The sequence below is a fragment of the Orcinus orca genome, chromosome 14 (genome assembly GCF_937001465.1).
Source record: "Orcinus orca chromosome 14, mOrcOrc1.1, whole genome shotgun sequence".
Classification (NCBI taxonomy): Eukaryota; Metazoa; Chordata; class Mammalia; order Artiodactyla; family Delphinidae; genus Orcinus; species Orcinus orca.
The window spans coordinates 55555766-55699944 of record NC_064572.1 but is presented as its reverse complement, the minus strand read 5'-3'; the positions used below and the strand labels follow the sequence as shown (position 1 = coordinate 55699944).

General features: G+C 38.9%; 1 protein-coding gene across 3 annotated transcripts; it reads right to left on the bottom strand.

Moving 5' to 3' along the window:
• Positions 1–67476: 67476 nt before the first annotated feature.
• PCGF5 (polycomb group ring finger 5) lies at positions 67477–133237 on the bottom strand. Of its 3 annotated transcripts, none has more exons than XM_049696606.1 (10): positions 133045–133237; positions 130663–130957; positions 113635–113731; positions 107517–107572; positions 107344–107400; positions 104731–104879; positions 89826–89924; positions 87089–87178; positions 79673–79732; positions 67477–73252 (listed from the first exon to the last, which is right to left on the bottom strand). In XM_049696606.1, exons 2-10 carry the CDS (start codon positions 130772–130774, stop codon positions 73205–73207), a joined length of 768 nt encoding a protein of 255 aa, XP_049552563.1. In that variant the 5' UTR covers positions 130775–130957; positions 133045–133237; the 3' UTR covers positions 67477–73204. The 3 variants fall into 3 exon arrangements, with proteins under 3 accessions (XP_049552563.1, XP_033260760.1, XP_033260763.1); XM_033404869.2 differs by having other exon boundaries at positions 107344–107403; positions 133045–133236; XM_033404872.2 differs by lacking the exon at positions 79673–79732 and having other exon boundaries at positions 107344–107403; positions 133045–133236.
• Positions 133238–144179: the final 10942 nt, after the last annotated feature.

Genomic DNA, 144179 nt, shown 5'->3' with positions numbered 1-144179 from the left:
TCCCAAGAGATTCCCCTTCCCTTTGCTAGCTGCTTTTTCTACCACCATGCTGGCCATGTGTGGACACACACCCTTCACTTAAAATAGGGAAAGAAAACAATCAGGGACAAAATGAAGCTAGGAATGAAGTTATTACAAGAATGCATATGAAGGAGTCCCCAGCACTTGCTATTGGAGGGACCTCAGTTTGTCTCTAAACTTTCCAACAGCAAGTTCAAAGAGAGAAACATAATTGGCTACATATTTCACAGTGACTAGGAGACAAAAGTAAATAAATTGCTTAAATGAAGCTTGGACTGCCAATAAATAAGGAGAGCTGATATGAGAGGGGATTTGAAAGGACTACTTTGACATCTGTCTTAGTCTTCTCAAACTGTTATAACAAAATACCATAGACTGGGTGGCTTAAATAACAGATTATTTCCCATAGTTCCAGAGGCTGGAAAGTCCAAGATCAAGGTGCTAACAGATTTATTTCTTGGTGTGGGTCCTCTTCCTGGCTTGTAGATGGCTGCCTCCTTCTTATATCCTCACACAGTGGAGAGAGGAAACTTAAGTGTCTCTTTCTCTTCTTATAAGGGCGGTAATCCCACCATGAGGGCTTCACCTTCATGATCTCATCTAAACCTAATTATCTCCCGAAGGCTCCACCTCCTAATACTATCACATGGGAAGTTAGGACTTGAACATATGAATTTGGGGACACACAAACATTCAGTCCATAACAGTATGCCACTTAGAGTGGGGAATTTGAGACCCCAAAGTTCATGCTTGAGGAAGAGTAAATACATACTAAACTGCTTTTTAAGGAGGGCAGGTCTTAACAGGTATTTTGTTTTGTTGAGTAGTTTGTAGGTTTGGGCCCAGAGCATAAGAGAGTCTAAGAGCTACCCCAGTGATCTTTCCCTGCTTTTCTCCCATATTCCACTCAGCCTTCTCTCTAAATGAAAGTCGAGTTTGAAGTGGCACCAAGATTTTTTCAGCCTGTCAGGAGAATACACGTTTCCATCCAGGCCTGTTCTGACAGTAAATTTCTCCTGACACAGGCCCTTCCCTGTGTTCCCAGCTAATCCTTTTATTATGTCTATATTTGCTTTTCTCTTCTAGTTGTATCATTCTTTGATCTCTATTTCTGGGTCTCTCAACACTTTCAGATTCATTACTCCTTCTTGTCACCCGGCACATGGGGCTAAATAAAAAGCAACTCTTTTCATGAGTGGGACAGCTCCCTAAGAGTCTCATAAATCAAGCAGCAGGACTACCAAGGGGTGGGTGATGTGCTCCTGGGAATTCTGTCTCAAGACAGACTTTATCTGGTCATAGTCTGGGAACTTCCCACTTCACGTTCTTCAGGAGAGGCCTCTCCTAGTTGATTTTTAACTGAGGCTGGTGTAAAGAACTCTTAGAAATCATTATATTATTTGGGTTATAAGGAGCTATGTTACATTGAGTAAGAAATTTACTTTCCCTCTCCAGTTTTCATTTTTACATCTGAAAAAAAAATATTGGAAATAGAATAGATTTAAACTTTCTAAAATGTTGTCTTCTGAAGAAAATTGAAAAGGCAACCTAACAGATACAAAGAGAGTTGCTGTATACAAGGGGAGGTTGTGATGTGGTAATGGTGGGTTCTCCCTTTTCCTTCACTCCCCATGAAAACCCCAGAGTCCTCTATAGAATCCAACTTTAAAGTTGGGAAAATCACTGGACTAGATCCAAGGTCAACTAATTTTTTTTTGTAAAGGGTCAGATTGTAAATATTTTTGGCTTTGAGTACCATATCATCTTTGTCACAAGTCTGCCATTGTAGGATTAAAACAACCATAGACAATACTTAACAAATGGGTGTGACTGGATTTGGCTCACAGGTCACAATTTGCCAACCCCCGGTTTGCAAAATTCTTAGATGATTTTTAAGGTTGTTGCAAATACATGTATACACATCACAGAACTCAACCCGGATATATGCATTTTGGCTTATCAAAGGAGAAAACAGCATGTATTCAACTAGTCAGTTTTCAGAGGCCCTGGGAAAGTCTTATCCCCATCCTACTTGTGTCTCCATTGAGGTTGCCAGTGTAATGAGTCTGGGTACCATCTCTAGTAGGATTTCTTCCTGAGGCTTCCAGCAGAGGGCAAAAGCAAATTTCTTTATCTACCTGTTTCCTCTCAGCAAATTCAGGTTAACTTTGATTTAGGGCTAAACTTTTGGGTACTGTAGGCACTCAGAAATGATATAGAAATGGCATACATGACAGAATTAGTAGACAAGGATATGGAAACACTTATTATAACTGTATTCCATATGTTCAAGAAATTAGAGGAAATACTGAAAGTAAGTACAGAAATTGAGATATAAAAATGCTCAAATCAAAACTATAGACATGAAAATTAGAATGGGTGAAAAATGCACTGGGTGGTAATAATGGCAGATTAAACATAGATTAGGGACTTGAGGACATAGCAATAGAAATACCCGACATGAAACAGAGAGAGAGAGTGATAATAATGAGCAGAAAAATGAGTGATTTATGGGACAAATGAAGCAGCCAAATGTTTGTGTGATTGCAGTCTCTGAAGAAGGAAGGACAGAAAAAGTATTTAAAGAAATAATGGCTGAAAAATTTACAAATTTGGTGAAACAATAAACCCTCAGATCCAAGAAACTCAAGAAACCCCAAGCACAAAAAAATGAAGAAACTTGCACCAAAAACACATTAAAATTAAATTGCTTAAAACCAGTGATAAAGAAAAAAATTCTTAAAAGCAGTTTGAAGGGGAAAAAAGAGACATCATATACAGAGAAACAAATATAAGGATGACAACAGATATTTTGTTGGAAAAATGCATGCAATAGAACAGTGGAGCAATATCTTCAAATACTGAAAGAAAAAAAGTTTTAAAAGTAGAATTCTTTACTCAGTGAGAACATTTTCCAAAAGTGAAGGCAAAATAACTTTTTAGACATACAAAAGCTGAAAAAGTCATCACTAGCAGACCTGCATTATAAGAAATGTTAAAGGTAGTCTTCTAGGTAGGAGGAAAATGATATCAGATACCTGGATCTGAAGAAAGGAGTGAGAAGCACTGGAAATAACTATATTGGTAAATGTAAAGATTTTTGTTATTTAAAATCTTAAAAAATCTATTTAAAGCAAAAATAATAACAATGTATTGTGAGATTTGTAACACACGTAGATAGCACAAAGACTGAGAGGGAGAAAGTATAATGTAAAATTCTTAGCCTCATCCACCAGAACACATGCACTAGTCCCCTCCACCAGGAAGCCTACACAACCCATTGAACCAACCTTAGCCACTGGGGACAGACACCAAAAACAATGGGAACTACAAACCTGCAGCCTGAGAAAAGGAGACCCCAAACACAGTAAGTTAGCAAAATGAGAAGACAGAGAAACACACAACAGATGAAGGAGCAAGGCAAAAACCCACCAGACCTAAAAAATGAAGAGGAAATAGGCAGTCTACCTGAAAAAGAATTCAGAGCAATGATAGTAAAGATGATCCAAAATCTTGGAAATAGAATGGAGAAAATACAAGAAACGTTTTACAAGGACCTAGAAGAACTAAAGAGCAAACAAACAGTGATGAACAAGACAATAAATGAAATTACAAATTCTCTAGAAGGGATCAATAGCAGAATAACTGAAGCAGAAGAATGGATAAGTGACCTGGAAGATAAAATAGTGGAAATAACTACTGTAGAGCAAAATAAAGAATGAAAAGAAATGAGGATAGTCTCAGAGACCTCTGGGACAACATGAAATGCACGAACATTTGAATTATAGGGGTCCCAGAAGAAGAGAAAAAGAAAGGGACTGAGAAAATATTTGAAGAGATTATAGTTGAAAATTTCCCTAATATGGGAAAGGAAAGTTAATCAAGTTCAGGAAGCACAGAGAATCCCATACAGGATAAATCCAAGGAGAAACATGCCAAGACACATATTAATCAAACTATCAAAAATTAAATATAAAAAACAAATATTAAAAGCAGCAAGGGAGGGTTTCCCTGGTGGCGCAGTGGTTGAGAGTCTGGATGCCGATGCAGGGGACATGGGTTTGTGTCCCTGTCTGGGAAGATCACACATGCTGTGGAGTGGCTGGACCCGTGGGCCATGGCCTCTGAGCCTGCGCATCCGGAGCCTGTTCTCCGCAACGGGAGAGGCCACAGCAGTGAGAGGCCCGTGTACTGAAAAAAAAAAAAAAAAAAAAAAAACGGCAAGGGGAAAACAACAAATAACACATAAGGGAATCCCCATAAGGTTAACAACTGATCTTTCAGCAGAAACTCTGCAAGCCAGAAGGGAATGGCAGGACACATTTAAAGTGATGAAGGAGAAAAACCTACAAACAAGATTACTCTACCCAGCAAGGATCTCATTCAGATTTGACAGAACAATTAAAAGCTTTACAGACAAGCAAAAGCTAAGTGAATTCAGCACCATCAAACCAGCTTTACAACAAATGCTAAAGGAACTTCTCTAGGCAGGAAACACAAGAGAAGGAAAAGACCTACAATAATAAACCCAAAACAATTAAGAAAATGGTAATAGGAACATACACATCAATAACTACCTTAAATGTAAATGGATTAAATGCTCCAACCAAAAGACATAGACTGGCTGAATGGATACAAACACAAGACCCGTATATATGCTGTCTACAAGAGACCCACCTCAGACCTAGGGATACATACTGACTGAAAGTGAGGGGATGGAAAAAGATATTCCATGCAAATGGAAATCAAAAGTAAGCTGGAGTAGCAATTCTCCTATCAGACAAAATAGACATTAAAACAAAGACTATTGGGGCTTCCCTGGTGGCGCAGTGGTTGAGAGTCCACCTGCCGATGCTGGGGACACAGGTTTGTGCCCCGGTCCGGGAAGATCCCATGTGCCGTGGAGTGGCTGGGCCCATGAGCCGTGGCCGCTGAGCCTGCGCGTCCGGAGCCTGTGCTCTGCAACGGGAGAGGCCACAACAATGAGAGGCCCGCATACCACAAAAAAAACCCCAAAACGTATTAAAAAAAAAAAAAACAGAGACTATTACAAGAGACAAAGAAGGACACTACATAATGATCAAGTGATCAATCCAAGAAGAAGATACAACAATTGTAAATATTTATGCATCCAACATAGGAGCACCTCAGTACATAAGGCAAACACTAACAGCCATAAAAGGGGAAATTGACAGTAGCACAATCATAGTCGGGGACATTAACCCCCCACCTTCACCAATGGACAGATCATCCAAAATGAAAATAAATAAGGAAACACAAGCTTTAAATGATACATTAAACAAGATGGACTTAATTGAAATTTATAGGATATTGCATCCAAAAACAACAGAATACACATTCTTCTCAAGTGCTCATGGAATATTCTCCAGGCTAGATCATATCTTGGGTCACAAATCAAACCTTGGTAAATTTAAGAAAATTGAAATTGTATCAAGTATCTTTTCCGACCACAATGCTATGAGACTAGATATCAATTACAGGAAAAGATCTGTAAAAAATACAAACACATGGAGGCTAAACAACACACTACTTAATAACCAAGAGATCACTGAAGAAATCAAAGAGGAAATCAAAAAATACCTAGAAATAAATGACAATGAAAACACAATGACCCGAAACTTATGGGATGCAGGAAAAGCAGTTCTGAGAGGGAAGTTTATAGCAATACAATCCTACCTTAAGAAACAAGAAACATGTAAAATAAACAATCTGACCTTACACCTAAAGCAATTAGAGAAAGAAGAACAAGAAACCCCCAAAGTTAGCAGAAGGAAACAAATCATAAAGGTCAGATCAGAAATAAATGAAAAGGAAATGAAGGACACAATACCAAAGATCAGTAAAACTAAAAGCTGGTTCTTTGAGAATATAAGCAAAATTGATAAACCATTAGCCAGACTTATCAAGAAAAAAAGGGAGAAGACTCAAATCAATAGAATTAGAAATGAAAAAGGAGAATCAACAACTGACACTGCAGAAATACAGAGGGTCATGAGACATTACTACAAGCAACTATATGCCAATAAAATGGACAATCTGGAAGAAATGAACAAATTCTTAGAAATGCACAACCTTCCGAGACTGAACCAGGAAGAAATAGAAAATATGAACAGACCAATCGCAAGCACTGAAATTGAAACTGTGATTAAAAATCTGAAAACAAACAAAAGCTTAGGACCCCATGGCTTCACAGGCGAATTCTATCAAACATTTAGAGAAGAGGTAACACCTATCTTTCTCAAACTCTTCCAAAATATAGCAGAAGGAGGAACACTCCCAAACTCATTCTACGAGGCCACCATCACTCTGACAGCAAAACCAAAGATGTCACAAAGAAAGAAAACTACAGGCCAATATCACTAATGAACATAGATGCAAAAATTCTCAGCAAAATACTAGCAAACAGAATCCAACAGCACATTAAAAGGATCATACACTATGATCAAGTGGGATTTATCCCAGGAATGCAAGGATTCTTCAGTATATGCAAATTAATTAACGTGATACACCATATTAACAAATTGAAGGAGAAAAACCATATGATCATCTGAATAGATGCAGAGAAAGCTTTTGAAAAAATTCAACACCCAATTATGATAAAAATCCTCCAGAAAGTTGGCATAGAGGGAACTTTCCTCAACATAATAAAGGCCTTATATGACAAACCCACAGCCAACATCATCCTCAGTGGTGAAAAACTGAAATCATTTCCACTAAGATCACGAGCAAGACAAGGTTGCCCACTCTCACCACTATTATTCAAGATAGTTTTGGAAGTTTTAGCCACAGCTCTCAGAGGAGAAAAAGAAATAAAAGGAATACAAATTGGAAAAGAAGTAAAACTGTCATTGTTTGCAGATGACATGATACTATACATAAAGAATCCTAAAGATGCAACCAGAAAACTACTAGAGCTAATCAATGAATTTGGTAAAGTAGCAGGATACGAAATCAATGCAGGGAAATGTCTTGCATTCCTATACATTAATGATGAAAAATCTGAAAGAGAAATTAAGGAAACACTCCCTTTTACCACTGCAATGACAAAAATAAAATATCTAGGAATAAACCTACCTAAGGAGAAAAAAGACCTGTATGCAGAAAATTATAAGACACTGATGAAAGAAATTAAAGATGATACAAGAGATGGAGAGATATACCATGTTCTTGGTTTGGAAGAATCAACATTGTGAAAATGACTATACTACCCAAAGCAATCTATACTTTCAATGCAATCCCTATCAAACTACCACTGGCAATTTTCAGAGAGCTAGAACAAAAAAATTCACAATTTGTATGGAAAAATAAAAAACCCCGAATAGTCAAAGCAATCTTGAGAAAGAAAAATGGAGCTGGAGGAATCAGGCTCCCTGACTTCAGACTATACTACAAAGCTACAGTCATCAAGGCAGTATGGTACTGGCACAAAAACAGAAATATAGATCAATGGAACGGGATAGAAAGCCCAGAGATAAACCCACACACATCTGGTCACCTTACCTTTGATAAAGGAGGCAACAATATACAGTGGAGAAAAGACAGCCTCTTCAATAAGTGATGCTGGGAAAACTGGACAGCTACATTTAAAAGGATGAAATTAGAACACTCTCTAACACCATACACAAAAATAAGCTCAAAATGGATTAAAGACCTAAATGTAAGGCCAGACACTATAAAACTCTTAGAGGAAAACATAGGCAGAACACTCTATGACATAAATCACAGCAAGATCCTTTTTGACCCATATCCTAGGGAAATGGAAGTAAAAACAAAAATAAACAAATGGGACCTAATGAAACTTAAAAGCTTTTGCACAGCAAAGGAAACCATAAACAAGACGAAAAGACAACTCTCAGAATGGGAGAAAATATTTGCAAATGAAGCAACTGACAAAGGATTAATCTCCAAAACATACAAGCAACTCATGCAGCTCAATATCAAAACAACAAACAACCCAATCCAAAAATGGGTAGAAGACCTAAATAGACATTTCTCCAAAGAAGATATACAGATTGCCTACAAACACATGAAAGAATACTCAACATCATTATTCATTAGAGAAATGCAAATCAAAACTGCAATGTGATTCACACTGGTCAGAATGGCCATCATCAAAAAATCTACAAACAATAAATGCTGGAGAGGGTGTGGAGAAAAGGGAACCCTTTTGCACTGTTGGTGGGAATGTAAATTGATTCAGCCACTATGGAGAACAGTATAGAGGTTCCTTAAAAAACTAAAAATAGAATTACCATATGACCCAGCAATCCCACTACTGGGCATATACCCTGAGAAAACCATAATTCAAAAAGAGTCATGTACCACAATGTTCACTGCAGCTCTATTTACAATAGCCAGGACATGGAAGCAACCTAAGTGTCCATCAACAGATGAATGGATAAAGAAGATGTGGCACGTATACACAATGGAATATTATTCAGCCATAAAAAGGATTGAAACTTAATTACTTGTGGTGAGGTGCATGGACCTAGAGAGTGTCATACAGAGTGAAAGAAGTCAGAAATAGAAAAACAAATACTGTATGCTAACACATATATATGGAATCTAAAAAAAAAGAGAAAAGAAAATGGTCAGAAGAACCTAGGGGCAAGATGGGAATAAAGATGCATACCTACTAGAGAATGGACTTGAGGATATGGGGAGATGGAAGGTTAAGCTGGTACAAAGTTAGAGAGTGGTATGGACATATATACACTACCAAATGTAAAATAGATAGCTAGTGGGAAGCAGCCACATAGCACAGGGAGATCAGCTTGGTGCTTTGTGACCATCTAGAGGGGTGGGATAGGGAGGGTGGGAGGGAGGGCGATGTAAGAAGGAAGAGATACGGAGACATATTATATGTATAACTGATTCACTTTGTTATAAAGCAGAAAGTAACACCATTGTAAAGCAATTATACTCTAATAAAGATGTTAAAAATTATTTTTTTAAACGTAAAATTCTTATACATGAAGTGGTATAATATAATTTGAAGTTAGACTTAACAAGTTAAATAGTATACTACAAACCCTAAAGTAACCACTAAAAACATGACAAAGAGTTGTAGATAATAACCCAAGAAAACAGTTCTCAAATAATAGTTCTCAAATACTCAACTAATCCAAAAGGAAGATGGGAAAAAAGGAAAAAGTTACAAAAAACACATAGGATAAATGGAAAACAGAAAATAAGATGGTAGATTTAAACCCATCCATATCAATAATAACAGTAAATGTAAATGGTCTTAATACCTTAATTAAAAGGCAGAGATTATCAGATTGCATAAAAAAGCAAGACCTAACAATATGTTGCCTACAAGAAACCTGCTTTACATATAAACACCTGAATAAATTAAGCATAAAACGATTTTTAAAAAACATACAGTGTTAACATTAATCAAAAGTAAGCTGGAATGATTATTCTTATATCAGACAGAGCAGAGTTTTAGATCAAAAAATATTACCACAGAACAGGAGAGTTATTTCATAATGATAGAGGGTCATATTATCAAGAGTACATAACCCTAAATGTTTATGAATCTGGTAACAGAACTTCAAAATTCATGAAGCAAAAATTAATAGGTTCTAGCCAATATAGCAAGGTAATAAGAGTAAATAAAAGGCATCCAGATTGGAAAGGAAAAAATAAAACTTTCTTCACAGAGGACATTATCGCCTCTGTTATCCAATGGCCCACATGAAAATGCTACTAGAATTAATGAGTTCACAAGATCAAAGTACAAAAATCAATTGTGTTTCTATATAATAACATCAAACAATTGGAAATTGAAATAAAAAACAATTCCATTTACAGTCGCATCCAAATATAAAAATAAGTCTGACAAAAGATGCGCAAAACCTATACAATAAAAAGCACAAAAAATCTTGAGATAAATTAAGGAAGATCTAAATTAATTCAGAAAAATACCATGTTCAGGGGTTAGAAGCCTCAATATTAATATTTCAATTCTCCTCAAATCAATCCATAGATTCAATGCGATTTAAATAAAATTATCAGCAGTTTTTTTGGGGGTACAAATTGACAAGCTTCCGATGGATGGGGGCCTGCCTATGGATGGTGGGAGAGTGAGAAGGGATGACAAGAGAGCATGAGAAAACATTTGGAAGTGAGAGAGTGGCATTGACATATATGCACTACCAACTGTAAAGTAGATAGTGGGAAGCAGCCACATAGCACAGGGAGATCAGCTCCACGCTTTTTGACCACCTAGAGGGGTGGGATAGGGAGAGTGGGAGGGAAATGCAAGAGGGAAGAGATATGGGGATCTATGTATACATATAGCTGATTCACTTTGTTATACAGAAGAAACTAACACACTATTGTAAAGCAATTATACTCCAATAAAGATGTTAAAAAAAACATTTGGAGGGTGATGGATATATTTGTTACCTTGATAGTGTGATGATTTCACAGCATACATGTTTAAAAATCTATCAAATTGTACATTTTAAATGTGTAATTTGTCATATGTCAATTACACCTCAATAAATCTGCTAAAAATGTCATAATTTTTGGAGAAATACTAGACCTTTATAAGTATCACAAGGAGAGTCATTGGAATACATTCTTTTTGAAGAATTTAATTATTTAATTGGTAAGCCCTCATTTACAGGATTCAATTTAGCCTGCAGTAATTTTTAGTTTTTAAAATTTAAAAAAATTTTTTACTGGAGTATAGTTGATTTACAATGTCGTGTTTCTGCTGTACAGCAAAGTGAATCAGTTATACCTATACATATATCTACTCTTTTTTAAGATTCTATCTACTTATAGGTCATTACAGAGTATTGAATAGAGTTCCCTGTACTAAACAGTACATTCTTATTAGTCATATACTTTATATATAATAGTGTGTATATGTCAATCCCAATCTCCCAATTTATCCTTCACCTCCTTTCCACCTTTGTAACCATAAGTTTGTTTTCTACATCTCTGACTCTGTTGTGTAAATAGGTTCATTTGTATCATTTATTTAGATTCCACATATAAGCCATATCATATGATAATTGTCTTTATCTGTCTGACTTATTTCATTCAGTATGACAATCTCTAGGTCCATCAGGCTGCGGTAATTTTTAGCAGGGCATAGACCCCTGGCATAGAATGATGTAGTGAACTTCATTTGTCTTTATCTGCCTATGGTCCCTTCTTCCCTTTTTCTCTTAACAGTATCCCCTCTTCCTTGGGGGAATCTTTCTCTTTGCAGTTACCCATCCAAGTGTTTGTGGTAATACTGCCAGTCACATTGCCTTAGCCATAGAGGTCATGCAAACAAAAACTGGCCAGGCGTAGTACCCTATCACCTCCCATGGTCACTGGTCAAAGAGGGTGGTATGAGACTCAGGCAATAGAAACCCTTTCCTAGAAGACTTAGATATAGCTATGGATATGAATAGACAGAGGTATACAGATATGCTGAAGACAGATGAAAGAAGGCTTCTTGCCTCTGGGGTCAATAGCTTGATTGTATAATTCAAGATTTAACTGTGAGTAACTGTATGAAGGATGCCTGAGAACATTACAGAAGAACTTATATGTTCTTTTATTTTGTGTATATTTTATTGCAGCCTTACTGTGTGTCAGTTACTAGTTAAGGTGTTGGGAATACAGTGTGAACAAGCACAGAGAAGTATGCTTGATGATGAATAAGGAAAGTAGCTGACACTGACTGAGATCTTAGATCTTAGATCCAGTCTTCCTTTAGATCACACCCATTCTGCCTTTCCCAGTTATATAAGGTCATTAAATTTTCCTTTTTGCTAAAGATAGTTTAAATTTTGTTTCTGTCCCTTGCATGTGAAAGAATCTGACCGATATAAAGGATGAAAAGTACCTTTGCAAGAGTGTAAGAAGGGCACATATAATTTGAAATGGTATCTTTAATGTATGTCCTTTTTTTTTGGAAGATAAGGATTTTTTTATTATGGTAAGATATACATAACACAAAATGTACCATTTTTAAGTGGACGGTCAGTAGCATTAAGTATATATTCACCACATTATTGTCTAACCACTCCCATCATCCACCTCCAGGATTCTTTTCATCTTGCAAAACTGAAATGCTGTACCTATTAAGCAATAACTCCCCCCTCTTCCCTCCCCCCCAGCCCCTGGTAACCTCGATTCTCCTTTCTGTCTGTATGAATTTGCCTATTCTAAGATCCTCATGTAAATGGAATCATAACAATATTTGTCATTTTGTGTCTGGCTTATTTCACTTAGCATAATGTCTTCAAGGTTTATTCATGTTGTAGCATGATCAGAACTTCATTCCTTTTTAAGATATACTACCATGCCATTGCACCTATTTACCACACTTTTTTATCCATTCATCTGTCATCTGTCAATGGACATTTGGGTTACTTCCACATTTTTGGCTATTGTGAATGATGGTGCTATGGACGTGGGTGTACAAATATCTGAGTGCCTGTTTTCAATTCCTTTGGGTGTATACCTAGATGGAATTGCTGGATCATGTGGTAATACTATATTGAATTTTTTTAGGAACTGCCATACTGTTTTCCACAAGAGAGGCACCATTTTGCATTCCTACCAGCAAAGCACAAGGCTTCCAATTTCTTTTTTTCTTCCACGCACACACACTGTATTTTATTTTTACAAGAGATAAATAAACTGACACCAAGCATTGTAAATGGCTGACCACAACAAAAGCAACAATGATTGCAATTACCAAACACGAAACACACTCATACTATGTCATAATATTGACATTCAGTCCAGTAATCCTCCACTGTAACAGCTCCTTTACTTTGCAGTGAAAATTGATTTGTATATTTTTTTGCCTGAGTCCTTGTGGGATTTTTTTTTATTATTAAACAGAAAGTCACAAAAATTATAATCATTCTCAGCAGTTCACTGTCCCATGTAATTAATTTTTTTCATCTTGATCATTATTAGCACTTTTATGAATTCATCAGTTTTCCATTAGAGTTCTGAAAATGCTTATTCATTCAGTTCAGCAGTATAGTTGGTGACCACAAACCTGTACTTGTGAGAGTATTTTCCATGAATTCCTTGAAGATGAAACCCTTTTATAGGAACATTTTTGCAAAAGCATCAGAGTACACCCACTACTGTCTGTAAATGACAAAAGACTTAAAAATGACCACGGTTAAAGATTTGATGAAAGTTCATAATAATGCAATTGACAAGGAAATTTAGTTATTTCTGAGATATACATTTTAAAGTAATAACTAGAATTATGACTTATAATATTATACCAGAATATATAAGATTTTTAGAAATTTCATGTAATGTCTGAAACATGTATATTAACATATTTCCATACAAATAACCCAAAGAAAGTTTAGTATTAGTTGTTTTTTGTTTGTTTGTTTGTTTTCTTATACTGCAGGTTCTTATGAGTCATCAATTTTATACACATCAGTATACATGTCAATCCCAATCGCCCAATTCAGCACACCACCATCCCCACCCCACCGCAGTTTTCCCACTTTGGTGTCCATATGTTTGTTCTCTACATCTGTGTCTCAACTTCTGCCCTGCAAACTGGTTCATCTGTACCATTTTTCTAGGTTCCACATACAGCATTAATATACAATATTTTTTTTTCTCTTTCTGACTTACTTCACTCTGTATGACAGTCTCTAGATCCATCCACGTCTCAACAAATGACTCAGTTTCATTCCTTTTTATGGCGGAGTAATATTCCATTGTATATATGTACCAAAATTTCTTTATCTATTTGTCTGTTGATGGGCATTTAGGTTGCTTCCATGACCTGGCTATTGTAAATAGTGCTGCAGTGAATATTTGGGTGCATGTGTCTTTTTGAATTATGGTTTTCTCTGGGTATATGCCCAGTAGTAGGATTGCTGGGTCATATGGTAGTTCTATTTTTAGTTTCTTAAGGAACCTCCATACTGTTCTCCATAGTGGCTGTATCAATTTACATTCCCACCAACAGTGCAAAAGTGTTCCCTTTTCTCCACACCCTCTCCAGTATTTGTTGTTTGTAGATTTTCTGATAATGCCCATTCTAACTGGTGTGAGGTGATACCTAATTGTACTTTTGATTTGCATTTCTCTAATAATTAGTGATGTTGAGCAGCTTTTCATGTTCTTCTTGGCCATCTATATGTCTTCTTTGGAGAAATATCTATTTAGATCTTCTGCCCATTCTTGGATTGGGTTGTTTGTTTTTTTAGTATTGAGCTGCATGAGCTGTTTATATATTTTGGAGATTAATCCTTTGTCCATTGATTCATTTGTAAATATTTTCTCCCATTCTGAGGGTTGTCTTTTCGTCTTGTTTATGGTTTCCTTTGCTGTGCAAAAGCTTTGAAGTTTCATTAGGTCCCATTTGTTTATTTTTGTTTTTATTTCCATTACTCTAGGAGGTGGATCAAAAAAGATCTTGCTGTGATTTATGTCAAAGAGTGTTCTTCCTATGTTTTCCTCTAAGAGTTTTATAGTGTCTGGTCTTACATTTAGGTCTCGAATCCATTTTGAGTTTATTTTTGTGTATGGTGTTAGGGAGTGTTCTAATTTCATTCTTTTACATGTAGCTGTCCAATATTCCCAGCACCATTTATTGAAGAGACTGTCTTTTCTCCATTGTATATTTCTGTCTCCTTTGTCATAGATTAGTTGACCATATGTGAGTGGGTTTATCTCTGGGCTTTCTATCTTGTTCCATTGATCTATGTTTCTGTTTTTGAGCCATACCACATTGTCTTGATTACTGTAGCTTTGTAGAATAGTCTGAAGTCAGGGAGTCTGATTCCTCCAGCTCCATTATTTTCCCTCAAGACTGCTTTGGCTATTCGGGGTCATTTATGTCTCCATACAGATTTTAAGGTGATTTGTTCTAGTTCCGTAAAAATTTGCCATTGGTAATTTGATAGGGATTGCGTTGAATCTGTAGATTGCTTTGGGTAGTATAGTCATTTTCACAGTATTGATTCTTCCAATCGAAGAACATGGTATATCTCTCCATCTGTTGGTATTATCTTTAATTTCTTTCATCAGTGTCTTATAGTTTTCTGCATACAGGTCCTTTCTCTCCCTAGGTAGATTTATTCTTAGGTATTTTATTCTTTTTGTTGCAATGGTAAATGGGAGTGTTTCCTTCATTTCTCTTTCAGATTTTTCATCATTAGCATGTAGGAATGCAAGAGATTTCTCTGCATTAATTTTGTATCCTGCAACATACCAAATTCATTGATTAGCTCTAGTAGTTTTCTGGTGGCATCTTTAGGATTCTCTATGTATAGTGTCATGTCATCTGCAAACAGTGACAGTGTTACTTCTTCTTTTCCACATTGTATTCTTTTTATTTCTTTTTCTTCTCTGATTGCCGTGGATAGCAATTCCAAAACTATGTTGAATAATAGTGGTGAGAGTGGACATCCTTATCTCATTCCTGATCTTACAGGAAATGCTTTCAGTTTTTCACCATTGAGAATGATGTTTGCTGTGGGTTTGTCATATATGGCCACTATGTTGAGGTAGGTTCCCTCTATGCCCACTCTCCGGAGAGTTTTTATCACAAATGGGTGTTGAATTTTGTCAAAAGCTTTTTCTGCATCTATTGAGATGGTCATATGATTTTCTTCAATTTGTTAATATGGTGTATCACACTGATTGATTTGCATATATTGAAGAATCCTTGCACCCCTGGGATAAATCCCACTTGATCGTGGTGTATGATCCTTTTAATGTGTTGTTGGATTCTGTTTGCTAGTATTTTGTTGAGGATTTTTGCATCTATATTCATTAGTGATATTGGTCTGTAATTTTTTTTTTTTTTTGTAGTATCTTTGTCTGGTTTTGGTATCAGGGTGATGGTGGCCTCACAGAATGAGTTTGTGAGCGTTCCTTCATCTGCAGTTTTTTGGAAGAGTTTGAGAAGGATGGGTGTTAGCTCTTCTCTAACTGTTTGATAGAATTCACCTGTAAAGCCATCTGGTCCTGGACTTTGGTTTGTTGGAAGATTTTTAATCACAGTTTCAATTTCATTACTTGTGATCGGTCTGTTCATATTTTCTGTTTCTTCATCGTTCAGTCTTGGAAGATTATACCTTTCTAAGAATTTGTCAATTTCTTCCATGTTGTCCTTTTTATTGGCATAGAGTTGCTTGTAGTAGTCTCTTAGGATGCTTTGTATTTCTGCGATTTCTGTTGTAACTTCTCCTTTTTCATTTCTAATTTTATTGATTTGAGTCCTCTCCCTCTTTTTCTTGATGAGTCTGGCTAGTGGTTTATCAATTTTGTTTGTCTTCTCAAAGAACCAGCTTTTAGTTTGATTGATCTTTGCTATTGTTTTCTTTGTTTCTATTTCATTTATTTGTGCTCTGATCTTTATGATTTCTTTCCTTCTGCTAACTTTGGGTTTTGTTTGTTCTTCTTTCTCTAGTTCCTTTAGGTGTAAGGTTAGATTGTTTACTTGAGATTTTTCTTGTTTCTTGAGGTAGGTTTGTATAGCTATAAACTTCCCTCTTAGAACTGCTTTTGCTGCATCCCATAGGTTTTGGATCATTGTGTTTTCATTGTCATTTGTCTTTAGGTATATTTTGATTTCCTCTTTGATTTCTTCCGTGATCTCTTGGTTACTTAGTAACGTATTGTTTAGCCTCCATGTGTTTGTGCTTTTTACGTTTTTTTCCCTGTAATTCATTTCTAAACTCATAGCGTTGTGGTCAGAAAAGATGCTTGAGATGATTTCAATTTTCTTAAATTTACTGAGGCTTGTTTTGTGACCCAAGATGTGATCTATCCTGGAGAATGTTCCATGTGCACTTGAGAAGAAAGTGTAATCTGCTGTTTTTGGATGGAATGTCCTATAAATATCAATTAACTCTATCAGGTCTATTTTGTCATTTAAAGCTTCTGTTTCCTTATTTATTTTCATTTTGGATGATCTGTCCATTGGTGTAAATGAGGTGTTACTGTTCCCCACTATTATTGTGTTACTGTCAATTTCCTCTTTTTTAGCTCTTAGCAGTTGCCTTATGTATTGAGGTGTTCCTATGTTGGGTGCATATATATTTATAATTGCTATATCTTCTTGGATTGATCCTTTGATCATTATGTAGTGTCCTTCCTTGTCTCTTGTAATGTTCTTTATTTTAAAATCTACTTTTTCTGATATGAGAATTGCTACTCCAGCTTTCTTTTGATTTCCATTTGCATGGAATATCTTTTTCCATCCCCTCAATTTCAGTCTGTATGTGTCCCTGGGTCTGAAGTGGGTCTCTCGTAGACAGCATATATATGGGTCTTGTTTTTGTATCCATTCAGCAAGCCTGTGTCTTTTGGTTGGTGCATTTAATCCATTCAAGTTTAAGGTAATTATTGATATGTATGTTCCTATTCCCATTTTCTTAATTGTTTTGGGTTTGTTTTCATAGATAGTTTTCTTCTCTTTTGTTTCCCAGTTAGAAAAGTTGCTTTAGCATTTGTTTTAAAGCTGGTTTCGTGGTGCTGAATTCTGTTAGCTTTTGCTTGTCTGTAAAACTTTTGATTTCTCCATCGAATCTGAATGAGATCCTTGCCAGATAGAGTAATCTTAGTTGTAGTTTCTTCCATTTCGTCACTTTAAGTATATCATGCTACTCCCTTCTGGCTTGTAGAGTTTCTGCTGAGAAGTCAGCTGTTAACCTTATGGGAGTTCCCTTGTATATTATTTTTTGTTTTTCCCTTGCTGCTTTCAATAATTTTTCTTTGTCTTTAATATTTTTCCAATTTGATTACTATGTGTCTTGGCATTTTTCTCCTTGGGTTTATCCTGCCTGGGACTCTGTTCTTCCTGGACTTGGGTCATTATTTCTTTTCCCATGTTTGGGATGTTTCCAATTATAATCTCTTCAAATATTTTCTCTGGTCTTTTCTCTCTCTCTTCTCCTTCTGGGACCCCTGTAATGTGAATCTTGTTGCGTTTAATGTTGTCCCAGAGGTCTCTTATGCTGTCTTCATTTCTTTTCATTCTTTTTGTTTTAGTCTGTTCTGCAGCAGTGAATTCCACCATTCTGTCTTCCAGGTCACTTATCCGTTTTTCTGCCTCAGTTATTTTGCTATTGATTCCTTCTAGTGTAGTTTTCATTTCAGTTATTGTATTGTTCATCTCTGTTTGTTTGTTCTTTAATTCTTCTAGGTCTTTGTTAAACATTTCTTGCATCTTCTCGATCTTTGCCTCCGTTGTTTTTCCGAGGTCCTGGATCATGTTCACTATCATTATTCTGAATTCTTTTTCCAGAAGGTTGCCTATCTCCACTTCATTTAATTGTTTTACTGGGGTTTTATCTTGTTCCTTCATCTGGTATATAGCCCTCTGCCTTTTCATCCTGTCTGTCTTTCTGTGAATGTGTTTCTTGTTCCACAGGCTGCAGGATTGTCATTCTTCTTGCTTCTGCTGACTGCCCTGTGGTGCATGAGACTATCTAAGACGCTTGATGGGAAGGACTGGTGGTGGGTAGAGGTGACTGTTGCTCTGGTGGGCAGAGCACAGTAAAACTTTAATCCACTTGACTGTTGATGGGTGGTGCTGGGTTCCCTTCCTGTTGGTTGTTTGGCCTGAGGCAACTCAACACTGGAGCCTACCTGAGCTCTTTGGTGGGGCTAATGACAGACTCTGTAAGGGCTCATGCCAAGGGTTACTTCCCAGAACTTCTGCCGCCAGTGTCCTTTTCCCCACGGTGAGCCACAGCTCCTCCCCCAACCTCTGCAGGAGACCCTCCAACACTAGCAGGTAGGTCTCTTTCAGTCTCCCCTGCGTCCCGATATGCACACTACTTTGTGTGTGCCCTCCAGGAGTAGAGTCTCTGTTTCCCCCAGTCCTTTCGAAGTCCTGCAGTCAATTACCACTAGCCTTCAAAGTCTGATTCTCTAGGAATTCCTCCTCCTGTTGCTGGACCCCCAGGTTGGGAAGCCTGACGTGGGACTCAGAACCTTCACTCCAGTGGGTGGACTTCTGTGGTATAAGTGTTCTCCAGTCTCTGAGTCACACACCCACCAGTTATGGGATTTGATTTTACTGTGATTGCACCCCTCCTACCATCTTATTGTGGCTTCTCCTTTGTCATTTGATGTGGGGTGTCTTTTTTGGTGAGTTCCAGTGTCTTCCTGTCAATGATTGTCCAGCATCTAGTTGTGATTCTGGTGTTCTCGCAAGAGGGAGTGAGAGCACGTCCTTCTACTCTGCCATCTTGGTTCCTCCTCAATGTATGTACTTTTAAAAATATAATACAAAACACAGAAAGTAGAGCTTTAAAAATCTTGGCTAGTGGGGATGCACTAGAGAGTGAGATGGTAGTGAAACACTTATTTTTATAGTTTATATTGATATGCCAAATACTTTTCAAACATTTAATCTCAGTCCTCAAAATCACACTTCAAGGAAGGTAATAGTAACTGGTTAGGATCTTGAGAGGATCAAATAGCACCCCTCTTCTTCACCTAAGTTCTAAATAACCTGAGAAATATGAGAAAAAAGAAGAGAGAGGCAAATATCACTTTTCTTACTAAAAGCAAGTAAGTCAGATGATTTAGATTAGCAGAAAACCCATGTGCTTCCTTCACTGAACCCATCTAATCACTTGAGTGGTGGACCTAAACAGACCTCTCAACTTGTGAGCTGTCCAAGGACGGCTTACAACACAGAAGAGGAGTTCACTCCCAAGAAGGAATATGAAGAACCTGTGCCGAACACTCAATTTATCCTTACCAAATTTACTTATCAGTAAGTCACTTTATCTCCCTTAAGATGGAGTGATTAAAGGGGTGCAGAAAGGGCAGGAACACCTCCCTATTTGAGTCCCTCCAACTATAAAGGAAACTTCAAGAGTGGGGAAGTGTTTCCCAAGCATATTTCAATTTCACAGATGAGGAAAATGAGGCTCAGAAATTGTTGAATAATTTGGCCAAGATAACACATTTAATAAGTGGCAGAACCAGGAATCAAGGTCCAGTTAACCACCAAGTCCATCTCTTTCCATTACACTCTGCCTCTGTTGCACTTTAAAACGTTTGTGTGCAATTCCACTACTAGGAATTTAACAATATACCCCCAAAGGTGCACAAAGTTACATCTACAAGGATACTTGCTACAGCATATTTTTAGTGGAAAAAATTAAAAGCAGCCCAAATGTTCTTCAATAGGGAAGTAATTAAATACGCTGTGGCACATCCACAGGGTAGAATGATTTGCAACAATTTTATAAAAACAAGGATGATTATCTTCGTATTTAAAGGGAAAAATCTATGACATATTGAAAGTAAAAAAGCATGTAACAGAACAGCATGTGTAGTGTGTTCCTTTACGGATAAATTTTAAAAGTGTATATTTATATATACATAGAACATTTCTATAGAAATATCAAAGAAATATAATAACAGTTAACACTAGGTGGTGGAATAAGATGTGGCCAGGATGCATTGACTTCCCACTTTAAACACTTCAATTTATTTTCTTTCTTTTAAAAAAAAATTTTTATTGGAGTATAGTTGATTTACAATGTTGTGTTTGTTTTTGCTGTACAGCAAGGTGAATCAGTCATACAATACATATATACATTCTTTTTTGGATTCCTTTCCCATATAGGTCACTACAGAGTATTGAGTACAGTTCCATGTGCTACACAGTAGGTCCTTATTAGTTATCTATTTTATATATAGTAGTGTGTATACGTCAATCCCAATCTCCGAATTTCTCTTCCCATCTTCTTTCCCCCCAAGTCACCATAATTTTTTTTCTATACCTGTGACTCTATTTCTGTTTTGTAAATAAGTTCATTTGTACCTTTTTTTGGATTCCACATATAAACAATATCATATATTTATCTTTCTCTGTCTGACTTACTTCACTTAGTATGATAATCTCTAGGTCCATCCATGTTGCTGCAAATGGCATTATTTATTTCATTTTTATGGCTGAGTAATATTCCATTGTATATATGTACCACATATTCTTTATTGATTCCTCTGTTGATGGACATTTAAGCTGGTTCCATGTCTTGGCTGTTGTAAAGAGTGCTGCAATGAACATTGGGGTGCATGTATCCTTTCAGATTATGGTTTTCTCCAGATATATGCCCAGAAGTGGGATTGCTGGATCATATGGTAGCTCTATTTTTAATTTTTTAAGGAACCTCCATACTGTTCTCCATGGTGGTTGTACCAATTTACATTCCCACCAACAGTGTAGGAGGGTTCCCTTTTCTCCACACCCTCTCCAGCATTTATTGTTTGTAGACTTTCTGATGAAGGCCATTCTGACTGGTGTGAGGTGATACCTCATTGTAGTTTTGACTTGCATTTCTCTGATAATTAGTGATGTTGAGCATCTTTTCATGTGCTTTTTGGCCATCTGTATTTCTTCTTTAGAGAAACGTCTATTTAGATCTTCTGCCCATTTTTTGATTGGGTTGTTTGGTTTCTTTTTTGACATAGAGCTGCATAAGCTGTTTGTATTCTTTTTTCTTTTTTTTTGAGATATCTTTCACATACCATAAAATTCATGCATTTACAGTGTGTAATTTAATCAGTTTTTGTATATTCACAGGGTTGTGAAACCATTACCACTTATTTACTGTTAATTCCAGAACATTTTCATCATCCTAAAAAGAAACCTTAAATTCATTAGCACTCACTTTCTATTCTCTCATATGCCCAGTCTTGGCAACCACTGATCCACTTTTTGTCTCTAAGGATTTTTGTGTTCTAGACATTTTATATAAATGGAAGTATATAATATGTGACCTTTTGTGTCTGGCTTCTTTCACTTAGTATAATGTTTTCAAGCTTCTTCCATGTTGTAGCATTATCAGTATTTCATTCCTCTTTATAGCTGAATAATATTGCATTGTATGTGTATATACCACATTATATTTATGCATTCATCAGTAGATGGGTGTTTGGGTTGTTTGCATTCTTTTTCTATTTTAAATAATACTGCAATTATGTACAGTAATTTGCTATTGTACAAATTTTTGTGTGGACATATGTTTTCAGTTCTTTTAGGTATGTATCTAGAAATGGAATTGCTAGGTCATACAATAACCCCTGTTGAACTTTTTGAGGAACTGCCGAACTATTTTCCAAAGCAGCTTTACCATTTTATACTCACTCATTTTTAAAGGATTTTTTTTGTTGGGTATAGAATTCTTGGTTGACAGGTTTTTTTCAGCACTCTGAAAATGTCGTGCCACTAACTTCTGACTTCCATGATTTCTGATGAGAAACCAGCTATTAATCTTATCAAGGATCGCTTATATGTGTTGAGTCACTTCCCTCTTGTTGTTTTCAAGATTCTCTTTGTTTTTGTCTTTAACAGTTTATGAAGTGCTTAGGGATAGATCTCTTTGAGTTTATCCTACTTATAGATTTTTTAGCTTCTTGGATATATAGATTAATATTTTTCACTGAATTTAGGAAGTTTGGGCCATTTTTCTTTCAAGTGTTCTTTTTGCCCCTTTCTGTTTCTCCTCTTCTTCTGGACTTTCATTATACATATGTTATTATGCTTCCTGATGTCACACAGGTCTCTGAGGCTCTGGGGTTTTGTTTTTTATTCTTTTCTTTCTGTTCCTCATATTGGATCATCCCAATAGTCCTATTTTTGAGTTCACTAATTCTTTTTTCTGACAGCTCAGAGTTGTTTTTCATTTCAGCTACTTTACTTTTCAACACCAGAATATCTATATTTCTTTTTAATAATCTCAGTATCTTTATTGATATTCTCTAGCTTTATTGATATTTAATGAGGCATTCTTCTCATGCTTTAGTTCTTTAAACATAATTTCCTTTAAGTTTTTGAACATATTTGTAAAAGCTGATTTTAATTTTTGTCTACTGTTTCCCACATTTGGCCTGTTTAGCAGTTTACATTGAATGTTTTTTCCCTGTGTATGGACCAAATTTTCTTATTTCTTTGCATATCTGGTGATTTTTCTGTCTATATTTGGGCATTTTATGTAATGGGGCAACACTTAAAATCATATTTCCATCTTCCCCAGGGTTTGTTGTTGTGGCTGTTTGCTGTTGTTTTTGTTTGTTTGCTTAGTAACTTTCCTAAACTAATTCTGTAGAGTCTGTATTCTTTGTCAACTTTAGCCAAGGGAGTTTTGCATTAGTTAGCTAATAATTAAACAGAAATTTCCTTAAATGGCTGGAGCTGAGAAGTCTCCTAGCTCTTGCCAGTGAAGTCTGTGTGTATATTTAAGAACACTTTTAATGCTCAAGCAGGAAGTTTACAACTCTGCCTTAGTCTTCACTTTCTGCTTATTCAGAGCCTCAAGATCAGCTAGTGGTGAGAACTTAAGATGGAGCCTTCTCAGGTCTTTCCCGGGCATGTACACAGCCCTGGCATGTGTGCAACTTTACATACGTGCATGGCTTTCTTGATCCTAAAGAATGTGTTGAAGCTTTTCAAGGTGCCCTATGGACAACTCATTCCCCACCTTTTCTTTTTAATTTTTTTGATCAGCTTTTTGTTAGCCCAAACTGCAATTACTGTCTCAGGCAAATGTGATGGTTAAACAATTATGACTGATTGTTTTCAACAAATACTCCTAGGAAAGAGGCTGTTTGAAATGAGAAGTCTGAGTCATGTCAAATAAAGACAAGCCTTGCAATTTGGCATTTCTAAAGAACTTCCACAAAGGTCAGATAATGACAATTCTCTAAGAAAGGTGTTTTGGGGGGAGCTCCAAGCCCATTCTGTCCCCCCAGGAGTTGCCAACATGCTGTTTTTCACTCTGCTCAGGGGACTCTTTCTCTTTAAGACTTCAGTGGAGCTTGGCAGAGGAAGATGGAAATAGGACAAATTAAAACACCACAAATCTTACTGTTCTTACTGAGATTCAGCCATTTATCTCGAATGAACATTCCTTATATTGTTGCCAGTCTTTGGCTGATTTCCAGAGTTTTGAAAATATTTATTTTGACCACTTTTGCCAATGTTTTTGTTGCTTTTATGGAGGAGCAAATTTTGGTGGTTTTTCCCTACTGTTCCTACTGATGTTGCCCTCTGTAGTATCTAAATTTTAAAAAAATCCATAAGCATGTATAAATTTTAAAATAAAGACAATACATGAAGTAAAGTGAATAAAAATATAAAATAAATGTTGGCCAAGTTCTAGAATCTTATAAACACTGTTTCTCTTCCTATGTCACTAGGGGTAGGGAGAAAATTCGAATCCCTGGAAAGGCAGCTGTACATTTATGTGTCCCAAACCCAGGGTTTCCAAGTGAAATACAGGATGCCCAGTTACAACTGAATTTCAGATAAACGTAATAATATTTTAGTAAAGTATGTCTCAAATATTGAATGGGTTATAATTATAATAAACTTTTATTGCTTATTTATCTGTAATTCAAATATAACTGAATTCTGGGGGGTTGTTTTTATTTTTGCTTTGCTAAATCTTGCAAACCTACCCAACAAACAATACAAGTTCTAGGACTGCAAGAAACAGGAAAGTCTTCCCAACTGATATTGTGGGCCTCTAGGAAGGTTCTCAGAGCATGTCTCAGTTATTAGCTGAAGCCGTGGTGGAGGTAAAAGAGTCACTGATTGCAAATTGACCTGAGGGTAGGTGAGTTTACAACTGTGGGGAAAGGGAGGAAAAATGTGAGCCAGAGAGAGAGAAAACTATCTGGGAAGTTTCATTTCTATTTTAAAATTTTCTGTCCTACTCAACTATCTTACAAGTATGTATTCCTTTGAAAAAAATTTTAAAGTTAAATTAAAAAAATTAAAGTTTGTATTAAAGTATAACATGTAGAAAAGTGCACAAATCATAAGTATACAGCTCAATAAATTCTCACAAAAGAATTTTTGAGTTTATGTGAATTGAAACTATGTTAATGTTTTAACCACATTCAAGATGGAGCATCTAGACTTTGAAAGCCTTTTTTCCCCCCTCCCACCTTTCCCAGAATCCTTACTTCCTCTTAGAGTCCTAGTTGTCTTCCCAGTCCCCAGGATTTTGCTCATCTAAACCACTGAAGTAATTTTTTTGGACCATTTTATATCAATTGTCAAATGCTGGTTTGAATCATGATCTATCTTGACATGGATGTGCTCTGTCTCCTCAATTTTACTGCAAGCTCCTTATTGTAGGAACCATTTGTGTTCATCTTTACACCCCACATCCTAGCATTGTGCTCCATAGTTCAATGAGTTTTAAATGATAATGGTAATGACTGGCATTGATGGATAATATATAGAATTTGCTCCTTAAGTAGCCCTTGGATTGTCCAAGTTTGATTCTAGTTGAGTTGAGCAGAGAGACTTTTTCCTTAGATTCTTTTAGCCCTAGGATTGTTTTCTATTCTAATGGGACATGAGGCAGAGCCATGGGTTTGAGCTGCCCATATAATACTTCCTGCATTGTTTCCAATGCCAATCTCCCATATTCCCCCAACCTCACATGGGCAAATTGTTTCTGATGAAATAATAGGCAATTTCAAAACACTTGAGGATTATTTAGAAAGCCTTAAATCCAGAGAACCAAAAACTGTCAACCAGTTGAACCCTTGGATAATGATGGTTACAAATCTTGTTGTTTCATTTTCAAAAATGTATTGTTGCCTTTAAGACTTAACCAGAAAATCAATACAATGCAATTTGAAATGATTCCAGTAGACTTTCTCACCACAGCGTCCCAGTTCCTTTGGAAGATAAATAGCCTTAAGAAAAATACATTAAGAAATTTGTCTTGAATTTTTCAAGAGGATTCTTCCATTCTGTTTTCATACAAATTCACCCCAATTTTTATTCTATTTTTTTATTCTCAGGTCCTACATTCACATTGGTATAAAGACTATCAGGAACTGAGTTATCTCCACACCCCTCAGTTATTTGGGATTTTTAATTAAGACCAGGGCTTTACCCTAACCCTGATTATATAAAATATCTTCCCAGCATAGAGTTGGGAAGCTCAGGAATGGGCCATTTTCAGCACAGCAATGAAGAGACTGTTTGTTGTTGTTCATAATCCATTATGTGATTCCTGGACAGGAGTAATTCTCTTTCACAGAGCTCCTTGCCTGGACATAACTCTCTAATCATGTTTATTTTATAAATCTAGGAGACCTTTACTTCTAGTAATAAGAAAGAACATTTTCCATAGAGTTCTACTGTTGGTTAAATCCCTCAACTCCAGTTGAAACCAAATGGGTTTTCTATAGAAAAATTGACAGAAGTTATATTTGTTTGAATCTTTTCAAGAGCAAAAATTCTTTCTACATATTCTCAAAACCTCAGGAGTCAGGCTGCTTGGATCCAAGTACATCTCTGAAACTTACCAGCTCTATGTCCTTTTGGTGAGCTACTTAATTTCTTTTGTTTCCTCCTCTATAAAAAGGGGATTATAACAGAACCAACTTCATAGAGGTGTGATGAGGATCAAAGGAAATAATGAAAGTAAAGTACTTAACACACTGCATGGCACTTAACTCAGTGAAAGCTCAACAAATGGAAGCTGTTGCTTTCACTGTGTTTGGCTTCTCATTCAAATCCATGGAGTTTTTAAAAGTTCAGAGAAATTCCACAGTTACAGAGAACTGTCGTCAAATCTTTTAAACCTCTGCCCTTAGAAATACTCATATTTCTGTTAAGGCCTTACTGTTTCACCAAATAATTTGCAGTTGTTTCTTCTCACTGATATCCCACAAATCAGACCATCCCCTTCTCCATTTCTTATAACCAATTATGGCTAAATTCCTCCAACAGAAAGCTGGAAAGAGGGGGTAAAAGAGAATGATACCAAAATAAACAACATTTGTCCCCTTTCCAAATATTTCTGGCAACTCAAGACTAGTGTTCATACCAGTTGAACTGAGTATATTCAGAGAGATATGGGGAAATGCTTATTTTCACAATGAGTTGAAATCTTCATCTCAGTAGGATATATACACAATAAACACTATGACATTAGGGTGAGCTCTTGGTACTCTCCCAAGATTAGCCTTCATGTTGAGAAGTTATTGTAAAAGCCTTTTTATCTACAACGATTCCAGGCAAGATACAACCTGGGGAGGATAGAAATACTCTGAGTCAGGGAGCAGAGAGCAACTCTTTGTATGACCACAGAAGTTAAATGCACCAACTGATTTCACTAAAAATAACTAATAAGCATTCATGGAAAATTATCCCAAACAAATACATGACAGGGCTTATGTTATATGGCCCAGCAGGCATGTGAAGTCTGTCAAGTCCTAGGGCAATCATCCCAGATGAAGAAACCAACGGTAAACTGCAGCTCTTATATAGTCATGTTTCTCAGGCAATGAGCGGTGTTGTCCATTTTGATCATAATGGGATTAATCCACTCTTCATTTCATTAAAAAAACCCAAAACTGCTAGTCAAGGGATGGCCAAGATTAAATCTGGTAAATTTTCTCTTTGGATATTTTCCAATGGATACTTTGCTCTTCACTTGCTGTCATACAAAATTTTGAGAATTCAATGGATTTGTTGGCTGTGACCTATGGAAACTTTGGGATTTATTCTTAGAAGCCAAATCAAAATATACCATAAATGCTATCCACAAGTGTGCAGTGAACAACATGTACAACGGTACCTGATGGCCCTGGGTGATTTATCTATTAGTGAGTTTGAGAGAACTGAGTATGTGTAACACAACCCCTTCCTCCTACTTATGTATTTCAGATCTGCCTTTCTGCAGAGAAATCCTTTATGTTATAAATTATACAAGAGAGCCTTTCATCTCCTGGAGGCCTGCAGACTTTTAGCTCTACCTGTGATTGAGTGGGTAAGTTTAGTTCTGGGATACGGTGTTAGAAAGTCTTCTGTAGCCACAGAGCTGAACCTCATTCTCTAAACAGCTTACTCCTTTTGGCCTCTATCTATCTTGAGTCTTTTTCTCAATTGATTCTGAACTTAGGCAGAGAGAAAGAGAGTACTATTTACTAACCCTTTAAAGCTCCAACCTTCATATTTATTGAGCAACTACAATATGCCACGTTCTCTGATCACATCATCTTATTCGATTCTCTGTATGCCGGCAAGTTTTGCATTGTTATCCCCATTTTACAGAAGAATTGAGGTCAGAGACATTTAGTGAGTGCCAGTAAGGGGCAACAAAGCTGGAATTTAAGCCCACAGTCTTCTGATTCTGAAGCTCATTCTCTTTCTTTCTACTCTGCGGTGGTTTCCAAACAATTTTTAGGGGCAGGGCTTATTTATTATTTTTTTTCTTTCTAAAAATGAAATGTTTCAAGCCAAACATGTGAAACAGAGAAAAGATGAGACATTCTGGTTGTCATGTGGGTGGGGTCTCAGAGCTCCATTCACCTCATTCCCCCACCCTCCATTCTCTGTGATAACCTCTAGGGGTGTCCAATGTGAGTTTTCAGAGCACAGTCTGCAAGCCATGGCCTCTCTGGATTGCTCAGAGATCTTTGTGACAAGGTTGCTCAAGCCAGGGTGCTGCCAGGAAGTGGGTTATCATCCTCAGTTGTCAGTCCCAGGAACAGACACAGGGAGCTGCCCCCCGAGCAGGAGTTATTCCGGGGAACCAAATCCCTGCCCCATGTGCTCTTTGCCTTGGGCTGCTCTGGTCCTGACCAGCTAGGCTGGGAGACAGATCTGTGATGACAGTTTAGCTCTATTTGAACTGCCCCTCAGGTCAGGCTGGGCCAGTCCTTCCCAAACACAGGGAGTGCTGAAGATTTGAACAGAAAACTACAGACAAGGAAGGGCACAGCCCTAGGAAACCCCCTCCTCAGCAGCACATGGATGGGACACGTTTCTGATGGGAAGGGGAACAAAGCAAGGAAAAACAAATGGCTACGTGGGTACTTCTTTCCTTTTGTGCAACTGAAAGGTCTAATTTACGAATCCTGCAAACCCTACGGACTGGAGAAAATTTGGCCATATGCAAAGGTTTCCTACTGTTGCCTTGGCTGGAGAGAATGTACGTTTGGACTAATTGTCAGAGCTCAGTCATGGAGATGGTGAACGGGGTGAAGTCAGCATCGTGGCCCTACACGGGGGCAGAGCTGGCTTCAATCGCAAGATTTTCTGTGAATGTTTTTTCCCTTCATTTCCTTTTAGAGGAGAATAATTTCTTAGCCTTTCGAGTAACCAAAGTCTTTGTTCAGTAACTAAGAAACATAACTCTCTAAAAGCCTCTAAGCATTATCTTTATGACTCTCACTTTAGATAGATTTTGCATTTCTTACCTCAGTTAAGCAGAGACTGCTTCCATTCCAGAAGTCGTTTGTGATTTTTAATTAACATTTTGATGGATTCTACATGCGTAAGCTCTGGATGTTTTTATTTATGCCCTGAGACACTCACTGATAAATGATGCACTTGTGTGTCCTTGTATATGCTTGGTCTGAAAATTGGCAGAGGGCTCAACTGCCCCCTTCAGGAACACGGGAGAAAAATTCAAGGATTTTCTATAGTATTAATCCCCAGAGGCAATTGATCTAGATGTTATTAATGTATAATACATTGCCCCCAAATTCAGCAGTTGAAAACAGCCATGAGTTTGTGAGTCATTTAGAAACAGTTCAGTGATCCTCACTGGTCTCTCGTGTGCTTGTTGTCAGCTATCCCCTGAGGCTGAAGTCCGAAGTTCAGCTGGGCTGGGTGTCCGGGGTAGCTCACACACATGGCTGGTAGCTGATGCTGGCTGTTGACTGGAACCTCAGCGGGGACTGACCAGAAGCCTCTTTGTGGCTTCTCCAGCATAGTGGTCCCAGGTAGTCAGACTTCTTACATGGAGGCAGGGACAGGCTTCCCCAGAGCGAGCCTCCTAAGAGAACCAGGTGGAAGGAGCATGGCTTTTTCTGACTTAGCCTCTGAGGTTATGCCACGTCACTTCCACTGCATTCTATTGGTTACAATTGAGACACTAAGCTAGACCCAGGTTTGAGGGGAAGGGACGTAGACCCCATGTCTTTTTTTTGTTTTTGCGGTACGCGGGCCTCTCACTGTTGTGGCCTCTCCCGTTGCGGAGCACAGGCTCCGGACGCGCAGGCTCAGCGGCCATGGCTCACGGGCCCAGCCGCTCCGCGGCAGGGGGAATCTTCCCGGACCGGGGCACGAACCCTGTCCCCTGCATCGGCAGGCGGACTCTCAACCACTGCGCCACCACGGAAGCCCAGACCCCATGTCTTAATGAGAAGAGTGTCAAGGAATTTTCATTTGCTCTACACGTTCTCCAGAATAACCGAGCCCAAGGAGAATTAGACTACCGCTCCTCTTCACTGATCTTCCAGATAATTAAGTACTGAATTTTCTCTTTTCCCTTCTCTGTCTTATGCTAAGGAAAGACATTTCATCCAGTTTTCCTTTTTTACCTTTAAATTCTCAGTTCACAGAGAAGAAAAAAAATCTCTGCTGTTTATTCTTTCATGTGATAAATATTTCTTATGTGCTTGGTACTATACTGGAAGCTAGGACTGCAGAGGGGTGCCCCGTCCTCAAGGAACTTATGATGTGGCAAAGCAAAAAAGATTTTTGGTGATCCTGCAGCCATGTGTATGCAACTTGCAATAATAACAGCTATACCAGTTGTAAGAACAGTGTTATGGGGATTGGAAGGCAGCAGTTATCTCTTAGACTGGAGGAAGAGGGAAGGAGAGGCAGAGTTTAAGAAGCCCCATTGGGGCCAATCATTACCACAGTTTCAGGGCTAGACCATACAGGCACTTGGCTCAGAATCAGGTATTTGGGGTGGAGGAAGAAAAATGTAGATAGAGATTCGTTCTGGAATTTTTAACGTTCAGCCCTTTGTCTGGAGCTCCATCTGGGAGGGACTAGATACTGAGAGACACTATTTGACGAGAGAAGTAAGACTCAAAGTCTAATGAAATGACAAATGATTTCAAATATACAAAAATCTGGCTTCTCCATGTCTGCTTCCACTCTGCTTGGTTAGTAAACTGAAAACAACTCAATGTGACCAGTGAAATGTTCAAAGTCAATGCTGTCCAAGCTACTGAGTGAGCATGTCTCCTTTCATTCATTCATTTATGCCATGTTTATTGAGCACCTACCATGTGCCAGAAACATGTTAACCACAGGGATGAACTGGTGAGCACAATACACCGTATCAACCTTGTTTTTGGAACCGTGGTTCTGTTTTGATCAAATGTGCTGAATTTGTGTCAAGGGAGTTGATTAACATTCAACTCAAAACCAAACAGGAGTATTTACTTCTGGAAGTGAATTCGATTTGGTTTAAATAACATCAAAACATGTCACACCCAGACAGGGTGAGAATTTGATCACCAGAACCACATGGTGAGTCCTGGGATGCTGGTGTTAATGCTGGGACCACCAAGACTTCCCAGGTCCATGGGATTCAGTGTGAATTGCCTGTTTGTGCAGAAGTTTGTCAGGTTAGAATGTTGGCTTTGAATAAGAGTGCAAAGACCAGAGAGCTCAATGGTGCACCAGCACTAATCTTTCTCCCAGGGGTCATGGAGGAAACTCAGCTGGCATTAGTGGAACACTGATGAAGACAAGATCCTTCTTAAAACAAAAGTTAACTGGGACTGTCCATGATGGATAGAACTTCATGTCATGTTCTCTAAATGTGAAAAATCTCAGTGAACAAAGAAATTCTCAATGTTAACCTCCCCTTTGTTCTTATCAAAATAATGATTCCCTCTTCCTTTTGTAAGCAGTGTATCTTAATGTATTTTCAGATGTATATTTTACATTGTTTGCTACAATGGTTTCCAAAATGTGTATTCAAATCCTTCTTCAAAGGTGTGTTTACCTGTGAGCAGAAAAGCCTCCCTTTGCTCTAGATGCTAAAACAATCTTTGGAAAAGTGGAGTCGGTAGGGAAAACCGGAGTTTACTCACATATAAAAAGAAAATATAAAACTGATGTATTAAGAACTGAGGTGTGGGACTTCCCGGGTGGTGCAGTGGTTAAGAATACTCTTGCCAGTGCAGGGGACATGGGTTCGAGCCCTGGTCCAGGAAAATCCCACATGCTGTGGAGCAACTAAGCCTGTGAGCCACAACTACTGAAGCCTATGTGCCCTAGTGCCCGTACTCCTCAACAAGAGAAGCCACCGCAATGAGAAGCCCGCTCGCCGCAACTAGAGAAACCCCCTGCACAGCAATGAAAACCAACACAGCCAAAATAAATAAATAAAATAAATTTATAAAAAAAAAAAAAAGAGGGCTTCCCTGGTGGTGCAGTGGTTGAGAGTCCGCCTGCCGAAGCAGAGGACACGGGTTCGTGCCCCGGTCCGGGAAGATCCCACATGCCGCGGAGCGGCTGGGCCTGTGAGCCATGGCCACTGAGCTTGCGTGTCCAGAGCCTGTGCTCCGCAACGGGAGAGGCCACAACAGTGAGAGGCACTGCAAGAAAAAAAAAATGAGGTGTGGTAGTTCCTGTCTTCTGCTGGTGGTCAACTCCTTCATTTCTTCCTATATGCAGCTCTTCTGTGTTTTGTAATGGCAAAAGCCATATTTCAAAATTTGAGTCTGCAGGCTTCAGTCAAATTGTCACCCGTTGGACCTCAGGTCCCTGACCATGTGCCTGCAGAGACTATAGAATTAGAGATCCTGGAAGGAAAATTATAGGAAAAATGATAGGAAAATTGGGGATATTGGCACCTGCTGGTTATTTCTTACAGCCTTCCAGGAGGGGATCATCTGAGGGGCAAGTTTGGATGAGAAGTACCATACCTGAAAGTGGAAAGGGGAGAAATTAGGGTTTTGCTAATACAGACACTTTCTGCCTCTAACCTGCAATCTAAGTTGACTTAAAGTCCCATCATTTGGAGATTTTTCAAGGTTAGAGATTCTAATTTTGTTCAACCCCCCCCCCCCAAAGAAAAAGGTAAAGAAGGAAGAAATTTAGCAGAAGCTAAGACTGATAGGGTTGGAATAAAAGCAAATCTGATTCCCCACACTTCCCCTTAATATCTCTCTTCAAATGCTCTCTACAAGCCAAGAGGCACAGTCTAGCTTAGACGCTCTTGGGAAGGCTGGGATTCCAGGTGGCACCCATTCCTTTCTCTGCTCGGCTCCCCCTTTCACAGTGTGGCTGTGTATCAAGTGCCTCAAGTTGAAGGTCATTAAACTTTAGGCTGGAGGGTGGGCAGAGCACAGAGAAGCCTGATGGGGAGACAGGGACTATGGGACTCAAAGACCTCATTCAGACAAGATTCTTGGCCATTATCGGTTCCTGGAATTGACAGAAGTGAATTCCTAACTTGACTCATGAAAGTCTAGAACCTTCAAGCCCTAAGGTGGTCCTGTGGCCATGGATTTATACCTGCAGGAAGTAAGCTGCTAAACCCGGCAGCCTCCAGGAGGGCATCTTCTTCAATGCTCACCTCAGAGGTGACCATGGGGCCCAGGAGGCAAGGGAGGTCCTCCAGGAGAGCAAACCCAGGGATGCCTAGATTGGCTGGGTCATGGGAATGGTACTTGCAATTCCTGTCCTACAGGAAATAATATGAACTATGGATCAGTGATGACAGTCACTTTTATGAATGGGAGTTTTATTGGATTTATCTTTTTTCTTCTTGATGAGACTTTAGGTTATTTTCACTCATGGAGGGACTATGTGTATTTCATGGACGTATGAGCATGTTTTGAGGTGGAACACAGGGTGTGCGTGGATGTGGGAAAGCCACAGAGGTGGTTGTGGAAGATGACAGTTGGAGAGCTGTGAGCCCGATGAGCCTTCTCCTTCTCTTCCTTGCCAGCAGAACCATTGTTTTGTTTGAAGGTGACTCAGGCAAGGGGCTTCTATCCCTAATGTTAGGGATAAAGACTGCTGTTATGTGTTAAGTATGGTAATCCCATTCCTTCCACTGTTACTTGGCTTTACCAATGGGTCTGAATTTAATTCTGGCTGATGAGGAGTGGTGGGGTTCTGCGGAAAGGAAAGAAATTGAGAGAGAGAGAGTGTGCACAAGAGAGCTTCTTTTGCAGCTGGAAGCTGTTATTTCTTGATTTGACTCCTGGAATGACTTCTGTCTCCTTGGATGTATGGGGTGCCCTCCTGTGGACAGTCTGATACAGAAAGAACCTAGGTCCTTGTTGGTGTCCTTGACCCAATTCAACAGAGCTCTAGTGATGGAAAATAAGAAATTCTTCTTATTTGTTAAACCAGTTGAACTGGCGTTTGTAATGAGCTGTATTGTAATTCCCATGGAGCATAAAGAAGGAAACCTACAGGTGTTGATGGAAATTATATTCAGAATCTGGATTTCAGGGCTGGTGAGGAAAGGTCTGACAGAAGAGCCCTGTGGATAAATTACTGTTAGCTTGCTTGGTAAAAATTAGAAGAATGGTGTTGTCTTCCAGAAATTATACAAATTGCAGTAAAGTGTTATTTTTCTTTTGAGTCATTGTATGCTATTTGCTGAAATAAACAATATATGGTCTGATTAGGTTTTTGGAAGGGTAACTTTTGAGGAGAGCTGTGCCATGTTTTTCTTTTTTTATATGGTATTTATTTATTTTAACATCTGTATTGGAGTATAATTGCTTTACAATGGTGTCTTAGTTTCTGCTATAAAACAAAGTGAATCAGCTATACATATACATATATCCCCATATCTCCTCCATCTTACGTCTCCCTCCCACCCTTCTAGGTGGACACAAAGCACTGAGCTGATCTCCCTGTGCTATGTGGCTGCTTCCCATTAGCTATCTATCCATTTTACATTTGATAGTGTATATATGTCCATGCCACTCTCTCACTTTGTCCCAGCTTACCCTTCTCCCTTCCCATGTCCTCAAGTCCATTCTCTATGTCTGAGTCTTTATTCCTGTCCTGCCCCTAGGTTCTTCAGAACCCCCCTCCCATTTTTTTTAAGATTCCATATATATATGTTAGCAAACGGAACTTGTTTTTCTCTTTCTGACTTATTTCACTCTGTATGACAGTGTCTGGGTCCATCCACCTCACTACAAATAATTCAGTTTCATTTCTTTTTATGGCTGAGTAATATTCCATTGTATACATGTGCCACATCTTCTTTATCCATTCATCTTTTTTTTTTTTTTTTTTTTTTTGCGGTACGTGGGCCTCTCACTGCTGTGGCCTCTCCCGTCGCGGAGCACAGGCTCCGGACGCGCAGGCCCAGCGGCCACGGCTCACGGGCCCAGCCGCTCCGCAGCACGCGGGATCCTCCCGGACCGGGTCACGAACCCGCGTCCCCTGCATCGGCAGGCGGACTCCCAACCACTGCGCCACCAGGGAAGCCCTATCCATTCATCTTAATGGACACTTAGGTTGCTTCCATGTCCTAGCTATTGTAAATAGAGCTGCAGTAAACATTGTGGTACATGACTCTTTTTGAATTATGGTTTTCCCAGGGTGTATGCCCAGTAGTGGGATTGCTGGGTCATATGGTAGTTCTACTTTTAGTTGTATAAGGAACCTCCATACTGTTCTCCATAGTGGCTGTATCAATTTACATTCCCACCAGCAGTGCAAGAGTGTTCCCTTTTCTCCACACCCTCTCCAGCATTTATTGTTTGTAGATATTTTGATGATGGCCATTCTGACCGGTGTGAGGTGATACCTCATTGTAGTTTTGATGTGCATTTCTCTAATGATTAGTGATGTTGAGCATCCTTTCATGTGTTTGTTGGCAATCTGTATATCTTCTTTGGAGAAATGTCTGTTTAGGTCTTCTGCCCATTTTTGGATTGGGTTGGGTTTTTTTTGATATTTAGCTGCATGAGCTGCTTGTATATTTTGGAGATGAATCCTTTGTCAGTTGCTTCGTTTGCAAATATTTTCTCCCATTCTGAGGGTTGTCTTTTCATCTTGTTTATGGTTTCCTTTGCTGTGCAAAAGCTTTTCAGTTTCATCAGGTCCCATTTGTTTATTTTTGTTTTTATTTCCATTTCTCTAGGAGGTGGATCAAAAATGATCTTGCTGTGATTTATGTCATAGAGTGTTCTGTCTGTTTTCCTCTAAGAGTTTTATAGTGTCTGGCCCTACATTTAGGTCTTTAATCCATTTTCAGTTTATTTTTGTGTATGGTGTTAGAGAGTGTTCTAATTTCATTCTTTTACATGTAGCTGTCCAGTTTCCCAGCACTTATCAAAGATGCTGTCTTTTCTCCATTGTTTATTCTTGCCTCCTTTATCAAAGATAAGGTGACCATATGTGTGCGGGTTTATCTCTGGGCTTTCTATCCTGTTCCATTGATCTATATTTCTGTTTTTGTGCCAGTACCATACTGTCTTGATTACTGTAGCTTTGTAGTATAGTCTGAAGTCAGGCAGCCTGATTCCTCCAGCTCCGTTTTTCTTTCTCAAGATTGCTTTGGCTATTCAGTTTCTTTTGTGTTTCCATACAAATTGTGAAATTTTTTGTTCTAGCTCTGTGAAAATGCCATTGGTAGTTTGATAAGGATTGCATTGAATCTGTAGATTGCTTTGGGGAGTATAGTCATTTTCACAATGTTGATTCTTCCAATCCAGGAACATGGTATATCCCTCAATCTGTTTGTATCATCTTTAATTTCTTTCATCAGTGTCGTATAGTTTTCTGCATACAGGTCTTTTTTGTCCTTAGGTAGGTTTATTCCTGGGTGTTTTATTCTTTTTGTTGCAATTATAAATGGGAGTGTTTCCTTCATTTCTCTTTCACATTTTTCATCATTAGTGTATAGGAATGCAAGAGATTTCTGTGCACTAATTTTGTATCCTGCTACTTTACCAAATTCATTGATTAGCTCTAGTAGTTTCTGGCAGAATCTTTAGGATTCTGTATGTATAGTATCATGTCATCTGCAAACAATGACAGTTTTACTTCATCTTTCTGATTTGGATTCCTTTTATTTCCTCTCAGATTGCTGTGGCTAAAACTTCCAAAACTTTGTTGAAAACTAGTGGTGAGAGTGGGCAACCTTGTCTTGTTCCTGATATTAGTGGAAATGGTTTCACTTTTTCACCATTGAGAATGATGTTGGCTGTGGGTTTGTCATATATGGCCTTTAGTATGTTGAAGTAAGTTCCCTCTATGCCTACTTTCTGTAGGGTTTTTATCATAAAGGGGTGTTGAGTTTTGTCGAAAGCTTTTTCTGAAACTATTGAGATGACCATATGGTTTTTGTCCTTCAATTTGTTAATATGGTTTATCACATTGATTAATTTGCACATAATGAAGAATCCCTGCATTCCTGGGATAAACCCCACTTGATCATAGTATATGATCCTTTTAATGTGCTGTTGGATTCTGTTTGCTAGTATTTTGTTGAGGATTTTTGCATCTATGTGCATCAGTGATATTGGCCTGTAGTTTTCTCTTTTTGTGACATCTTTGTCTGGTTTTGGTATCAGGGTGATGGTGGCCTCGTAGAATGAGTCTGGGAGTGTTCCTCCCTCTGCTATATTTTGGAAGAGTTTGAGAAGGGTAGGTGTTAGTTCTTCTCTAAATGTTTGATAGAATTTATCTGTGAATCCATCTGGTCCTGGGCTTTCGTTCATTGGAAGATTTTTAATCACAGTTTCAATTTCAGTGCTTGTGACTGGTCTGTTTATATTTTCTATTTCTTCCCGGTTCAGTCTCGGAAGGTTGTGCTTTTCTAAGAATTGGTCCATTTCTTCCAGGTTGTCTATTTTATTGGCATATTGTTTCTTGTAGTAATCTCTCATGATCATTTGTATTTCTGCAGTGTCAGTTGTTACTTCTCCTTTTCCATTTGTAATTCTATTGATTTGAGTCTTCTCCTTTTTTTTTTGATGAGTCTGGCTAATGGTTTATCAATTTTGTTTCTCTTCTCAAAGAACCAGCTTTAATTTTATTGATCTTTGCTATAATTTCCTTCATTTCTTTTTCATTTATTTCTGATCTAACCTTTATGATTTCTTTCCATATGCTAATTTTGTGGGGGGGTTTTTTGTTCTTCTTTCTCTAATTGCTTTAGGTTTAAGGTTAGGTTGTTTATTTGAGATGTTTCTTGTCTTGAGATAGGATTGTATTGCTATATACTTCCCTCTTAGAACTCTTTTGCTGCATCCCACTGGTCGTGTTTTCATTTTCATTTGTTTCTAGGTATTTTTTGATTTCCTCTTTGATATCTCCAGTGATCTCTTGGTTATTTAGTAGTGTATTGTTTAGCCTCCATGTGTCTGTATTTTTTACAGTTTTTTTTCCTGTAATTTATATCTAGTCTCATAGCATTGTGGTTAGAAAAGATACTTGATATGATTTCAGTTTTCTTAAATTTACCAAGGCTTGATTTGTGACCCAAGATATGATCTATCCTGGAGAATGTTCCATAAGCACTTGAGAAGAAAGTGTATTCTGTTACTTTTGGATGGAATGTCCTATAAATATCAGTTAAGTCCATCTTATTTAATGTATCATTTAAAGCTTGTGTTTCCTTATTTATTTTCATTTTGGACGATCTGTCCATTGGTGACAGTGGGGTTTAAAATTCCGTACTATTATTGTGTTACTGTCGATTTCCCCTTTTATGGCTGTTAACATTTGCCTTATGTATTGAGGTGCTCCTGTGTTGGGTGCATAAATATTTACAATTGTTATATCTTCTTCTTGGATCGATCCCTTGATCATTATGTAGTGTCCTTCTTTGTCTCTTATAATACTCTTTGTTTTTAAGTCTATTTTGTCTGACATGAGAATTGCTACTCCAGCTTCCTTTTGGTTTCCAATTTGCATGGAATATCTTTTTCCATCCCCTCACTTTCAGTCTGTATGTGTCCCTAGGTCTGAAGTAGGTCTCTTGTATACAGCATATATACACTTTTGAGTCATTTAATGCTATTTGCTGAAATAAACAATATATGGTCTGATTAGGTTGTTGGAAGGGTGACTTTTGAGGAGAGCTATGCCATGTTTTTCTTTTAAAAGTCCTGTTCTGAGCAAGGATAGGAGGCAGGTCATTTGTTGTTTTTCTTTCTTCATAAGAAAGAAGAAGCCTGTGTGTCCTCACTTGAGCTGAAGTGTATAATAATCTCAGTGAAACTTCCAACATCAGAAGAGCAATTTCTCTCTTCTGCAAACTTCCAGGCAGCTTGCCTAAATTAGGTCTTTGGCCTTCAGTATCAATAGATCATCAGGAGAACAAACAGCTACTTCTGTTAGGTCCTCAGTACTGAGTTCCAGCCTTACTTTACTTAAGTAAAAATAAGATTTAAAATACAAAGCTGGGTTACTCCTCAGCAATGAGAATGAACTGCAACCACATGCAATAACGTGGATGCTTCTCACAAGTGAGAATAAAAGCCAGACACAAAAGAGAACATGCTGTATGATTCCTTCAAGTACAAAACCAAGCAAAACTAATCTCTGATGTCAGAAATCAGGAGACTGGCTGCCCTCAGGTGGGGCAATATGCCTCTGGCAGGGGGTGCCTGAATTGGCCCCTGGGCTGTGGGAAATGTTCTCATACTTTTTTTTTTTTTTAATGAAGTATAGTTGATTTACAGTGTTTTGTTAATTTCTGCTATACAACAAAGTGACTCAGTTATACACATATATTCTTTTTCAGTCTTTTCCGTTATGGTTTATCACAGGATGTTGAAGGAAATGCTCTCATTCTTGATCTGGGTGTTGGTTACACCATTGTATGTATTTTCTGAAAAATCATGATTTATCAGTGTTTGGATTTGTGTGTGTGTGTTATAATTCAATACAAGTTTTGCTTAAAAAAATTACAAAACTGACCCTTAGAGGGGATATCTACTGAAATTCACACGTTTAAGAAAGACATGAAGCAGCAGAGAATGAGAAGTTAGAACAATTCCTTCATTTCTCTTGTGTATTCATTTTAATCACCTGAAAGCTCTTCACATGCCTGTTCTGGTCAGGGCTGTGGTTACAAGTGACAGACCAGAATCCCAAATAGCTTCATGTCAAAGGGGAATGAGTTGAGTAACAAAATCAAGGGGAATATTTTTGAAAGAGCAAGACTGGGAAAGAGCAGGGGGGCAGATGGGTCTCAGGAATAACTAAAGCCAGGTTCTCAAAGAGCATGAGGATCCTCTCCCTCTCCTCTGCTGCTCTGTGTGTTGTCAGCTATCTTCTCTTTCCTTACAGACTGGATCACTCTACATGGCCAGAAACGTGCTCGAACTTGTGCTGTGCATGTTCCAGCTTTAGTCACCAGAGGGAGACTCTCAGTGTGAAATTTAAAAAATCCCAAGCAAAGAAGTCCATAAGCCACCTTTGGAAAAACGAACTGTGGTTAGGCTGGTGGGTCGTGTAAAAAGAACAAACATATATGTATATATCCACTCACCTGAGAAACATGGGTGGGATGGGTGGCAGTTTCTAGAAAAACAAGTATAGTAAGCGTTGGGCAGACAATCCTGTAAATCTCCACTATAACCACTAGTCTATTGTTTTCATAGTAAAATGGAATTTCTATAAAGAAAAACTAAGAATATAGAATTAGTTATTAAATATTCAAATAGCATTGTATGTTCGCAAATATTTTCCATTCTTTCCAGCAACTTTGTTGGGGAGGTTAGCACAGGCTGGATGTGGCTGTGATTTTCTTGTTGACGTTTCTGCCAGAGGGACCCTTATTCTTCAGGATTCCTAAGCATTAGAGCCTCTCCTGTGTGTCAAAGGTGGAGGCAGATTCTAGATTGTTCCTCTGGTTTCCTCTTAACTAGAAGCTGTTTGAAATCTGCCGTCATCTCAACCTATTTACACAAACCCTAACATTTAAGAACAGTTTCTTTTCTCAGAATTAGCTAGGAAATGTTTCCAAAAATCTCTAGTACACCCTTTCTGTGTTAAAAATAGCACATGCAGGTATGTGATTATAAAGATTGGGGTCAGACAAATGTGGCTTTAAGTCCTGGTTCCCCACTTGCTGTGTCACTAGCAATGTATTCATTCTTGCCAAACCTGTTTCCGCGTGCTCAAAATGGGGATAATACTAGAACCTACACCATAAATTGTTTTGAGGATTAAGTGTGAGGTTCAAGTAAGGTTGTTCAGAGGATTTACACATAGACTCCCTGCACTTGGCCAGGCACACAGAAAGTGCTCAATCAGTGTCAGCTATCATGTGATCTTAGTGTCGCTATAACCCTACGTCTCTCTGAAGGCCCTGGTATCCTGCATCTTGTTTGTGTATGTGCCGTGCCTATTAGGTCACACGCTCCTTAGGGCAGGGCTGAGACTTGCCTATTTTTCTAATGCAGTAGCCTGATGCCTCCGTAAACGTTTGTGCAATACATGTTTGCTGAATTGAATGTGTGTGTGTGAAACATTTAGTGGTCTTTGGTTCATTGGTTCACTCGAGAACCCAGCAGCTCTGCAGAAGGACTTGGCAGGCCAACGAGGTCAGAGTCACCCGAGCTGTTCCACCTCAGGCCACACAGGCATCTGCACCTTGGAAGACAGGAACCTGGTACTTTCTTTTCACAGGCTTATCTGGTTGTGGGAGGTGATGGTAATGGTGGAAATGGGACTTGAGGTGTGGCAATCATAGAGCACTGGGCTAGTAAAGCAATTATACTCCAATAAAGATGTTAAAAAAAAAAAAAAGCACTGGGCCTCATTAAAGAACTTGAGCCTTGAGTGTGCATTAGAATCCCCTAGAGGGTTTGGTAAAACACAGACTCCTGGGCCCCACGTCAGTAGGTCTGGGGTGGGCCTGAGAATGTGCATTTCTAACAAGTTTCCAGGTGATTCTGACGTTGCTGGCCCGGGACCACACTTTGAGAGCCACAGGGCTATGAAAGCGACGCTTCTCGAGCCTGGCTCCACATTGGAGCCCCCTTGGAAGCCCCAGCAGAGGCGAATAAATCAGAATCTCTGGGCCGTGTGTCCCAGGCTGTATTTCAGCTCTCTGGATGATTCCAATACGCACCCAGAGTTCAGAACCACTGCGTCACATTAACCAAGGCAAGTGAAAAACGTGAGGGGTAGAGAGAGGGGCTTGGAGGGAAACTTAGACCTATGGTGTATAAACCAAAGTTGCTATATGTCAATGAGCCAGTCGTCATCAGTACTAACTGCCCAATAGCAAAAGAAGCCCCCATAGCTTTATGGGGGCTCAGGTGTTGAAAGCCAGGAAATTGTCCTATTAAGCAGCTTCCAAAATGTGCTGGGCCCATACAGCTGTGGAGGGAGTTACCGGTGAAGATACTTGAGCGTAATTTGGGAGCTCCTATGTCGGCTGCAGTTACCACTGACCGTCAGTGGAGACGGAGCCCTGGCCAGGCCTAGTGCACTCCTTCCAGACTCTGCTAAAGCAGGGGCAGCTCGAGCACAGAGACGTGAAGTATTGGCCTGATGTCCCGTGAAATTCCCTGCACAAGCCTGGTTTTCTAGACGCTGTCTGAAAACGTAGCAATTCTGTTGCTTGGTAAGTTTTTCTCCCCCGCTTTTCTGTTGGGAAGTTTCCAAGTATATTTTTTGATGAAAATTTCTCTCTCATTAATTCATAACAGCCTGCATTTAGGGAGCGCTTACATTTGTCGAGGTACTTTTCATGCATTAATTAAACTTCTAAAAGCCTGTGAATTAGGTACTTTTATTTATTATTCCGGTTTTATAGGAAATAAAAGCACCAAGTGTTTAAGTCACGTGCCCAAGATCACCTACTTAGCGAGTAGCAAAACCAAGATTCAGATGCAGGTTCTGGCTCCAGAGGCTTTTAGCATTCCAGCAGTGCTCACAGTGGTGTGGCCTGGGGACCTCTGGGGTCTTAGAGACCCCTGCAGGGGGTCTATGAAATCGAAACTATTTCATAATAAGACTAAGATGTTATTACATTTCACTCTCATTCTCACAGAGGAATTTTCTGGAGAATATATGATGGGTGATGAGATCATCACTCTGTATGGGTACTTGTGTATTCTTGTGTTTTAAATTTTTCTCCATGTAAATTTCTAATATGATAAATATTGATAGATATAATCCACATAAACAAAAGCTCCTTGGAGTTCTCAATACTTTTAAGAGTTGTAGTGGGGTCCTAAGGGCAAGAAGTTTGAGAACTGGTACTACCTCTGTGGTGAATGATATTGAACTCATGAAGCGCCAACCTGGAGGGGCTTTGGGTATCACCCAGCCCAGCTCGATCACTTTACAGATGAGGAGACCAAAGTCCAGGTTTCTTGTGGTTTGCCAAGAGGTCACACAAGAGGCAACACCAGAACTAGCGCTGCACCAGCTTCTATACTTTTTGATTCTGTTAAAAGAGAAACTGAGGCATATTAAAAATTAAGAGTTTATTTGAGCAAACATCAGTTCGAATCAGGCAGCGTCCAATCTAGCAGATAGAAAGGAGCTCCAAGGAGCTGGAAAAAAATGAATTTTATATGCATAAGGGAGCAGGACCAAGGAATAGGCAAAAAAGCAGGTTGGTATCACAAGATTACTTTCTTTTAGGGCGGATGCAGGGGTCTATCAGGCAGACTACCTAACTAGTGCTGATCTGGTGAGTCCTGTTTGACTGGTTTAAGATTCCATGTCTGGGAGAGCCAAAACTATAAGTTAAGTCTCAGTTTGATGATGTGGACCTTAGCGTAAGTGACTCCATTTGGGGGCCTGTGGTCTTGTTTTGAACCGTTCCCACCGAGGGGCTTGACACAAGGAGACTACAGCCATCCTTTCTCACAGGTGTTCCCAGATTCCCAGAGGATGCTGGGCACCCTGCTTCTGCACATTCTCACATTGAAGCTGACCCCCCCGGTGGTTTTGGAATCTCCCCCTAATGTTCACTGTGCTCACACAAAGCTCTCCTTCAAAGCAACCGTTTTTTTTTTTCTCAGAACATTTCAAATGGAATAAATATACAGCAATCAGCATGGAGTGGCAATCAGCAATCAGCTCCCTATTCATTCCAGCTGGTGACCCAGAGGTGCCCTGTGCCATGTGGAAGCAGCCAGGGGACAGGGACACCAAGTGGGAGGCCTGGCCTCATCATTACCTGCTGTAAACAGCCTGTCAGAGTTCTCTCTTTTGAGGGTACAGATCCCTGAGAGATTGCTGGGATGAGGTTTCTCATTCTTTCCAAAGTAAAGGAGGCTGGCAGAGTTAAACCAGGAAGGAGAGAGCCTCAGTCTTAAGAGATGGAGGTGCTTATCTCAGCTGGGGTTAATGAGAAGGATTTTCGAGCACTCTTCTGAGTTGTCAAACCTCATTCTTGCAGGCCCCACCACTAAAGGTGGCGGGTTGCATCCTCTTGTCTTCACTCTCAGTGTCTGTCTACTTCCTCCTGACTTGCCCCCCACAAAGGCGACAGGACTATTGCAGGCTGATGGCACCCCCTGGAGGCCAGTGTGCGCAACTGTGGTCTTGACCACCATCTTCAGGGACTAGTGCCCAGGTCAGATCCCTTGCCTGGTCTGTCTCTTCCTGAGTATATTACACACACACACACACACACACACACACACACACACACACACACACTTTCATATATGGATGCGCATCAATAACAAAGCACCCAGAGGCATGCATACCCCTTCTTCATCCCTTGAATCATCTCAACTTTTAACCAGTTATCTCAGGGGAAAATACAATTCCATTTCCCTCTATTCATTCCATTTGTATTGCTCCAATTTAACTCTAATCACATCTGACAAGACTCGCAGTGTGTTAGCGAAATTACTAAGGGAAAGAAATGCCACTGGCTTTGAAGTAAAATTGAGTGCAGACATGCAGGGCTTGAATAACCACCTCAGTACATAGGACTGAGGGATTTCCTTGGCCATGGGACTTGAAGGGCTAGAATTGAGACAGTATGGGGAAAACCAGGACAATTGATCACTGTACTCCCAGCACCTGGGGGTGGCCCAGGGCTGTTGCTCTCCTGGGGACTTTCTCCTCCATGCAATCAGGAGGATTGCAAGAGCACTGAGAGGAGAGAAAAGAGAAAATTAACAGCTCTTACAAGTTACCGACATTTGGGGGACACTCATGCTCTCACAGACATTTAGGAAGGTGTATACAGTGTACTGAGTTAGATTTCATGCTGGCCTAGCATTGGTTCCACTTTTCACTCATAGTAAAATTCCTTAAATAACAACAACAATCCAGAATTTTTGCCAAAGAAACGTTAATTTTCACTTATGTACATTTTCTGTAATTTCTTATTACTCAAAACAGCTTATGCATCTCCTAAAAGCTAAAAAGTAATGGCTACCTTTTTATAAAAAATGATACAACTGACGTAGAATATGATAATAGCTTCAGGTGCACAACATAATGACTGCATATCTATATATATTGTGAAATGATCACTACAATAAGTCTGATTAACACCCATCACCACACATAGTTACAAATGTTTTCTTGTGTTGAGAACTTTTAAGATCTACTCGCTTAGTAATTTTCAAATATACAATACAGTATTATTTACAATAGTCACCGTGCTGAACATTACCTCCCCAGGAGTCTTAAATTTTATAACTGGAAGTTTGTACATTCTCACCACCTTCACACATTTTGCCTGTTCCCAACGCCCCACGTCTGGCAGCCACCAATCTCTTCTCTGTATCTATGAGTTCCAGCTTTTATTGGTTTTGTTTGTTTCTATAGTTTCCACATATAAGTGAGAACATATGGTATTTGTCTTTCCCTGTCTGGCATATTTTACTAGCATAATGTCCTCAAGGTCAGTACATGCTGTTGCGAATAACAAGCTTTCCTTCTTTTTATGGATGAATAATATTTCATTGTATATATACCACATTTTCTTTTTTTAATTGAAATAAAATTAATTTTCAATATTCAGGGGTATAACGCAGTGATTCAATATTTTATAGATTATACATCATTTAAAGTTATTATAAAATAATGGCTGTATTTCCCTCTGCTGTACAATGTATCCTTGCTGCTTATTTATTTTATACATAGTAGTTTGTGTCTCTTAATCCCACACACCTATCGTCCCACTCCCTTTTCCCTCTCCCCACTGGTAACCACTAGTTTGTTCTCTATATCTGAGTCTGTTTCTGTTTTTTTTCTATATACATTTGTTTTATTTTTTAGATTCTACATATAACTGATAACAGAGTATTTGTCTTTCTTTGTCTGACTTACTTCACTAGCATAATATCCTCTAGGTATTTCCACATTGTTGCAAATGGCAGAATTTCATTCTTTTTATGGCTAATATTCATTGTCTATATACACCACATCTTCTTTATCCATTCATCTGTTGATGGGCACGTAGGTTGCTTCCATATCTTGGCTATTGTAAATAATGTTGCTGTGAACACTGGGGTGCATGTATCTTTTTGAATTAGTGTTTTCATTTTCTTCAGATGTATACTCAGCAGTGAAATTGCTAGCTCATAGGCTAGTTCAATTTTTAGTTTTTTGAGAACCTCCGTACTGTTTTCCATAGCAGTTGCACTAATTTACAATCCCTCCAATGGTGTACTAAGGACCCTTTTTTTTCACTTGCTCACCAACATTTGATATTTACTGATCTTTTGATGATAGCCATTTGACAGGTGGGAAGTGATATCTCATTGTGGTTTTGATTTGCATTTCTCTGACTAGCAATGTTGCGAATTTTTCATGTGCCTATGGGCCATCTGTATATCTTCTTTGGAAAAATGTCTGTTCAGGTCTTCTGCCCGTTTTTTTAAATTGGGTTGTTTGTTTTTTGATGTTGAGTTGTACAAACTGTTAACATATTGTGGTTATTAACCCCTTATCTGTCATATCATTTGCAAATATTTTCCCCCATTCAGTATGTTGTCTTTTCATTTTACTTATGGTTTCCTTTGCTGTACAAAAGCTTTTAAGGTTAATAGGTCCCATTTGTTTATTTTTGCTTTTATTTTTTTTGCCTTAGGAAATAATTCCAAAAAAACGTTGCTACGCATATATATGGAATCTTAAAAAAAAATGGTTCTGATGAACGTAGGGATAGGAGAGGAATAAAGACACAGACATAGAGAATGGACTTGAGGACACAGGGAGGGGGAAGGGTAAGCTGAGATGCAGTGAGAGAGTAGCATTGACATATATATGCTACCAAATGTAAAATAGATAGCTAGAGAGAAGCAGCTGCATCACACGGGGAGATCAGCTCCATGCTTTGTGACCACCTAGGGAGGTGGGATTGGGAGGGTGGGAGGGGGAGGCTCAAGAGGGAGGGGATATGGGGATATATGTATACATATAGCTGATTCACTTTGTTATACAGCAGAAACTAACACAGCATTGTAAAGCAATTATACTTCAATAAAGATGTAAAAAAAATGTTGATACGATTTATGTCAGAGTTTTCTGCCTATATTCTCTTCTGGGAGTTTTATGGTTTCAGTTCTCACATTAGGTCTTTAATCTATTTTGAGTTTACTTTTGTATACGGTGTGAGGAAATGTTCTAATCTCATTAGTTTACATGTAGCTGTTCAGTTTTCCCATCATCACTTACTGAAGAGACTGACTTTTCTGCATTGTGCATTGTTGCCTCCTTTGTTGGAGATTAATTAACCATAAATGTGTGGGTTTATTTTGGGGCTGTGTGTTCTGTTCCACTGATCTATGTGTCTGTTTTTCATGTCAGTACCATGCTCTTTTCATTACTGTAAATTTGTAGTACAGTCTGAAGTCAGGGAGGGTGATACTTCCAGCTTTGTTCTTTGTGCTCAAGATTGCTTTGGCAATTCTAGGTTTTTTGTGGTTCTATATAAATTTTAGGATTATTTGTTCTACTTTTGTGAAAAAATGGGTATTTTTTTTTTTTTTGGAATCAACGCATTTGTTTATTTTTATTTCCATTATTCTAGGAGGTGGATCAGAAAAGATCTTGCTGTGATTTATATAAAAGAGTGTTCTTCCTATGTTTTTCTCTAAGAGTTTTATAGTGTCTCGTCTTACATTTAGGTCTCGAATCCATTTTGAGTTTATTTTTGTGTATGGTGTTAGGGAGTGTTCTAATTTCATTCTTTTACCTGTAGCTGTCCAGTTTTCCCAGCACCACTTATTGAAGAGACTGTTTTTTCTCCATTGTATATCCTTGCCTCCTTTGTCATAGATTTGTTGGCCATAGGTGTATTGGTTTATCTCTGGGCTTTCTATCTTGTTCCATTGATCTATGTTTCTGTTTTTGTGACATTACCATATTGTCTTGATTACTGTATCTTTGTAGTATAGTCCTAAGTCAGGGAGTCTGATTCCTCCAGCTCCACTTTTTCCCCTCAAGACTGCTTTGGCTATTTGGGGTCTTTTGTGTCTCCATACAAATTTTAAGATTTTTTGTTTTAGTTCTGTAAAAAATGCCACTGGTAATTTGATAGGGATTGCATTGAATCTGTAGATTGCTTTGGGTAGTATAGTCATTTTCACAGTATTGATTCTTCCAATCGAAGAACATGGTATATCTCTCCATCTGTTGGTATCATCTTTAATTTCTTTCATCAGTGTCTTATAGTTTTCTGCATACAGGTCTTTTGTCTCCCTAGGTAGCTTTATTCCTAGGTATTTTATTCCTTTTGTTGCAATGGTAAATGGGAGTGATTCCTTCATTTCTCTTTCAGATTTTTCATCATTAGTGTATAGGAATGCAAGAGATTTCTGTGCATTAATTTTATATCCTGCAACTTTACCAAATTCATTGGTTAGCTCTAGTAGTTTTCTGGTGGCGTCTTTAGGATTCTTTATGTATAGTATCATGTCTTCTGCAAACAGTGACAGTTTTACTTCTTTTTTTCCCATTTGTACTCCTTTTATTTCTTTTTCTTCTCTGATAGCCGTGGCTAGGACTTCCAAAACTATGTTGAATAATAGTGGTGAGAGTAGACATCCTTGTCTCATTCCTGATCTTAGTGGAAATGCTTTCAGTTTTTCACCATTGAGAATGATGTTTGCTGTGGGTTTGTCTTACATGGCCTTTATTATGTTGAGGTAGGTTCCCTCTATGCCCACTTTCTGGAGAGTTTTTTTTTTTATCATAAATAGGTGTTGAATTTTGTCACAAGATTTTTCTGCATCTATTGAGATGATCATATGGTTTTTATTCTTCAGTTTGTTAATATGGTGTATCACATTGATTGATTTGCGTATATTGAAGAATCCTTGCATCCCTGGGATAAATCCCACTTGATCATGGTGTATGATCCTTTTAATGTGTTGTTGGATTCTGTTTGCTAGTATTATGTTGAGGATTTTTGCATATGTATTCATCAGTGATAGGTCTGTAATTTTCTTTTCTTGTAGTATCTTTGTCTGGTTTTGGTATCAGGGTGATGGTGGCCTCATAGAATGAGTTTGGGAGTGTTCCGTCCTCCACAATTTTTCGGAAGAGTTTGAGAAGGATGGGTGTTAGCTCTTCTCTAACTGTTTGATAGAATTCACCTGTGAAGCCATCTGGTCCTGGACTTTTGGTTGTTGGAAGATTTTTAAACACAGTTTCAATTTCATAACTTGTGATTGGTCTGTTCATATTTTCTATTTCTTCCTGGTTCAGTCTTGGAAGGTTATACCTTTCTAAGAATTTGTCCATTTCTTCCAGGTTGTCCATTTTATTGCCATAGAGTTGCTTGTAGTAGTCTCTTAGGATGCTTTGTATTTCTGCGGTGTCTTTTGTAACTTCTCCTTTTTCATTTCTAATTTTATTGATTTGAGTCCTCTCCCTCTTTTTCTTGATAAGTCTGACTAATGGTTTATCAATTTTGTTTATCTCTTCAAAGAATCAGCTTTTAGTTTTATTGATCTTTGCTATTGTTTTCTTTGTTTCTATTGCATTTATTTGTGCTCTGATCTTTATGATTTCTTTCCTTCTGCTAACTTTAGGTTTTGTTTGTTCTTCTTCTCTAGTTCCTTTAGGTGTAAGGTTAGATTCTTTATTTGAGATTTTTCTCGTTTCTTGAGGTAGGTTTGTATAGCTATAAACTTCCCTCTTAGAACTGCTTTTGCTGCATCCCATAGGTTTTGGATCATCATTTTTTCATTGTCATTTGTCTCTTGGTATTTTTTGATTTCCTCTTTGATTTATTCAGTGATCTCTTGGTTATTTAGTAACGTACTGTTTAGCCTCCATTTGTTTGCGTTTTTTACGTTTTTTTCCCCTGTAATTCATTTCTAACCTCATAGTGTTGTGGTCAGAAAAGATGCTTGATATAATTTCAATTTTCTAAAATTTACTGAGGCTTGATTTGTGACCCAAGATTTCATCTATCCTGGAGAATGTTCCATGCACACTTGAGAAGAAAGTGTAATCTGCTGTTTTGGGATGGAATGTCCTATAAATATCAATTAAATCTATCTAGTCTATTGTGTCATTTAAAGCTTGTTTCCTTATTTATTTTCAATTTGAATGATCTGTCCATTGGTATAAGTGAGGTGTTAAAGTCCTCCACTATTATTGTGTTACTGTCGATTTCCTCTTTTAGAGCTGTTAGCAGTTGCCTTATGTATTGAGGTGCTCCTATGTTGGGTGCATATATGTTTATAATTGTTATATCTTCTTCTTGGATTGATCTCTTGATCATTATGTAGTGTCCTTCCTTGTCTCTTGTAACATTCTTTATTTTAAAGTCTATTTTATCTGATATGAGTATTGCTACTCCTGCTTTCTTTTGATTTCCATTTGCATGGAATATCTTTTTCCATCCCCTCACTTTCAGTCTGTATGTGTCCCTAGGTCTGAAGTGGGTCTCTTGTAGATAGCATATATATGGGTCTTGTTTTTGTATCCATTCAGCAAGCTTGTGTCTTTTGGTTGGAGCTTTTAATCCATTCACGAGTAAGGTAATTATCAATATGTATATTCTATGACCATTTTCTTTATTGTTTTGGGTTTGTTTCTGTAGGTCGTTTTCTTCTCTTGTGTTTCCCACTTAGAGAAATTCCTTTAACATTTGTTGTAGAGTTGGTTTGGTGGTGCTGAATTCTCTTAGCTTTTGCTTGTCTGTAAAGCTTTTGACTTCTCCATCAAATCTGAATGAGATCCTTGCCAGATAGAGTAATCTTGGTTGTAAGTTCTTCCCTTTCATCACTTTAAGTATACCATGTCACTGCCTTCTGGCTTGTAGAGTTTCTGTTGAGAAGTCAGCTGTTAACCTTACAGGAATTCCCTTGTATGTTATTTGTCGTTTTTCTCTGGCTGCTTTCAATAATTTTTCTTTGTCTTTAATTTTTGCCAATTTGATTACTGTGTGTCTTGGCATGTTTCTCCTTGGCTTTATCCTGTATGGGACTCGCTGTGCTTCCTGGACTTGGGTGGCTATTTCCTTTCCCATGTTAGGGAAGTTTTTGACTATAATCTCCTCAAATATTTTCTCGGGCCTTTTCTCTCTCTCTTCTCCTTCTGGGACCCCTATAATGTGAATGTTGTTGTGTTTATGTTGTCCCAGAGGTCTCCTAGGCTGTCTTCATTTCCTTTCATTGTTTTTCCTTTTTTCTGTTCTGCAGCAGTGAATTAAACCATTCTGTCCTCCAGGTCACTTATCCGTTCTTCTGCCTCAGTTATTCTGTTATTGATTCCTTCTAGTGTAGTTTTCATTTCAGTTATTTTGTTGTTCATCTCTGTTTGTTTGTTCTTTAATTCTTCTAGGTCTTTGTTAAACATTTCTTGCATCTTCTCGATCTTTGCCTCCATTCTTTTTCCGAGGTTCTGGATCATCTTCACTATCATTATTCTGAATTCTTTTTCTGGAAGGTTGCCTATCTCCACTTTGTTTAGTCGTTTTTCTGGGGTTTTATCTTGTTCCTTCATCTAGTACATAGCCCTCTGCCTTTTCATCTTGTCTATCTTTCTGTGAATGTGGTTTTTGTTCCACAAGCTGCAGCACTGTAGTTCCACTTGCTTCTGCTGTCTGCCCTCTGGTGGATGAGGCCATCTAAGAGGCTTGTACAAGTTTCCTCTCTGGGGTATTTTTATGGGGATTGCATTAAATCTGTTGATTGCTTTGGGCACTGTGGACATTTTAACAATAGTGATTCTTCCAATCCAAGAACATAGAATATCTTCCTATTTCTTTGTATCACTTTCAAATTCCTTCATCAGTGTTTTATAGATTTCAGAGGCTAGGTCTTTCACCTCCTTGATTAAGTTTATTCCTAGGTATTCTTTTTGATACGATTGTAAATGGGATTGTTTCCTTAGTTTCTCTTTCTGATAGTTAATTGTTAGTGTATAGAAAAGCAACAGATTTCTGTATATTAATCTTGTATCCTGCAAATTTACTGAATTCATTTATTCTAATACTTTTTTTTTTTTTTTTGGTGGGGACTTTAAGATTTTCTATATGTAGTATCATGTCATTTGCAAACAGTGACAGTTTTACTTCTTCCCCTCCAATTTGAATGTCTTTTATTTCTTTTCTGATTGCTTGTGGCTAGGACTTCCAATACTATTTTAAAAAGAATTGGCAAGAGTGGGCATCCTTGTTGTGTTCCTGATCTTAGAGGAAAAGCCTTCAGGTTTTCACTTTTGACTATGATGATAGCTGTGGGCTTGTCATAAATGTCTTTTGTTATGTTGAGATATGTTCCCTCTATACCCACTTTGATGAGGGTTTTTATCATGAATGAATGTTGAATTTTGCCAAATGCTTTTTCTGCATCTATTGAGATGATGGTGTAATTTTATCCTTCCTCTTGTTAATGTGGTGTATCATGTTGATTTGCAAAAATTGAAACATCCTTGCATGCCTGGAATAAATCCCACTTGATCATAGTGTATGATCCTTTTTATATATTATTGATTTGCTTTGCTATTATTTTGTTAAGAATTTTTGCATCTATGTTCATCAGAGATATTGGCTTATTTTCTTTTCTTGTACTGTCTTTGTCTGGTTTTGGTATCAGAGTTATGGTGGCCTTGTAGAATGAATTTGGGAGTGTTCCAACCCCTTCAGTTTTTTGGAATAGTTTGAGAAGGATAGGTATTAGCTCTTATTTATATGTTTGGTAGAATTACTCTGTGAAGCTGTCTGGTCTTGGACTTTTGTTTGCTGGACCTTTTTTTAAATTACAAATTCAATTTCACTACTAATGCTCAGTCATTTCAGATTGTCTGCTCCTGATTCAGTTTTGGAAGATTGTATTCTTCTGAGTCATGTGGTAGCTCTATTTTTTAATTTTTTGAGGGACCTCCATATTGTTTTCCATAGTGACTACACCAATTTGCATTCCCACCAACAGTTTACATGGGTCCCTTTTTTTTCACTTCTCAGCCAACACTTGTTATTTCTTGTCTTTCTGAGAAAAGCCATTCTGATAATTCTGATAGGTGTGAGGTGATATCTCATTGTGGTTTTGATTTGCATTTCCCTGATGATCAGTGATGTTGAGCACACTTTCATGTACCTGTTTGCCATCTGTATGTCTTCTTCAGAAAACAGCTATTCAGACCCTCTACCTTTTTATTTGGATTATTATTATTACTAATTTTTTTTTGCTCTTGAATCATAAGTGTTCTTTGTATATTTTAGATATTAACCCCTTATCAGGTATTGATTTGCAAGTGTTTTCTCCCATTTGGAAGGCTGCCTTTTCATTTTATTGATGGTTTCCTTTGCTGTGCAGAAGTTTTTAGCTTGCTGTAGTCCCACTTGTTTATTTTTCCTTTTGTTGCCTTTGTTCTTGATGTCAAATCCAAACAATCATCACCAAGACTGATGTCAAATTGCTTACTGCCTGTGTTTTCTTCTAGGAGTTTTATGGTTTCAGGTCTTACATTCAAGTCTTTTATCCATTTCAAGAGTTCCGTCCATTTTGAGCTAATTTTTGTGTATGGTGTAAGATAGTGGTCCACTTTCATTCTTTTTCATGTGGCTGTCTAATTTTCTTACCATCATTTATCGAAGAGACTGTCCTTTCCCCATCCCTGGCTTATAATTGTGTATTCTTGAATACACAATCCACATTGTATGTTCATTGTATGTTCTTTGTTGTAAGTTAATTGACATATAAGTGTGGGTTTATTTCTGAGCTTTCTATTCTGTTTCATTAATCTATGTATCTGTTTTGATTACTGTATCTTTGTAATATAGTTTGAAGTCAGAAAGTATCATGCCTCCAACTTTGTTTTTCTTTCTCAAGGTTGTTTGGAATATTTGAGATCTTTTGTCATTCCATACAAATTTTAGGATTGTTTGTTCTATTTCTGTAAAAAATGTCATTGGAATTTTGATAGGAATTGCACTGTGTCTGTAGATTTGGTTAATGACTAACTTTTACTGAGCACTTTTATGTACTCCTCTGAGCAACACTGTCTTTTCATTATACCCAACTGATTAAAAAAGAAAAAGAAAAAAGTAAAGTGAGCCTTAGAGAGGCAGATAAGTTGCCCAAATGGCAACTGGCAGAGAAAGATTAGTACCACATCTCTGTGACCACAAAACCTGTGCTCTTAACCACAAATATTGGGTTTGTTTTGCATATGATCTCTTACCTTATCAAAACACATTGCTTAAAATTTTATAAGCATCTCCCCCCATTTCCATTTCAATAATATTTTCACAGTTTACAATTCCTCCCCCTCCAGTTTCTTTCCTGTGACTTCAAATTTCGTTCTCTGATAAAGTTCAAATGTTCCCTGTAAATTTCCCAGTCTGCCGGGAGAGATCAGATTTGATCTACCATCATACCTTGGGCTGATTTTTATTGAGGACCATTGGAGAGAAGTCCCAAGTGCTGGCTGACCCTCATGGGGAGAGAAATGATTTCCTGAGAAAGATTCCAAGGGACCTATGGGGCAATGTTAACTACAGCACTTGGAGAAAACTATAGATTGTTTCCTTTCTGAATTTACTTTTTATCCCTTTATGTTTATGTATTTACTGATCCTTGAAATAAATTCAAACAATATAGAACAGAATGAAGCTAAAAGTGAAAATTTCTCTCTTGCTTCCTCCCCACTTCAAACCACATGCCTTATTTTATTATTCTGTAAATATTCCCCTTAAAATAAAATTTAATCACATCCTTCTGTATTCAATACTTCTAAGATGTATTTTTAAATTTATTTTATTTTATTTTATTTATTTTTGGCTGTGTTAGGTCTTCGTTGCTGCAGGCAGGCTTTCTCTAGTTGCGATGAGTGGGGGTTACTCTTCATTGCAGTATGCGGGCTTCTCATTACAGTGGCTTATTTTGTTGTAGAGCGTGGGCTCTAGGTGCGCGGGCTTCAGTAGTTGTGGCGTGCAGGCTCAGTAGTTGTGGTTTGCGGGCTCTAGAGTGCAGGCTCAGTAATTGTGGTGCACGGGCTTAGTTGCTCTGCAGCATATGGGATCTTCCTGGACCAGGGCTCGAACCTGTGTCCCCTGCATTGGCAGGTGGATTCTTAACCACTGTGCCACCAGGGAAGTCCCCTAAGATGTATTCTTGTAAACTTATTTTTTAAGGAATATTTAACTTTCACCCACACTGGATGTGATCACATTAAGTTGCTGTCACAGGAAAAGATGCTGGAAAGACAGTAGATTTCTCTTTTATGAATAAAGATCACAGGTATAAAATAATCAGATACTGAGCTGGAAGTTCTTTAGGCTGTTAGCATTTTATTTGCATTGGCTTCTAGCAGTTAAGTTAACAAATTACATTTTCCCCCACCTCTCAATAGGGATCAAGTGTGTCTGCATTCTTCCATTAAGAATTCATTGAGTATCTTTCTGGTTGGCAATGACCAGACTATGCACTGACATCTCAAATAGCCTGTTGATGTAGGAAGGAAAAAACCAAACCACAGAAGTTATAGATTATATAACTGTGACGTGCAAGAAGTGAGGATTCCCAAACCCAGAACCATTCAGTTTAGGTGATATGGACACATACTCCCTCCTTCCCTTCCCCCGTTGCCCAAAGGTGGAAACCCCTAAGTTTTAGGATGCTTTGGCTTTGGCTTGACCAATTTCCCTTTCTGCACTGTGGCTTCTCAACTTTAGGAGCACTGCAATGAAGAAAAGGAGAGACAGCCCATGTGTCCTTGAGATCATGTATCTCCTTTACACTGCTATGTGTTCTGCAGTAAAGCAAAAGAGAAGTTAAAAAGAAACAGTACCACAAAATACAGTTCAGTACGTATTTTTGCAGATCTTTTCCTAGGCTATAATCTATTATACTTTTGTGGTTTTGTTCAGTTCTTCTAACCTGCTTAAACTATTTGGTGGTTAAACAGTCGTGACCTTTCCATTACTGAACATGTGATGTGACAGCACATTCTTCCTTGTTTATTCATTGCGTTCTGCTTTAGCTCCTGTTTTTTGAATGGATGAACTTTATTTCATTTTCAAGGTTTCTCTTAAAACCACCAGTTCTTTGTCATTTGAAGCTTTATCACTTGAAAACATTGAACCTGCTGGGCTTTTCTACACTCATTAGTGGAGGACCTTGTGGGTTTTCAACTCATTTGCTGTGAGAATCAATGATGTGGATAAGAGGCCAACCTTGATTCAGGGCCTGTGATGTGGATACAGAAAATTTCAGATTCCTCAGCACCCAACCAATTTCCCAGATAAGGACACACAGCAGGAGGGGATGTGGAAGACATCTTTTGTTAATTTTGTTAAAATGCCATTTTCTTTTAAAAATAGATCCATCGTGAGAATTCCCTGGCGGTCCATCGGTTAGGACTACATGCTTTCACTGCCGGGGATTCGATCCCTGGTCAGGGAACTGCAAGCTGCGTGGCATGGCCTAAAATAAAAAAGATCCATCATTTATTAAAAATATACACTGAGCACTTACTGTGTGTCAGGCACTGTTCTGACAAGGGAGTCTGGCAACAAGAAAAGATGGACAAAGTCCCTGACCACATGTAATTTACATCCTAGTGAGGGGGACAGATAGTAAACGAACAAGTAAATGAATTACCTATATTGTTGGAGTTTTAAAGTTAGAAATATCACGTGCCTTTGTCACAAGTTCAGATAATGCAGAGGAGTCTAAGGCAAGAAAAGAGTTTACCTTCCCAAGGTCCCTCCAACTCTTTCCTCACAGGTTACCACCGTTACAATTTAATGTGTATCCTTCCAGATTTTCCACCATGCTTTTACAAACATATACTCATATATCAGTTGTGGAAGAGGGATCATAATAATGTACATACTGTGCTTCAACTTTTTCCCTTTTAAATTAAGATGTGCAACTCTCCTCATCAGAGCATGCAGATCTACTGCATTCTTTACAGTGCCATAGTATGGGTTTATTAATCCAGTTCTCTATTTGTGGACATTTATATTGTTTCTCTTTTCTCATCATTATAAAAATGCTGCAGCGAATATTCTTTTGTATGATATCATTTGCAATGATAACATTTCTATAAGCTAGAATCCTTCAGCTGGGATGTCTAGAGCAAAGGGCATGCATATCATTAGATTGATTTTTCTGATAGTGAAGTCATTTGAAAGTCACATAGGAGTGAAAAAGGGAAGGAGGGGTGAAGAGTCGTAAAAACGAAGTACCAGGAAAAGTAGCTCTTAGTGAAGAGTGCAAACAGAACAAGATGGGAGTATAATTGACCACAGAATGTAACTGGCCAATCTCTTTGTCAGCCCTCTCGTGAATTCCCCATAAATTCCACAGTTGGCCGAGTTATCTGATCTGAGCACCATGAAATGAGTACCATGAAATGAGTGTCAGATGGTTCTCATTCGGTGCTATTTGTCCTCAGTCAGACTCTGTTTTATGGAAGCCCTGTAGGCATTGTCAAGTTCAAACCACCAAACATGTATTGAATTCTTCCATACATTACATTGAATTTATTTAATTCAATCATTCAGTAAATGTTCCCGGAGTGCCTGCAATGTGTCAGGCACTGTGCTGGGCCTCTTAAGGGAGGGCTAACCAGGTCATGGAAGTCGGGAAAGATTTCTCTGAAGGGTCTCCCGAGTTTAGCTGGGCAGGTAAATTGGGTAAATTAGGTAATGATGGCTAAGTTGAGTGAAAGGTTGTCTGAAGTTACTTAAGTAAAGGAAAGACATAAGCAAAGGCTCAGTAATGGGGAGAAACTAGCAAGGACAAGGGGTAGAAGAAAGCCAGGTGGGTCTGGGTGGAACTTCTATATCATGACTGATATTGTGATTTATAATAAGAAATATGTATTTGGTTTTCACCCCCAAGAGCCCCTAAAACCCTTGGAATTTCCTAAGTGATAAATGTGATAAGGGTGTCTTAATGTTTATAACAAACCCCTTTTAACCACACCTGAGTTTATATTAATGAAATGACTTTTGGAAAGCATCTAAGGATGGGAGCTGGTTGCCAGGGAAACACACTGTGTGATTAGAGGGTTGGAAATTTCAGTCCTCTCTGACCTCCAGGGAGAAGAGAAGGGCTAGAGGTTGAATTGATCACCAATGGCCAATGATTTAATCAATAATGCCTATGTGATGAAACCTCTATAAAAACTCAGAAGTATGAGGTTCAGAGAGCTTCCATGTTGGTGAAGACCTGAAGGCTTAGGGAAAGTGGCCTGCTCAGAGAAGGCATGGAAACTCCATGCCCTTTTCCTCTACCTTGCCCTATGCATCTCTTCCATATGGTTGTCCCTTAGTTATATCCTTTCATAATAATCTAGTAATCTAGTAAGTAAGACGTTTCTCTGAGTCCTGTGAGTCACTCTAGCAAATTAATCAAACCCTAAAAGGGGGACTTTGGAACCTCCAATCTGTAGCCAGTCAGTCAGAAGCACAGGTGACCACTATCTCCAGATAGATAGTGTCAGAGTTTAGTTAAATGGTAGGACGCCCAGCTGGTGCCACAGAGAATGTGTCGTTGTGGGAACCCACCCACATTGGAACTGGGTGCCGAATTATTAATGACCAAGCATGAGGCAAGATGAGGCTGGAGAGACGGGCAGAGCCCAGAACGTGAAGATCCTCATAGATCATGTTAAGGATTTTGATCTATCCAGGGAACAATGGGAAGCCTTTAAAAGGCTCTGAGCAAGGGAGGGGAGCTGTGGGAGGCTAGAGGATGTGGTGACATATTCAGATTGGCGATTTGAAAATATTTTTCTGGAAACAGCATAGAGAATGGGCATGAGGGTGTGTGTGTGGTGAAAGCCCATGTTGGGAACCAGATAAAAGGCTTTTACAGACATCCAGTTAAGAGAATATGGTAGATTAGACTAGGGTGGTGGTAGACAAGATGTAAGCTTCATGAAGAAATATTAAGGCGATAAAGAGACAGTGCTTGGTGGATTGGATGAGGATTAAGAAGAGGATTGTATCAAGAATGACCCCAGGGTTTTAGATATGGGCAACTGCATGGATGGTGAACCATTCACTGAGGCTGGGGGCACTGGGAAGGACTATTTGGGGCGTGGGTATCTTAAATTCTGCTTTGAGAATGTTTAGTTTGAGATGTCTTTGAAACAGCCAAGAAGGGTTTCCCAGTGGGCTGTGGGCTGTTTGGCTCGGGAGTTCAGAGGAGTGATGGTGTTTGGAGAGATCAATCTGTAGGTCCTCTGAATAGACGTGGTCATTGAAGCTTTGTGCCTGGGTGAGATCTCCCAGGGAAGAAAGCACAGGGCCAAGTCTGGGGGAATGTCTACAATTAAAGATGCAGCAGAAGAGGGAAGCATTTGCATGATCTTGAGAGTAAATGCCTCCTTAAATTTTGTACCCTAGACGTTTCACTTGCCTCCACTTAGTCCCTTCCCTGCTGGCCAGAGAAGAATAACTTGAATCAGGAGAGAGTTGTGTCATGAAAGCCAGAAGAATTTTTTTGAGAAAGAAGCAATGGTTACCATTGTTGAATTCTGCTAAGGGGGGAGATAAGTTGGGCATGGAAAATACTGTTTGGATTTATCTGTGTCCTGTGGGAGATGGAGAGATGGCTCTGCTGAAGATCACCTCATCTTGGCTTTGCATTGTTTTATAGATTCCACTCCCCTCTCCCTGTGCCCCGCCCTCTCTTCACTATTCCACACTGAGCAGACCTGATGGCCTACATCCCTTCTCCTAGAGCAACCTTCAACCAGTCCTGCACCTTGATATTTTATATTTCCTTTTCTGAGAGGGGCTCTTCACTTAATTTATCACAAATATACCCCTACTGCTATTGAAATTGTTTGATATTTCTCAGTAGCTGAGAAGTCTGTGGTACGTGTTGGGCTCTCCTTTTCAGAATAATGAATGCCAGGAAGATGCTTTGGCATGCGTGACCCAGAACAGTGCCGGGCACATAGAAGATGAACAGTTGTTGCTTATTAGAAGTGATGGTGGTTAAAGGCATAAGTTCTGGAATCTGACAGACTTGGGTTCAAATCCCATCCCTGACAGTCACTAGCTATGTGACTTCAGGCAAGTTACTTAACCTCTCTGAGCTAGTTTCCTCATCTACAAAATGGGAACCATAACCAGACCTGATAAGTTTATTATGAGGATTAATGAGATAATCCTCAGGTTATCTGGACCCACTGGAAGCCACCTGAGCCTAGGATGGAGACTGACTGGTCAGGCTCCTTAGGGAGCCAGGGCCTCCCCAAACTACCCCACCCAACAGAAGCAAGGGAAGGGGTACAGCGGTCTGTCTGTCTGGACACTCACTTGGGGTGATCTGGGGTATGTGACTACAACCAAGCAGCACCCCCTTCTCTAGTTTCCCAGGGAAGAGACCAAGATCCTCCACAGCCCCTCCCTCCAGCATCCTGTGGCCTGAGAGCCCCAGTTAGATGGCATGTTCCTCTTCCCTAATTCTTTTTCACTCGATTGGTTATTGAATTTTTCAAAAAGTTTCTTAAAAGACCAAAAAGGAAAAAAAAAGTCTTGTATTTCGGAGCTGGTGCATGCAGGGTCTTTTAAAAGTCAGGCCCAGGGCAGGGGCCCCTCTTGCCCGAGTCTAGGGATGACGGTGGTACTGCAGACGTTCTTCCACTAAGGACAGTATCTGTGAGTTCATAGTATAGAAGGGTTGCTGCCCATATTGTTCATTGAGGTTTCTCTTTTCTCCTCGAGCACTGCCACGGGCCAGGCCCATGTAGAGCTGAATCACACAGACTGGCTTGTGTGCTCAGGGAGCTTGCAGCGTGGCTGGGAAGACAGATGCTACACACACAACTGCAGTTGAGATGAGTGTCACAAGAATGGGGACGTACAGGGTGAAGTATCCAAGGCAGGACCAGAGAGGGGAAGTGACTTGCCCAAGGTCACACAGCTGGGGAATGGCTGAACTGGGAGTGAAGCCCTCTTTGGCTCCACTCCTGGATTTCTGCTTATTTTTCCGTCACCACTCCATATAACCTGGAGCTCTGGGTCTGCCTCGGTTGGAAACCCCCAGTGGCAGCTCCAAGATGCTCTTCAGTGAGCACATTTCTAACAGCCAGAGAGAGACACTGTCCTTGGGCTGATTCCATCTCCCTTCTTGGTCTGCCCAAATGGGAGAACTTCCCAGAACACTCCCTCCACCCCTCTAGCTGCTGATCACCCAACTGCTTCCCAGTGGGGAGCTTGAGAAATCAAGGCAGCTGGACGCTGGTAGGTTGTACTGACCAGCCCAGAACAGCTGGTACCAACTTCACGGGCAGGCGGCTGAGCCTCCGGCATTGTAGGATCTACAGCGCCCAATGCTGGTTTCGCTTCCTCCTTCTCAGGCCCTGGCTGGGTCACTCTGTCCTCGCTCAGAGAGTCAGCGGCTGAATTGGACTCCGGTGGTTCAGACAGGACTTCACTCTCCCTCCCTTCAGCCCAGCCCTCATCTCTCAGGGGGCAGCTGTTTTGGAAAAGTCTGGCCAGGGCTGGTGCCGGGGCCTCAGTCTCTCAGTCTGGGTTGGATGCTGCAAGGCGGAGTGCAGGCGGATCTCTTTTCAATCTGCTGGCATCATCAGGAGCTGTGTTGTGGCCGACAGGCTGAGTGCCATCTTGCCTCTGGACAAGGTGACCAGGGAGAGAGCCATGGTGGAGGGAAGGCAGAGAGAGGAGTCCGCTCAGACCCAGTGATCAGAAACCACCCAGGCTTCTGGTCACCTGGTGCACTCTCCTTCACAGTTTCCAAGAGATACTGCAGGAGATAAGGAGGGAGCGTTTATGCAGAGTGAGCTGGGCTGCGCACACCCTTCCTCAAGGCGGAGAGGTGGAGGGTGCTGACCCCTCCACCCACTTCTGGGGGGGCGGGGCTTCAACAGCACCCCAGGAAGGCTTGGTATCCGATACTGCAGCTGTGGGGACACTGGCCTGGAGTCAATACACCCGCAAGAATTTAGAGGCCAGAGGCTATGCCTCTCAGCCTGGAGCCATTGGGGAGGGCAGAGGGCGAGAGGGCCTGCGGGGCTGTTAAAAACACAGACTCGTCCTTGACTGTGGGTCAGTGCTACGTGGCCTATAGGGTTCCTGTAAGGGACCTGCAGCAAGAGTATCAGCAGGGAGCCACTTAAATGGACCCTGTACAAGACGACAGCCTGTGGAAGAGGAAGCCCCTTGCAGTAAGAGGCTGTGGGCTGTAGCGCTGGCATGGAAGGTCAGGGGCACCAGGAACAGCCCACGGACACAGGCACGGCTCCTGGCAAGGAGAGTGATGGTTGAAGGTTCTGGAGGGGACCCTCCAAAGAACCCAGAAAGAGTACTGCGAGAGAGGGGGCTCTGAGCATCAGTCAGGTCCAGACTGCTTGGAGCTAGCTTACAAGCTGCTCTGCTGTTCTCAGATTCCCCTCCTTCCCCACCAAGTATGTACCCAAATCAGGGAAGGAGGGACCACCACCCTCTAGTTGTGGAAAGCAGGTAACCCTTTACTGGGCCCTAGTTAGGAACAGGGAAGAAGTGTAACCTTACAATAAAATAGTGAGTAATTGATCGATATACTGAACTGGACTTTCTGATTTCTCAGTTGAGACCATATTTTGTGATTTAAAGTGTGCTGAGAAAGTTCCGGGGCTACTGATGTTTTCATCCAGTGGAAGGGGGCTGTGAGAGGCACAGGTTCAAGAAGTAGGTGTGTTAGTTACATCTCGTGAGTTTTGCTGGTTTAGTGTCACATTTACATGAGGGTCTCAGTCACCATTGAGGAGATAATATGTAATTCACCCCTCCATGAATCAGGGGGAGACCCCTTGCTAGAGCCCTTACTGGAGTCTGGGGCCGCATTGCTCCCATGCCCGTGACAGGACAGGGCTGTGTAAAGGGTTATGGGGAAGGAGCGGGCAAGGACCACCTCTGGGTGGGAGGAGAGCAGCAGCTCCTGAGGACGGCATCCTGCATCCTGCATCCTGCATCCTGAGCCAGGGGGTGGGGCCGGGCCTCTAGTGGGGAGGAGGTGCCTGGCGGGGAAAAGGTGGGTGCCTGGCAGAGCAGCGGGGTCCGTGGGAGCCCTGGTTACCAGGCTTTTCAGGATCCTTTTCTCCCATCCAAACATCCTCCCGCTGCTCCGGCCACCCTCCCCACTCCGGGATTCCTAAGGAAGCGCTGGGAGTTTGGGTGCAGCTGTTCCTCTCAGTTTCGTGGCTTCTTCCCACCTTCTTGGTCTGAATTCCCCACCCCCATCCAGAGCTTCACCTGTGACCTAAAAACTTAGGTTTCATTAAATTTAGGCCCATTGCAGCCGGGGTGGGGGTGATATGTGCAAAGAAACCCTCTTCTCTTCATCGCCAGTTAGGTTCATCTTGAGGTCCATGGCTCTGGTCTGGGACCCTGGTGCTTTTTCTTACCTGGGCTACTGTTGTAGGCTTTTAGCCTGTTCCCATGTCTATTCTAGCTTCTATGCTTTACCATCTATTCTCCACAAGGCTCCCCGTGTGATCATTTAAACACGTAAACAGGATGTTGTCAAGCTCCTGTGTAAAACCCTCCCATTGTGCTCAGAATAAAACAGAAGGTTTTCAAGGGGACCTAAGAGTGTCTAAATGACCCAGCCTCTTGCCTGCTTCTCCAGAATACTCTCCCATTCTTCTCCTCCTTGTCACCCCTCCCCTCTCCACCTCCCGCAGGTGGCCGGGCAGCATGGAGTTCTCCCTGCTCTTACTCGTTCTTAGGAATACTCTCTCCTGGCCAGCTGCAGCTTCTCTCTCATCTCCACTTAATGCCATTTTCTCAGAAAGGTCTGGACTTCCCATTCTTTCCCATAGAATTTATTTTCTTCAGACAACTTACCCCTCTTTTTATTATGTATTTCTGGTCTTTGTTTCACGTGTATCTCTTTCCCATACTGGAAGCTCAGTTAGCGTAAGGGTGAAATCTGTTCGGCTCACCACTTGGATCCCCAGCGTCTCACACAGCTCCTGGTATACAGTGGGTGCTCAAAAAACATCTTGACCACAGTCATCTTAGGTACGTACTGGCTGCCAAATGTTTATCCTCTCTGCGATCCATCCTGGAGCAGCCAGAAGGCCTGAGCATAAGCTTCTCTAGAGCTCTCAGCTCTCAGATGCAAAGAGCCAGGGCCCCTGACAACAGACTCGCCCTAGGGAATAGACAGGCCCACGGAGAAGATCCAAATACATGTCTGGTAATTGCAAGTTATTTAGATCACTTTCTCATCATTAAAATTGGGCTAAGAGTGCCTACCTCACAGGTCTGTTTTTTTTTTTTTAATTTTATTGATGTATACTTGATTTACAATGTGTTAATTTCTGCTGTAAAGTGACTCATTTATACATATATATTCTTTTTCATATTCTTTTCCATTATGGTTTATCACAGGATATTGAATATAGTTCCCTGTGCTGTACAATAGGGCCTTGTTGTTTATTCGGTCTATATATAACAGTTTGCATCTGCTCATCCCAAACTTCCAATCCTTCCCTCTCCCCCGCCACCTCCTTGGCAATCAGAAGTCTGTTCTCTATATCTGTGAGTCTGTTTCTGTTTTGTTCATTTGTTTCATATTTTAGATTCCATATACATCTAATATCATGGTATTTGTCTTTTCCTTTCTGACTTACTTTGCTTAGTATGATAATCTCTAGGTCCATCCATGTTGCTGCAAATGGCATTATTTTGTTCTTTTTATGGTTGAGTAATATTCCTTTATATATATATATATATATAGTGCAATATATTTTATATATATCTCACATCGTTATCCATTCATCTGTTAATGGACTTTTAGGTTGTTTCCATGTCTTGGTTATTGTAAATAGCACAGGAGTGCCTGTATCTTTTCAAATTATAGTTCTGTCTGGATATATGCCCAGGAGTGGGATTGCTGGATCATATGGCAACTCTATTTTTAGTTTTCTGAGGAACCTCCATACTGTTTTCCATAGTGGCTGCACCAATTTGCATTCCCACCAACAGTGTAAGAGGGTTCCCTTTTTTCCACACCCTCTCCAGCATTTATTATTTGTAGACTTTTTAATGATGGCCAATTCTGACCGGTGTGAGGTGATACCTCATTGTAGTTTTGATGTGCATTTCTCTGATGATTAGTGATGTTGAGCATCTTTTCATGTGCCTATTGTCCATCTGTATATCTTCTTTGGAGAAATGTCTATTTAGGCCTTCTGTCCGTTTTTCCATTGGGTTTTTTTTTGTTATTGAATTGTATGAGGTGTTTGTATATTTTGGAAATTAAGCCCTCATCAGTCGAATCATTTGTAAATATTTTCTCCTATCCTGTAGGTTGTCTTTTCGTTTTGCTGTGCAAAAGCTTCTAAGTTTGATTAGGTCCCATTTGTTTATTTTTGCTCTTATCTCACTGGTCTGTTCTCATGATTAAATGGGTGAGAGTAAGGGAAGACATTTGTAAAGTATGTGCTAGACCCTGTGCTGCATCCTTTACATATGATTAGTACATTCAGTGGGAATACAGTTTATGAACGGCCATGTGATTGGAATAGCTCTAGGTAAGCAAAATTTGAGTTACTTGTTGGCATTTTAGCTCCCGGCAAATCAGAGAGGACATTGGGTAACACCGGGTTGCAATCTGTGGATGATCAGATGGAGATGGAGAACGGCTGTGCTGTTCTTTGTTGTTTCCACTGGCATTGCTCTGAGCACTTCCTGTGGCCTCTCATTCCTCCACAAACCTATGGGATAGGGATCCTGTTCCTGCTTTTGGAAACTGAGACTCAACCAGTTAATTGCCCAAAGTCACACCACAGAAGGAGCCTGTATTTGAACCAGGTCTATGGGGCACCACATGGCTGTTATGAACTGAATAGTGAAGCCCTAACCCGAGGATCTTAGAATGTGGCTGTCTTTGAGATAGGGCCTTTGATTGAAGTTGATGAGGTCATAAGGGTGAGGCCCTAATCCAATATGACTGATGTCCATATAAGAAGAGGAACGCTCCGGAGACTAACTGGGGAAATGGCTAGAGACCTGTTAGCTTTGCCTCTGCTTCCCGAAATCTGGATTCTTTCACTACATTGTTTTTACTGGTGCCAGTTACTATGCAAATCGTGTTGTGAGGGTGAGGATATACCACAATGACTGTCAACATCCCTCTCAAAGCTCATAATCTAATGGGAGGACAAACAAACATCAATTACTGTGGTTGTGATAAAAGTGTTAAGTGGTACAGCAGAAGTAGCCTCCTGGAGTTGATGGGATCTGAACTGGGCTCGGTAGGAGCAGAGCTTTGGGAGGTGGGGGGCGATCATTTGCTGTTTCTTCTTTCTGGGCATGATTCTCCATTTGATGGTAATCCTGGCACCCCAAATCCCACAGCAGGGGTTTGGGTGTCAAGCCGGACTCTACATGGCTTCCAGCAAAATACGGTCAGCAAATTCCTTGGCCACACAACAAGCAGAGGCTGGCTCTTAAACTCACCTGGGGTGCAGACTCCTCCATAACTTTCTAAACTGGTGAAAAGATCAGAGCTGAGCCTGTGTTGACAAAACACTAAGAACTGGGTAAACTGGCTCCGTTCTCAAGTGCAGGCGTGACAGAGACTGATTAGCAGGAAACGGTTTCCTTTTTTCCTTGGTTGTGTCCTCCAGCCTTCCCTGAGGCCTTCCCCTGTTCTGGCCCCTGACACGGGGTAAAAGTAAAACGGGCTACGTTTTGAGCACTTTCCACGTACAGGCCTCCCAAGTTCTTCCCCACGCTGCAACAGCCTGCGAAGGGTGATGCTGAAAGGTGAAGGGAGTTTTGCTCAGAGGATGCCGCTTTCCTACCTCGCTGAACGCCTGGGGTCTCTAGCCACCTCCATGGTATCGCTAACCTAGGACAAAGCTTCAGGCACTGTAACAATGGGGCAGAGATATGAATCATCACAATCTTCTGACTTGAATGTCTGTCTTCAGCCCAACTAGGATTCCCCAGGCAAGTTATTAATAAAACAAAGCTGTTACCTAAGTAGCTGAAGAAAGCAGTCTGTCTTTCAAATCACTTGGGCCTTTCTTTGGTACTCAATTACTTTCAGAAGATGATACGGATTAGATTAATTTAACAGAAAAAATTGTTCTAAAGTGTATGTGGACACACACCTCAAGTGTTATTCGAGGGCCAGTCTGCCATCTTAGAAGTAAACAGTTCAGAAATCTTTAGAAAATGTTTATCGTCTCAAATATTCAACAAACATTCATAAAATTGGCTACAGTAATACTTAATGGAAACTTTTAAATGAAGGTTATGATCTGCAACTACTGATAATGAAGAATGACAGACAGCAATAAATTATGCAATCAAAATTTTAATAACAAAGATACTATTTTTAACATGGTCAAATATACTTGGCTAAGTCCAGATCTTAAAAAACAAAAGTGTCTAGCCCAACAGTACAACCATACAGCTTTGTACAGAACATTCCATAGATCAACAGAAAATACAGTTGAGCACAAAAATAAAAAATATTTAAAGAGAATCTCTAAGCAGCATTTTATTTCTGCAAAACAGACATATAGTACTGATTAAATATCTACAAGTGCTTTTCCTTTACAAAAATACATATATTCTTAATAGACTAAGTCATTAACAATGACCTGGTAATCTTTCACTTCAATTTGAATGATTTATAAGCTAAATCTTACAACCACAAAAAGGTTTTTATTTGTATTAAGATGTTACCACTTTTGACCAAAAAAAAAAAAACTTAAAATATTTTATATTTCAAAGGAAAATTAGCAACATAACTGTACAGTATAGTCTATGATGGTTTTATTTAGTGTGAGGGCTACTCTATTAAAAACTGGTGCTTGCTGTTGTGCTGCCAGATGCAGGAACACAGCACAACACTGGTGCTCCCCCCACAAGCTCTTGCCGACCACAGCTTCATAAGGACACTTGGGCCCCCATCCCCACTCAAAAAAATACAGCGAAAGAAAACCAACCCCAAACAACGTTAGGCTGATCCCGTTCCATTTCGAATGTGCAGAACTCCTGCTCTGCTGGACTGATGTGAAGTCCACGGATACATAATCTATTCACTATCTCTGCACTGCCCAGAAATATTTAATCTTCAGTTTGTACTAGATTAGTTTCTTATTCCATGAAGCTCTGAACGATGGAAGAAAACTGGACCCAGTATTTAATATGTTTCACTTGATTCTAGATTTAAAGGTAATTAAAATTAAAAAGCATTTCTGAATAATGACTCAAGTTTTGAATCCTAGAGAAAGGGGCATAACAAGTATTCGGACACATTCTAATGAGCATTTAAAATAATTTATTTTTGTTTAATTTTGTAACTTTCTGAAAAGGAAGTGCTCGAGCATTTTAATTCTATTTGAAAATATAGTAAGGATAGCAAATAAACACACTACTTGTGAAAACTACATTACATTAGGAAGAGAATCACTTTTAAATTATTTGGGAAAATGCCACTGTTTTAAGAAAAAACTATGAAAACCCTGTAATGTATATTTGAGTACATTTTAATGAACTTTCAATCTGAACTTTTTTCAACAAAATACTATCGAACTAGGTATATCAAGTAAATCCAGAATTAGTTGGTTATTTTGTGCTTTCAAAGGGTTTGAGTTTCTAGTATATTTAATATTTTTCAATTTTTATAAACCAGATCTGGCAGACATGTTATATTCCTTACTGTAGGGATAGGTATATATCTTAAAATAATAGCATTTCATGTTTCTAACCCAGAAAATTAAAGTTATGGCAAACTCACTCATTTTTGTAATTCCCACAACCAATATCTGTATCTCACTGGTATAAAGCGCAGCCTGCTGGAAAATTCCTTATGGTAAACCAGAGTATATAATGGAGTGCATCCATCTTTATCCGATCCAATGCGGTTTACCAGGTGGCCTGTCAGGAAGACTTCATAATGTGAGCTTTACTTGAGGTGGCCCACAGCATGGGCTCCCCAAAAGATCGGTGTGAGGACAGGGCTTAACCTGGTGTATATGCTCTTCATCTGGGGCTTATCTTGCCGAATTTGGCTGTATGGCTAGATTCTAAAAACAAAGTCATTGCTGAGAAACAAGACAAAGAGTTACTTTAAAAAAAACCACAGGCCTTTAGGAAAATTCTGCTTTTGAATACAGAAAATGCATTTACTTATGTGAATCCAACAGAATGCACTATTTTCTATTACAAGTAAGCATGTCCGCACTTTTACCAAAGTCTGTCTTTAATAAAATTTCTCACATTACTAAGAACCCAGGAACTAAATAAGTATAATTTTAGTCTGTATCGCCTCCATGGAATAAAAAGCTTCTCAAATTAGAATTTAAAATCTCAATTTCAATTTTCTTTTCAAAGTATGTATTTCTCCCACTTTTCATCCAGAGGGAGGCTATTTGTTGTGTTAATCTCTTTTTCACCTTTGAGGATTTCCTAAGATCTGTCAGATGGTGCTGGAAAAACAAGAAACATAGCTGAAAGGAAGTATGTTCTGATTATTGCAAGAAAAACCTGCATTTGATTGATCTTACCATGAAAATTAAGTTTAAAGCCTTTCTTTGGTGATATTTTAGCAATTACTCAAGGTTATTGCCTAATTATATAAAAAGTAACTTGCAGTCTAAAAATTTCCAACCTCCAAACAGTTAAACTGTCTCTCTAACATGGTTACTAACAGTAAAATGTCTTTGGTGATAACTATTTTCTTATGAAAATCTTTCAAAAAGAGATTATTCTAACTTACAAGAGCCTATTTAGATACAAAACCATTGATAAGAGACAGGGACAGAAAACGCAAAATTTATGCAGTAAATCTACAACAGAAACGCACTTTAGCAATGAGGCACTTTCTCTTAAATAGTTCAGTAAAGCTAAACAGTTCACAATGTTATATAACATACTTTTTTTCCCTTAAAGAATCATTTTAAGTTACACATAAGTTGAGCAAACTCATTACATTTATAAAATGTGGCATATTAATATGGGACAGATTTTTAATGAATAAAGAAAAATACTTTTCTAAAAGTAGTTAAAAGACATCACCCCAAGGTATCTGGACCTCAGACTGAATGACCTAATACTACCTCATCAGTGAATCTTTTAGTTTATTTGTTTTTATACTTAAAAGTATTCTGTTAATCTGGAGAAAGGGCCATATTTGGATTTTTCTATTAACTAATGTGATTACTTCCGTTAAAGTGATATCTATAAATAAAGCACAGGCCTTCCTTAGATCCAAGGTTCCTTGACCCTTGTACATCTATGATATCTAAAGCAGAGAAAACAGATTACAAAATCCTTTATGGAAGTAAAGTTCTTTCAGTTTGTCCCTTAAGAAACAAGAGATTAAAGAAAAACTTAATTTAGTTTTATTCTCCAATTTTGCAGATTCAGATGATTATTCCTATAGGCTATTTGTATAAGGAGTTTATCTTATTAGCACCCCAAGTTTGTAAAACTAACCACCTGTATATTTTCGCCTGTAAATTTTTCTATACCTCGTTTCTTACAAATTCCACAACCTGACTCGGGATAATTAACTAGGGATTAGTGTATTACTAGACATGAAAGTAGTCCCATACTTAGAAAACCATAGTTGAATACATATGAAGAAGTCTGTGGTTCTAATAGTAATACCACATTATTCAGGACCATCATAAAACGTGTACCTTTCCCCATATAACTGATGCCCTTCTTTATGCAAGGTTTTCACATGTTTTGGCACATATTCCATTGCATTTCAATAAAAGTGTTAATATATTAACATTAAATAAAGGAATTTTATATAAAAGTATTCTCAATTCCATAATTGCTTCCTATATATTTCCTTGGAAAACAGTGACACTACATAAGATGAGGCAACAAGCCAAATTTAATGAGATCATGTATATAAAACTCATTTAAGGCTGCAAGTTTTGTCTGGGGACCCAAAAACATCCAGGTCTCATTGGTGGTTTTTAAAATGCACTCTCAATTTATTTTGAGTTAATTAAAATCAGCTTCCATAAGTAATCACTGACCTAGATGTGACAAGTTTACAAGAAATCTAAAAATTTCTTAGGGATGTCAGGGAACTGCATTTGACAGCGTAGCAAAATAATTTCTGTAGCTGGGGAGTAAATTCAGTTTCTGGTTTAGGGTAACGGTCTGTGCCAACCATTTTTAAAGAGTTAACAAAAATCTGCCTTTTAAATTCTCTTTGTGAGCCCCTCCAAGCACAAACACAGTCTAACAAAGTGAAATTTTAAAAGTATTGCCATAACCTTTTTCACAAGTCAGGCCAAAAACAACAGAAAACTTTAGACTTTTTGACTTAAAACAAAGGTATAAGGAAAAGATAATTATGACGTTTCAGCCTTTTATATTGTGAAATGCATCAAGATTTAGCTGTATTTTGTATGTGTTTCTTGGTCGTACACTGTTTTATTTCTAAGAAGCATTTTGAGATTCAGAAGGCATTACCTTGTGATACATTTTACTGGAAAATGTAGCACATCTACTATGTATACAGTATAAAAACTATGTGTGTAACACACAGATTGTGCTCATGTCAGATTTCTAGAACAAATATTTCTTCCTAACTTTCAAGATTATTTCCTAAGTATTTCAGAGGTTAAATTTGAAACTGAGGAAATAGGCCTAAGTTTCAAAGCAATTAGTAAAACTTAATTTCCAAAGAAGTTTATGAAAAATAATGTAAATGTTAAGAGGTTTAAAATGAAGTTCTTCATATAATTTAAGGTGACAAGACTTTTTTTGACTTGCAGACTCATCTCAAAATGAGTGGAAGACTTAAAAAAAAATGCAAAATCAAGGACATTATCATAGCTCTGACCTTAAAGAACTTATGTATAAAACAATATAATCCCATTTCCCCCTGATTACTACAGGATCTAAAATGAAATATCCTCAAACCATTAATTCTGGTTAGCATATTTATCTATTACACTGCATTTTGTCTATTTTATACGTATGGTTTGGAAATGTGACAGGTTACTAACAGTTTTAATCTACAATTGCTTTGAGATTTTTGAAATCCATAAAATAGCTAATGTTACCTGCTCTAAAAATCCTAATACTTAAATCATCATAACCTTCTGCATGCCACAGTGACACACACCTAAGGCCAACTGAAAAAGGGAAACAGTGTACTTCATTAGGTAAGAGCCACAGTATAACAATGCACACATAAAGTGGGCTACACGACGGCGATGGCGTTTCATGAGGCAGCACCCGCTCGTCATAAGGCATTATGAAGGATTAACCTCACTTACACATTAATTTTGTTAGAAGTAAATGTGACCAGCTGCCAACATTTCAAATGGCTGTGAATCTCACTTCAGCTCTCCAGGAAGTCACATACGTTTTCTGGAGGGTGAACAGGCCCTCCCTGTGCGACTGGTAGACTACACAGACAGATGACTCAAAATGCCTACAATTATATGTGCTCTAATGTAAAGAACAATTGGAATTCTTCCCCAAAGGACTTGCACACTCAAGAGTGAACTATTTTGCACACAAAAAGCTTACTGAGAACAGGACAGTGGCTCAAGGACCACTTTTCTAAATATATTTCCCATACAAAATAATTTCAAGATATAATAATTATTAGTTCCTTGTACAGTACTCTACTTAAACAAGAATTAATCAAATAGTAAGTATGTGAAAACTGCAACACCACAAAGATTGAGCCATATTACTAGTGTAATCAAACATTAGAACAATCTTGGAACAGGCAAGCAAAATATTCAGAAGGCTGGATCGTGGCTGCACACCTAACTGATTTCAACCATGACTTGTATTGTACACTGTGAGACAGCAGATACCTTATGCAGATGGTTCAGTAGCAGAATGGCACTTGGTTTGCTCTTAATAGAAACAACAAAAATGCAACTGACAATTTAGAGACAGACAATGGCCTTATTCGCATGCTGAAAATCTGGTTGTGTCCCTCCAGTCCACACACTGTTCACTGTGCAGTCTGTCGATGAGTAAACACGTAGTGCAGGATTCATTCAGTGGGATCTAGGCCCCGTGGTCTAACCAAAATCAATTCTTGGTCGATACTGCAATACCATGGGGTATGACTATAAAATAAAAACAGATGATGAATAAGACTGTTGATATAAAAATAATATAGATTATACATAAAGGACTTTAAGAACGTGCAGTTATAGCTTACAGTATTTCCTGGTACTGGTGATTACGACAATTAAGGTTGTAATTATCATTAAGACTATATTTTTAAATGGCTACTATTTTCTAGAATCAGTCAAGTTTTCCATAACTGGCAACAAAGGTGAAGCTGGAAGGCCCGCAGACGTCATACTGCTTGCGTATGTGAATAGTACTAATGTTAATACTTAGGGCGAGGCAGGGCCTGTGTGGAGGATGGAAAGCTCTCACCTGCATTCACCTGTGGGGCTGAACAAGACAAGCCTGCAGGCTGGACTCCGTCAGGGCTGCTGTTTGTGAGAGCCCATTGAGCCACGAATTAACAGAGAACTCCTGCTATGAATCTAGGAAAACTGGGATAGTGTTTACAAATCACACATCTTAACTTTGACACTTCTTTTCAGGATTTAAAACTTAACTGTCATTTAAAAAATGTTGAAACACAAGTAACTAATTGTTAGACGAAACCGCCTCCTTTCAATAGTTGATACTACTAAATATTTTGACTTGACTATTATATAATTGAATGGTTCAGACTGTCCTTCTGTTTTGCTCTATGTAGGGAAGGTATCATACAACAACATACAGCACTAGAGAGGAAACAGCTTCCTGTGGTAAAAGCCACACTGCTACTTCTGTGTCTTTTTTACCCCCTGTTTTGTCTATCGCATAGAACTCAAACATCAAAGTCAGAAAGGGTCTGAAGAAACTATGGTTTTCCTTTTCTTAAAGGTACAGATTCCCCTTTTTAAAATGAAATTACCAGGAGCTACTTTTATGAAAACAAGGAAGGGCTGAGATGGCTACTGACTTGTTTCCCCCCTTGTCTCTGTGTAGGTGAATGCAAAAATCCTGTCTTTCTTTCCTATAGACAAAAGTGGTAGACTGAGATTCCAGAACCCTGAAAATGACTGTTTCTGTAGGTATCATTGCCATGCTACATCCAGGGAAGTCTCTCTCACCATTCAGCTCAGGGTTGGACTGGAGGGTAGGAATGAAAATTCCTAGATCTTGCTGTTCCCAGCTTAAGAAGTAAGGTGACGCCCTACAGTTTTCTAAGGACTGGAGTAAAAGTCACAGTCTCTCAGGGTTTCCATGGTCTAAATCTATTGTGGTTAAATTTTGCTTCCTTGTTTTTTTCTTTTGCGGTACGCAAAACTGTTGTGGCCTCTCCCATTGCGCAGCACAGGCTCCAGATGCGCAGGCTCAGCGGCCACGGCTCACAGGCCCAGCCACTCCGCGCGGCATGTGGGATCTTCCCAGAGCGGGGCACGAACCTGGGTCCCCTGCATTGGCAGGTGGACTCTCAACCACTGCACCACCAGGGAAGCCCGCTTCCTTGTTTTTATTTAAACTTTTTTCTGTTCCCTCTGAATCAGAATATCTGTGAGTGGGACACAGAAATCTGTATTTTACAAAACTCCCTGGGTTTTCTGAAGTTCAGGCAGAGTTGGAGACTGCTACCTAGACATCGTATTAACCTAACTTGACTACTTCCCATCCTACCTGACCCAACCCAGAGCTTGCCTCTCATTATAATAATCTTTCTAGCTTTGCTTTCCATTCCTGCTGAATCTGCATACTTTCTGCAAATAATTAAGTCACTCGTTCAAAACTCCATTCATCATGCACAGAAGAATCCATCACCAATTCTACTAGGATGTAGGAAGAGAGGGAAGTAAAATGCCTTGGTTGTCAGTGGTTGGGATTTTCTCAGTTTTTGGCTGAAAATGGTTTTCTCTTCTCCAAGTAACCATTTGTATGTGTGTGTGTCCTATGACAACGTGAAGTTTACAAATTATTGGTGTTACAAAACTGGAAATGGTTAAGGTATACTTTAAGTCCTATTTGTGTTTCAGTTTGCCTTCTGAAGTAAAATGGCACTGCACGCACTGTAATGAAATGTGGCCTATCACTCCTCTTAGTGTTATGGGACTGCACTGAGTGGAGACTGCCAGTCCTCAGTCTCATCATTTACTAAAAGAATCCATACTTCCAAAGTATATATTATTTCAAATGTGATAATTTTAGAAAATGATAAAAATTGGCTGGTTGATGTACTATTTTTCTTAAAAAATAAATTATTTACCATAAAAGTAACTTGGTTTTAGATTTAGAAAATATAGAAAACCACCAAGAAAAAAAGGAGAATCATTTAAATCCCACACCCAAAGATAACCACCACAGTCATTTTAATGTACATCCATCTAGTCTTTTTGTCTACATTATTTTTCTTTTTAAAGCTGGAATCACGCTACACATATTGTTTGGTAAATAATTTTGTCCATAAAAGAATTCTGTCCATTAAAAAAATTCCATAAACTTATTTCTACAGTATTTAATATGGTCATACATGATCATTTTTAAAGGCTACATATGATACCTTTATAGAAGTGTACAATAAATTATCAACAAATCTTTTACTGCCTATTTTCTTTCTTTTCTTTTTTTTTTTGCTATTATGAATTTATTGTGACCCAATGATCTATTCCCCACTCCCCACCCTATCTCCCCTGCACCCTTAGGGTTGGTTCCTAGAAGTAGAACTGCTGATTCAGACAGCATAAGCATTTTAAAAGGCTTTTTGGTAAATGCTATCACACTGGACTTTAAGAAAGTTGTTCTATTTTTACATTTCTAAAAGAAATATGAGTGCTCATTCTTCAGGAGCCTCATCAATAATGAGTACTATTCCTTTCCTCTCTCTTAATTTGGAAATTTAATATGCATATAATAGTACTTTATTTCTTCTTCCATTTTGACTTCTAAATAAGTTAACTACCTTTATACTAGGCAGTTGTGTTTCCTTCTTTTGTGACTTGTCTTATCATGTCTTTTGTTGATTTTTCTACGGACAGGTGAACTCTGTCCTACAGATTTGTATGGATTCTTTACGTATTAGGGCAGCAAATCTTTCTGTCATATATTGCAAATATTCCTTATTTATGGTATTTTTGCCATGTACTTTTCAGTATTAGTAGTCAACTTGGTTTGTTTTCTTTCCTTTTACAAGTACAATGAGAAAGGCCATCCTCACTCTGAGGTTAGTTAGCTATATTCTCTTCCTGATCTTTGATGGTATCATTTTTAATGTGTACCATTTTAGCCATGAAAAACACCTATAATGGGAGGTATGGATTGAATCCCCCCACCCCATCACCACCACCAAAAGTCTCAGGACAATTAACTGAAAACAAACCCTACCAGATCATATCCCACCCCAACATCTATGCTCCAAGTTCCCCGATACCCGGTCAACTACTGTCTCTGCTCCAGGCCCTTGGCCGCCTTGCAGCCCTCAAACCACCAGACACGACCACATCTCTGGATCTTTGCACTGTGTGCCCTCGGCCTAGAGGGCCCTACCCCAGATAGACACACAGCTCTTACTCTCACTTCTTTTTGATCAAAAATCCCCAACTCAAAGAGGTCTTCCCTTGGCTATCTTATCTAAAATATTCTATTTATCTACTTTAATTTTTCTTCTAACACTATAAATTTTACTCATTTATCTTTCATCTGTTATCATTAGAGTATAGGCTCCATGAAGGAAATGAATTTTTTTCATTTTTACTTCTGTGTTCCCAGGGCCTAGAAGATTGCCCAGTGCATAATTAAGGGCTCAATAGATATTTGTTAATCTTTTTACCCTCCACTAATTTGAAATACTCTTGATAGATTCATGTTCCTGAGCTATTCTTTTTATTCATGTGTCTATGTTTAAGATAGTACCAGATTTTAATTACTTCGGCTTTAAAATACATTTCACTAGGTGGCCATGAATGTGCCCCGTGATCACTCATTTAAAAATGGGACTGACCAGAGGCACCAAGTTATATTTCCTGATGAACTTTAGAATGACTGACTTTGTCAAGTTAAACAAGAATCTGGTAAAAATGTGTTTGAAACTATATTAAACTTCATAATTTAATTATGGGAAGAACTGACATCACTATAATATTTAATGTACTAAATTTCTTGTGCGCAAAGTGGGATTGTGGTTACATATGAGAAGGTCTTTGATCTTAGGAAACATATGCTGAAGTATTTAGAGGTCAACTGTCATGTTACGTGCAATTTAATTTCAAGTGGCTCTGTAAAGAAACAATAGATATATTTATAAAGAGATTAACGAGATAAGGAGAAGAGGAAGAAAGGGAAAGGGGGGGCAAAAACTGTAGCAAAATGTTAATTGGTAAATCTAAGTAAAAGTAAATGATACTCCTTTGTATTACATCAACATTGTTGTTGTTTTGAAATTTTTCAAAATAAGAAGCTTGCAGGAAAAATTAGGACTTCACATTCAAATTTTATCAAATGCCTTTTCAGCATCTACTAGTATTTATTTGACTTAGTGTTTTTAGGATATAATATATATATATAATTTCCCTCTCCCCAGCATGAAGCCATTCTTGCATTTCTGATAAAAATACTACTTGGTCTTGGTTTATTATTCTTCTAGCATATTATTTTAGTATATTTAGTATGTTTTTATCATCTTTGTCTTTATGTTCAAAATAAGATTTGATACTCGTTTTCTAATTGCAGGTTCTCTGTCAGTTTTTGCTTTCACGATTATGCTATCTTTGTAAAATGAATTTGGAAAAATTCCATCTTTTTCAATGACTTAAACCAATTTAGAATGAGAATGATCTATTCCTTGAAAATATGAGGGAACGTGACCATTAAAAGTAGTTTTATATTTAGGTATCTGTAATTTAATTTTTTTTATGTCTTCCATAATTTAGTGATTTACATTTTCTTCTTGGGTGAATGTTGGTCCACTATTATTTTCCTAGAAAACTGTCTATTTCATGAAATTTTCACAAAATTAAAAAATTTAATAGTATAACGCTACACATATAATAATACTTTCTTATAACAGTGATAATCTTTTCCTTGAAATTTTCTAGGTGATTTTTGGCTAAAGATGTTCTGACAGGACTATACTCTATAATGAAGTGTTGAAGTTAGAAAAGGAGGTGTGTGTGGATTTTTGAAAATTTGGTCTTATTCTAGTTCTCTAAAACTTTAGATCAGAGTTTAAGAATATCTTTATTTCTCAGGAAATAAATAGACATCAGTGCCAAGAGTAAAAGCAAAAAGCCATGTATGTATGAGTTATAACTAAAGGCAGGAGCATCACTACAATTCATCTCAAAATCAGCCGTGAAGCTAAAGTCAGTGAAACATCTACACATATCTCACCAGCTCAGTTAAATTATTTACTCACCCCTCACCCTCAACTGCATAATATAAGGAGAAGTATGATTTTTTTTTCTCTAAATGATTTTCTATTGGCCTTTATAGTTGCTCAATGTGCTTACTCCATTACTAAAAACAACAGGACTTAAAACGTGTGTATTAAGAAACACACATTTTAATGACCGTGTGGGGATTTCCACAATCACAGCACTGACAATGAGACTGAGGGAAATTCTAGATAAAATGCTAATTTAACATTTTCGATTTGAAGTGGTTCTTCTAATACTTAACATATAATTATTTGTCCCAACCCTAAAATTGCAACATCAGAGGTAAGTCTGCTAGTTAAGTTTGTTATATAATTACAATTCTCCTTTCTTGGCTCCAAGGAAATAATTATGAAGACTACTTTAATTTCTGGGATAAAAGAACAATGGAGATTTTTAAGAAATGCCATGGTTAATCCATGGATTAAGGTTGATCATAGATCATCTCTACACTCAACAATAATCCTTACTATTCTACACTTAGTCTCTTCTGTTTTCCAAATTTTTAAAATGTACTTATATTAGATAAACTTTTCTCAGGTATGTTCACGTTTGCTCAGTGCATTACTAAATCAGTTCACTATCATTTCTGCGCTAGAAGAGGTAACTCAAGTATAGTCCTTAGGACAGGGCCTAGTAAGCGAGCTCACAACTGCATTGAGCTGTTGCTGTTATTTAGCTTCACCTAATCCGGCATTTTATCTTTCACTTGTGGGTGAATGATTAATTAAAAACACACACACACAAAGAAGTGTTAAGTACAGAGCAGAGATCCAATATGGAGCAGAGATTTCTCATGGGCTGAAAGCGGTAATTATTAACAATTCCTGATGCATAAATAATGGCCTGAACATTTATAACTTCATTTTTAGTTTGGCAAAATTAAAAAGATAATTCAAGAGAACTAAAATAATGGGAAACTGTGGGGATATAAGTTGAAAAGATGAAGTTTTGTAGCTCAAGTAAGTCTTAGTTTTGCAAAGTTACATGTCTTAGGAACTTGAGTTTGGGGTGAAAGCAGTCACCTTTGTGGCAGGCAGGCATCAGAGGGTCATATGTACAGTCGTGAGTGCCTCTTACCTGATACAAAGGGCCATCCTGAGGGCAGACTTGCGAAGCTGAGCAGTTCAGACACCGAAACTGCGGAGGAGATGAACTCATCAGATAAGAGGCATCCACAACTGGATACATATTTAAAATATTTTAACGTCAAACATGAGTCAACATGATTAAGTAAACACTTTCCAAAATATGGTAGTTGTTTTTGGAAAAAGTCTTTAATAACTTAGTGACTGGTAAATTTTAGCTTGAAATTATTTTAGTCTCTAGATAAGAGTTTTGTTAATATTCTGCAAATATTTACCAAAACGGTGACCTGTCCTTTCCATCTCCTCTTCAAATACTCAATTCCTGAGAAAACCCTCGCCTTCTCAATCCAGGAGGGGCACCCTCTTTCTTCCAACTTTTCCTGTGAGCAATCTCTGCTAGACCTCTTCAACCACCCTGAGAGGGAACACTGTTTGAGGATCTCAGAGCTCTGAGAGGGGCAGGGCACTTGCCTCAGCCTGTAAGTGATCATGTTCTGTTTTAGATTAGGTTCTTTATATTCCTCCGATTAGACTCTTAGTCTCCATAACTATTTTAATAGCATTAGATTGTGAGCTCTTTGAGTCTGAATCTTATTCATATTTGCAATCTTAAGAGCTAAGGCACAGAACTGGCACACGGCAGCCACTCAAATGTTTTATGAGTAAATCAATGCATTAACATATTTTTAAACCAGTGAGTAGATTCATTTCTAAATCTACCATCTTTTAACGGTTAACCATTCATATTAAAAAATCATTCCCAAATCTTGATTTTTCAATATTATCCTGAACCCTTATTAAGCATAAACATTGAACTGTAATGGAATTATGAAACATAACACACTTCAAAATTATGCATATATGAATTCAACATCGTGTGTTTCTTCAAAACAGAAAAAAAAAAGATTAAAAATATGGGGCCTCCATGGTGGCGCAGTGATTGAGAGTCTGCCTCTGATGCAGGGGACACGGGTTCGTACCCTGGTCTGGGCCCGTGAGCCATGGCCGCTGAGCCTGCACGTCCGGAGCCTGTGCTCCGCAGCGGGAGAGGCCACAGCAGTGAGAGGCCCACGTACCGCAAAAAAAAAAAAAAAAAAAAAAAAAAATGTGAGATACAAATTAACCAGGATAAATCTAACATCCCAGAGCAGGTTTTTAAAATATACTTTGGAAGAATATTTAAATAAGCAATTATTAAAACAAATATACTGGTAGCTTTAAAAATAAAATTTTAGATATTTTCCATTTCCTGAACGACTTTAGCAATTTTTTCCCTAGAAGTTAGTCCTTGAATTTCTGTACTGGGCTCATCAACATGCTGTAAGACACACCCAGCACTGCTATCGTTGACAACCTTCCCCCTTCTCTCTGAAGACTCCCCACACTGCGGCCTACCAGACTTTGCCTAACTATGCAAGTCCCAAATAGCATTTAACAAGTAAAGAGGGTAGAAAGAGGCAAATTTCACTGTTTTGTTTTGTTTTTGTTTTGTTTCCTATTAATCTCTGGTATCAGTCAAGGTAGATGTTTGCTTTTCCTAAAATTGCTTGGTAATGCAAAGAGAGCAAAGCAAGGCAAACGTGGTGCAGTAACTTTAGGTAGGGACTGGCGGGGGGGTTGTTGGAAGAGATAAAACCAACCAGGATTATCTGGGAAAAGGGGGAATCCTGAGAGTAGGTACTCAACCTACCCAAGGAAAGGTAAGCAGGAAGAACATGAGTTCATGGTGAAAGCTGAGGCTGAAGAGACAGAGATATTAACAGTTAGTTTGCAGACATGAGACTAAGTGTAGGAGGAGAGAATTATAATAATAATGAAAGCAAACATACATAAGCTATTAATAAAATAACATTTATTATGTCCGGCACTCTGCTAAGTACTTTATTATATAATATTTCATTAATTCTTACTAAAATTTTTCAAGATAGGTATTATTACCCCAATTTTAAGGACCAAAAAACTGAGGCAAAACTATGCAGCGTGATACAACAGGGAGGAAATAGCTGCAAAATACATAATAAAAGATGAATATCCAGAATACATAAAGAGCTCCTAGGAGCCGGTAAGAAAAAGATAAAGTTCACAATGGAAAAAAGGGGCAATGGATATGGAAAGAAACTTCACACAAGAAATACAAAATTGAAAATATGAAGTGTTGGTAAGGGTATCAGAAAATGGGCACTCATACATTACTGGTATGACTATAAACTGCTAAAAACTTTTTAGAGGACAATTTATCAGTACCTATCAAAATTTAAACATGCATACTCTGCTGTAAATCCACATCTGGAATTTAGCCAATAAATATGCTTCCACATATGCAAAAAGATATATACACTGGAATACAGCATTGTTTGTAATGTCAAGATATTTGAAAAAAATCTAAACGAGTCAAATCAAACGAGCATATTAATCAAATTATGCTACAGCCACACAAGTGGAATACTATCAACTTGTTACAAATAATTATTATAAAATTTACTGATTCTCCACAAGACATATTAACAAATGAGAAAAAGAAGCTGCAAAACAATACGTATGATCCCATTTATGTTTCAAAAAATGTGATGAACACTGCATGGATATTATAAACAGAATCCATGTAATTAGATTGGCGATTAAGTCCCTTCCGAACTGAGGTCTAATTCTTCAATTCTACACCTCAATTTATGGATGTGGAAACTACAGGGCAGGTCAGTGGTCATGGATCATGTCCCCTAAAATCACCTTACTCAAAGGGTGGCCCCAAATATCAGGTGCACAGACAACGCCTGGGAGCTTGTCAGAAATGCAGAATTTCTGTCCTTGCCCCAGAACTACTGAATCAGAATCTGTATTTTACCAAGATTCCCCAGGTGTTTTGTGATTTGCATTAAAGTTTGCGAAGCAATGGTTTAAAAAAAGGTTCATTTTCTCCCACTAATAAGCAAAAGATGAACACCAATCTTGAGGTGCAAATACTGTTATGAACTGAAAATTTCTGGGACTTAGCTAAGTTTGACTGGATATTTGATTCCTAAAGATAAAAGTTTCAAAAATGCATCACAATGCGCTTCCCTGGTGGCGCAGTGGCTGAGAGTCCGCCTGCCGATGCAGGGGACACTGGTTCGTGCCCCGGTCTGGTCCGGGAAGATCCCACATGCCGCGGAGCGGCTGGGCCCATGAGCCATGGCCGCTGAGCCTGCGCGTCCGGAGCCTGTGCTCCGCAACGGGAGAGGCCACAGCAGTGAGAGGCCCGCGTACTGCAAAAAAAAAAAAAAAAAAAAAAAAGCATCACAATGAAGACAAGGATCCAGAAAGAGCACAGAGGACAGAAAGCAGGCTGAGCCTGAAGTGAAACCGTCCCAGGATAAAGGGGAGGAGTGGCCCAGATGCTGTGTGGCACAGGCAGAAATGTCCTGCTCCTGAGGAGTGGAGGCAAAACTGACTCCCCGAGGTTCCCCCCAGGAGTCTAGCAAGAGGACAAGGCCAAGAGGTGATCTGAATACGGGGGATCCTGCCTGAGGCAAAAGACCCAGAAAGGCAGAGGTGGCATCCAACATGAAGAGGGAAGAAAACCACAGACTCTACTCAGAGGCACAGAGAAGAGTCCAGAACTTCAGAGGGCATCCCACAGCACCAAACAGGATAAAAGACTGCAAATGCCAGCCAAGTCAATCAAGAAATTTAATACAATGCCAATCACAATCCCATTCTCAAGCTCACCTAAACAATAAAGGGGGAAAACTAGCCAATACAATTAAAAAAAAAAAAAGAGCTTTTTCCTAACAGATGCTGATAGACATCATAAAGTAACCTAGAAGGCCCAACTATTTTCCTTTTAAGTTAGTTTGGACTTTATTTAAATATATCCCAAAGAAAACGGACAATTGAGGAGTTTTAGATAGGGGTGTTATGTGATCAGATTTTTATAAAAGCTATAATGTGAAATGCTGGTGTAGGATTAAGCCCTACTCAGAAGAACAAAACAAGGTCCAGGAACATAGATATACACATCTGCATGTGTACACATATGTCTAGATACATATGCACAGATAACGGTGACATCTCAAAACAATGAAGCGAAGTAGGACCTATTCAATAAACTATTTCTGGCAAAAAATTCTTAGAATAAGTTTTAGAGTCTTAGCCTTGTTGTAGGTGTGTGTGTGTGTAAATGAACAAATCCCAGGTAGATTAAAATGTTTAATATAAAAAAGTACCAGAAGTAAGTGAAAGAACCATAAGGCGGTCATTAGTTTAGGAAATATGCTGACCCCAGCCCAAGACAGAGCCAGTTAGCAATGCCAGTAGAGACAGTAACGAGAGCTTTTCAGACAATCTGGCATCTTGCTGGCAATGAAGGGTACAGATGGGAAAGGATGTGACTGCAATAAATATGCTGGAAGGGGCTTAATCAAGAAAGAATTGTTTTATTGTTAGTTTGTCCATTCACTCCAACTGTCAGAATTCATCAATTATAATAACTCATAATTAACTGGAACATGAGCAAAAATTTAAAATTTGTTTAACAGAAAACAAATGGGAAACAGACTGAAATAAACAAAATGACCTTTAAGCTATATTTTGCCTAACTACTACCTTATAAAAGACAAAACTTTCATTCAATTTACTCTTCAAACAAATACTTACTGAGTATCTGTACTAGGCACTGCTTTAGGTGCTGGAGACTGAGCAGTGAACAAATAATCATCCCTGCCCTCAGGCTACATTTTAGTTGGGGACAAACAATAAACATACAGAAGAGGTATAGTGACGGTATGAAATACTGTGGAGAATGGCAAGGCATGACAAGGGGTTAACAGTGCCAGATCAGGAGAGGGGTTGGACTATTAACGGAAGTCAGAGGCCTCACTGAGGAGGGGTTGTAGAAGCAAAATTCTCTGGGTGAAGGGGGTAAAGGGAACAAGTTAGGTGGATATTTGGGGAGGCAAGGGCAAGCCTGGCGTGTTAGAGGAAACAAACACAGAGGCCAGTGAAGCGAGAGGGAGGGAGCAAAGGGTAAGAGCAAAGATGTCTTTGGGGAAAACTGTGTGGGGTCCACCATCTATAGGTCCCTGGAAGGACTTTGGCTTTTATCTAAATGCCATTAGATGGTACGGGATAATTTAGAGCACAGAAGCGACATGTTCTAACTTGTGTTAAGAGGGTCACTCTGGCTGCTGTGTTGGGTGAAGATGGGAGGGGGCACAGGTGGCAGCAAGAGTAGAAGCATGGGATAGGGAAGGTGGGAGGGAGACGCAAGAGGGAGAAGATATGGGGATATATGTATATGTATAGCTGATTCACTTTGTTATGAAGCAGAAACTAACACACCACTGTAAAGCAATTATACTCCAATAAAGATGTAAAAAAAAAACTAAAAGACACAGCTGTGAGAAATTCAAGACGTTAAAAAAAAAAAGAGTAGAAGCATGGAGCCCAGTTAAGAGACTTTTATAGAAATTCTGGAGAAGAGTGACAGTGGCTTGGACCAGAGTGACAGAAGAGGAGGTGATAAGATGTAACTGGATTCTCATTACTGTATTTTGACGGTAGAGGTCAAAGAATTTGCTAAGGATGGATGAAACTAATCAGGACTGACTTTAGGGATTTGGGTCTGAGAAACTGGAAAAATGGAACTATTAATCTTGGAACTGATGAGAATGTGAAGGCTGAGGGAGAAATAGGTTTAGAGGAGAACACACAAAAAACAGGGTTGTCATGCCAAAAAAATGAAATGGGCTATTTCTTTACTGTTGTACTAAGTATAAAATGTGGCATTTTTTCTATTTATTGGTTGTTTTTACCCGAATAAAAATAAGGTACTAAACCATTTTTCTGAACCAATTTTTATTAAAATATGCCTTAACCAGGGAATTTAAACTATTCGGAAATGTGTAATCAGAAGCGTAACTGTAGTGAAGACTGGTTTCTCTTTATTAATAACAATTTCTATGAATTAGCTCTTCCATGCTATGACATTAAAATAACTGGCAGTGTGGGAGACCTCTGGGAAGGGATCTGGTGAAGGACAGGTGAGTATCGGTAGATGTCTTGCAGTGGATGATGAGTTACAGCTCTTCAACCTTAAGGCAAACCTATTCATAATGATGATATCAAGCACTAACACATACTGAAGTGTCCAGTGAACTATCAAAGAAAGCTAAAATTATACCAATATTGTGGTATTACTATTATGTGTAATATCACAATATTTAGGCCCCAGCAGGGCCAGGCAAAAGAACTGACTACCTCTGTAATCTGCACTTGGTACCCAAAACATTCTGGTTAGATGGATTAAATGAGAGTGATGTATGTAGAACCATTAAAAAATATATAAAATGTCATAGGCAAATAGTAATTTACCAAATACAAAGACAATTAGAATTAAAAAAAAAGGAGCCCTAGAGAGGTTTCATGAGTTCCTCAAGGCACACAACCAGTTGGTGGCTGGGACTAGAACATAACTTATTCCTCCTGGTCACGAGAACTCAGCCTCACAAGGAAGGCGTCATCCAAGTGGGATGTGAATGGAAAAAAGTTCTGAATTAAGAAGTTACATGCTTCATTTATTATTGTATCATACCAAGACAGTTCTTCTGAAAAAAAAAAAAGTTCCATAGATGTTTACATTCAACATAAGTATGTTTTTGAGCCACCGTAATTGGGTGAGGCTGCATTTCTTAATTTTGTGTTTTTTATAATTACTACTGTATTCCTTACTGCTACATACCAGCCTTACAGTCCCTAGCCCCTCAAATTTCCCTAATATCAATGTTACATGTAACTCAGATAAAATACACTTGAACCTTCTAATTAACCTAATCAAAGATATAGTTCAAAATACAAACTCCTTTTGGGTTTTTAAAAAAATTTTCTTAGTTTCCTCCTTTTAATCATCTCTCCCATATTGCCTGGGGCCTAAGGCACGGCAATCTAATTCTGGCATCAGAAACCACTGCAAACTCACTTACCCTTCGGTCCAATTTTATACTATCAATGTAAAGTTGGTACCTGAAAAAAAGATTATCTAGATTCTACCCTATCTGTTTCCTCTACCACAAACAAAAAATGTCTTAACCATTAAACATACTAGTCAGGGCAGAACTTAGAAGTTCCCATAATTTACTGGGGTTTAAAAAAATGGAAGTGCTATCTCCTCCGTCTCTAGGTTAGCTGAGTTCTGAACATATTCAAACTGATGCTTTAAACTTACCTTAAATATAACAAAACCACATCTAACACAGATCTCGGCCTTGTACTTGGGACCAACTATCATGGAGTAGCTGAGAAACAATAAGAGGAACCAGTTTCTTCCTTCCCAAGCTAGTTTTTTTTTTTTTTAAAGTGTCTAAGTAACTGTTAAATTTGCATAACATAATGGTAAAGAACTAAATATACACGTAGGTATATAAAAGCAATTTACGTTTTCGCCTCTTAGCCGCCATCTTGTCATGTAGATGAACTCCATAGTATGATCCTTCCCCATAATTTCACCATTGCACAGCACATCCAACTTTAAAAAGAATAGTTACAGATCCATTAACATAAATAATTCTCAATTCATAAGTGTTTTACATTTTTTTCCCCAAATTTCAAAAAAGATTCAAATACTTATATCAAAATAGAAGTAGTGTCCATTATTTGAGAAGAACACTGGATCTTTCTATTAAAAGCACGGCCTCATCTCATAGGTATTAACAATTCAGATATAATTAACATGAATCACTGGCTGTCTTGTCCCACATACCTCTATCTCAGGTTCATCACCTAATTTTGAAACGCAATGTGAACCTTCTTAGTCTATGTCTCTGTGCAGCCTTTGAGATTGAGACATATTTCTGTGATTTCTTACTGAATGAGAAGAAGTTGTGGAAACCTTACAATTCCTCATGGCACATGTGGCTTATGAATTCATCTCTCATTCGAAGGAGCTGCTTTCCTCCTCTGCATTCGTTTATATTTGCAGCGGGTAAATGAATGCATATGGATACATGATTTTGGGGGCCTTCAAGGCATTCAAGCTGACAGAACAATTAGGACCAGGCCACAGGCCTGCATCTCCCAGGGCTCTCCACCTCTCTGCTCTGCTTAGCTGGTAAACTGCATAATATTTACCAGGCCGTCTTCCCACCTTGTATGGAACTTCAAAAAAGGGTCATACTTATCAGTGCTCACTTTTGCTCTAGAGCTGCAGCCACCAAACAACCCCTGCTGCCCCCAGTCCTTAGCAAGGCCACAGGAGCTGTGGCTGTGATTTACGAATTCAACAAAGCATCATTAAACAAGCATTTATTATAGATCCCTATAAATAAAACATTTCGGTTTTCTAGAGATTAAAAGCAAACTGATAGGATTTAAAGTATGGAAAGGAGGAAGAATGGCTTTTAAATAATTCTTGTCTGGCTAGACAGAGACTGGAGTTTTGAACTTTAAGTCTAAAATGAGTATAGTTCCAATTGTACTAGATAAATTATTAGCTAAATTATATTGACTTCTGGATGATTTATGGTGACTTAAATGGACGTCAGAATGTTTTTCAGACACCATTTTGTTTTTAAAAGAACAAAGTAGATAGTTTCATTTTCTTTATCTTGCCTGTAAAATAAATTCATAAGCAAAGAGGTAAAGGGACTTACTTAGGATGCAATTCCCAACTAGGTACGCAGCTTCCATTATTGTCATTTGAAAACCAAACCATCCTGCCCCAGTTACCAGTGCTGTTACAGACGCTTCAGCTGTTAGGAATGTCATTAAATCATCCCCTTACATGTGGGGCAGCAAAATAAGGGGGGGAAAAATAAATATTACTAAAAATCATAGGGAAAGTTCTTTGCATTGGGATAGATAAGGAGATGTCAGTGAATTCAGTTTCTCCCTCTTCCATCCTTTCTATAGAAAAGTCTACAGAGAAATGTATGTAGTAAGTGCCAGCGGTAAGACTGTATGAGAGCAACAGTTCTCTCAGCTCTAACAACTTCCTGAAAACTAGAAAATAACTCAATGAGTCACACTTGAAAGTAAGGAAATAAAACTGCAAGTGGTATTTTGCAAGAAGAGAATAAAGAACAAAACCAAATTATAAAAACAATTTCATTTTCTATTTCACTGTGTTTATATCTATAAATCTTTTTTTCTTTTACTTTTATCAAGTACATATGGCTTTAACATTCACAATTTTTTTCCTAATGTAAAAGTTACTATCTCTGGAAATTTTTTTATAGGACCAAACACATAAGAATTAATTCTTAATCCATAGATTAATTAGTCATCTGCAAGACATTTTAAAATAAGGTCAGGTTCAGAGGTTTCCTCAAAATACAGACCTAATACTTGTCAATACCTATGTTCAAATCCTGTTTAATTTCTACTATGACTGTTCATATGAATACTATTGTACATAAGCCTGAAAAACTATTTTTCCTTTGATGTCTCTGTTTATACTGGAAGCTAGCCTCGATCTTTAGTTGTTTTAGATGCGACTAGAGGAACTCAAAGGGGAGGAAGAGGAAATTGACACAAGTTGCAAGACTGCCGTTTGGGCAGGTGAGAAATGGTAGCCACATCTCCTTGTAAGGGATAGCCAGAGCTATAGGGTCATAAACATTCTCTAACACTGCACACATTACAAGCTGTACTGTGATCAACACCAGGGCAACTGACTTCTGTAAGAAACTAGTAGACTACATGTATGCAGATGCAGTATGTTGGTTTTACTTAGGTCTAAGCAAATATCATTTTTGCATGTTACAGAACTAAATGAACATTACAAAATCCCTTTGATAAAAAGACAATGTTTTACATTCTGAAAAAGAAGTCTATAAAGAATTCATTACAATGGATTGAAAGGTCTCAGATTGAAAGAAAAAGACATACCATAAAGCATGCTGGCATTAAAAAAAAAAGTATCCATTTAGCTGGGATATTTATTTCAAGAATACTTAATGTTATTTAAATATCTCCTCTAGTTATAAAACGTTAGATTTATTAGTATCATGTTTTAGACAGGACGTTAAATTCAAAAACACAGATTACAGAAATAGAATATTACATTCCAAAAATTTTTAACATGAAAGTAACCAAAGTTTCCACAAAATTAATTTATTAGAATTTTACTTCAGATTAGAATTATCAAAATGATCAACATTAGATTATTAACTTACCTCATAAGAACTTGGAAGTTTTAGTTTTAAACTTAGAAATTTTTTAATCGTTCCCACAGTTACACGTGTAGAACACCGAATGAATTTCTTCATTAAACCCTAAAGGAAATAAAGATTACTAATGAAAATATTTTACCTCGCTTTTAATAACACTACAGGTGTCATTTCCACTATCATTTTGAGTATTTTCAAGATGTATTCTGAAAATGTTTCAATTTAGAGCTCTTTAGTACTTGTGAGTAAAAATGTTCCTAATTCTTGGGTACTTAGATGATATTCTTCAAGAATATCATGTACCATCATGTGTACTAGGAAAATCCTTGCAAACATGCAATCTGCATTCCTCTAAACCTTTTGGTAAAGAATACATCATGAGTTTAATTGAAAATAAAGTCACAAAAAGCATATAAAATATTTTGTCACTTTTGAAAGAATTAGGCACATTAAAAAAAATCGTCAAACATAAAATTTTTTTTTTTTTTTAAAGCAGTGATTTCAAATGGGGCTCTGAGGAGACTTCGGGTTCAACAGAGAGAAGCCAGTTAGGCCACAAGATCCCCACCAACTAGAAGTCGTGTAGTATGAACTCTTGGTTGGGGAGAAATATGCCCAGTCAGTGTCTGATGGGCTGTGGCAGTACTTTACTGGAAAAACGATGTTGTACATGCCTTGATTTTCCGCATTTCGTTAACAGTACTAATTCATTCATTAAGGCTGGACATCACTAGAATATAAGAACCAATCTAGAATGGATACCCAAAATGAGTCAAAATGAGGTTGCAGACATGATAAACATGAACCAATTTGTGAAACAAAACTATATTCCCAAACCTTAAAAGTTATCAATACTAAACCAAAAACAAAACCCAGCAATTGAATTTTTTTTTTTTTTTTTTTTTTTTTGCGATATGCGGGCCTCTCACTGCTGTGGCCTCTCCCGCTGCGGAGCACAGCCTCCGGACGTGCAGGCTCAGTGGCCATGGCTCACGGGACCAGCCGCTCCGCGGCATGTTGGATCTTCCTGGACCGGCGCACAAACCTGTGTCCCCTGCGTCGGCCGGCGGACTCCCAACCACTGCGCCGCCAGGGAAGCCCCCAATTGAATTTTTTGAAGGTATAAAGTGTTACTTCTACTTATGTTTAGGAAATTAGGTCAACAATTTGGAGATGTTCTTTAATTCCTAAGTCAAAAAGTAGAACTATCCAGTCAAAATATATTCCTAGCAAAATATATTTCCCAGCCAAGACCAACAGAAACTAACCTACAAATGACACCTGATCACAATTCAGATGGTAAAGTATCCATTAAAAGAAAACAAGTTAAAAGTCACATCTAAAGCAAGACGTATTCTATCTACCCATTTCAAATGGGAAGACTGACATTATAGTCAGCATGAAAACAAAGTGATAGATACACACATAGACATTCTCTGTTATCTGCTCACATCATCTCAACCTCATCAAGGTTTCCTATCTGTTTTCTTGCTCTAAACAGCTTATAAATAATTGTTAGCATGTTTCATAGGTCCCAGTTAAGTCAGAGAATAATGTGAGGGTACTGGAACACCCTTTAAGTGTATTCTTATCTGCGAGGAAGTCTAACGTTGAAAGAACCTGCAGAAATGACCTGGCGTCATTAGTTATAACCTTCTCAAAATTATTAGTAAGTATAGAGATGTCAGAAGAGCAAAGATTTTAAAAAGTAGGCAAAAGCTTATTTCTGGAATTTATAATCCAATAAGGTTTGACATCGATCGCTAACAAAATTCCATCTTGGATTATTTAATATTTGATTTGTAAGTACGTTGGAAATAAAAATATAACAATTATGCATTCTCTCTCTATAAAAATATAACTACACCAAATTAACCTTGTTGTTTCCTAGCTAGGTGCACTTGGGAACTGCTGTATAGCTCTCTGAAAAGTAGTTGACATATTTTAAGAGGGGCAATGACAATTAAGGGCGATCAGTACATGATGATAAGGCAGGTGGGGAGAACCTTAAAGAGATGACCCTAAGAGCAGTGCTTCTTCCCTAACCATTTCATTTCATGACACACATAGGAAATGGAAACATTCGTACTACACACAGCGGGGTTAAAAGGGAGACCCCTGGGGCAGTGGATGTGTAGCCCAGACCCTGCTCTGCTGCCCTGAGGGGATCAACATTCCAGCACACCTGTATATTTGAAGAAGTAATATATGGAAAAGATTTGGTTTGTGTTTCGAAGAATGTTAACTTCCCCTTTCATGGAACAATCCCCTTGCCTTTTAACCGGTCCCTTCTGACTCAGGCCAGAAGAGGAACAGTTCCAAAAAGGCTCCTTTCTGCTTCTAAGGTGGTTACCCTAGAGGCTTTTTTTAACTCTTTATCCCTTTGTTTTTAGAAGAGTTATAAAGACTAGATCTGAAGTCAGATAGTGGTCCATGTCACAAGTTAGATGGGCTTCCAGTTCTAGGACACACTTCAACAAATTCTAGTTCTTGTGATAATGATTATTGGATTTTTTGTTTGTTTTTAAGCCCAAACACCTTACAATGTTTCTTCTCTCGTCTTCAGAATGATATGGTATCTCCACCAGCTAACCCAATTGTCGAGCTTGACTTTTTTTGACTTCTAAAAAAATTGAAATATAATTCAAACACTACAGAAGTCACCATTTAAAGCATACAATTCAGTAGTTCTTAGTATATTCGTGAGGCTGTGCAACCACTACCACTATTTGGTTCTGGGACATTTTCATCACTCCCAAAGAAACTCCACACCCACTAGCAGTCACTACTCATTCTTCCCTGTCCCCAGACCCTGACAACTGCTAATCTAACCTTCTGTGTGTATGGAACTGCCTATTCTGGACATCTCACATAAATGGAATCATACAATATGTGTTTGGCTTCTTTCAATTAGCATAATGTTTTCAAGGTTCATTCATGTTGTACAGGTTGTAGCATGTATCAGTATTTAATTCCAGTTTATAGCTGACTACTATTCCAATGGGTAGATTTATCACATTTTATCCATTCATAAGTTGATGGACATCTGGGCTGTTTTCACTGTTTGGCTATTACAAATAATGTTCTTATGCACATTCATGTACAAGATTTTGTGTGAACATGTGTTTTCAATTCTCTTGAGCATGTATTCAGGAGTGGAAATGTTGGGTCATATGGTAACTCTGTTAAACTTTTTGAGGAACTGCCAAACTTTTTCACAGCAGCTGCAGCACTTCACCTTCCCATCAGTAATGTATAAGGGTTCCAATTACTCCACATTCTACCCATTCCTTTTTTAAAAATTATAGCCATCCTAGTGGATGTGAAGTGGTACCTCATGGTGATTTTTATTTACATAGCCCTAATGACTAATGATGTGTAGGATCTTTTAATGTGCTTATTGGCTATCAGACATTTCTCCAGGGAAAATATACAATTCAAATTCCTTGCCCACTTTAAAAAAAAAAAAGATTAGCTTTTTGTTGTTGACTTGTAAAAGCAGTTTATACATTCTGGATACAAAGGCTTATCATACATGTGATTTGCAAATACTTTCTCCCATTCTGCAGGTTGTCTTTTCACTTTCTTGACAGTGTTCTTTGATGTACCAAAGTTTTAAATTTTGATAGTCTAATTTATCTTTCTTTTGATGCTTGTCCTGATGGTGTCACTTCTAAGAATCCACTGCAACATCCAAGGTCATGAAAATTTATCCCTATGTTTTCTTCTAAGAGTTTTATAGTTTCAGCTGTTACATTTAGGTACTTGATCCGTTGTGAATTAATTTTTGTACATAGCATGAGGTAGGGATCCGAGTTCATTTTTTACATATGGATATTCAGTTCTTTTAGCATCACTGGTTGAAAGATTATTCTTTCTCCTTGAATTAACTTTGCCCCATGTCGAAAATAAACTCGTCATAGATATATGGATTTATTTCTGAATCTCAATTCTGTTTCACTCATTTATGTCTACGCTTATGCCAGTTATCACACTGTCTTGATTACTAGAGCTTTGAAGCAGGTTTTGAAATTGTCCTTCCATGTTTTTGTTCTTTAGAGTGTTTTTGACTATTCCAGGTCCCATAAAAGGCAGTTAGAATTTTGGTTAGAATTTTCATTGAATATGAAGAGCAATTTGGGTAGGACTGCCATCTTAGCAATATTAAGTCTTCTAATTCAGAAACATGGGATGCCCTCCCATCTATTGAGGCCTTCTTAAATTCTTTTGCTGTATTGTAGTTTTCAGTACACAGATCTTACACCTTTTTTGGTTAAACATATTCCTCCTAAGTATTTTATTCTTTCTGATGCTACTGTAAAATGAAATCACTTTTTTAACTTTCATTTTTGGATTGTACATTCCCCATTTATTCCTAGTTCTTGTATCCTGTAACCTTGCTAAGCTTGTTTTCTCGCTAACATACTTTTTCTGTGGACTCCTAAGGATTTTCTATATACAAGACCATACCATGTGCAAACAGAAACAGTTTTACTTCTTTTCTAGTCTGGATGATTTTAGTTTTGTTTTCTTGTCTAATTACTCTAGCTAGAAACTCTAGCACAATATTGAATAGAAGTGGTGAAAGCAGACATCCTTGTCTTATCCCTGATCGAAGGGGAAAAGCTTTCAACATTAACTATGATGATAGCTGTGGGTTTTTTGTAGATACCTTTTTCAGGTTGAGGCAGTTCCCTTCTAGTCATAATCTGTTGAGTGTTTTTACCAAGAAAGAGTACTGGATTTTGTCAAATGCTTTCTCTTCATCTACTGAGATGATTATGTAGTTTTCACACCTTTATTCTAGTAATATGGTATATCACCATTGAACCAACCTTGGTCATGATGTACAATCCTTTTTCACATGTTGCTGGATTCAGCTGGCTAGTATTTTGTTGATTTTTGCATCTGTATTCATGAAGAAAACTGGTCATAATTTTCCGTTCTTCTAAAGTTTTTTTTGCAATTTTAATTGTGGTAAAAAACAAAGAACACAAAACTTACCGTCTTAACTGTTTTTAAGTGTATACTTGAGCAGTGTTGTGTATATGGACACTGTTGTGAAACAGATTTTCAGAATTTTTTCACTGGGACAAACTGAAAAGCTTACACTAACAACTCCTTTTTCCCCCCTCCTCCCAGCCCCAGTAACCACCATAATACTGTCTGTTTTTATGTATTTGAACAGATACCTCAAGTGGAATCACATAGTATCTGTCTTTTTGTGATTGGCTTATTTCACTTAGCATAATGTCCTCAAGTTCATCCATGTTGTAGGACATGACAGGATTTCCTTCCTTTTAAAGGCTGAATGATTAAAGGCTTATCCACTGTATACACCACATTTTGTTATCTGTTGATGGATATGTGGAATGCTTCCACCTCCTTGGCTATTGTGAATAGTGCATCTATGAACATGGGTGTCCAGACTCTGCTTTCAATTCTTTTGCATATATACCCAGAAATGAGATTGCTGGATCATAAGGTAATTGTGTTTAGGTTTTGAAGGAATCGCCACATTGTTTTCCATAGGGGTTGCACAATTTACAATTTTACCAGTAGTGCACAAAGGTTCCCATGTCTCTATGTCCTTACTGACCCTTGCTATTTTTTCTGTTTTGTTTTTGATAGTAGCCATCCTAAAGGGTGATGTATTATTGTGGTTTTGTTTTTCATTTCTCTGATAATCAGTGATGTTGACTGAGCATCTTTTCATATGCCTGTTGGCCATTTGTATATCACCTTTAGAGAAATGTCTATTTAACCCCTTTGCCCAATTCTTAACTGGATTATTTATTTTTGTTGTTGAGTTTCAGAGTTCTTTATATATTCTGCATACTAACCCCTAAAGTTATGCAAATGCTGGAGAGGGTGTGGAAAAAGGGAACCCTCTTGCACTGTTGGGGGGAATGTAAATTGATACAGCCACTATGGAGAACGTTATGGAGGTTCCTTAAAAAACTAAAAATAGAATTACCATATGACCCAGCAATCCCACTACTGGGCATACACCCAGAGAAAACCATGATTCAAAAAGACACATGCACCCCAATGTTCACTGCAGCACTATTTACAATAGCCAGGTCATGGAAGCAACCTAAATGCCCATCGACAGACGAACAGATAAAGAAGATGTGGTACATATATACAATGGAATATTACTCAGCCATAAAAAGGAACGAAATTGGGTCATCTGTAGAGACGTGGAGGGACCTAGAGACTGTCATACAGAGTGAAGTAACTCAGAAAGAGAAAAACAAATACTGTGTGTTAACACATATATGTGGAATCTAGAAAAATGGTACAGATGAACCGGTTTGCAAGGCAGAAATAGAGACACAGGTGTAGAGAACAAACATATGGACACCAAGGGGGGAAAGCGGGGCGGGGGGTTGTTGTTGTTGTTGGGATGAATTGGGAGACTCGGATTGACATGTATACACTACTATGTATAAACTAGATAACTACTAAGAAACTGCTGTATAAAAAAAAAATTCAAAAAAAAAAGGAAGTCTAAAGAAAACAAAAAAAACCCTAAAGTTATGATTTGCAAATATTTTCTCCCATTTTGTAGGTTGCCTTTTCACCACTCTTTTTTTTTTTTTTTTTTTGCGGTCCGCGGGACCGTCACTGTTGTGGCCTCTCCCGTTGCGGAGCACAGGCTCCGGACGCACAGGCTCAGCAGCCATGGCTCACAGGCCTAGCTGCTCCGCAGCATGTGGGATCTTCCCGGACTGGGGCACGAACCCGTGTCCCCTGCATCGGCAGGTGGACTCTCAACCACTGTGCCACCAAGGAAGCCCTTCACTCTCTTGATTGTGTCTTTTGATGCACAGAAGTTGTGATGTCTTTGGTTTTGGTATCAGGGTAATAACTGGCCTACAGAATGAGTTGGGAAGTATTCCTCTTCTATCTTTTGGAAGAGTTTATGAAAGACTGGTGTTAATTCTTACTTAAACATTTGGGATTTGCTTTGCGGGAACATTTTTCTTTTAAATTACTTATTTCATCTCTTTGCTTGTTACAGGTCTTCAGATTTTAATATTTCTTCTTGAGTCAGTTTTGGTAGTTTGTGTTTTTCTAGGAATTTTCCATTTCATCTAGGTTATCTAATTTGTTGGCATACTATTTTTCATAGCATTCCCTTGTAATCCTTTCTATTTCTGTAAGGTTGCTAGTAACATCCCTCCTTTCATTCCCGATTTTAGTAAGTTGAGTCCTCTTTCTTTGTCTAGTAAAAGATTTGCTGATTTTCATCTTCTCAAAGAACAAATATTTGGTTTCATTAACTTTCTTTGCTGCTTTTCTCTTCTCTTTCATTTTTCCCCAATCAAATCTTTTTATTAATTGCTTTCTTCTACTTCCTTTTAGTTTTTCCTTTTTCTAGTTTCTTAAGATAGAAGACTAGGTTATTAATCTGAGATCTTCCTTCTGTTTTAATGTAGGTGTTTCATAAGTATAAATTTCCCTCTAAACACTGCTTTCGCCACATCCCATTAGTTTTGGCATGTTGTGCTTTCATTTTCATTCATCTCAAAGGATTTTCTAATTTCCCTTGTGATTTCTTCTTTCACACATTGTTAACATAGGACTCTGTTGCTTAATTTCCACAGACTCGTGAATTTTGACGAATTTCCTCCTGTTATTGATTTCTAATTTCATTCCATTGTGGTTGGACAATATACTTTGTATGATTTCAATCCTTTTAAGTTTATTGAAACTTATTCTGTAGCCTAACATAAGGTCTGTCCTGAAGAATGTTCTATATGAGCTTGAAAAGAATGTGTATCCTGCTGTTGTTGGGTACAGCAGTCTAGAGATGTCTATTAGGTCTAGCTAGTTTTGGTGCTGTTCAAATCTTCTGTTTCCTTATTGACCTTTTTTTCTAGTTGTTCTATCCATTATTAAAAGTGTGGTATTGAAGTCCATTACTGAAAGTGGTATTATTGCTGAATTGTCTATTTTTCCCTTCAATTCCGTCAGTTTTTGCTTCATATATTTTGGGGCTCTGTTGTTAGGTGCATTTATATTTATAACTGCTATATTTCTTTGATGGATTAACACTTTTATCATTATAAAATGTCCTTCTTTGTTTCTGATAATTTTTGTCTGAAAGTCTATTGCCACTCCTGCTCTTTTGGTTACTGTTTGCACGGTATTTCTTTTTCCATTCCCCTACTTTCAACCCATTTGTGTCTTTGAATCTAAGCTGTGTCTCTTGCAGACAACATAAGAGTTGTATCATGTATTTTTAATGCAGTCTGCCAATACTTGCCTTTAACTGGAGAGTTTAATCCATTTCAAGATAATTACTGTTAGGGTAGGATTTATATCTGCCATTTAAAAAATTTGTTTTCTGTTGTATCTTAGGCCTTTTTGTTCCTCTGTTTCTCAATTACTGTTTTATTTTGTGTTGAAATGATATACTACAAAATGCGTCTTTAACTGCCTTGTCATTTCTTTTACTGTGTATTTTCAAGTGACTTTCTTTGTGACTTCCCTGAAGATTACAACTGACATCTAAATTTATAACAGTCTACTCTGGAATAATACTATCTTAATTCCAATAGCACAGAAAAATTTGCTCCTATGTAGCTGCTTCCCCCCGCCCCCAGCTGTTACTGTCTCAAATTACATCTTTATACTGAGTGTGCCCATTATCATAAATTTAGAGTTACTGCTTTATGCAGTCATCTTTTAAAGCAGATAGGAGAAAAAAAGTTTACACACAAAACATACTTCACTTTTGCCTTTTATATTTACCTGTACAGTTACCTTTACTAGTGGTCTCTATTTATTAATGTGGATTTGAGTACTAAGTGTCGTTTTGTTTAAGCCTGAAGGACGCCCTTCATTATTTGCAGAGAAGGTCTGGTAGTGACACAGTCTCTTACATTTTGTTTACCTGGCAGTATTTTAAATTCTCCTTCCTTTTTGAAGGGTATAAATTTTTGATGGACATAGAATTCTTGGTTGACAGGTTTTTTTCTTTCAGCACTTTGCATATGTCATCCTACTGCCTTCTGGCCTTTATAGCTTCTGATGAGAAATCAGCTACTAACCTTATTGAACATCCCTTGTAACTGATGAGTCACTTCTTTATTGTTGCTTTCAAGATTTTCTGTCTTTTAACAGTTTGATCATGATGAGTCTAGCTATGAATTTCTTTGAGTTTATCATATCTGGAGTTTGTTGAACTTCTGGGATATTTAATGTTTTTCATCAAATTTGGGAAGTTTTTGGCCAAAAACTTCAAATATACTTTCTGTCCTTTTCTCGTCTTCTTTGGGGACTTCCATTATGTGTATGTTGGTAAGTCTGATGCTATCCTACAGGTATCCACTCATTTTTCTTCATTACCTTTCTTTCTGTTCCTCAAACTGCGTAATCTCAATCTATCTTCAAGTTTTGGGGTTCATTTCCTATGACTCAAATCTGTCACTGAATCTCTTCAGTTAATTTTTCATTTCATTTATTGCACTTAACTCCAGAACATTTAAAAAAATAATTTCTATCTTTTAATTAATATTCTCTAGGTGGTGAGATTGTTCTTGTACTTTCATGTAGATGTTTAGGTATAATTTCTTTTAGTTCTTTGCACATTAAAACATTTTTTTTTATTGGATTATAGTTAATTTACAGTGTTGTTAGTTTCAGCTGTACAGCAAAGTGAATCAGTTATACATATACCTATATCCAGTCTTTGAGCTGTACAGTAGGTTCTTATTAGCTATCTGTTTTATATATATTAGTGTGTATTTGTTAATCCTAATTTCCTAATTTATCTGCTCCCCCTCCCTTCACCTTTGGTAACCATAAGTTTGTTTTTTACATCTGTGACTCTATTGCTGTTTTGTAAATAAGTTCATTTGTACCATTTTTTTTAGATTCCATGTATAAGTGACATCATATATTTGTCTTTCTCTGGCTTACTTCACTTAGCATGATAATCTCTCAGTCCATCCACGTTGCTGCAAATGGCATTATTTTGTGCTTTTTTTATGGCTGAGTAATATTCCATTGTATATACGTACCACATCTTCTTTATCCATTCCTCTGCTGATGGACATTTAATTTGCTTTGATGTCTTGGCTATTGTAAATAGGGCTGTGATGAACAAGAGGGTGCATGTATCTTTTCAAATTACAGTACTCTCCAGATATATGTACCAATTTACATCCCCACCAACAGTGCAAGAGAGTTCCCTTTTCTCCACACCCTCTCTAGCATTTATTGTTTGTAGATTTTTTGATGATGGTCATTCTGACTGGTGTGAGGTGATACCTCATTGTAGTTTTGATTTGCATTTCTCTAATAATTAGTGATGTTGAGCATCTTTTCAGGTGCTTTTTGGCCATCTGTATGTCTTTTTTGGAGAAATGTCTGTTTAGATCTTCCACCCATTTTTTGATTGGGTCATTTTTTTTTTTTTTTTTTTGATATTGAGCTGCATGAGCCGTTTGTGTATTTTGGAGATTAATCCGTTGTCAGTTGCTTCAGTTGCAAATATTTTCTCCCATTCTGTGGGTTGTCTTTTCATTTTGTTTACGGTTTCCTTTGCTGTGCAAAAGCTTTTAAGTTTAATTAGGTCCCATTTGTTTATTTTTATTTTCATTACTCTAGGAGGTGAATCAAAAAAGATACTGCTGTGATTTATGTCAGAGTGTTCTACCTATGTTTTCCTCTAAGAGTTTTATAGTACTTGGCCTTAACATTTAGGTCTTTAATCCATTTTGAGTTTATTTTTATGTATGGTGTTAGGGAGTGTTCTAATTTCATTTTTTAACGTGTAACTTTCCAGTTTTCCCAGCACCACTTATTGAAGAGACTGTCTTTTCTCCACTGTATACCTTGCCTCCTTGCCTCACAGATTAGTTGACCATAAGTGAGTGGGTTTATCTCTGGACTTCTATCCTGTTCCATTGATCTATATTTCTGTTTTTGTGCCAGTACCATACTGTTTTGATTACTGTAGTCTTTGCACATATTTTAAATGGATGATTTAAAAATGTATATTTAGTCAAGTTCAGTGTCTGGGCATCTTCAGGGACATTTTCTATTGACCACTTCTTTTCCTATATATGGGCTATACTTTCTTGTTTCTATCTGTCTCATAATATTTTGTTGAAAACTGAACATTTAAAATAATGTGGTAACACTGGAAATCAAACTCCTGCCTGCTCCTCAGGGATTGCTGTTGTGGCTTTTTCTTGTTTCTCATTGTTTAACAACTTTCCTAAACTAATTCTGTAAAGCCTGTATTCTTTACAGTATGTGGCCACTGAAGTTTCTACCTAGTGGTCAGCTAACAACTGCACAGAGATTTCCTTATACACCTGGACCCAGTTAAGTCTCCTGGTCTTTGCTGAGGGACTCTATATGAGTTTGGGGGCACACCTCCAACACTCAACCAGGTTGTTGACAACTCTGCCTAAGTAAGTCTTCACTTCCTGCTTGTGCAGAGCCTCAAGGTCAGCCAAAGGTGACAGTTTAGGGCCTACTAATTGACTCTGAAAGTTTTTGCCAGTTTTTTCACTGCTTTTATGGAGGAGCAAATTTTTGGCAGTCCTTACTCTACTATTTTCATTACCTTCTTGCTCTTGACTTTTGAACTGAAGTAGGTATACTGTATAAACCATACATGCAACTACTACACCACCACATTTGAGAATCTCATCCTACTACAGAGGAATGAGATGGTTGAGAAGGCTGTAAAGGAATGCAGGCATAATTTTTCTGTCTTTAAGCGGTATGTAATCCAGTTTCAAGGAAAAAACACACACCAAAAAAGACAAAAGACAATATCAGTGCCTGGTACCTTTAGGAACACACTAAATGCTGATTTAATAAATAAATGCAAGTCTTAGAATTTCAGAAGGGATTCACTAAGGTGGAAAAAACGTCACAAAAAATAGAGGTCTCTTGGGTCTTGACAGAAGTCTAGGACAGTGGTGAGAACAGGGAAGAACGTGCCAAAAAGGAAGGATTATTCAAAGTTTTAGAGGGTTTTAAATATTCTTAATACAAGCCTTTATATATTCTGGATGCAAATCCTTTGTCAAATATGGGTGCCAACTTTTATGTTGGTATTCACAAATAAATGACAATAATCCTGTGTCTTGAGAGACAGATTCATTGATGGGAATAATGGAAGATAAACTCATCAAGATAGGGGTTAGTGAAAGAGCCTGAATGCTAACACAAGGAGTTAATACTTGATTCTAGAATGTGGCAAACTATGGCCATAGTCCTCAAGCCAAATCTGGCTATCTATTTTCATTAGTAAAGTTTAACTGGAACACAGCCAAGCCAGTTTGTTCACTATCGTCTATGGCTGCTTTACTGCTAAAATAAGCAAGCTGAGTAGTTGCAACAAAGCCCATATGGCCCACAGCGCCCAAAGTGCCTACTATTTGACCCTGACAGTGGCCATGAGTGCTTGCACACACGCAGGCTGAAGCCTCAGCCCTGCATAATAAAAGAAATTAAGGATACAGGAAACAGTTCAGACTACTTTCAAAAATCTAGATGTAAGGTGAGCAGCAGTGGACTGAGGGGAATTTTGCAGGACTTATGACTGGTTGAAGGGGAAGGGTAGAAAGTAAAAAACGTCCAAGAGTTTGAATTTCTATGATTGGCTGAAAGATAGTAGTGAACCAGATGTAAAATAGATAGCTAGTGGGAAGCAGCTGCATAGCACAGGGAGATCAGCTTGGTGCTTTGTGACCACCTAGACGGGTGGGATAGGGAGGGGATATGGGGATATACATATACGCATAGTTGATTCACTTTGTTATACAGCAGAAACTAACACACCATTGTAAAGCAATTATACTCCAAGAAAGGTGTTAAATAAAAATAAATAAATAAAACTTAAAAAAGAAAAAAGAGATGGTAGTGATAATTGAAACAGCATGTTTGGAGTAAACTTAGGTGGAAGTACAGTATGACGAATTTGTCTTTAAACGTGTTAAGTTTTATGTATTAGTGAAACTCCCAACTAGGATACTGAAAGTAGTTAGAGATATAATACTTCCACTTGGGAGAGATGGCAGGTTTGGAAAGGGGGATTTGAAAGTTCTTTGAATAGCTGAAAACACAAAAAATAGAAGTGACCTCCTAGGATGACTGTAGAGAGAGAATAATTGAGTGGAGGACTAGGTATTAGCTATACTCACATATATAAAGCAGAAGGCAGGAAGAAGTAGAGTCAGTGGAGACAGTATAGGAGTGGCCAGAGAGAAAAGGTGAGAATTGGGGAGCACAGTATATGTCATGTAGGCTGTAAAAGTGGTTTTAAGAATGAAGGTACAAGGATGGAGAAAAGTCTATAAAGGAAAGAGTGAAAAGATAAAAAGTCAACTGGAATGGCAAAGCGTCCAAGATGCCAAAAAGAATATCAAGGCAGGGGGTAGTTAATTTTTCAGATGAATTTCTAAAATGCAATGTTTTATAACTTTCATACTAGAAAGCCTGCAGAGAAGTAGACTTCACATTTATTTATGAAGAGATATTCCACCTTTCTATTGACTTAATTTTCACTACAGGATAATAACTCATGTACTAGAGAGCTAAAGAATGATCATAATCTCTATCAAGAAAAACATCCCCAAAAGAGGATTACAGAAATGACTGGGAATAAGAGAGAAATTTAAAGTTATTAAAAATTGATGAAAAGACTGACAAAAAGGAAAGGGTGCTGCACCAGAGCATAAAAGCCAATAGGGAAGCCTGGAAGGATAAATAGGTACAGTGGCCACTTCTCTAAATACTGCTGTACTCTACTACATGCCTTGTCCAACCAACCTCTCTTAACTAAATGAAATACCTTATTGTATTATAACTGTTTGTATGTGTAAGACCCAACCAAAAGTCCCTGAGTGAAAAAACTTATTATTTACATCTTCACTGACTAATATCCACATAGTGGATAAATATTCATTGAATCACTATGCTAATACATATTTCTTTTTGCAAGATGCTGGGAAAACTTAATCAGAGTTGAAAAATTTTGTTTTTAACTTCCTGACAGGAAAATTTCATTAAATGTATTAGTAAAAAATGCATTAAATGAATTTTTTAAATACACTTAAAAAATTAAATGTATTAGTAAAAAAACTTGGGCTTCCCTGGTGGCACAGTGGTTGAGAGTCCACCTGCTGATGCAGGGGACACGGGTTCGTGCCCTGGTCTGGGAAGATCCCACATGCCGCTGAGTGGCTAGGCCCGTGAGCCACGGCCACTGAGCCTGTACGTCTGGAGCCTGTGCTCCGCAACGGGAGAGGCCACAACAGTGAGAGGCCCGTGTACCGCAAAAAAAAAAAAATTCAACTCACTGGCCTACAGATCACACAGAGGAAGTAAAGGAAAAGTTCACGGGTACTTTATGACATCCATCAAAACCAATTATGTTGTTCATAAAATGCATTAGCCATGACATGGATAGCTTTTTTGAATTGCAAATAAAAACAGAGAAACAAAAGAGAAAATCAGAAGAGGATGAATAAAAGGTTGAGGATGTTTCCCAACATGAAACGATCTGAGTCTGAGTTGGTGACTACACTTAAAAAGGGAAAAAACAGTGTATATGAACTCCCAACAAAGGTATAAAAGGAGGTTGAAAGAGGAGAAATAGAGGCGTGATTCTCCTCATTGGCCACTAGGTGGTGGCAGTGACCCAGGACGGTTCAGTTGTGAGGTTTAGAAATCAGGAGCCTGAAGTAAGCAACTGCTTGGCTATTTGCAGGTAAGAGACTGTCGGAGAATGACATTCTATTTGTTTAATAAAAAATTTGAAATAATAAAAAATTTGAAAGCAAACATTCTGAAACAGTAGGAAAATTCATCAACACGTTATGAAAGGTTTACTATAAAATGATTATGAAAAAAACAACTGTACTTGTCCACTCACCTTTACTACATTGTCCCCTGATTGTCCATTATTTCGTAAACAATCTAGACATATAGCAATTTGTGGGTCACTTCTGTGATAGTCTTTATCATCTTGATTTTCATCACCTTCTTCATCTACTTTAGGTTTGTCAGCTTTTGAAGTATCATCTGTATAATTTAAATAAAGCTAAGTTAACTCAGTTGATTTTATAGTTAAGCAACAATATACTAACCATGAAAACAAAAATAAACTTTAAAAAACATTTCTTAACAGTTTTTGATGAAGAATATATAACTGAAACTTTTAGTACCTTTAAATAACCCAACCACTCAACAATGGAAATATTTTTAAAAAACCCATCAGTGACTTATGAACATAGCTTACGACTTCTAGGCTCACTGGGACATCCAAATGAAAGACTCAGGACTAGCTATATTTGGTCACAAAAATGACTGCCATTAGTGATGAGACCACTTAGAAATTGATAAGATATAAAAATACTTCCAAATTCTATATATATTCAAAACTTAAAACCAAGTACTCTTTTCAAACTAAAATATTCTCTAAGTTCTCAAAATTTCAAATTATTAGCTATTCATAAAATTAGCTAGTGAAATAAGTAGAATGAATTAGCTTTTTTAACATGTATGTAACTATGCAGCATTAAAACACCATCAAAGAAATCTGAGTAGCATACTATAAACAAATGTATTTAACCTATGAACTACCGGAAGGCTACATAAAATGCAACTATATTTGTTGATTCATTCATTTACTGAGTGCCTTGAACTCTGTTAAGACTAAGCCTGAGGAAACAATGTTGAAACTGTAGTGTTATCATCCTCACCCTCATCGTGTCAGAGTATTTAGGAGGAGGTACAGGCAAGTAAAGAAAACAGACGGAGATGTCGATAAGGACTTTGATATAAGAGGTAAGATAGACCAGGTGGGCACATATAACAGAGTTAATAAACCCAAACTCTGGGGTGAAGCAGAGATTCAGGGGAGATTTCCAGATAAAATGTCTGTAAGCTGAAACTTGAAAAAATCAGTCAGCCAAGCATTACAGTATAGAAAATCCCAGGGAAAAAAAAGACCACTTAGCTCCTCTTTAATGACTGTAGTAAAAGCATTACAGATGTTATCATACAGGGCAGGTGGGTTCTCTCCTCTGCCTTTTTGTATGGAACCCACACAGACAGGAGCTGCCTTCTATGAACCAAGATCCAGCTCCAAGAAAAGGTCCAAATTCTTCACCCAAACTAAAGACCAAATATGATAAAATACTTTAAAAAGGCAGAAATATGGGAAAAGGGAGATAAACGCAAAGTAGGCTACAGTCCTTCGCTAGTCAATCTGTAAGACACACAGTCATGGACTAACCCGACCCCATAGCTTCTGATGACAAGCCCTGGCTCCTGTCCTCTTGAAAAAGCAGGCAAAAACTGGAACATTCAGTCAATTTTACCTATATTTTTAGTATAGCACTACTGTCTAAATTGCAATTTACACTTGGGTAAAACAAGCCTTTAGTTAAGTCGTTTTTTGCCAGGCTTGGCTTCTTTGCCCATTTCAGTGTTTTGATTATAGATTAAAAATAATCCCTTGCTACCTTATTCCAATCATTCAAAACTATTCTCAAACCTCCCCTGCTATAGGAAGCCAGCCCTGCACAGTTAAGTTGAACTAAAAAAACTCTGATCCCCATTTTACATATGAAGTGAGAAAGCCATTTTAATGATATGTAATTGACAATCCTGTGAATCGTATGGAAAAACCAGGGATGGACGACTGAGCTCACAAGTGAGCCTATAAAAACAGACATATATCCTTGAAAGATTTCCATGGTATTTTTAGGCCATCTTGAAACAAACCTCATATTTAATGTCAATAGGAAAGGATACTACTTATAATTTCAGATACGTTGTACTTTTTTTGTGTGTGTGTGAATTATATACATGCTAAAAACATTACTCTGCCCAGTAATGTTTGCCACTTTCCTTAATTATTAAAAATCGCTGATTTCTGAGGCTCCTGGGACCCAAAAGGGAAATTTGGTCACTTAGCATAGGTGATGGGGAAAATTCCCATAAGTGTCTAGAAATATTTTTCAAATTTTAGGATATATAAATTTGTATCATCTGAGCTCTACCTATGAAAAGTTCGTTCCAGGTTATCAGAGCACAGCAAGATCCTGTGATCTGGCTCTCAGCTACATCCCAGTTCCCTCTCCTATTAAACACACAAAATAAAATACAACAGCAAACGCCTCACTGTTTAGTTGCAGGCTATGGCTACTTCTGACTTCAGTCTCCTTTAGCTCTCCAGCTAATACTGCTATAATCAACGGTCACTTTTCTGTTTTATCTCCTTTTTCTCTTCCCAATTTCCTCTATTTCCAATTACCTTCAACTGGACTGACTCCAGATTTACATGCATTTATTTAAAATCTCATGATTCTATATAAAAAGTTCATAATCAGAGAAAGGTTCAGAATGTAAAGGGGTACATGAATTGTACCCCTTGTACAGGAGAAACTTGAGCTTGAAGAGACAGATTAGTTCACCACAGCTACAAAAAGCTGACCAATTTGAGAGATTACATCAGATATAGAAGTAAAAAAAAAATCACCTTGTCCATTTTCTTGAGGCTTGTTTTTCTTCCAAAATTCAGACTCACGCTCAAGTTCTTCTAATTTAAAAGAAAAAATTATAAAAGTAATAGAAACACAATCATGAAGTCTTTAACAGAAATGGTGATTTCACAAAACACAAAACTCTGCAAGAACCCAAAGAGCAACTTACGTTCTCGTAGTCCAGGGACCAACTTAAATATAATTTCCTCTAATGTGTTATCCAACCTTCCAAAGATGAAAAAAGAGAATATACAAACAATGAAGACATCAAAATCCAATAGGTAAACCATTTAAGATCTGCATCTCACATATACTACAAAATATAGAACATACACAGTTTTGGCACAAGTACCACACCCAACTGCTCTGCGAGTGGAGCACATCTATTTCTAGCCTGTCCCAGTGGAACACAGATTACAAAAATGGTCCCGTCCCCAGCTCTCTCTACAATCTTGCCCCTCTGAACAGGACTTTGATAAACGGATGGAGTCTATTTCTCTACTCTGAGAATATGGGCCAGCCCTGAAATGTGCTCGGGCCAAAAGGATGTGGCACAAGTGACACTGCTTTGCTCTGAGCGCAAGCCTTATGAGGCATATCACGTGCTTTGGTGTGCTTTCTTGGAATCCTGCCACCATTAGAACGCGTCTGGAGGACACTATGTCCAAGGAGCCAAGCTGCCCTACTGAGGCCATCTCACACTAGGTCATGGACAGTCCAACCCAACAGGACAGAACCCAGGCCAGGATCGGCAGGGCAGCAACTGACCAGCCTCTGACTGCAGTCACCTGAGCGAGCCCAGCCAAGACCAGCAGACCCACCTGGATCTGTGAGCCACACAGAACTGTGAGGAATAATAAGTGCTTTTACTGTTGTGTTCAGCATGAAAGCTAGGGGCGGTTTGTTATACAGCAATAGCTGATGCAGCCAGCTATTGCTTTCAAAATCTCTACCACAACTCTGGCTCTTTCCTATGAAAGAAATAATCTCCAGTCTTCTCTTCTGAGAAATTTAGACCATTTTTCCTAGATAAAAAACGTAAATATTTCCCTTGACATTTTTCTCGCCTCCTTTTCCTGCTGTATCTGAGCACAGCTGTTCCTTTCCATGGCTTTCATTTCATCTTGTCCTGCTGCTCCTGAGACACCCTTTCCGCTCATCTCCTTCATCCTGCTCGGCGGCATGACCCTCCTCCAACTGAAAACACGGCTACGCTTCTCACATCCAAAAAGCCCCCAAACCTTGGCTTAACCTATTGTCTTTTCAAGCTGTTGGCAGATACATAACCTCTTCTTCCAACTGGAAAAACTAAGAAATCACAGTTGACATTATTTCCGTCTCATATTTTTGCTTCTTTTACTTGACTGAACTCCTCAAATCATCCATAACTTCCATAATGAATAGATTTAAAATTTTTTTGAGAGCTAAAATTTAAAAAATCTTTTTTTTAATTTTTTTTTTAAATTTTTTTATTTTTATTTCTTTTTTTTTTTTTTTTTGCGGTACTCAGGCCTCTCACTGTTGCGGCCTCTCCCGTTGCAGAGCACAGGCTCCGCACGCGCAGGCTCAGCGGCCATGGCTCACGGGCCGAGCCGCTCCGCAGCATGTGGGATCTTCCCGGACCGGGGCACGAACCCATATCCCCTGCATCGGCAGGCGGACTCTCAATCACTGCGCCACCAGGGAAGCCCAAAAAAATCTTACTTTTAAAGTCATTTTTCTCCTCATTGCTCTGCAGCAGTTTATCAGTGCTGCCTGACGCTGCCTCCTTGAAAATTTCCTTTCCTGATTTTTCTTTTTTTCTATCAATTCCCTTTGTCCCCAAGATATTCTTCTTTTTCCAACTACCTCTACATCTGAGTATTCTCCTTTGCTCTGCTCTCTGCACCCTCTGACCTTTTCTACAGGCTGCCTTCCTTGAAGATCTCATCCACTTTTGTGACTTCAAAACTAACATATAGGCAGATAACATATATATATACAAACACACATTGCATCTCTCTGCTGAGCTCAAGTTCCATACTTCCAACAGATGTTGAATATCCCAAGCACCTCCTTTTGTTCATATATGTCAAGACTCTCTTATCTAGTCTCCTTCAACAAAATACTGAATACCTGTCTTACTTTTTAAAAATTAAATTTAGAAATGATACCATATCATTCCCAAATAGGCTCAAAATGCAAGCATTATTTTAACCTACCTGTCTCTCCTGCTTCACATATTTACTCACCAAGCCCCAGACAGCTACTTCTCAATGTTTCTCCCACCCGGTCTTTCCACATTCCCATCCTTCCGTTCCCTCAATTACCACCTTATTTAGAGGACAGCATAGAGATGTTTCCCTTTACCTTGACATGCTCACAGTGAATTTTCCTTAAGCACTAATTTGATCATTATTTGCCTGCTCGAGAACTAATTTCTTCCTACCACCTGGCTTCACGTGTTTATATAACTTGAGTTCAACCTGCAAACTGTAACTGGTACTGCTCTCTTGTTGCTCTTCTCTAGCCAACTGACTTACTCAATTATCCTCAAGAATGCCTCGCCTTTTCCAATCTGTTTTCCTCCCTCATGCTCTTCATCCTGGCTCAAATACTTTTTTCCAGTTCCTACTCTCCAACCAAACCGATGTTACCTGATTCTTCAGGACTTACCTACTAACTCCTTCACAGAGTTTTCCCAGACTATTTAATAGTAGCAGTGTTTAAGAGAAGTATTATTTCTCTTCTCCTTAATATTTGTTTTATCAATGTAATACACATGTATAATTTACAAATCAAACTTCCCTGTAACCTTATATGAAAACACAACATTTTTATGCCCCGCTCTCTCTGTTCCTGATTCCTACAACCCCAGGGGCAACTGCTTTCAAATCCAAGCTGTTTTGTCTAGTATTTACTTTCATATTTCTATATATATGATAGACGGATGATAGATTAAAAAACAAAGCCATTCTTTCTCTGCTGTCTAGGTCTTTCTGACCTCCTTCTGTGGGAGATAAAGGTTTAGCTCTCTGATATCATCCTGCCATGCCCCTTTCCTCCCAACATACGTTTTCCCAACTCTCATCTTCCTAATAGTCTTACTGTCATTTTAAAAATAATGAGTGTTTACATGGTTAGGATTATCTAAATATTCACAGTGTACTCTGATTAAAGATAACCCCTCCTTCAATTTTTTTCTTTCCCTGGCGTTAGTAATTGCTTTCTTTTCTTCATCTGCTACATACCCATTCCGAAATTCTCTGAAAGAATTTTCTTCTTACTATGCACAAACAGTTCAGGAATCAACTAGTTCCATTCCTGTCCCCGCGGGACATCACCCCTCACCAACGTCATGTTCTCGCTGCCCTCGCCGTCCATTCAGGACTACCCCACAGCAGTCATTAGAGCCACAGCTTGCATGCACTTTGGACTCCCCTGTCCCTCCCTCACTTGCTCAAAATCATGTGGTGTAACCACACCACCAGTCCAATCCAGCGCTCCATCACCTTCTACCCATGGGCTGGAAAGCCCAACCACACCCCTTCAAATTCGTAACTACAACCCAGGTGCGCCTTTCAGGTTGCCAGGACTCACACTACACTTCCCAGTCCATTTATTCTCTTACTTTCCTGGACAACACACTTTCTTCTCTCGCCAACCCCTACACCCGCCTTTTCCACCCTTACTCTTGGCTGATAAACACCTTCTCCTCAGTGAGACACAAACTTGCAGACTCTGACCACCACATCTACCTATGGCATCTGCACCCATGTCTACTCTGCCCTCCTACCTGCTGCTATACATGACCTGTAGGAAGCCAGCCTCTTCTATTAGATTTCACTCCCTCTCAACCACCCAAGAGCACTGCTTCAGCCATGCCCTCTCTCCCCAACTCTATTATTACCTTTTTGCTCTTTCTTGGATTAGTCCCTTCACACATGCCATTATTCCTCCCATACCACAACAAAACAGAAACCCTTCTTGACTGTACTTCTCTGAACGGCTACCACCCCATTTCTTTGCTCCCACTCCCATTTGTGGCAAAACTTGAGAAAGTTGTCTATACTCACTGTTTTTAACTCTTCTTCCTCCCTTTCTCTCCTGTAACAATCCAGTTAAGCTTTTGCCTCACAGCTCTACTGAAAGTGCTCTTGTCAAGGCTGATGACCTCCAAGTTGCTAAATCCAACTGTCAACTCTGTCTTCCCCTTACAACATCAGACACAGTCCATCACTCCCTCTTCTTTGCTTGGCTTCCAAGCCACACACTTGCATCCTCCCTCTCCCGTACTGACTGTGACTTTTCAGTTTCCTTTGCTGGTTCTTCTCCTCTCCCTGACCTCTCAATGTTGGAATGCTCCAGGGATCAATCCTTGGTCCTCTACTCTTCTCTCTGCACTCACACCCGTGCATGATCTCATCCAGTCCCACAGTTTTAAATACTGTCTACACGCTGAAGACTGCCAGATATTTAACCCCAGCCAGACCTCTCCCCTTGAATCACAGACTTGTATATTCACCTGCCAACTTCTCTCTTCTCTGAAATGATTAACAGACTCAACTTGTCCAAATCCAAACTCCCCATCTACCTGTCCCCCAAACCTGCTCTATCCTTAGTCTTCCTTATCTCAGTTAATGACAAGCCCATTCTCTAATTGCTCAGGTCAGAGATCAGGTCCACAATCTCTGAGCTCCTGGCCCACTACCCAGGCTCCCACGCTGCTCCTCAGACAAGCTGCAGGTGCCCTCCTAACTGCTGACTCAGGCCGTGTGCACTGGCTGCTGCCCTGACCTGGAGCAGGCACGCTTTCCTCAGATTTATGCACGGCTAATTCCCTCAGAGACAGCAATTCTGTGCTCAGATCTCACCTTCTCAATGAGGCCTATCCTCACCGTTTTATTTAAAGCTGGCATCTGTCCCTCCCTTCATACCTCTGATGCCCCTCACTTGCAGCACCTTCTCAGAGTTGCTGATTCAGAGGGTCTGAGGTGGGGCCCAAGAACTGCCATTTCTAATAAGATACTAATGGTTTGGGGACCACACTTTGAAAACCAATGGGCCAGACGTTTACTTATAGACAAATTATTCCAACTATAGGTACTAACATAGAAAAGAAGTCTAAAACGTAAGACTTACAAATCCAGACTTATAGAATGATGGCAAACATCACATAGAGATGAAGTTAATAAGGGCTCTCTAGAGAATATCTAATTCTGTTTTTCAATGGGTACTTTCCTGAGATTGCACAGTTGATCTATGGTACAGCTATGGTAGGAACAGTGGGAAGAAAATGGGCTTAGTGGTGAGGACACCTGGCTTGTAGCTGGGAAGTAACATTTGAGTTTGCTAGGACCTTAGGCAATGTTGTGTCACTTCTATAAATCTCAATTTCTAATCTTGAAAAAGGGTTTGGATTAGGATCTTATGTAGCACTTCTATCTTTAAAAATATATGATTATACTTCTTTATATTATTACTATTTATTTGGTATAATGATTATACCAGTAAGTAAATGGTAAAAAGGTAGTCATTTTTAAAATTCTTTTAAGTTTTACATAAATGTTTGTACACTCTTTTTGAATATATGATACAGTTTTAAAAATTAATAGTATCAAGATTAGTATCCCTGACCATCAGGTCTGCCCCCTTTCCACTACCATGTAGCTCAGCAAATATAGAGTATTTTGTAGAATATTAAAATACTGAAAATAGGGGACTTCCTTGGTGGCGCAGTGGTTAAGAATCCTCCTGCCAATGCAGGGGACACAGGTTCGAGCCCTGGTCCGGGAAGATCCCACATGCCGTGGAGCAACTAAGCCCATGTGCCACAACTACCAAGCCTGCGCTCTAGAGCTGTGAGCCACAACTGCTGAAGCCCATGTGCCTAGACCCCGTGCTCCACAACAAGAGAAGCCACCGCAATGAGAAGCCCGCACACCACAAGGAAGAGCGGCCCCCGCTCACTGCAACCAGAGAAAGCCTGCATGCAGCAACGAAGACCCAACACAGCGAAAATAAATAAATAAATCTAAAATACTGAAAATAACTACAACTAAAGTAACTCAGAGCCTGAGATAAAGTTATAATTTTTAACTTGGAAATGTGTTTCTTAAATATTTAATATGCACAGCCTTGTTTTTCATGTCCTCTTAATAAAATACTTTAAATTGAAATAAAATGCTTTAAAATGAAAATCATAAAACCTACATTAACTGAGTCAAAGCGCTAACAAATATGATGCATAATAAAAATTAAGAGTTTATATAATTTAAGTTAGTTGAACTAAAACTACATTTACGTACCTCAACATTTCTAACGGGTTTGTCTCATGAACCTGGTTGCCACACCTTGGACAATCATTGCTGTCTTCAAAGTGCTGGACAATACAAGTCTTACAGACTGAGAAGAAAAAAGATGTTAGGTTAAAATGCATCATTTGAACTTAATGTAATTAGAAATAGTCCTTAAAAATTATCTACTACATGTAAAATACCATTCTTTAATCAATAAAACCTTAAAATTATAACACTATAGAAAAGAACCAACTGAAATAAAGCCTACTGCCACAATATAAAAAGTATAGACTATTTTGCTTATTGTTTTTTAAATATATTCACAAACCAAACAATTTATTCATAGCACTATAAAAAAAGCTGATGCGTTTACATAAAATGATAGGGTTTTCATTTAAAGAAGTAGAACAAGGAAAGGTAGAAGCTGGTAAGTCAGGCCCATCCTTTCTTCTCCAAATAAAAATCAAATCTGAAGCACAAAATCTGTGTAAATTAAAGATTCACTTTCCATGCAATGTTGAAAAAACCTGAAAATCTAGTATGTTATCTTTAGAGATTTTAGAAATTTACCCCCAAACTGGAAATATGAAAAAAATATTCTGTTAAAATTATCTCAAAATTAAATAGGGCTAGAAAGTACTCATAAACGTAAGCTTTGAACATACAGAATCTCAAATTCAAATATTTATGTGTGTGAAATTATTAATTACGAAACCATGGATTTTCTATGTAGCTCTATTTAGACGACTGATGGTATCTGCAGATGTGGAACTCGCGGATATGGAGGGCCAACTGTAAGGGACTTGAGCCTCAGAAGATTTTGGTATCCACGGGGATCTTGGATAAATTAGCAAAATTGATGGATAGCAAAATAAAAATATACATATTATTAAAAAAAAGCTGGTAAGTCTGCATTTATTTCTTTTACTAAAAGTTTATTTGAATGCAACATAAATAGTTCTTAATAATACTTGAGAGTTTTCAGTATGTCTGGATTACTTTTTACTGGCAGGGTGCTCCTGGGACTAGCCAAGAGTTACAACGGAACTTCTGGCCTGTGCAGAGTATGATGAGTTTGTGCTCACAGATACCATAATTCCAAGGGGCACGAAGTATGGGTAGTGACATCAAGCTGGCACAAAAGCACAAGAGGTAAACCGAAAGAATGACTGAGAAACTGAAAGGGATAATTAAGATTTCAAATAAAGATTATAAACAAAGACAACAAAAATATGATTTGTGGCTTTTTGGCCACAAGCCTATACAGCCTGCCACTCCTCCAAATAATACTCCAAATAATACTAATCTTTCTGGTTATGAATCTCTTCCACCTTTTCCCTAAGCTTCTTACCTATCAATTGTCTTGCTCAAACACCTTTGACATATTTACAGCATCTGAACTATAAGAGTTTTTCAGTCCAATTCCCTATTCCAATACCCGCTCCTCCATTTTATTACCCTGTGTAATCTTAAATTTTCACCTGGTACTGATCAGCTCCCCCTTTTACAACTCCATTACAAACTACTTTCCCCCCTCCTTAAGCCCCACACTATCTAAAACAAGTAAAAGTTTATGTAAACAATTGATCAAGAGTACACACTAGGATTCCTACCACTGAGATTAGGTCTGAAAGTTCAAACACATCACACATACTGGTCAGAGCAACAATGGTCGGGGAAGAATTCTCCTCAGTAAATAATTTTAAAATTATCAGTACATACAGAGAATAGTATCTTGGTATTTCCTTTCACTTATTTATTCATCGATTCAATAGCCAAGCATTGTACTAGAAGTTGGGGGTGTAGGGGTAAACAAAACAAAGTCCATACCCTTATGGAGCTTATATTCTATTTGGGAAGTGAAAGAATTTTAGTTAGTAATAAGTGATATTTACAAAACAAACACAAAAATGATAGAGTGGGTGTGTGTGTGTGTGCGAGAGAGAGAGAGAGAGAGAGAGAGAGAGAGAGAGAGAGAGAGAGAGAGAGAGAGAGAGAGAGAGAGAGAGAGAGAGAGAGGGAGAGAGAGAGAGAGAGAGAGAGAAAGAGAGGGAGGGAGGGAGGGAGGAGAGGGAGGGGCGAGAGAGAGAAGGGGGGAGAGAGAAAGGGGGGAGAGAGAGAAGGGGGGAGAGAGGGAGGGAGAGGGAGAGGGAGGGAGGGGGAGAGAGGGGGGAGGGAGAGAGCACGAGAACGCACACGTGCGTGCTGGGGGCTCGTAGCTATGTTAGCTACGAGTGATCAGGGTAGGACTTCCTAAGAAGGTAACATCTGAGCAGATTTTTTTGTTGTAAGAGTACACCCGAGTCCCCTATTCTCTACCTCTTTTTACCATGACATACAGCTATTAGGGTAACAACCCTTTACTATAATTCTCACAAAATTTGGATGAAGACAGTATTAGAAAACCTTAAAAAAGAAAAAGCTTAGATATGAATATATCTGTCCTCCAAATTTCTTGGCCTCCAAAACATTCTAAATGTCTTTTAAAAAGTTAATGTTTGGGAGGGACGGCTGCCTTGCTAAGCCACACTGAGGTAGAAGGAAAAAAAGCTGAATTCTTTTGCAGATTGCTGGTATTTGCTCTTTTCCCAGGGACACTAGATACATCTCTGAAATTTGGGAAAGAAGGCAAATAGTACACATAAGAGGCAAGAATGAAGGGGTATTATAAGCCTGATCTTGTCCTGAATCTCTGATCCTGCCCTGGGGCTCTGTCGTTCAAAAGGTTTATCATGCTCAAGGTATTCAGGAATTCCTGGTTGTCTACCGGCCTTGGCCAAACAGAGAGGCACATGACATGCCCAGAGCAAGTCTTCATCTAGGTCAGCCAAAAGGCTAAGGGCAGGAGCCTATCCTCCCAGGGGCAAAGATACTAATCTAGGTTGTTCAAGAAAGAAATGTGAGGCTCATTTGTCCAGAGGTGCACACAGTTTCAAGAATAAGGCTGCTTAAGGCCAAGGCAGCCCCAGTGCTCAAGGATGCTGATGGGGAATATTAATCTATATTCTAGATCGGGACTGTCCAACACGATAGCCACTAGCGGCATGTGGCTCCCAAGCACTTGAAATGTTGCTACTTCAAGTTGAGATGTGCTGTAAGTGTAAAACACATGCCAGATTTTTAGAATGAAAAAAATCTCATTAATGTTATATTAATTACATGTGGAACTGATAATATTTTAGACATTGGATTAAATAAAATATATTAAAACTGATTTCATTTGTTTTTTTTTAAGTGGCTACTAGAAAATTTAAAATTACACAGGTGGCTCACATTTTATTTCTACTGAATAGTGCTCAACAGAGGGAGATAGAAAGCCCCATCAGGAGGTGAATTTATTTTTCACATCAACATTTGAGATACAGTATCTTATTCTACTTTTGCAGATGAAGAAGAGGTTTTTACAAGCTAGGTAACCTGCCTTCCCTGATGAATGGCAGCACAGAGACTTGAATCCAGGATTTCTGATATGAAATCAAATTTTGCAGATTAAAAAAATGTTTTTAACTTTACAAAGGAAAAGAATGTAATGTAGAAATACCATCCCCCCAAAACATCTTTAGCATCTCTGCTAAATCTGACCACCAAGTAAACATGACAGATAAGCCATCCCATAGGGCATAGGAATTAACCTTACTACATAAAATATTACATTAAAAGAATTAAAAAAATTTTTTTACAGAGGCTAAGGCACGTAATTGTCTTTAATTAAATTTTTTTCAAATAGTTTAAGAGAAAAATTTAAGATGTTGAAATATATTTTTACTCTAGTTTTCTTTTTTGTTCAGATGATTTGGTGGTGGATGTCATCATTTTCATCATAATCACTAACAATTAAAAGGTTTATAAAAAAAAAAAAAAGGTTTATGTAACAGGTACCACCCGAACACTTCAAAATATATTTAATTCGACACAATTTCATAATTTAATATTCATTAAAACCCCATTAATTAGGTAATATTATTAGGCCTCTTACAGATGAAGAAAAGGAATAGAGAACTTCAGCAGTTTGCCCAAAATCATGGAGCCAGTAAGTGGCGAAAGCCAGGATTTGAATCAAGAGCCCACTGTCTTATCCAGTGCATACCTATATGCTACACTGTCTTCTAATTTTATATCTATACATCTAAGGCATACAGAAAAAGAATGTCTTATCCCTTAATTTGGGAGCCTTAGATATGTCCACTTGTAGAATTTGAATTCCTTTTAAAATGAATATTTTGCACAAAATAGCCCTTTCAGGTAGCTTATATAGTCCTTAAATTAAAAAATTCTAGAAAATACATCTCTCACATGCTTTTAAAAGCTGTTAAATAAAGCACAAACTTATATAAATTAGAACCTGAGGAAATACAGGCCAGAACTTCACTGAAACTGGAAAAAAAAAAAGTAAAATGAGAATTTGCTTTCCCTTAGACGCTTAAAAAAAAACTCATCACTACAAAACTGACCTTTGATTCTTAGTTTATAATTTGGTTTTTATACGAGCTGAAAAACACATTTTAAAAATATCTTAAAGATTTAACACTAAGCTGTCTAACTGCTCAACTGCTGTACTGGTTAACTCAACTGGTCCAAGAATGATGTTTAAAAAGGTCCCAGTCTGCGGTTAAGACTGTGTGTGGAGACCAAGGAGAGACTTCATCCTCACCAGCCACTCTACAGAGAGATGCTGGAGCCAGCAGAAACACCTGGTCAGAAAGGGAGTTAGGCTCACCAAAGATATCCCCAGTTGCAAAAACACTTAAATGGTAACAAGTGCCAACATTTATTGAGCATTAACCAAATATCAGGCTCAGGGCTTTGTACGGCTTACTGTATGGACTGCTATCATCCTCCTCTGGCAAAGGAGGAATGCGATACCGGAGAGCCTGAGCAGGCTGCCCACATCTGCCCAGCTGTGTAGCAGACATGGCACCCAACCCCAGGCTGGATGTGCAGCTCAAGGCCTAAAATCCAAACCACTATGCAACACATCTTAAAATCAATACCATTTGGTCCCGAGCACCAGGATTTCATATTTTTAACTGCTCTTTATATTTAGCTCATCACAACCATCATTAAACTTCTGCCCAAGGCTTACTAAGTGAAATTGTTCCTTTTACCATGTCTTAGATTTGAACTAGGTTGTTATACAGGTTGGCAGGGAAAGAGTCATTGTGCCATCTAAAGCAGTGGTTTTCAAATTTAGATGGGCACCACAATCACCAATGAGATTTTTTAAAAGAACGGATTCATGGTCCCCATCCCAGACCAATTAAATCAAAATCTCTGGGAGATTAGCACCAGGACTCTAACTGTGCAAAGCTCTCACTGAAGCAGCCAGAAGACAACTGGGAAAACCCAGCCACAAAATCCTTACTGGCTAGTGCCTCAGTGAGGCTGCCCCATTCCAGGATTTGGCCCTCTGCCAAATCCTAACCAGAAGCCACTTTCTCATTCACCATTAGGGAATCACTGACACAGGACAAAACATAATCAAAAGAATATGCGATGAATGTGTTCTCTCTCTATAATGCAGACTTACATGAGAAGCCCAGGCAGTATGGCACAGTTGTTCTAGATAAAAGATAATCTCGAGGCAGAGAGCTGGATCTGAATCCCAGGTTCTGCCATTAGGCAAATTACTTTGTGCTTCTCTGTACAGGGAGATAACAAGGGTATCTACCTCACAGGGTTCTTAGGAGGATTAAATGAGATAATATATGTAAAATGTGTAAGCGAGTGGTAACTTATATTTAATAAATATGAGCTATCACTGTAAGTTAGATTGCTGGATGAGCATAAAATCATATGCATCAAAATCAGTAACCAAATATTGAGTGGCATCAGACCATGATTAGTTTGACGCATCTGTCTTAAATAACAGATGACCTTGCTAATGGAACTTGAAGTATCTATCATGTACTGGTAATTAACCCTCTGCAGCCATGTTCACCCTAGAGATAGTCTTGCAACTCAAGTATGATATTTATGGCACACTGCTTCACCTGAATGGGAACTGCCTATCTTTGCATGTATGATACTTCTTTTTCTGGGGTTGAGGGTCCAAGATTGACCAACACTTTCACATTATATGCTCCTTCCTTAACTTTACATGTTTAATACAATTCTAGCACAGTCCCACTGGTCTAGGAGAAACCCTGTTGTCTCTCTTCCGGATCACTTTGCATATACCTGCTCTGAAGCACCATTTTATATTGATTCCACAGTTTAACTATTAAAAGGCTATCCTATTTTTTTATTTTCAAGTTCTTGAGGGGAGCGGGTTCTTCACAACAGGTACAAAGCCCATCTGTTGTTGCTATCTTGGATGTATGGTCCGCCCACATCTCTCATAGAAAGCTAACTTCCCAGCTTTTAATGACACAGTGATCTACAGAAATTTCTCTTCTTGAGCACCAATTCTGCTATCACTGATAATAAAACAATAACAGTCTTTTCTCTCATGTCCTTGGTCATGTCATTCATTAGTAATGCTCTGTTTATTAAAAGTGATCAAAGGCTGACTTCGTTAAAATCACCTGAGTGTGCTGGTTTTATCTGTCAACATAGAAGCATATTTTTTCCTCCTTCCTTAAGCACATCACTATCTTTATGTGCCCTTCTTAATAACACTCATTTGATACAGTTCACCTTTGAAAAATTTGCCTGTTATCTACTAACAATTTATAAGTAAACTGTGGGCATCTGCAGAGAGAAGAGATATCAGTTTGTTGCTTTTGATACATATTTACATGTGAAACTGACATTATTTCTAAATTTTTTCAGAATAGCTGTAATTTGCTTCCATGAGACAGTATCTCCTAGTTTTACTCACATAAGGAACTAATGAACATCTTACGTTACACGTGGCACAGTTCTTTCAAAGGCCTACATGAGTTGCAATTTCATGGAGAACACTAAGGATAGCATTACTTTCTACTGAGGAGAATGCTTTATTCTTGTTTTTGCCAGGACAGAGGGACAGGCAGCAAGGCAGAGCTTGCTGGACAAGATCAGGACATAGTCTTGGGGCTTCAGCACCCTAGGGGAACCTGAGACCAAGCAGGTCAGGAGACCACGAAGTCCAGGAGGGCCTTCCACAGACAGGCTTATGGAGTCAAGTGGGACTCTGGGGTGAGGGCAGACTCTAGTAGGTCAGTGAGTGCAATAATGATCTCATTCCCCTCCTTATCAACATAAATTCCATGACCAATCAGAATAATCACTTCCTCACACAGACTCTAAATAGCTTTGCTCTACTTCAACTCGTCTTCCCTTCTCTTCTTCTGTCATACTTGCTCAGTTAAACTATTAACCCTGGCTAAATCCAACTCTCTGCTTACTCTGCTCTGCAAGATTACAGCTGAACATTGTGGGAGAAAAACATGCATCATGCTGATTGGTCTCTCACCTTAAATTCATGACCATGACCCTCAAAAATGGGTCCTTCATCTGCCAGGCAGTCACCCTCAATGCCCTAATTCCATATGCTCTTCACCAATACTTCATACCTTTTCTCCTCTCTCCTCAAGCCCTCACTTATCCTCCCCCATCTCCACTCTCCACTGATGACCTCACTTCCTGTTCTACTGAAAACAAAAGAAGAAAAAAAAAGGAAACAGAATTTATATCACCATACCTACTCACTCACTAACATCTAAATTTTGTGGTCTTGCCTGTTTCTAGAACTTTCACGTGTCAATCTCTGCTCTGTTCACTAGACCCTCTTCCAACGACCCGAGAACATTGCTCCATTGCTTCTCTCTCTCGCCTGTGTCAGTCTTCTGCTATCTGCTGAAGATTCCCATCAACATTCAAACATATTATTTCCCCATCTTTAAAAAAAAGAATCAAACTTCTGTTGACCCTACTTCCCTTGTCAGCTATCACTCCATTTCAGAGCTACCTATACTCTCTCTCTAATACCTCTCTTCCCATTCTTTTTTCACCCCTTCTTTACCTTCATTAAGGTGAAAGACTTACATAATCATTGTACAATTATCAAAACAATGAAATTAAAACATTTCCATCCTCTCACACCCACCCAGACTTCCACTCCTTACCACTCCACTGAAAGTGCTCAGCGAGATTATCCATGGTGCCTGCGCTGCTCAGCCTGGGCCTTTCAGTCCCATCTTATCAACACAACTGACTCGGCCAGTCCCTCCTCCTAGACACTATGTGTTTGCTTTGCCTCCCAGGACCTACTCTGTTTCCTCCTACCTCACTGCCTCCTCCCCCTCAGCGCCCAGGGCTCAGCCTTGGCCATCACCCCTTCTCCATCTATGCTCACTCCCTTGGCGCTCTCACTGATTAAATATGATCTAAATGCTGATCACCTCCAGACTCATATGTCCAACTCCCTCCCAACTGGCTGGGATCAGGTATGTGATCAGCCAACTCCTTTACCTTCTTAAATCTGTTCAACTGCCACCTTCCTGATGATGCCTACCCTGAGCACAGGCTTCCTTTAAGTGGTCATACCCTCTCACTGATTGCCCAATTCCCTGTACCCAGCCTGACCTTCCCTTTTTCTGTAGCATTTACCACCAGAGCGTACCGTCATTTATACACTCTGACTTACCGCCTACTATGTTGCCTGATGTGTCCCAGGTGCCCAGAATAGTACCTGGAGGAGGAGGTGCTCAGTAAATATTTGTGGAATAAATGAGGACACAAGGGTTAGGAATAGAAGAGGGAGCCACGATTTTAGGACTTACAGGTGAACTACTGTAGTCAAGTCAGAAATCAGCCTAGATTTTCAACTAAGGCAAGGGAAGAGATTCTGAATTCACTAGTAATTTTCTTGACAATTAAAATGAGTTAATTCAATATAAGCTACATAATTTTCTAAAATAAAATGATCATTTTCTGTTAACCGAGTAATGTCAGCAGTTGAGCATTCTGAGAGAATATAGCTTTGTTCACTGGTTTCTGAATTTCTGATATATATACACACACAAGTCTGGCAAAACCCAGTATGTTATACAACACCAGTAGATATGATAGATCGTCAAAGTACCCAAACAGAAATTATCTTCTGCCTCCTCTACACTGGTTGGACTCTACTTGTTCATAATGTTTACACTCAACCTTTGTGCTAGACTCTTAAACATGCCTGTACACCGACCACGATTTCTAACTCTGAATACATTTGGTTTTTAGGTTACATATTTTTCTCTCAATCCATCACTGGTATTAGTTCCAACTCATCCTGACCTAGATATAATTTATTCACAGAAACCAATACAGAAGACAACTTATTTGTTATCCCCTAGTTTTGTCTTTCAGTGTCCACTATGAATCTTTGCTCAACTTTTCAAACATTCTTTACTACCTAATGCATAGTTTCAAAAGCTAAAAGAACCATATATCTGATATAATTCTTCTTAACATTATTACCAATAATAGATGACACCAAGATTGTTTAAGGCCTATAATTATTCTTTCCTATTTAAAAAGAATCATCAAAATGAACACTATAATCATTTTCATGAATGACTAGTTTCTGCCAAAATATTGTTTGAAATATGTAACATCAGTTATACCAGTGACCTCATTTCTACCACAACCCTAGAACATTATATTTGCACCTACTGAAAGTACGGTTTCCAGTACGGTTTCTATTTAGGTTTAAGTACAGTTCCTATCTAGGCCTTTGATTATTACTCTAAAAACAAGTAAGTCTTGACTCTAAAAATCAAATTTTATAAAGAATACATTCTTGGAAAGTTCAATTTATATCTCTTCTTCATTATAATGGCTATCACTCAGAATTATTAATAAATTCAGATCCTGATTGGGTACATAATGACAGGTATACAGTCATGAAAACATAGAAGAGGCTTACTATATATATTTTGAAAATTCACATGCTGCTTAAAGAAATTTTAGAAAATGTAGACTAGCAGAAAGAAGAAAAAATAAAATTAGCAAATATCCCAATTTATTATGAAGAGGTACCTGAGTCAGACCGGAATAGGAACCTAGCTCTAGCACTTATTAGCTGTGTTACTTAACCTTTCTGAGTTTTGCCTCTGTGAAAAACACTAGCATGCCAATCTGAAATACTCTTCCCTCGAACTTTTCATAGCTTGCTCCTTCCTATTACTTACGCTCTCTGCTCAGATGGTAACTTCCAAGCAAGACCTTATTCTGTCTTATTTTTCTTCATAGCATGTGTTATACATAGAATCTAAAATTACATCATTCACTTGCTTTTTGTCTGTCTGTTCTATTGAAACATAAATTTAGGAGGACAGACTATATCTGTATTGTTTATTGCTGTCTTCCCACTGCCTAGAGTAATCACTGGCACAAGGTAGGTGCTAATAAACATTTGCTGACTGACTTAACTAGAAGGGTTCTTGGGAAGATTAAATAAGGCAATGCATGTATAAAGCCCATGACCCCCAATATAACATTCAATAAATAACAGCCATTATCTTAATTTTATTAGCATTTACTTCAATTACTGTATGATTAAAAGTACAAACTGCCTACTTCTAGAGGTGCTGGTTATTATTAATGTCTGGTCCAGAGCGTGCTTCTCAGACTTTAGTGAATCACAAAATCACCTGAAGGGCTTGCTATTACACAAATTTCCGGCCCTCTCCCCAGATATCCGGATTCAGTAGGTCTGTGGTAAGGCCTGAGAATGTGTATTCTAACAAGCTCCCAGGTGATGATGCTGCTGGTGTGGAGACCGCACTTTGAACAGCAAGTATATGTGGCATAAGATTTTTAAACACTGAGTATCAACATATCAAGAGTTCTCTGTACCTTAATTAAATACTTGTGTATTTATGATACTTGTTCAAAAAACAATAAATGATGGTAGAACTTAAATTTTACCATCTTATGATTAAATTATTCCTTCATTCTTACACAGTGCTACATAAAATTACCAAGTCCCTTAACTGTCACATCAATTCTATTTAATTATCAATTAACCCTTCTTCTTTACATAAATTGAAAACTAAATACAACAATGTTTTTCCAAAGAATTCATCTTAGTTAAGGGACTACCACCATAATTTCTGAAAAGGCAGAAAGAAGAAAGCTTTCTTTTCCTGTACCACAGAATTCCATGTCTATAAACTTCCCTTTTTTCTGAGGAAAGAATCATCAGATTCTTAAAGAGGCCTCTAGCCACAAAAGAGTTAAGAACCAATGCACTGTGTTCTGCACATTTTAGCTGCTGGAACAAAGCTCCTTTGTTCTTAGTTTAAGTGAAAAGTCTTTCATTTTAAGTCAACAACCTATACAACCACCAGCAAATACACTCTAAGCAACCTCAAAAATTTCTCAGGACCCTGGTGCAAGAGATAGAGCATCCCTTAATTTAGAACCACCAATCTCTACTCCCCAATCCTGCGTCTCTCCCTCTCCCTACCCATGACCCACAAAGCTCCCACCTATATTTCAGAAGACAGTTTTTCAAAATCCGTAGTTCCTAACCCACACTATCTACATGCCTTTCAAGGTACCTTTCACTGCATTTGAATCTTGGAAAGGAAAAACACACAAACTAATCAACTGATTGACCATTTATTTATTCATTTAAGCTTTTACTGAACACTCAAGTACCAGGTACTAAGGATACACTTAAGCTAAATCGGCCTATGGGAGTAGACAGGTGGCATATGTTGGAGTAGATGAGCTTTAAAGGATGGGCGGCTGCTAGCCAGGCATACAGGAGACGTTCCAAGCAGAGCAAGCAGCTGAACCATGTGTGTGCAGTGTGTGTCAGGTGGTGGGGGGAGGGAGAGGGCAGAAATCAGTCACAGCTGCGTAGCTTTAATTTATCCTGAGGGCAGTAGAGTACCTTTAGGAAATTTTGGGTTGGCTGAAGCTTGAGCGATGAAGACAGTAAGCCCTTGTAAATGATCACCACTGACACAGCTTAGAAGTGGGCTGCAGGGACTTTGGTGAGAAGGAATGAGGACCTGAGTGAGAAAGGTCACAGAGGATGAGAGTGAAGGGACAGATTCAAGAGAGATTACAGAGAGAGACCAGACAGAACTTTGCCCCTGTTTTGTTAGTGAGGGTAAAGAGAGTCAAGCATGGAGCATATTTCTTGCTTGGACAACTGAATGTTGGCATCCCAGTCATTCACTTTTAGGTAATGTTAAGTTCCAGGAGGCTTCAGGACATCTAAGTGGACATCCAGTGGGATTCTGATGCTTAGAATAAAGATTTGGGAGACATCAGCATAGGCAGTTGAAGTCTCAGAGGAGGTGAGTTCATATAGAATAGAAAAAAATAGATCCAAATACACCTGTAGAAATTTCTTCTTGGCTTATGAGTTTTGCAGCAGAGTTTAAGTTCCAAATTTATCTTATTTACCACGCTACTCCACGGGCTAGCAAAGTGCCTGACATCTAATTCTTTATTTTAGACAATTCAATAATTATTTGTGTGAACAAATTTATTTCCTTAGGTTTGTTAGGTTGTAAAAATTACCTCATAGACATGTAACCACATGTAACTTAACAAACCACACGTTTGTTAGGTTGTTAAAATTACCTCATAGACATGTGGATTTAGTTCATCTAGCATGAAGGGATCATTTAAAGGGAAAACTCATCTGTATTTTAAAATTTTACCTCATTTTAAAGTTTTATTATCCTTTTATCAAACGTCCTTGGTCTGCTGAAGGGAGCTGGTATTAGTAGTTGAGGTATGAGCCTACTTAAAGATGGGCCTTTTATAAGCCCTTTTTTTTTTTTTTTTTTTGCGACTCCTTGTCAGAAGTGTGGGACATTCTGCGCTGCCATCTCTGCCTCCCCCTTCCTTCTGACTGCCTTGCCCCTTTCTCTGTCTTCCACAGAGCTGAGTGCTAAGAACACCAAGGGCTGCTGCAGTCAGACAGTCTGCTGTCATTTTGGCCCTTGTTTCTACATCCACAGGGAAGCCAGGCAGTGTTAGCTCCCGAACTTCTTAATGGGAGAACAGGGATCAACAAACTGATTCGAGGAGAGAGAAAGAGTCGAGATGCATGTGCAGAGTAATCTGAAAGAGTAAAGTGACTCCGTTTATCCATATCAAAGCAGGGAGAGCCACTCATGATCCCTACACCTCCCACCCCAAAGCACCTCCACTGCAGCCAGGCCCAAGCGTGTATGTCCCCGCCTGAGAAGGCCTTGGGCCCATGGCTTCAGGAATTGCAGAAAACACTCTTTTTGGTTCCTTCTCTGGCATTCATTCTGCTGCAACATCCTGACATATATCTGCTATTACATCATTCTGTTTCCTCATTTTCATCACACTTACCAGCATCCAAATTTATTGATACTTTATACACTCCCTAACTTGACTACTATTCCTTCAGAATAGAACCAGAGTTCTAAAGGGACTGGTCCTAAAGCGTGCTTCTGCTCACCAATAATAAAGCTCCATTTACACATGTCAAACTCGAATAGTAAGAACAAAATCTTTCTCTTTTATTGTGAGTTTCAGTTTCCATAATAAGAACTACTGTTTACCCATTCTTTACTTATAGTATCATAAAATTATAGTTTATGTACAAAGTTATTTTAATAAGATATTTTTATATGCCAAAGTCAAGATGGAAACTATCTGGGGGTACCTCATTGTCACTTAACACTTCTCACTCTCCTCCTGTCCCATTTGGCCATCTTCTCTATTGGGCCATATTCTCTATTTGGGATCTATACTGATCCCAAATCATTGTACCACATATATCTGTCCCACCTTATAAGAAAACCAGGTAACATCATAGAGCCAACCAATGATTAAGGAACATGCTTTACAGTACTATTTATTTTATCAATACAAATAGGGGGATATTTTGCAAGTGGGACAGTTTTTGCCTATAAGCCCCAGTATGAATATGAACCAAGAAATATATAGAAATCCAAGGACCAGAAAGTGCATAAAGCTTAGCACTACAGAATCCTCGGGTCTCCTAAGACACTGAGTTGAGTGCCTGACTCCACCATCATTTACTCTACTGTTCTGTGTTCTCTGTGGATGAAAGAGGCCATATTTGTGTCTTTTAATCACAATTCTGCCATGTTCATTCTCTCTCAGTAAAGGGGCTTGCTGACTGCCAAGGGATTTTTCAGGCCAGAATGATAAGAGCTGTTAAACGGTCACCTATCCCTTTAGACCTTAATTAAATTGCTGTTGCAAACATAAACATAACCCTTGCTTATAAACTTATTGTTTATACTTCTAGAATCTTTTGTTTTTCCTTCAAAAAAGTAACATTTAGGAAATTCCGTGGTGGCGCAGTGGTTGAGAATCCACCTGCCAATGCAGGGGACATGTGTTCAAGCCCTGGTCCGGGAAGATCCCACATGTCGTGGAGCAACTAAGCCCGTGCGCCACCAACTACTGAGCCTGCACTCTGGAGTCTGCGAGTCACAACTACCGAGCCTGCGTGCCACAACTACTGAAGCCCACGTGCCTAGAGCCCATGCTCCGCAACATGAGAAGCCACTGCAATGAGAAGCCCGCGCACCACAATGAACAGTAGCCCCCGCTCGCCACATCTAGAGAAAGCCCGCGCGCAGCAACGAAGACCCAACGCAGCCAAAATAAGTAAATAAATAAATAAATTTATATTAAAAAAAATAACATTTATACTGGGATTTCATTATGTCCCAAAGAAAATTTTCTTTCAGAAGAACAGATATAAAATCTGTATTATATAGATAAAAACTGGAGAATTTGTGCTTTCTTCGCATCTGCCAAACAGAACTGGCAGGTTTTGCCGGACAAATCCAATTATAAAAACAATGCACTAATGTCAGAAGAAGCAAAACAAAACAGACTGTGGACCATGTCCAGGTGCCATGCTTCGTGTAGTGGGAAATAGGAAAGTATAAGACAACGTCCCCACTCTAGAGTAGCCACATCCTACTGGTTCTTCCTCCAAAATACATCCACAGTCAATCACTCTTCCCTGCCTCCATCTCACACCTCATTACCCTGGCTGAAGGCCCCATAATCTTTCAGCTGACCTGCAGCAATAGCCTTCTCACTGATTAGCTGTTCCTTAAACTTGCCAAGGGCATTCCCACCTCAAGGCCGTGTACTTGCTTTTCCCTCTGCCCGGAACGCTCTTCCCATATATCCAGAGTTCAATCCCTTCAGGTTTCTGTCCAAATGTCATCATATCAAAGAGGCCAACCCTGACACACTATATAAAATGACCCCAACTCTCCTATCTACAATCCTTCTTTGTTCTTCATAGCATTTAACACAATCTAACGTGGCATATGTTTATTATTGGTTTTCCCCTTTCTTGACAGCAGAGATTTTTGACTACCTTGTTCACTGCTGCTATTCTCTGTGCCTAGAATGGTGCCTGGCACACGGTAGGCATTCAATAAATATCTGTTTGATGATGTTTAACTGATAACTGTTCAAGTTAGATAATGATACAGTGCAACAGTAAATGAGCATTTCAAGACAGTTCATAGTTAACTGGTAACTGAACAGCATGGGCCCAGTAATACCTCCAAAAACTATACATCAACATCACTTGGAGAGGTTTGCCAAAATACACATGTCCAGACCTCATCACAACACCCACCAATCTCTCCAGGTGGAGGTGTGAAAAAGTTTATGTTTAAACAGCATCCTAGGTGACTTTTTTTTTGTGGTAAAATATTTATAAAATCTGCCATTTTAACAACTAACAGGTGATTCTTTTTTTGCAACCCTGTTTAAAACTACCGGTATAATAGTATGTAAGTTAAGCAGAGGGAGAATAGCTGAAGGGGGGATTAAAAAAATGTCCCAGGTTATCTTAGAAAGAGCATGGGCTTTGGAGCTGAATACAGGTCTCCTACTCATAAGCTGTGGGACTGGGCAAGTGACTTAGCTCTTAAGCTTCCACACCCACAAGTGAAGATAATCTCTATACTCTCTCTGTCTCCCCACATCCCCTCCAAACTGCTCCAAGGTTACTGTAAAGCTAAAATGAAATCAAGTATATACAGTATCTACTTTGGTGCACATAACAGGCATTAAACTAGAACGTACTGGAATTACCTTCATTGAAATAGGAAAATAAATTCATATTGGCAAAAACACAAAAAATAGGTGAAATACTGGCCTAAGTGGCTATAAAAATGTCTCTCTACTGATAGGACAGGTGAAAAAGAAACTTGTCAGGAGTTCCACAGATATGATCATTCATTAGAACAGTGATTCTCAAACTTGTGCGTGCTTCAGAATCACCTGGAGGGATTGTTAAGCACAGATGTCTGGGCCTACTCCCAGAGCGCTTCAGTAATTCTGGGGGAGTCCTGAGAATCTGCATTTCTAACAAGTTCCCAGGGGATGCTGAGGCTGTTGGTTATTGGTCAAAGGGTACAGTTTCAGTTATACAAGATGAGTAAGTCCTAGAGATCTACTGTACAGCATAGTGCCCACGGTTAACAATACTGTGTTGTACACTTAAAAATTTGCTAGGAGGGTAGATTTTACATTGTGTTCTTATCACAATAATAATAATAATAAACGAGGGTGAGAGAAAACTTTTGGAGGTGATGGATAAGGTTTATGGCATTGATGTGGGTGATGGTTTCATGTGTATATACTTATCTCTAAACTCATCAAGTTATACACATTAAACACGTACAGCTTTTTTACGTCAACCATACCTCAATAAAGTGATTTTAAAAAACCCACAATGAATTAAAGTATGCAGATCCTAAAAAAGTCTCTGAGCATATTAATTCTTTCAGTAAAATTTTTAAAAAGCGAAAACCTGAAATAGTTCACGTAAAAAAAAACTGTTATAGTTTAACCAATAACTGCTTATGATTTTCAGAACATTTTAAAATCAGATAAAAGTGAACTATAACAATCTAAAAAAGAAACAAGAAAAAATTCATACCACTGGTATCCCAGTGAGAAATTCAATTCTGAAAATAAATTCAAAGTTAATTCTCAGAATACTCATTGTTTTAAAAGTTAAAATCTAGAGGAAAAACCCCCAAATGTGGTAGTTTTAAAAGAAGTGGTGTAACCCAAAACTTCTGATAGGTAGATGACAAAATAAAGAACACTTACAGGTATGAAGGCATTCCGTCACTGTAGTTGGCTTGATCAGATACCCTTTACAGATATAGCAAGTGATGTAAGGATTGAAATCTTTCACCAAGTGTTTCCTCTGGGTAGCCATTCGTGGTTAGCTAGGACTGGCTCTAGTAGTTCAGGCAAACAGGGGTATTAAGTGGATGAAAGTCTGATCCCAGGAGCTGCTGTGGAGTTCCCAACTGGATGTCCTGAGGCATGAGAACTAACATCCAGACTTCTCATGAGATCGCTGGTCATCACTCCTTTTGGTGGTTCTGCTTTCCCATATCTTCTTCCACAGTAATTTTAAAAAGACGAGAGAAAAAGGTGTCAAATTACCCGTACTGTATTAACACCAATGTATTAGCAACAAGTATTACATGTTCCAAACTGGGTGAACAGGTGAATAGAACATTTCCCTCACTGTAACATTAATTTGTAAACCTGTTATGATTAAGTCAGAATAATAACAAATTCATCCAATCCTGAGGCCTCAACTATCATATCTATACAAATGACACCTGAGGCTATTAACTCTGGTTTTGATATCTTTACCTCTTGAGTAATGCATTCTAACTATCTGCTTGACTGCTCTATTAGGAGTTCCTGCCAACACAAGCTAAAAGATTCAAAATTGAAGCCATTATCCTCCCTATCAAAATGTTCCCTATTTCCATTCTGTACTCCACACCTAGTCGGTAATCAAATCAAATGGATGTCCTTTTCCATTCCATCCACAGCCATCCTACTCAAATATTACCTCTCCACCTGCAGCCCAACTTATGTTCTACCAAGTTTATTCTATCACATTTGGATCCTCTTCTCAAAGAATGTCAGTGTCTCCTCTTTACTCTGTAACAGAGAAACCTTTAAATTTCTCAGCTTGTCGTATAAGACCCTCCACAGGCTGACCTTAACATATCATTCAAAGCTCAGGAAAACTGAAAGGATGGCTCTTTCCATAGTCCATTCTGCAGGTCCTATGCCCTCCATCCAAAGAGCTCTTCTGCTCCCCTATCTAGAGCCTACCTATTCTTCAAACCCTTTTCCAAAGCTATCCTCAGTGTAATCTCCCCGGTTTTTTTTACCCTTATTTCTTTCCTGTTACATTTTCCTTCTATTTTTATTTACAGTTACATTCATTCTTAATCTCCTCTATTAGACTGCAAAATCTTAAACAGACACCAGTCACATTTAGTAAATGTATAACCTGGGCAATGTTACTTATCGTCTCTAAGTCTTACGGTTTTTTAAACTGTAAAATGAAAACAAGAATGCCAGCCTCCTACAGTTGTGACGATTAAATGAGACAACATACATATAGCTAGCACATTGTAAAAACTGAATGTCATTAATTTTTTTAACTTTTTTTTTTCCAGAAACGTCTAGGATGGCTTGTCCATATGGTTACTTTAAAAAGTTTTAAAGGTTTCTTACAACAAACGTGTCCTCTTAGAGGACACCACATGAAAAAAAGGTGTGGATTTCCCAAGTTAATTCTATAAACAAAAACTTTTCTATCTCAGCTATTAACTCATAAGTTAAATATAAAGCAACCGGAGAGGTAAAAGGTATCGTTCCATCTTGCATCGACAGACACATCGCCACTGAGAATATGCACGGAATAGGTTCTGCAAGTAATCATCCTAACCGCTCAGGAAATTGTGTCGAGGGTGTAACAGAAAGAGCGTAATTATCAGACAGGGGGTCTGGGTTCTGGTCCTGAGCCCCTGTATGACCTGCTGCAAGGCACTTATTATCCGTGCCTGGATCTCGGCCTCCTCCTCTATATACTGGGATTAACGGCCCTGCCTTTCTCACAGGTTTGCTACGAAGCTCCAAAGTCAGACAAAGTCCTCTGAAACCGGACATGCACAGTCCCGACCCGGGGTGGGATTGTGATCTTAACCCATAGAGCCCTGTCACCAAGAAGGTTAAAGGAAGCAAGTACTTGCAGTGACGGGGCGGGGGCAGGAGGGAACTTTTCCTCGTCCTCCGGCAGGACCCGGTAGCACTGCCCTAGGCGGTCCCAGCACAAGCCTCCCCGCCCGCCTGGCAGGTGCGCGGGCCAGGGCCCGGCGGACGCGCCGCTCGGGCCGGGCCGGGGCTGCGCCTGGGAGGACGCGCCGCCTCTCCCAGGGCCGTGCGCCCGCCGCCCTCTCCGCCCCCGACCGTAAGGCGCGACCTCAAAGCCCCCAGACCCCGGCAGGCCACCCCCATCCCCGCCCCCCGAAGAGCTCTCCCGGCTCCAGACGGGGCCTGCCGCAGCAGGTGCTTGGAGGTGCCGCTCCGGCTCCCGGCGCAAACTTGGGCGGGGAGCGCAGGGGCGGCCGAGTTCCGGCCCTTCGGCCGCTCTCCAGCCAGCCGGGTACCTACCCCGCGGCTGCCGCCACCGCCGCTCCTCGCCGCCAGCGCGCCGGCCTCAGAAGGAAGGAAAGTGAAAGAGAAACAGCGCCTGCCGCGGCCTGGCCGGTCCCCGCGCCCCCCGTCCGCCCTCCCCCTGCAGGCGGGAGCGCGCCGGCTCCGCGGGGCCACTCGACTCGGGCCCGATAGGGCGCGGCGGGCCTCGGGCCCAGGGCCGGTGCCGCCTCCAAGGGCAACTCCACCCCCTTCCAACCGCCGGAGCCGCCGGCCGGCCCCGCCCCCTCCACGCCCCCCGCCGCCACGCCCGCAGGCCACGCCCGCCCGCCCGAGCTCCTCGCAGGTACCCCGGCCGCCCCGGCCGCCTCGCCGCCCGGCTTCCAGGGCGACGGTAGATTTGACCAAATTTTATCTCAGTTCTTCTTCTCCTCACCACCGACCCCTCCCAGTTGTTTTCATCATAACAATGTCTGGCATATTTTCCCTGGCGGGTTTACAAGCGATGGTCGGTGCTGAGAATGAGTCACCCTGCGAAATTGTCTACTCAGCTGCGTCTTCCCCAAACTAGCCCCACGTGGGCCGCGGTGGGGACGAAGGCCGCTTGATTTGCACCCTATTTAAGAACCACTAAGGAACTTGTTACTGGGCGTGGTGTCTGGAGATCAGGATCAAGGACAACTGGAAGCAAGGGAGAACGATGGGGGTGGGGGGTGTTCGTGGAAAGGTGAAGAGTTCTTACTGCTTGGAAGGTTCAAAACAAACCAACCAACCAACCCCAGTTCTCTTTCTAGTGGACTTTAAGAACTACAAGCGCAAAAAATTTATTCAAAAGCATACATTAAAGGATTCCTCAAAGTCATTCAATCCTAATATACTGCATTCCACAAACTTACAAATTTCTACTACAACCAGTATTTTGGTAAACATAAATTAGACTTGGTTCTTTGTTGCTTAGAAGACTGCAATCCAGTAATCCTAAAATAGCAGGCAAATCAGCATGGTGTACACCAGTAAACAAAAGTTCAAAAGAACATCCCAAAGGGTATCTGCCAAGGGCAACTTTCAATCTTGTGTGTTAGAAAGAGGAAAAGGTGCTGCAATTACATCATCTTTGCCTCTGGAGAAGTGAGGGCAGTGATGGCTAGGGAGCTGACAGTAATGGAGAAGGGATGGGGGGAAATTAGTGCAAAGTATTTGCCTTACCTCCAAACGACATAAGTCACCTTAGTAATACCAGAGTGGAGATGGCTCTAGTGGCAAACCAAGGAACCCAGTGACCACTGGTCTAGCAGGGTGCAAGTGTTCAAAGATCCATTTCAAATTTAAAATACACCAAGAAGTAGACAAGACAGCTTTAAAAATCATCCAATTTATAACTAAACTTAGGTAGAGTGGACATAACCTTTAAAAATTACCATTTTTAACATCATAGCAGGAGCAATACATTTTCTGAAACAGTTTTCAATGACCACATGTTCATAGTCCTTATAAGAACCATTGTGCAAAAGTATACATGCCAATTTCCAAGCTGGGACCAACTTCAGCAAGTCCTGGCAATCACAACGAGCAAAGAAAACAAGTCTGATAAAATGACTTTATAGTTGCAGGATTCCTCTCCAGATCTTTCATCTTGGAAACTAACTAAACATATCAATATGTGAAAAGTCACCCTATTTCTAGTATATTTAAAATATGTAATGGGGGACTTCCCTTGTGGCGCAGTGGTTAAGACTCCGCGATCCCAACGCAGGGGACCTGGGTTCGATCCCTGGTCAGGGAACTAGATCCCACATGCATGCCGCAACTAAGAAACCCACCTGCCGCATCTAAGACCTGGCACAACCAAATAAATAAATAAAATAGATATTAAAAAAAAATATGTAGTGGAAGATTTCACTGTATAAACTACAACATATACATTATGACTTATTTTTCCTAATTTGCATCTGAAGCTATTTTAAATGTATTTTTAAAGAATAACACTTAATGAAGTCCAGGGGGCTTAAGTGTTATTGGTGATCAACACTAAGTGGGGTTAATCAGCATTCCCTGAGGAGATGAGCTTGAGATGGATATTAGGAGGACTTACATTAGTAACGGAGGGAGGGGTCAGAAATATGCTACAGAGCAGTACCTGAAGATAGACATGGAGGCGGGGTTGCCATAATGAAACTGCAAATGGTGGACCTGGAAGCGGGGAGAGAATGACAGCCTTTGTAAGAAAATCTGTGCTTCGTGTCCTGAGGCAGCATGGTTTGTAGTAAAGTGTTCAGTAGTTTCTCCTTTCCCCTCTTCAGCTACCACCCCACCTTGCCCATTCCAAGAAAAAAAATGCACACACACAAAAAAGAAAAAACAAAACCTCAAACATGTGTCTGGTTAAAAAAATAACAAAAAAAATGGCGAGAGGGAATGTTAAGAAGGGGCCAGTTTCCTGACTCGTGTAAGTTCTGAGGATTGAAACATAGGACTTTTAGCTGCTGTGTGGCATCTCCTCCCTTACGACTGCTTTCTACTTTCCAGTAGCTCACCCCTTAGTCCCTTGGTTCTGACTGTGGGGACTGGAACAAACCATAGAAGCCTCAGTATGAGGGGGTGGCTTTGATAACAAATCTCAAAAACCAGTGGGACCCTCAAGTAAACAAAGGCCTGGGAGCAACTAGATATACAGGACCAGGAAAGAGAAAAGGCAGGTAAAAGATCACAGCTGAGAGTCCCCTTATCACTAATCTACTTGAGCTGTCTCATTTTACAGATGTAGAAACCAAGATCCTGAGAAGTGACAAATTCATAATCACAGAGTTCATTTTGGTAAAGCCAAGACCAAAGCAAAGGTACCAGTTCCATATTATTTACACGTCTTAAGAGAACTTCTCAAACCCAAGAAGTTAAGAGGGGTTAGGTAAGAAAAAGATTAACTTACAAGGAAATAAAGGAACAAAGGGAGGGAAGAATAAATGAAGGGAGGGAGGGAAATGGCGACTACAGAGTACTTAGCAGTGAACTGGCCAGTGGTGATTTCCCATCAAAGCAGCAAAATCCCACAGTGATAGCTTGTTTCATTTGATCATTGATCCAGATTCTTCCAGGAAACCACAATTGGCTCTTGACAACCCTTGGAACTACTTGGAGCTATCTGCGTACCTAACAAATGTTTTCATTACTTTATACTTTATGTCTAGAGTTTTATTTCAGTTAAGGCTGGGCCATGGATGGGTAATTCTGTACTGAAAAGTTCACATTCCTTCCTTGCCTAATAAATACATCATCGATGAACAGATGTTTAATAGCATAACATTTTAAAAGAGTTACATCTTTACATTTCCCTGAAATATTAAATGACTTTTCCATGATTGTCAATTATTTTATATACCTAAGTATGCTACTTAAGCTTTTAACATAGACTATCTCTAACATAAAACTACCCTCTGTAATCTAAAAGTCATCCTACAGAGATTTTAGAAAATATTAAAATTTAAAGTGTCCTACTGGGCCTGAATGTATTTATTTTATGGCCATGGATATTACAGCTCAAAATCTATGACTGCCTAAAATCAATGATGGAGGAATGGGAAGGAACAGAGAACTGAAGGACTTCCAATCACACTTGACCATGTGTCTTTTTCTCTTAACATAACCCTCCCTTGTAATCAATAATTCTCAAGGACTGTCTCTGCTAAATGTCTCTTGAATCCTTTAACTTAACCTACCCTGGTTCAGATCACCATCATTTCTACCCACCCCCATTACTTCAATGAACTCTTAGACCGTCTCCCTACAGCTCTTTTCTGCCAAACCACTCTCCACAGCACAGCCAGAGAAGAGGACGCTTTCTAACTGAAAATTTGATCATGCTGCTCCCTGACTTAAAAAAACCCTTGTTCTTAAGATAAAGCCCAAATACTTAATAAGCCCACCCCATATCCCTGTCACTTCTACAGCCTCTCCATTGAACTCCATGCTGCAGTCATAACGAACCTTTTTACCCTCTAGCGCTAGAGATGGCTGTTCTTTCAAATGAGCATCCTGTCCCAATTCTATCCCAATCCCCTCCCCACCCTTGCTAAATCTGCCCAACCCTTATTTATTCTTTGGGTATCTGATGATCTCAAAGGCCACATTCTCAGAAACCTCAAAGTAGATGAGGCGCCTCCTTGATGTACATACACTATATATATATATATATATATATACACACACACACACACACACACACATATAGTGCCGTGTGTGTGTGTATATATATATATATATACACACATAGAGAGAGAGAGAGAGAGAGAGAGAGAGAGCGCGCGCAACTCATCCTTATTCTCCCAAGTCCCACATCCCACTGTCTTGTATTACCTGGTTAACTTGTCTGAACCAACTGCTAGCACATAAGCCCAGTGAACCCATCACTTGACTGTGCATGCCTAGCAGAGTGGATGGCAAACAGTAATCATTCAAATAAATATTGACTGAAAAACGGAATAACTGCACACACTCTAAGACATTCTGTGTATTTTGGGGGGGATTTCTTCTTGGAGGGATCCTTACAAAGGATACGTTAATCCCTGCCCTCCAGGACTACTAATTAAAATCACACCAGGGAGTAGAGACTTATCCACAAGAAACAATGATGGAGCAGTACACCAAATTTATTAAAAAAGTGTCAAATGAAAGAGAATCAAATGACAAAAACTCCAGTTGAAAGAAGTACTATGGGTGGTCAAGAAACTAGCCCTGCATGCTTAAGATTCTGCCAGTTACAAAGACAGCAAGGCAAAATACCAAAAGCTATGGATATGAAAAATAAATGAGAAAGCCAGAGAAAAAATGAGAAGTCAAAATACTAAAAGTGAGAACAGATAAATAGCATTAGGAATAGAGACAAGATTAGTCTGCTAAAGACTGGGCAACTAGCTTAATAAATATTTTAAAGTGCTTTAGATACATTACGCTAAAGGGACAAACCAACCAAATTTTCTTTTCTCCCTTGAGAGGCAGAAAAAACTAGCTGTAGTTTCCTCACTGTGATGTCAACAGTTGTCTGGGGCAAGTTCCACTTATACTGGAAGAACAGAGAATGGAACTAAAATAGGCACAGACTATAAGGAAAGACTGGATTTACTCCATCAGGGCTACCATAGTTTAAAACATCAGCACAGAGCCACAACTGTTATTTTGAGAGGTCAGATTAAATCCCTGAAGATCATAAATGCACAAATGCAGAAACTTAGAATATTCCATCAAATCTGAATGTAGATGATTCTAAGTTAGAAGCGACTATAGAAAAATTAGGGAAAAAAATGTTCTATCAAAAAAAAAGATATGAAATTCAATTGGCGCAAGTGCAATATAGAAACTTAGTGACATCGACATTCAACTATCAGAGAAAAGCAGGCACACGAATTGAAAAAGTCCTAACTTTACAGGTAGCTGTGGTTTAGAAGAAAGGACACTGTACCCAGAGTCAAGAGAACCTCGTTTTTGTTTTTGCGGTATGCGGGCCTCTCACTATTGTGGCCTCTCCCGTTGCGGAGCACAGGCTCCGGACACGCAGGCTCAGCGGCCATGGCTCACGGGCCCAGCCGCTCCGCGGCATGTGGGATCCTCCCAGACCGGGGCAGAAACCCATGTCCCCTGCATTGGCAGGCGGACTCTCAACCACTGCGCCACCAGGGAAGCCCTTGATACCTTCTTGAAGAGAAGCTGAAAAAAGCACCAGTATCAAAGCGTCTTGGATTATTAGATGATGAATGAGAATACAAGATGGCTGTATAGAAAACAGTTAACAGAGCATACACCCCATGAGGGCCAGGACTTTATCATTACTGCTGTATCCCTTGAATCAAGTCTAGAACATAATATGGGACTTCCCTGGTGGTCTGCACTTCCACTGTAGGGGACGTGGGTTCGATCCCTGGTCGGAGTTAAGATCCCACAGGCCGCACGGCGTGGCCAAAGTAAGTCTAAAACATAATAGGCTCTCATTAAATATGTGTTGAATGAAGGAATGTACAAGCAAATAAACGAATTCTGACTTCGCAGCCAACTGCCCATGTTCAAATTCTGGTACAATCTCGTACTACTCTGTGTTCTAGGGCAAAGAACTGTTTCCTGCCTCAGTTTTCTCACTGCTTAAATGGATATAATTAAAAGTACATACCTCAGAGGAATTTTTATGAGGATTATATGAGACACTATAAGTAATGCACTTTGTACATAGTAAGCTAACAAATGCTTGCTGAGTTAATTTTAAGAATTTCATACCTAGACAAAACAATGAAAACATAGGACATAATTTAAGGCCTGATGAGAAACAAATACTTATAACAAATGCCTTCATACAATTTATCTGCTTTTAGGATGTACATGGAGGTAACAGTCACCCAACTTTCCTGCCAGGTACCCTTCCTCCTCCTCTAAAAATTTTAAAAGATTACTCTCTAAGTGGTAAGTGTGTAAAATATGAAAATCATGGCTTAAATTACTCATCAAGATGAAGTCAAGAAATAGGATGTACACAGCAGTGTAGAGTTTTATGAACATTTAAAACTTCAACTGAGTGACCTGGGTATAGTCTCGGATATTAAGAAAAGTTGATCAGCTTACCCTGGTCCAAGACAAGTGGTGAGTCAGTCAGGGAGAAGGCTAGGATTTTCCTGTTTCTGTAAAGCATAGTTCCTTCAATTAAAAAGTTATGGATAAGCTAGTCACAAAGGATGAATATCGTATTTTTCCACTTATAGGAGGTACTTAGAGTAGTCAAATTCATAGAAACAGAAAATAGAATGGGAGTTGCCAGGGGCTTGGGGCTGGTGGGGGGCAGCGATGGGAACGAAAAGTTATTGTTTAATGGGTACAGAGTTTCTGTTCGGGAAGATGAAAAAGTTCTGGAGCTTGATGGTGGTGATGGCAGTACAACAATATGCATGTACTTAATGCCACAGAACTGTACACTTAAAAACGGTCAAATGGTAAAATTTGTGTTATGTTTATTTTATCACAATTTTTAAAAAGTTCTGGGATAAAAGATCTTCCTTTTTTAAAAAAGGAAAAAGAAATCACCAGCAAACAGTAAGACCCTTGGCAAGTCACTTCACGAGCCCTGATCTGCCCATCTATAAAAATGCTTTAGACTTGGGATACATCATCTCTAATGGGCCTTGAAAATCCTCAATCATATGGTTGTACAATTTGGGAGCATTACCTAGAGTGAACTGCATCTGTAATGAGTCAGGTGGGAACGTTTTAGTCCTTGTGGGCCATATGATATCTGTCTCAACCATGCAACTCTGACCACATAGGGCAAAGGCTGCCAAAGACAGTATGTAAACAAATGGATGTAGCTAGCTATTTTCCAATAAAACTTTATTTAAGAAACAGGCAGTGAGCAAGATTTGGCCCTTGGGCTGTATTTTGCCAGCTCCTGACCTAGAGAATATCTCTGTGAACATGCATAGATGACAGCAATTAAAAACTTCCCTATATCCCAGGGTTGAAAACTTCTATAGCGGCAATAAGCCTCTGACGACCATCTCAAACCAAAATGTTTTTAGTGCAACAATTTAAACTAACTTTAAGATTTCTATTTTCCAGGCAATGAGTAGGATATAGTGGCTCAACTATGAGAAGGGGGTCATCCTCATCACTATCGTCATCATCAAACAGCTAGGAGAGTTAGAAACAATCTTTTACTCCTCTTTGTAAAGGTCTGCATAATCTGATATTTCTCCTAAGTCACGATGCAGAAAGTTTACCAACAAAAGGAAAAGGACTTTAAACAAAAACATTCTCTCCTGTTTGCCAAAGAGCAGGCTTAGTCTCCCACCTCTGACTTCAAAACACCAAATCGTCCTAGTGGCATTTAAAGAAGTACTTCCCCATTCTACCTGGGATTCTAGAGTGCTGATCTGAGAGAAAACACAGGGCTTCGAGGGGTAAGCTTTCTGCTTACATACTGATGGACAGTGCTGCACGCTGGCCTGACCCGGGGAAGCCACGCTGGAGTGTGTGTACATGTCATCTTCAGCCTCACTGCGGCCTGGACCCTGGTCTCAGAAGAAGCCCTGAAGGACAGGGAGGTGAGCGTTCACCTTCCCATCTCCTTTGCCCTTTGAAGGACAACAGCTGCAACAAGAGAGAGCACATTTGAAATAAGAATACTGAGTCTCTGGGAACTAGATCTGGCCTCACAGCCTAGGGACAAGGAGGGATGCTTCCATTTCTACAGATGCTGAACAAAGAAATTTACACAGCCCAAGTACTAATGATATTCGCCCCTTCTAGCTTTTTGGATGACTGTTACATGTAAATCAAGAAGGATCTGTGCACAGAGGAAAAGAGTTTCAAAGTACTTTTCACTCAAGTCATCAAGACTGAGGACCATTCACTACTATATTGCTGAATTACAAAAGGAGAGGCTTTGACATTAGATCATGTAAATGCTGGCATTTTTAATTTACTAAATTAAGAACACTGCAGAAAAGTCCAAGGAAGAGAAGTAATTACATGTATTCATTTATGCTTTTAAAAGGTAAGTTTTGTCAAGAATTGTTCTTGATTTGAACAACTTACAATGATATTTCACTTCCTAAAATTTAAGAAGGATGATACTTATCACAAATACCGACAGGGAAGTTAACTGGAATTTGATGATTATAAATTAGTAGACCACCATTTCCTTTACAGTATTTCCTGAACAATTTGTTCTTTAACGCTCTTTACCAATGAAGCCTGAAGTTTTAGGTGAAGTACTCATTTCTACTGGAAAAGGAAAGAATTTCTGTAGTTAGAAACTGAATTTATTAGCATTGGCATGAATGCTTGTATGAAGCCTTTATGTCATATAAGCTAATTCACTTTAGAAGTATCCAATAAACACTAGTCATTAATAAAATTGAATAAATAGAATCTAACTGTCTAACTGTTAAAAGTTGACATTTATAATACCCATACTCAACAACAACGTGAACACTTCATACTTTTGTACTTTATTCATTAACTCATTGTTTTAATTGCCACATTAAAGATTAAATATTACATGTTAAATAAACATCCGCACAGATTTCTTCTAAATGCCTATTATGGGTTGAACTGTGTGCCCCCAAAAGATATATATAAAAGTCTTAACCCCTGAAACCTGTGAATGTGACTTTATTTGGAGAAAAGGTCTTTGAAGGTATAAGTTACAATGAGGTCGTACTAGAGTAGTTGGGCTCTTACTTTAAGAGGACTAGCGTATGGGCTTCCCTGGTGGTGCAGTGGTTGAGAGTCCGCCTGCCGATGCAGGGGACACGGGTTCATGCCCCGGTCCGGGAAGATCCCACATGCCGCGGAGCGGCTGGGCCCGTGAGCCATGGCTGCTGAGCCTGCGCGTCCGGAGCCTGTGCTCCTCAATGGGAGAGGCCACGACAGTGAGAGGCCCATGTACCGCAAAAAAAAAAAAGAGGACTAGCGTACTTATAAGAATTATAAGACAAATAGGGAGAACATCATGTGAAGACACAGATGCGCAGAGAGAAGACGGCCACATAACGACAGCAGCAGAGACTGCAGCAGCAGCACCAGAACTGCACGTTGCAGGGGAGAGAAACTCTCTCCAGGGATGTTTCCACCAGAAGGGACTACAACTCAGCTACCACTGGGTTAAAGAATTCAAGGACACTAATCAAATTTAGGATCATGGCTACAGGAAATGAGAAAGAATTTGTCCAGGCACATATAGAAGAATTTAAAAACAAACAAAGAAACAAAAAACCCAGCACTGAGAATCCATTTGAATTGGTTACCATATTTCGAGTAGTACTGATTTGCAGACAGCCATGATTGACAAACGGATGAATGGACTGAACAAAAGGCTAACATGTGTGGAGACACATGGGGTATAGGAATGGAGGCTGAGAGAAAGCTAAGGGTGATTACATTAGGGTCTGAGGAAGACAAAGAAGGAAAGGGGTCAACTGAACTGAAAAGCAAGGGAGGAGTAGTGAATCCCCATTCACATTAATGTAATTTTCCCAAGTGTACAAGCCAGAATATGGTTGTTTTAAAATCAATTTATACTGCACTTAATTCTAGATATTCTTTTTGATCAGTTCACATGATATTTACAATATCTGGCATAGAATTAATTTGTGCTACATAGAACAGAACAGTTACAGAGATTACTTGATACATATATACACAAACACACATGTACACACACATATGCATGGTATATTTTAAAGACTACATGGGCTAAGAACTAGAGAGATGTATTTCTTCAAATATTAGAGTCACACTCACTTTTTAAAAATTTTTTAATTTTTTTTTAATTTTTGCGGTACGCGGGCCTGTCACTGTTGTGGCCTCTCCCGTTGTGGAGCACAGGCTCCGGACGCGCAGGCTCAGTGGCCATGGCTCACGGGCCCAGCCACTCCGCGGCATGTGGGATCTTCCCGGACCGGGGCACGAACCCGCGTCTCCTGCATCGGCAGGCGGACTCTCAACCACTGCGCCACCAGGGAAGCCCTGGAGTCACACTCACTTTTAACTGATTATCTCTTTTATGCTTTATAAGAGACAAGTATCAAGACTAATTAACAGCTGATGATGCCCGTCAATGCCTGGCATTATGTTTGGAGCAATATATCAGAACTACTAGCATTTGTAAACCTTGACTCTGGAAACCATTTAAACTGCACATAAGAACACTCTATACCACAAATGGTAACATCTATAATATTCAGAATCAAAATATAGACAAGTAGCACTTAGGAAGTAAAACTTACTGTGATAAACAAAAATGTGAGTGTTTTGTAGTGTTATCCTTTGAAGATGCTGTTTCTTCATGTAGTATAATGCTCACGCTGTAAGTTTTCTCATACAGTTTCTACCATGAAGACAGGACTGAAGTGCAACTTATATCTTTACAAAGACGGATGACCAAGCTTAGTAAAAATGCAAACTTCCTAGTACAATGATGAATTCAACTTACTTTCAGCTAAAGGTTTTATAGTTAAAAGAAAGAAAAGCTTCAAGAAAAGGCATGAAACAGAATTCTTGTTTTTATATAAGGAGGTGCCTTCCATTTTCTTACCCACCCAAAGTGTAAAGACAACAGACAGAGAGAAGTGGCATGCATGAGTTAACCGTAGACACTACAATCCTTGTAGGGATATTCA

Coding starts and splice junctions, on each gene's coding strand:
- PCGF5 (XM_033404869.2), bottom strand. CDS start 130,774: ATGGCTACCCAGAGGAAACACTTGGTGAAAGATTTCAATCCTTACATC. Junction 107,573..113,634: donor AACCCGTTAGAAATGTTGAG/GTACGTAAATGT, acceptor CATCTTTGGAAG/GTTGGATAACACATTAGAGG. Junction 87,179..89,825: donor AACTTCCAAGTTCTTATGAG/GTAAGTTAATAA, acceptor TTCTTTTTAAAG/TTGGATGTGCTGTGCAATGG.